This window comes from Rhinolophus hipposideros (genome assembly GCF_964194185.1).
Source record: "Rhinolophus hipposideros genome assembly, chromosome: 3".
In the NCBI taxonomy this organism is placed as follows: domain Eukaryota; kingdom Metazoa; phylum Chordata; class Mammalia; order Chiroptera; family Rhinolophidae; genus Rhinolophus; species Rhinolophus hipposideros.
The window spans coordinates 97,508,385-97,649,846 of record NC_138049.1 but is presented as its reverse complement, the minus strand read 5'-3'; the positions used below and the strand labels follow the sequence as shown (position 1 = coordinate 97,649,846).

Below are 141,462 nucleotides of genomic sequence, written 5' to 3'. Positions count from 1 at the left end.
GTCTGCAATCAGAGGAGACTGGGGCTGGAGGCAGGAAGGGCCTGGTGGGAAGCCTCACGAAGGTGAGCAATCAAGCCACACAGGATGCAGGAGACACTCGCCCGCATGCAAAACCCCTCTTCACATATAAATCCCCTCTTTGGGGCCTGTAGCAGGGCCGGATCAGGAGGGTTCACTGGAGACTCGGTTTTAATTGTCTGAAGAGGCTCGCTGCTGGGGGTGGGGGTTGAGCGAGAAGCTCTCTGAAGACATGCAGAAATATTCCTGCGTAATAAAATATCCCCTTTGCAGTGTCAAAGTTAATGTTCCAGGCCTCAGGTAAAATCGGCTTCTTATCAGCCAGCGCTCTCCCTGGAGAAGGCTGGGTGGCAGGTGGGGAAGGAGAGTGCAGCTTGGGCTCCCCTCACCCTCTGAGTGGGGAGGTGGGGGCTTGGTGGTTAGAAGAGGCTGAGTCCCCATTGTGACCCCCCTACACACACACACAGTCCCCTGGATTAGGAGGTCAGCCCAAGTGCAGAATGCACCTTCCGCCCGCCTGGTATCAGGCTGTCTAGAGCTGTCTATCTCCCTCCCTCTGTCCCCTCAGCAGATGCTCATTCATTCTGCCACCATCCCTGTCCTTTGCTCACTGGCCTCTTTCTCCTCTTTTCTCTCAGACTATTCTTTCCACCTGCCTGCCACATCCCTTCTGCATGTGCCTGCGTCTGTGATAGTGTTTGTGTCTGTCTGTCCTGCTGGGGTTTTGTCCCCTAAGGCCAGGACAAATGGCAGGGAGCCTTACACACTGCCTAGGAGTAACACGCATGTGCCAGACACTCATGCACGCCCCCCATGCAACTCTGCACAAGCAGGTGTGGGTGGGCAGTAGCCTCATCCCATTCGCTGGGCATCTTGCCTATGCCCCAGGCTGCCGCCTGCACCCCTGCCTCGGCACTGGGCCCCAAACCCACTGGCGTGTGCCGGCAACACAGCACAGTGACTCTGACAGGCCGCTGGTTTAAATATAGAGTTGCATACGCAAGACAGGGCTAATTTTAGCAGGAATGTGCTGGAAACTTTCTGAGGGCTCTGTTCTCTAGCTGTCTCCCCTGTGCTCATCGCTCAGGGCTGGAAGCAAAAATGCCAGGGCCCCCGTTCCTCACCTACCCACTTCTCCCTCCCAGTAACACCTCTCCCCAACGCAGGTCCCCCAAAGCTGGCCCTGTTTCTCGTCTCTGAGTGCCCTGTTCCCAGGAGTCCGAGCCCACCTAGCCAGCTGCATTTCTAAATCCCTTGTATACTCTCTCTTGCTTCAGTCTCTTCAGCAATGCCAAGGCTGGCTGGCCCTGGGGAAGACAATCAGTCAATCAAAATGTTCCTTCATCCTGCCCCATACCAGGGAGGCGTCCTGTCAGAGAAATACATCTGATTCACACACTGACGCAATCTGCCATTTGCTGAGCAGTCCTTGTGGGCCAGGCTCCATACTCAGTGCTTTACAAACTGTCTCTCATTTAATCTTCACAACAACCCGAGGTCGGAGTGTGTAATAGTCCCATTTTACAGACAAGGACAGTGAGGCCTGGAAAAGTTCAAGGAATTAACCAAGGTCCTTCAACAGCACACTAGTGGTTACCCAATACATGATCTTTCACAGGGAGTACATTTGCCCTTTAAATGAGAACACTGGGAGCAAGGAGGTCATGTTTAGCACCAAGGAATAACTGGGAGGGTGGGACTTCCAGGACTACAATTCCAAAGGGGCACAGATCCCTGGGTAGGGAAATAGGAAACTCCTCATCTCTCTCTCCTGCTTCCTGTGTCCTACAGCCCCACCCAGGTGCCTAGGGCTACTGGTCATGCTTCTCCCCCACCCAATTCTGCATTTATTTTTGTCCCTCTTTTGCCCTGCTTTCCCTTACTCCTTCAAGTAGCATTATGGAGCACCTACTGTGAGCCTGGCACTGTTGTAGGTCCGTGGCTGCAAAGATAAATGAAGCGAAGGGCAGGGCTGGTTCTGAAGTGCTCGTGGATTAGTTGGTAGCAGGTACAGGCCTGGAGTAAACAATTAGCTGGATTCTTATTGGTCAGGATGATGATAGGAGTTGGGAGGACAGAGGGGAAAACAAGTTGACATCCTGAAGGATGTTGACACCCCGCCCCCTCCCCTCCCCAGCCACTCTTTCTCCCCATGCTGTTCTGACTGTTTTCTCCAGCAGCTCCAGAAAAATGCCCTGTCTCCCCACGGGGCTGTGTAACAGCGCTGCATAGTTGTTGTGTTTCAGTGTGAGGACATTTCCCTGTAATGAGGATTAGAATAGCAATGAGGAGGATGACACGCTGTACTTGGAGAGCAACAGATCTCGGGGGAGCGGCAGCCCACCCTGCCAAGGGACACCAGCTGCTGGGACTGTGACAGAGGCCACACCCCATTAGCCACACCAGGAGCCACCAGGCAAATGTCAGACTCTGGCCAGAGTCCAGGCCCACCCCACGCAGGGGAGAGCTGCGGGACCCAACCCTACAGGGCTCTGGCTCATGGTCTGGCATTGGGGTGAAAGAGGGAACCCCACAAAGGAGCAGAGTACGCGTTTGAGATTGCAGCCTCATGCTCCTATTCCTCCTTCGTTTTCCTCTATGGTACTAAATTCTTTCTAATACATGATAGGATTTCCTTATTCATGTTTCTTACTGTCTCCCTAATTAAAATGTAATCTTCATGCTTTGTCCCCTGCTGTTTCTCCAGTGACAGAACATTGCCTAGAGCATAGTAGGTGTTCAAGAAAGATTTGTGCATGAACTAATACATTTGGGGGTGGACCCTTGGTACCCACGGGATGTATTTCCATGGGGCTGAAATCTTTGTCTGTGACAATCTGTGGGAGGAAGTCTGTGAGGTGTGTGTCTGAGCTGTGTGTGTGTGTGTGAGGTGTGTGTGTGTGTGTGTGTGAGGTGTGTGTCTATGAGGTGTGTGTGTCTGAAGTGTGTGTGTGTCTGTGAGGTGTGTGTGTGAGGTGTGTGTGTGTGAGGTGTGTGTGTGTGAGGTGTGTGTGTGTGTGTGAGGTGTGTGTCTGTGAGGTGTGTGTGTGGTGCGTGTGCATGTGTCTGTGAGGTATGTCTGTGTGTGCACGTTTCACCCTGGTCACCATCTCCCTCACACACTTCAGCAGCTGGATGATGGCACTGACTCAGGTGCTGGCCTGAGTTTTCTCAGGTGAACACACTCGCTGAGCTGGAAGACAGCACAGGTGTACATCTGTCTGATTCGGCAGGGGCCTGTGTCTACCTGGAAGACCCTGCTGACCCCTTTGCCCACACCAGGTCTCTGGGACAGACTCCACCACGGCCATGCCCACGTTGAATCATGCCCCACTTGCTGCCTGGGTCACGGTGCCAACTTTTGGAACAGAGACTGCTCTCTGCAGGCGTGGGCACCACCTCAGTGTGGTCTTCCCAAGTGCGTTTCCATACATTCCTGATGGAAAAGCCAAGGCCCATGAAAAGTAACAAAAACGCCCATGCTTTGAGGAGTGCCTGCTATGTGCTAGGCATTGCGCCAAGAGCTTTATGAGTCTCACAGCTCTGAGGTGGGGATTAGTGGGACAGATGAGGGAACAGAGGCACAAAGGTAAGAAGTAACTTGACCAAAGTCACACAGGTGGGATTTGGGACATGGACACGGGCACCATGTGTGATGCCTCAAGCATCCTCCTCTCCCGTTGCCTGAGGACTTCACCCAGATGAGACAATGGGGCCACTCTCTCACCCAGCTCCATCACCTCATTCTGTTTTAGGAGAAGAAATGGCAAGGGTATGAAGGAGCTGTCTGCTTTCTAAGAGTCTTGTGTGTGGGTTCATTACCCAAGCTTTAGAGATGGCCGTCCCTGCCCTCATGCCGACTTCCAGTGTCGTAGATACTTGTGTTCTCCAACAAGATATGTTCAAGTCCTAACCCCTGGTACCTGTGAAGATGGCTTCCTTGGGAAAGAGGGCCTTTGCACTTGTAGTCAGGTTAAGGGGAGGTCATACTGGGTTAAGGTGGGCCCTATATTCAACCTTGATCTCGGACTTCTAGTCTCTAGAACTATAAGAGAATCAATTCCTGTTGTTCTAAGCCACCAAGTCTGCGGTAATAAGGCAGCCCTGAAAAATGAGTCCATCCTCCCTTCCCAGAGCGTGCACACACGTACACAGTTACCTAGACTCACGCTTTGCCTAGGGCACACGAGCCCAATGAGTGGCTCCTGTGGAGGGCACGCCTGCTCACAGCTACCCCACAGCCAACAGGGTACACACTTCCCTGTGTATGACTTGGTGGCCTTTCCTTCCTCTGAGCCCACTAGGAACTCTCAGCAGAAACCTCCCTGAGGACAGAATCCTCCAAACTCCTTTTGGGGCTTGCTTCCCAGTCTCCCCTTCTGTTCACTTCCTAGTCCCCAGTCTCCTGGTCTGATTTCTTCCCTCTCTCCCTTCTTCCCTCCCTCCCTCCCTCCCTTTCTTCCTCCCTCCCTCCCTACTTTCCTTCCTTCCTTCCTTCCTTCCTTCCTTCCTTCCTTCCTTCCTTCCTTCCTTCTTCCTTCTGCCTCTTTTTCTCCCCCTCTGAGTACACACAACCCTGTTGGAAGGCCCTACATGTTTTCAGGGAGTTGCACATCGCCACCTGTTGCTATGGAGAAGGCTCTTTATCACAAACACTGGGTAAACAGCTGCTGCTGGGAGCCCCTTTCTGCTGGCCAGGGGTTTATTTGGAGAAAGTCAACAAGGAAAAATAAACATTCCCAGCCCTGTGTATATACAGCTTTGGGACTAGTGCTCCACAGTGGCTCAGGCCTGCCAACTTCCCAGAGGGCCCAGCAAGCCAAGCCCCACCCCTGCCTCGGAGTCCAGAATCCTCCATTCAGTGTTGAGGTGAGAGCAAGGTAGCCACCTCCCTCCACACTTAGGTCACTCTGTAGGCTGCACCCTCCCTGTCTTAGGCTGAGCCCGAGCTCTGACCTCTATCTCTCCCTTCTAGGAAAGGGTGTGATGGAACAGACCAGCCACCTGCCTCTTCCAGGCCACTCTGCCCGCTGGCTTCTAGGGCAGTCCACACTGCCTGAGCTCCCACAGGATACTGGAATTCCTGGGAAGAACCATGGTCAATTTGGCTAGCATTCTCTCTTCTTTGGCATCTGTTTCAGTTGAATTCAACATGTTAAGTGTTTAATAATCCCACAGTCCATTCATTCAGCACATATTTATTTAACAGCTATGACTGTCAGGGGGCTGTGCTGGGCTATGCTGTCTCCTGCCCTCATGGTGCCCACGGTCTAGTGGGGAAGATAGAGAATCAGCCGTCAGGATGCAGTTGCCTACATATATACAGTATGTGAATTGCAATGCAGAAGGACAGGGTACGAGGGCAGTGTAGAGACACATTTTACATCTTGCTAGATCCACATACATCAGCTCAATAAATCCTCAAACAATCCTGTGAGGTGGTGATATTTTTATTCCCATTTTATCTGTGGGGAAGTCCACGAACTACTAACTGGGAGACTCAGGATTGAAATCCAAGAGAGCACGAGGTAAAGGTCCCAGGCTCTAAACCACTGTGCAATTCTGTTAGGCTTGCAATGGGAATGCCGCAATCCTCAGGCAGCTCACCAGGGAAGCGCTCATGCAATGTTTACATGACAGGTGGGGACAGGCAATGACAAGAGTGGCACATGAGGCACACCAGTCATTCAGAGAACATCAGTGTGATACACTGGACTCAGAGGCAGAGACAGGGCTTGGGTTGAGCTGGGAAGGATGGGTGGAATTTAGATAGGGCCAGAGGTCAGGAAGGGGACTCCCAGGGATGGATTTAGGGACAGCTTGGCTGGGGTCTGGGAGCAGAAAGACCTGTTTTGGAGAACGGGGAGGAGGCCTGTCACCTTGCTTCTCATCCCAGTCCCCCAACATGTCCCTTAGGAACGCACTTCCATCTATGCCTCTGTGCTTTGAACCAAGACTTCGTCCTCTCTCTCCTGCAGGTCTCTGCAGCCTCCTCCCTGGTCTTCCTGCCTCCAGTCTTGCTCAGCTGTAATCCGCTCCCCACCAGCCTCCAGGATCTTCCAGAAACACAAATCTAATCACGTCACCTCCCTCCTCTGTGCCCTCTCTGTGGAAATGCCATGCCAGCCTTGCTCTCATCTCTTTTCCACGAACATTCTGTGCACTAAGCATGCACAATCACTCGCTTCCCAAATGCATGGGGCCCTCCCGTGCCGCTGTGCATTGCATTTACTCTTCCAACTGCTTGGAAATTTTTCCCGAAGAGTCACATTCATTCACAAACTCTTACGGGGTGCCTACTCAGTACCTAGCACTGTCTGAACCCTGGGAACAAAGCAGGGAACAAAACAAATGACGGTCCTTGTCTTCATGGAGTTTCTGTCCTAGGGAGGGATATATGCACACTGAAACAAAACAAAGAAGTAAAATATATACAACAGTAGGTTCCACTGAGTACTGCAGAGGAAAATATAGCAGGGAGAGGGGATGGGTAGGGCCTGCGGGCTACTGTGATGATTCTGAGTGAGATGGGGAACTCTCTCTTAGTTTTTACAAGGATCCCTCTGACTGTTGTGTTGAGCGTAGAATGATGGGTACATGGTAGGAACAGGGAGACAGACAGGCCACCGGAACTCAGGGTTCTCACTCCCCCCCAGGTTGTAAGGGCCTCTGTCTGTGGTGTCTGCCCCTCTCCAGCCCCAGCCCCCCAAAGGCTACCTGGGGGTAGGCAGGAATGAGAGGGTATCCCCTCCGGGCCTCATCCAGCTCCACTGGTAGCACCAGCATGTTCTAAGGGTACATCCTGCAGGCCTCCTGGCGAGGCATCGCCTCCCACCCTGACTCTCTTCGGGCTGTCTGCCCATGTCCCCTCCCAAGGCTCTGAGGAGGACAGGAACCCCGTAGAGCAGTGATCCACATATCAGGGGCAAGGGAATTAACATTCCCAGGCTGTAATTATACCTTCTACCTGCGACACCTAAGGAAGCATCTTTTTACAAAAGCAGGTGAATTGAAGGCTTATGGGATTGTGGGAAATGAGTGTATTTTTAGCACACTCTCCTAATTGCCAGAACCCTGGTAATTGCTCTGGCATCAGTGGCCTGAACTGAGGCTGGGAGGCTCAGATTGAGGTCGAGGGGTCATTATGAAGGGGATCTGGGAGGCACTGAGGACCTAGTTAAGCCCGGTGGGAATCTAGGAAAGAAGCCTAGAGAAACTCCCTCTGATGGAGGAATTGTAAGGAGTCATTCATGAGCAGGTGGGGAGCACGTTTTAAAAATTATATCAATACCAATATACCAATACTAATAATAGTAACAATAAAAGTAATGATAGCTAACACTTACATAATGCTTCTTAAGGGCCAGATAATGTTCTAAGTGTTTTTTATATATTCGTACAACAATCAATTCGTACAACAATCACATGAAATAGGTACTGCGATTATCCCCATTTTGCAGATGGGAAAACCAAGGCACAGAAAGTTTAAGTGTAATTTTAAGTTAGACATTGGAGATACATATATACATCTTTACACACATGAAAGTTTGTTGGCTTTAATGGGTGAGTGAATGAATTCCCTCACTCTGTATTTCCCAGGTGTTTACAAAGAGGCCTAAAGCTTGGCCAGTCAAAAGATCTGAAGTTAGGAAGTCCCTACATTTTGGGGTGGGGCCCTCTGTAAAAGGCCTGTTCCTCTGTAAAAGGCTGACATGCCCACTTGGTGCGAAGTCAGCCATCTTGGTTGCTGGGCAGCCCCACCATGCTCGTAAGCACAAAACACTGGAGCAAGAAGCTACGATGAGATGTTTGAGGAGCTGAGAGCAGAGTCCCTTGTGCTTGTGGGGTCTTCTGCCCATTTAGGGAACCGGTTGGAATGGTGGATCTGCTAATATTGGAGAAAATGTAGAGAGAGAAGAGAAGGAAGGAATATGGTCTCCCTAGATATTGCCTAGCAGTTGCCACTGGCTGGGGACATCCTTTCTTCAGCAAGGACATCAGCATAGAGAAGGCACAAGAGAGAGAGACAGGGGGAAAATGTGATTTTTAATGCAAGCCTCGATAATCAGCTATTTGTGATGGAATTTTATCTGTCCTGGTCTCTGAGGGATGAGAAGCGGGAGTGAGGGAAGAGGGGTCAGAAATTAGTATGCAGAAATATCTGATCAGCCAAAGTAATTTTCTTTAATAATCGTATTCATACTGCCTGCTCTCTGCTCACTAGAAGAATTAAGTATTTAATAGTAATATATTTCATCTGGCAGTGGTTCTGTTTCGTTAGGAACCGTGATGCTTCGTTGGGGTATGTGGGTGGGTGGAGGTCTGGTGGGGGGACAGGTAGGAGGTGTCAAAGCAAAAAGGAACCAATAAGTGAGCAGGAGGGCAGTGGGCATAGGTGAGCCAAAAAGGAAGCTGTGTGCCAGGGTGAGTCCAACAGTGCTCTGAGATGCCACCCAAGTGCCTTTGCTGCCTGAACTGGGCAGCAAACTGTCCAGCTCTGTCCTCTGGCTGCAGTTGATACACCCCAGAGGCCCCCACTTCTGACCCAATTCTTCAAACTTCATTCTTAACCCCCAAAGATGGGTCCTCCTGTCCAGCCTCTGGCATGCCCCTAACCCCCAGCTCTGACACTGATAGAGTAGCTGGGTGACAAGTCCTGCTGGTGGTAGCATTACACAGTGAGCTCCACACGGTGTCCCAACCCCCACGTCCAGGATTCCAGGACTCTATGGCAGATTCTCCAGGCTGCCTCCATGCGTCCCCCAGGCCAGAGGTGAGCCTGCATTTCCTGACTCGTGCCTGCGCAGGGCTGGTGCAGAGGAGAGAAGCAGCTTGTTCTGGCTGGAGAATCTGACAGCTGCCTCTCTGCCCCGGGGCTTCAAGAGCAGTGTGCTTCAGCTATTACATGATTTTAATAGTTAAAAAGCAGGCCCAGCACGTGCCAGGGACATAATTGATGACACCCTGAACTTGGGAATGTGATCTCCATTGGAGGCATTTGGAGAGGCTCTTCACCTCCTCCGCCAGTCTCCCTGAGCTCAGCTGCCCCAGCGGAAAACATCAGTGGGAAAAGTAGAACTACATTTGTCCGATGAGATTGGAGACAAAGAGAGAGACGGCCGAGCTGTAGATAGCAGAGTTCAGCTTCTCACTGTTCTTTTAAAAGCAAACTCCGCAAACTGATGTGCAGTGATGCTGGCATTTCCAGGCGCCTGGCAGGCTGGAATTAAACACCTGTCCATTAAACTGACAGCCCCTAGAAGGAAAGGGGGCAGGGTGGGGAGAGCGGGAGAGCTGGGAACCCATCTGCAGGCTGGTTCCTTCCCTACAGGAGACAACGTGCCTGCCAGAGAGAGAGGTCAGGGTGGGAGTGAGCAGAGTAGCCTCTCTCGGCCCTGCTCTCTAGCTTCTGAGGCAGACCGAGCACAGGCAGCCACACAGCAAACTAATATTCAGACCTGAGGATGGAGAAGAAGCATGTGACGCCCCCAGGAGGTTGGGCCAAGGAGAAACAGGGAGATTTATCCTCATCTGCTCAAAACTGCAGCTCAAAGGCTTGTGCTGCTCTGGCAGCCTCTCCACATGCATGATCTTTGCTCTGAATCCTTGAGGCACTAAGCAGCCCATCCCACGCTGCCCTGGGACACCTCTTTGGCTGTTGAACATTTAGGTGGGTCTATCCTGGCTTCCGAAATCAAGTGGAATCTGCTAGAGAAAACAAAGCTTGTCTTCTACTTCATAGCTGCTCCCCTACAGTGTTCAGAGCACACTAGTGGATGGGGTTGAGTGGAATGGGTTTATGGATGAATGGGGTTCATGGATGGATGGATGGACGGATGGAGGGATATAATGTTAATAGTTAGGTGGCATGTGCTGGTGGGCCTGTACTGGTTAAAATTTCCATACTGGTTAGTAAATAGTCGTTGCCCCTAATCCAATAAATGCCCCACTCCCCACCATCCTAGCAACTGCCATGGAATTTGCTGGACTTCCCCAAGATTCAGCAACTAAACATTAGCACAGGCCCAGCAGGGGGCCTCAGGACTCTGCTCCATTGCTAGCACCAGCCTCCATTCTGATTGGTCAGTAAATAAGCTTATCATTGTAACCAACACCCTTGGGTGGGTAGATGAACAGCCGCCAAGACTGAATATTGAGCTTAGGCGATTTTAGGGAAGAAAGGGTTGGAAGGAAGTAGGGAGGGACAGAAATGCCAAATAGTTTGCCAGGTAGCCGGGTTAGTTTTTTTTTTCACACTGGCCACCACCTTGGGCTATCCAGTTGAGCTCTGAGCCTCTCTGGCTCACCTCTCAAATGGGGACAATATCCGCCCTGCTAACCTTAGAGGGTGGCTGTGTCCAGTTGGAACCCATCCCTCAATCCTCTGGTCATTATTCTTTGCTGTGTGCATGCCCATTTCTCTAATAGATGATGAGCTCCTTTGAGACAAGGACGCTGTGGAAAACATTCCTATATCCCAGCACGTGCGTGGTAAGTGTTTGTGGAACGGATAGATGCGGGGATGGTGAAGGAGTGACGGAAAGAAGCAGATGCTGAAAAGTATAATGGGAGAAGGGAGAGGGGTGCTGATGGGGGACGTGATTACAAGATGGACAGGGAAGGAGGGGAAGGAGAGCTCAGAATGGCGCTGCCAGGTACCAGAAGGAAGCTTCTCTCAGCCTTGGTCAACACTTCACGTGCCATCCCCCCTCGCCCCGGTGAGGACCAGTTGCACCAGGCCAGTGTATGTTGGCAGAGAGTGGGCCCCAGAGGACACAGAGTAGATCCAAGTGTTAGTAATGCCACTTTGTCCAGCTTCCCGGAGTACAAGACTGCAGTCTCTGGAAGAGGGGTGAAGGGTAAATGTCAGAGGAGTGAGACAGAGAGCCAAAAGTCTAGAGGAGCTCAAGTCCCGCCCTCCGCCCTAATCACGCCACTCAGCCCGTGTCCCTTCTCAGATGCTCAAACCCTGCTGGTCACCCCTTCCCAGGCCTCTCCCTCAGGTCCAGGGCCCATCCGGAAGGCTAGGGCGCTGACTCCAGGTCCAGCCATGGCAAGGCCTACATGGCTTCCTCTCAGCTCAGGATCACACAATTTAGCACTTAATTATTTCCCATTTTGTATGATTCTCCTTTTGCTGGTGTGAGTCTGCACTGTACTTGAGGGTGATCTCACAGGACATCTGTCACCTTCCGACCACCAGGGTTGATATAGCTGATCTGTCTGGCTCGGCCACCTATTCTTTGCTTTGGGGCTTCCAGCAAGAAAGAAGCTGTCACGAGTGGGGAGTGGGGAGCAGCTTGCTGGTCCAGAGTGTGTGCAGCAGCAGCCCCCGATAGAAATCACACATGTGTGAGCATGGTTTTTAGAGCCAGATCGACCTGGGTTCAAATTCCAGCTCTGTCATTTATTACCTGTGTGACTTTGGACAAATTATTTAAGCTCTCTGAATCTTACTCATCAGCCCTGCCCCCCTTTAAAGTGTCGTTTTGAGGATTTCATGAGAACAGGGTTGTGAAAGCTCTTTACACCTAAAGTGATACACAAAGGCACAGGAGCAGTGCGTTATTATTGGTGTCATTATCGTGAGCGTTATTGGTTTAGGTGCAGCTGAGAAAGCAGGATGGGGCAACGGCCGGATCTTATTAAGTTTCCGCCACAGAGCAGAGTGATAATGTGCAGACTTCTTGGGGAGAAAAAGTCTGCCATCTGTTTGTGTTAGAGCAGAGCTTTGCAGCTACTCCAGCCCGCACCGGCCCCTCTGAACCCATCCTGAACCCCTGTAGGACTTGCTCCGTTTCAGGACTTGGCACCGCTCATCCTGACATTCAGCGTCCGCGATCTCCAGCTGCTCTAGGCCTCCTCTGTCTGGTCTCATCGCCTCACCCAGACTGTAAATCTTCCCTGGCCAGAATGGCTTCTCGTGTTTCTAGTGTATCTTTATAGCATTTAACACTGGGGTGGGGTGGGGGGACAAGGTGTGATGAAAAAAAGAAAGGGAAGAGGGGAGGAGGGGGACAGGAGGGGAAGATGGGGTACCAGGGAGGGAGACTAGTGCTGGCTTTGGATCAAATCCTGGATCCACCACTCTCACTAATTTGAGTGGCCTTCACTAAGTTGCTCCACTGCCTAGTGCCTCAGTCTCCCCATTTGCTAATGAACCTCTGGCACCTTCTGCAAAGACTAGAATCAGAGACCCTCAGACCTCATTTCTAGCCAATCGCTTGCTCCACCAGAGCCGTCGATACAGGGAGCCAGCCCCCTACTCTTCCATCTCTGAAACCCTGGGTTCTCCATGACCTTGCCCCCCACGGTGTCCTACCCATCTCCTCACAGGGGCACCCCAGCTCCAGCCTGTTTGTGAGCTCACCAGGAACCGTGGGACACGGGCCTTTCTCTCTGCCGTAATGAAACCCTTTAATCATATTCAAATAGGTTACTGTTCAGGGGGAAAATAGAAATATGGATTTGATAGCAATAAATTTCCCTGGCTGGCTAAGCCCAGTTCTTAATTGTCCTGTCCCAGGGCTCGCACATTTCATTGTTCGTTAGGTGCTTAAGTCCCCACTCTCATTTTGTGGCGGTGACATTACCGTTGATGGCTCTAATACTCTCATAATTTGAAAGGGGATTTGCATGATAGAACGCAGAGTATTAAAAGAAAAAGAAAAAAGGGAGAGAGAAAAATGGGGGGGGCAAGATGGGAGGAGGAGCTCAGAAGGGAAGGGGGACGGCAGAAGGGGGAGGGGTGGATGAGGAACTCAATCCAGCTTTCACTTTAAAAAAGTCACTTTCTTCAAAGTCAAATCATTGTTTTCATTAAAGTGAAAAAAAAAAAAAGGAAGAAAGAAAAAAGCCGAGGCTGCACATTGGGCTGACTGGGCACTGGTATTCTCCTTATTGTTCCTAATGGTTATTAATTATTATTATCCGGCTGTGCAGGGCTCTGTGGACGTGATGTCCCCAATGTCCTTGGGGTAGAGTTAGGGGAGGGGGGACACCAGGCTGAATCTGGATGGGGAGCGTTGATCCTGGGCCACAGGGAGATAGGGGTGCCCTCCTTGTGGCAGATGCCAGTAGGAGCCAGGTTTGAGGAAGTGGAGGCAAGAGAGTACACTTTCCCAGAAGTAAGTCCTCTGCCAGAGGAACCCAAGCCTCCTGGGTCCTGGTCAACCTTTCCTGAGTTCCCTAGAACTTTCTTCTTTCTAAAAGCCAGTGACTTGGGCAGAACCAGCCTTGCTAGACAGACACAAGACAATTCTGGTCCCTGGTGAGGTCTTCAGAGTCCCTTTTGCAAACTGGATTCCCTGTCTCCATGAGGAACTGCAAGGCCTCACACAAGTTTGGATGGGTTCCCATCATTAGGCACTCAGGGTCAGTGAATGCTGTGGCAAGGCTGCCCTTTTCTCCTAGCTGGAGAGTTTTGGGGTTTCGAGAACATCCCCCACCCACCCCCCACTTAGCATCTTTCTACCTAGGGCAGGGGGTGGGGGGAGCTCAAGAAATCACTGCAGCTCTGGGTTTCTGAGCTTTGAGGGTTGGCTAATCCAGCTTTCACTGAGGTGATGGGTCTCTGTTCCAAGCCACCCCAGGGGATCCTTGACTCTCCTCAGACATGGAGAGTGTGTGTGGCTTGGTCTCCTTGGACAGATGATATAAGTATGTCGGGGAGTGCTGCACAGGGCAGGGTACGGCGCGTGTGTTCTGAGCATTGACTACGAGGGCCTGCAGAGTATGGCCTGTCTGGGCTCATGAGTTCAGGTGCTGGGGCTCTCACCCTCCCTGCAAACCCACCCTGGCAATTTTGTCACTTTCTAATCATCACCCTATTTGCCTGGCCCCTTGAACCCTCCCCCAGAGGACAGAGAGCTGTGGCAGGGCCAGCCTGTGAGTTGAGCCTGTGTCTTTGGCATGTCTCTCACCTGCACCCCTCATGTTTCTGCCAGTTCTCAGCACCTCGTGGCCAAGCCTCATCTCCTCCACTTCCTGTGGACTTCACTTCTGGATTAGAATTTTAAATCAAATAAATTCTGGGATTGGCAGGAACGCTGTCTGCCGAGAAACAATTCATACTCTTCCACGCCCCTTTTTGGCCTGCTGCTGGAATTGGGGAAGAGGGGGTAGGAAAGTACACCCTCCCAGCCTCCTCAGCCCGCTCTCCCAGACCTGCCCTCTCCGCCTTCCTGTCGGCCCTTCCCTATCTGCTGTCCACTGCTGCTCCTCCCCACTCACTCCTGTCCCTCTGAGCCCAAAACTACCATCAACCCTGGAGGACACCCAGTTCCTCAGAGATGGGTCTGGAATCCGCTTCCCCAGAGCAAGCAGCCATTGCTCAGCCCTCTGCAGCTGCAGAAATCTAGATTATCCCCATGGAAGGGGCTGAAGTTACAGGGTGAGGGTAGAAGGAGGAAAGGAATGGTGGAAGGTGATGAGGAAGGAATCTAGATCACCGCAGAAAAAAATTGTCTATCCTAGACCACAAAACCCTAGGTGTCGACCCATTCCTTATTTTTTATTATGAGGATCCAAGTGAAGGATAGACAAGTGACAGCCCTGTCCTCATCTGTCCCTCCACACAGGGGTGGCGGGCCCTGCCCCCTCCCAGGAGTGATGGAATGCCACAGATCCAGCCTCTCTGCTCCTCAGCCTGACTCCTGGATTCATAACATTTTAGACATGAACAGCCTTCAGAGGTGCTGCCTGACGTCGCAGGGAAACGAACTTGGTGCCCCCCCACCCCACCCCCACCCCGCTCTTATCCCACCCCCAAGACCCCCGAGGAGAAGCTGTCTCCAGAAAAAGAAAAAAAAAAAAGCCAGAGAGACAAAGTGATTCTTAAATATTTTCCTTCTCTGCAGTCACTCAGGGAGGAGGGGGTGAGGGGCGAGGGAGCCTGGAAGGGGGGACAAAAGGGGTTTAATAGGCTCCGGTGACAGCACAGTGTCCACATTGGGAAAAGATTAATGACGAAAATTAATCGCCTGACCTTTCTTTCCAGGAGCTGGAGGTGAGGCGGGCCATTAAAGCCTCTTATGTTGTAATTAACGTTGGAGGGGAGAAGAGAGCTGCCTTCAGAATGGATGTGATCATTTAATTAGGCTTAGGCGGAGGTGCCACAACAGGTCCGGAGAAGTCATAATTTAACTACAGCTTTAAATTACACAGGCAGAGTGGGGATGGCAGAGTTTGACGGCAGGAGAGCCTGCCGCCGGAGCTCGGGAAAACAATTAAATAAACACCCCGAGTGAGCGAGAGAGATGGGGAGACAGACAGACAGACAAAGAAAGCAGTAGGCGCTGACAGCGAGGGAGGTGGGAAGCGGGGAGGATACCGGGGAAAGAGCTGCGAAGAAAGGTGACATTAGGAGTCACGTGAGGGAGAGAAAAGAGATGGCCAAGAGTTAGCAGTGACCTGGGTGTGTGGGTGTGTGTACACGCGTGGGTTCCGGGCAAGTGCCTCTGAGAACCCTCAGCTCCACCAGAGTTGCAAAGTGCATCCACAAACACACTCCACCTTTGGGAATCTGCAGACCCTGCCTGAGCTCAGAAGGCGGACAGGGCCAAGCTTTTCAGTCTGTCCTACGTCGCCTCTTCACTCGGCCAGTGCCGCGCTCCCCGCCACCTCCCGACCTGAGCGTGGGCGAGAGGAGCCGCCCTCCCTGCCTAACCTGGACCATCCAGGGGTTCCGAGCGCCACGCGGCGTCGGTCTCTTAGGGAACAAGCACGGCCTGGCCCCTCGTCCTGCGGCGGGTGTAGAGGAGCAGGGAGCCCGGAGGCGCCTGCAAAGCCGGCAGGACAGCGTGAGCGTGCGGGTGGGCCCGGGGCCCGGGAAGTTCAAGGCCGGGGCCCTGAGCCACGCGAAGGGGGAATGACTTTTGTCTCTGAGGCGCCAAAGCCACGGCTAGTCGCTGAACCTGTGAGATTAGTCCTTCCGCGGAAGGAGAGGGACCGTCTGAAAAACATGAACCGAGTGCTGCACGGCAGGGGCAGGGAAGGAGAGGAGGGACGGTCCTTTCGGCCCAGGCCAGGAAGAATGGGCGTGTGTGGTGTGTGTATGCGTGGGTGCTGGGCAAGTGCTTCTGATTACCCTCAAATCCAACAGAAATGCAAACTGCATCCACAAACACACCACCCTTTGAGAATCTGCAAAGACCCTGAGCTCAGAAGGCGGACAGGGCCACGCATTTCACTCTGGACCCAAGAGGTGGCATGAAAACCCCTTGGGACTTCTTCAGAGAGCTTTTATAGAGGTGCCAACGCCTCCAGCTTTGTTCAGGACAGTAGAAGTGGTCCCCTGTGGAGTGGGTCAAAGAAAGGCTCAGGGTGGTGCCCTGGGACACTTGGGTCCCTGCTCTGCCTTTAGACAATGGTCATTTTTGAGAATTACTGGGCCCAGAGCTACTGCGATTACCTCACTATCCCCTCCTGCTCTAGTCCTTCAGGGATGGAGTATTGGAGCTGGAGCAGAGTGGGACTTCCCTTACCCTCTGAAGAGCTCCTGGGGTCCTCCAGGCACTGAGCGGAAACTAAGACACCAACACTTAAAGCCTGGTCCGCTGACTGCACTTCTTCCCCCAGACACACCCCATTTGGATTGGAAGAAGAGTTATGGATGAGGGAGAAGACAGAGATGCGTCCCAACTTCCCACTCATTCAGTAGCCACTATCCCAGACAATCAAGCTACAAAACCCTGACTCCTGCTCCTTCCCCACCAAAAACACAAAAGCCACCAAACGGTTGCCTGTAGGACATTTTTACTCCCCCCACCCCCAGATCAAGGCAGAGTTTCCATTTTGATTAAACATCCACAAATTCTCCAAATTAGTGAAACTCTCAGATGGAGCTTTGTCTGCCGCGCTGGTTAATTGGTCGATGGAGTGATTGATTGTCTACTGAGTCTTTGGTCTCTCTTGCAGCTCAGGATTCTCCGTCTTGAAAATGTCCAACCTGCACTGGGGATAAAGGAGGAGCTGTGGGCTGCTGAAGGGACTGGTGAGTGACAATGGTGGGGTGGGGTGAGGTACAGGTGCAGGAGTACCAGATGGGGAGAGCTCCTCTCCTTAAACCAGGGCTCTGCTGGCCCATGAGGCTCTGGGTCAGGTCTTGATTGTGCTTGGGGCTGCATTTGCTGTGAGGCTGACCACAGGGCCCAAAAGCTCAGATCCAGAACTCCTAAGTCAGATGGGGAGGCAGAGACTGCCAGGCACCTGGAAGGCCAGAAGGGGAGTATAGAAAGAAGGTAGGAACTGAAGAGCAGGAAGGGGGAGGGGTGTCAGTAAACAGAGAAGAGAAGCGGGAGGGGGAAAGGGAGAGGCCTGGTCAGGCCTACTGGCTTCCTTTGAAACCCCTGCCCCCCAACCCCTAAGTGGAACTCTGCGTGCCTCACAGAACCCCAGATCATAAGGAGACTTTTCAAGTGTTCCCTTCCTCCCTCTGCAAGATTGTGGACTCCAGGGATCCTCTCTCCTTTCTTTCCCATTTTGTTCGGAATAAAATCTGAATTGTTCGGAGCCTGCAAGGCCCACTGTGCCCTGGGCCCTACCTCTCCATCTTGGTCTCATCTCCCTCTGGCCTCCTCTCTGTTCTAGCCACACCCCCTGGCCTTCTTTCTCTCCCCCAACTAGAATTAAGCTCCCTGAAGTCCAGACCAGGCTGTCTGGGTTCACCTGTTATTCTGCGGTCCGTGGAATAACCTCTGAGTAAGCATTTGTTGACTAAATCAATCTTACAGTTCTGTTTCTGCAAGTCCCCCACCCCCAGCTGGGCCTATCACACCCAGAAGATCCCTCCCCTTATGGACCCCTTATATCCTGCTTTAACTTTTCCTACTCTTTGTAATGTTTCCTTCTCTACAGAGACTGAAATGGAGTGTTTCTGGGAGGGCCTCTTACAGAGGCCACAATTACCCTGCAGCAAGATAAAACAGTCCACTTGGGATCTCTGACCCAAATGGCCAGGATGGAGGGCTCAGCCAGGAAGTGCTGGGACTCACCTGGCTAGCAAGTGCCCCATCCTGTCCTATTTAGGGCCCTGCCAATGCATTTTTGGAAAACAGGAAGAAAAAGCAATTGGGGGAAACAGCTTTCAGAATAGACAGCAGGGTTATCCCTTTTGGATGAGATGACCAGAAGCAGGGGCCCTGTCTGGAGGAATTTGGTTGGGAAGAGTCTGGGGGTGGGGGAAGGGGGAATCTGTTCTCTCCGTGAGAACAGCCCAGGCCACTGGCATGTTTGTTTTTCTGTCTGACTGTTTGTTGGAAGGGGGCGGGAGAGATAAGGACATGGAAACAACCTTAAAATAACCTCCACAATTCCCTAGGCACTTCTGGGACTGGGCAAGTGGGGCTTGCAAGCTTGTATTATGGCTGAGGGGGGTGGGGTCACGGGCCATTCTGGCCTGTGTATGTGTGTCTGTCTGTCTGCACGCATGCGCTGTGCTCTGGCCTGTCCCCAGCCCATTTGCTCCCTTCTGTGCTCCGGGTGAGCTTGAGTTGATTTCAGCCCTCTCAGCTGACACTAGCAGAAATAAATAATTCTATGACTTGAGTTAGGAGTCAGGGCCCCAAGGAGGCCTAGCAACTGTATAAATCCTGAAGATGGGGGCTCAGGTGGGCCCCACAGAGCACCCAATCACTCTGGGAGTTATGACTCCTTCCTTCCACGTTTGCCTGCTCCTCTTTATCTCTGTCCAGTTGCATCCCACCCAGAAAGCTTACTCCTGGCCCCCCCGCCACTGTGCCCTGGGGGACCTGGGCCTTCCCTTAAGAATGGGCTGGACGCACAGTGATATGGATACAGGCCTCATTTCCCCCACACTCCTGTCCAGGACTCATTTTCAGGACTCCTGCTTCCTCATCCCCACCCTACAGGGCATTCACAGCTGTGTACAGCACATAAAATATACATGTTGGATTGAGGTTTGCAAAACAAGTTGTTTACTAGTAGGGACGCGAGCTAGGAATATGGCCGCACATGCGTGAGACTGATAAGAGTGAAGGGAAAAACGTTTTTGTGGGAAACTGAGCATAACAAAATTGAGTGATAAACACCTTCACCAAAACAACTTCTGGTTATCACCTGAGAGGTAAACAACTCCTGGCAAACACCTTCTGGTTATCACCTAAGAAGTAAACAAGTCCAAGGAAAAGAGGATAAAGGCAGAACTCCAGAGCACTGCCATGAGTAGTCTGACCGGGTGCTCCGGCTAAGACCCTCTGTGAGGTGCAAGCTGCGACACTCTGGGACTCTCTGAAGTTCTTCCTTGCAAGACCAGCTCGCCTCAGACCCATCGTGGGCCCCGCTGCCTCCCCAGGACCAGGGACCTTCTCCATCCTGATTGACTCTGGGACTTGGTTCATTATTAGATTCTGTTCTATTCTGTATAACCCTCTGTGCTTATCAGAGCATTGGCCTCTGGAGGGACATTGGCTCCCGAATAAAGGTGTGTTACTCACTCTATCTGAACCTGTGTGCCAGGACTTTGTTCCCCACTCGTGTCACGAGTACCATACAGGGACATCGGGCCCTGCGGAGGCATTCATGCCCCCTTGACTTTCAGGAAGAGACTGAAAACTTGGCGACTGCCCTTTCGGGTGCTCGCGACAACAGCCAAGCCTCGGAGGGAAGCAGATCTCTCCCACCTAGGATTCTACCAGCACTCACTCCTTCCCACCTCCATGAGGAGATTCCAGGCCTAGGGATCTACAGGGAGGCTCAACACAATCCACCCCTCCATTCTGGGCCTCTCTATGACCCAGGGTCTTAGATAAAAGCGCAGAACGAGGAACCTTTGTCTTGAAACCTACCCCCTTCAATTTCCCCTCCCTGGCCTTTCTCTAGACCTGGATTGGAGCTCCCCCTCTGCCACCAGCCCAGTTCTGGGAGCTTGACCTTGAGCAAATGTTCTTCTCTGCCTGTTGCCTGGAATATCACCCAATCGAGTTCTTGAGCTTGTTGGAGTGATGGATCTCCTCAAAGCAGTGTCTGAGCTTTAATGATGGGGAAACTGACCTTAAAATGGTTCCCTGCCACGTAGAACCAACCTAAAATGGTGGCCCAAGTGGAGAGAGAGGTCCTGAGCTTAAGCCCCAGCCCACTTCTCCATAACCCCCTCCAAGCCACACCTTGAGCCAATCACCAGAGGACACCAACCCCTTCTCCGGCTCAAGAAAGTCCCCAACCCATAAAAACCTGTTCAAAACCTTGCTAGGGGCTCAGTCTTTTGGGAAGGATCCCGCTGAGGTGTCCCCCCCACCCCACCCCGCGCATAATAAAACTGACTCTCCTAACTCCCTGAGTGCCGCTTGGGTTCTTTCCGGTCTTGGATTCAGCATCATTAAAAGAGGGGCTTTTTAACCCAATATTTTTGTCATTGTGTGGATGTGTGACTATAGGGGGAATTTCTGAAGAGGGGCTTTCTAACAAATGCCTCCATGCCTTGGAAGGCCCCTTCAGACAGCAGAGATCTGCCAGGTGGCCCCTTAAATTTCCAAAGGGTGATCTCTTTGCCTTTATCACCCCAAACCCAAAATAACTGGTGTTGGAGTTTTTAAAGTTTTCTCAACTCAGGAAGAAGGGGCCCCAAACTGCCAAATATAATAATCATTTCCCAATCAAACTTTAAAAGAGCATGTCATTCATTCCTTCAGATATTAAACAATTATTGAGCAACAAATGCAAAGAGCTGGGTACCCACACTAAGATGAAAGCCGAGATAAGCAAGACGATTTAGATTCTAGCTGTGCGGCTGATGGTTTACAGTCTGGAAAGTCATTACCACTTAGCCATTCAGTGAGATAGACACAGATTGGGAAAGAACTCAGATAAGAACAGAGAAGGGATTAGAGTTAGACTATCACCCTTCTCTTCGCCTTGACCCGGTGAGGCAGATATGTCCTCTCACTGGGTGGCTGGTGCTCATAGCGCTTTTCTTCACACCAATCATTAACTTCTAGATTGGACCTGAAGCTAGACTTGCAAATCACCATTTCAAGGAAGTTGGTTGTTTTAGGGCAAGTTACACGGGGGGCTATTGTTGATTCATCTCTTCATTCATTTCACAGGTATTTCCCAAGCATAATCCCATGCTTACCAGAAAACTCCTAAACCACAGACAGATGAAGGACATCGATATGCATTTGGAAAGATTAAGCCCATGGTGCTGCTGGTCAAAGTGTGCTCAGCCTCTCATAAAGAGCGGCAGGAGCTCAGCAGGAGTTGCAGTGGGGTGGGGTGGGTGGGGATGGGCAGTGAAGAGAAGCTTCCAAAGGGAGGTGGTACTTTTGAAGGACGGGTCTGGCTGGTAGAAGTGAAAGGAGAAAAACTCTGGCATTCAGGAAAGAGGAAGAATAGAGATGGAAAACAACACATTCAGATAGGCAAGTGGGAGTGAGAGGGAATGCTAAGTTTCATGGGATGTTGAACAGACTGGTTTGGCTGGAGCCGAGTTGTTGGAAATGGGGCTGGAGAGGTAGGTGACCTGCTGGGAGATGCCCGTGAGGCAGCGTTAGTCAGCCATTACCACAGCAATGCTCCCCAGCAAATCCTGTGAACGCTCCACAGTTTACAACAACAAGCCTTTGTTTTTCTTACAGACTGTGGGTTGGGCTCAAGGTTACTCCACATTCTCCTTGGACCAGCATGGCAACCACAGCAGCTCAAGAGACCAAGCCAAACAGCACAGACATTTTTAATCCTGTGCTCTGGTCACATTCACCGACAAGTCGCTGGTGGAAGCCAGTCACGTGACCAAGCCCACCATCAATGTGACGGGAAAGTAGAGTCCCGTGACAAAGTGTGTGTGGGTGGAGAATCCTATTACCAGTAGCGAAGAATTGGGACCAGTGATCCAATCTGTCTCAGCTGCTATACAATAGCCATTGAACGTTCCTAAGCAGTTGAGTGGAAAGAGCAACCCCATGGTTGCTGAATTCCTCAGTTGCTGAAGCTCTTCCATAGACGTCCTGCCATTTTCATCTTCCCAGCAATCCTCTGGAGGAGGTGTTGTGATCCCACTTTTTAGATGACAAGGGGAGATCAGAGTAGTGATGTGGCTCAACGAAATGACACAGTTGGAAACAGATGGAGCTGAGATTTAAACAGGGATCCTTGGGCTCCAGGCCTAGAGCTTCTTGCTTTCCTCTACAGCTGATGTGGAAAGCCGGACCTGCTCCTGGGTACAGAACGAGGACAGCCGTGAGGCAGGCTGCAGATGACTGACGGCTGAGAGACCAGTCCGCAGTCCCAGCCCTGTGAGGAGGGCCCAAACTAGGCTGGTGGCGGAGGAGGGGAGACAATGGTCTAAGTTTTTTGCTTGTTGGTTTTTGCATTTTCTTCTTTTATTGGGGTATAATTTTCATTGAGTAAAAAATGCATAGGTCTTCATTGTACAGTTGATGAGTTTTGTCAAATGTGTCTCTGTTATCAAAGTAAAGAACAGTTCCATAATCCCAGAAAGTTCCCTGGGTGCCCCTTTCCAGCCAACCCTCCTTCCTCCAGGCAAACATTTTTTGGGCCCCTTATCACCGCAGATTAGTCTTGCCTGTCTTTGTACATTACATAAATGGAATCACACGGTATGTTCTCTTTTGTGTCTGGTTTATTTCACTCAGCATAATGTCTTGGAGATTCATCCATGTTGCTGCATGTAGCAGTAGTTAGTTTATTTTTATTGTAATGCATATTCCATTGTATGAATTTACCACAGTTTAATCCGTTTTCCTGTTGGTGGACATTTTGGGTTGTTTCCAGTGTTTCAGCTATTACTAACCGCGCTGCTATGAACATTTTTTGTACAAGTCTTTTTGTGGACAGATTCTCATTTCTCTTTGGGTATATCCCTAGGAGTAGAATTGCCTGGGTCATGGAGTAGGTGTAGATCCACCTTTTCTGGTCCTAGCAGTCTATTCCAGGACGGAGTGGAGGCACTGGCGTGGAGAAACCACAAATGCAGGGCAACAGAGAGGCCTCTGGAAAACCCCGGAGTAGTGGCAGTCTGTCCCCGCCATGGCTGTAGTCTCAGGACCGTGCCCACGACCACCACCAGCATTGCTCTATCTGCAAAACCCAGCTGCCCCTCCCACCCTTCAGCCCAGAATATCCACCGTGACCTCCGTCGAGTGAGCCTGAACACTTTTTTCCTCCCAGAGTCATTCTCCTCCAGCTTCTAGAAGCTTCCTTCTACTCCTGTACTTACTGCCATCACAGCTATCCTCACTACTGACATGGTGTGTTTTCCCCTCTAGACAGGGAGCTTCCCGGGAGCAGGTTCTGTGTCTTATTCACCGATGTGCCTTTGGTACCCAGCACACGAAGGAAGTGAACCACAAATATTTCCAGAAGAAAGGGAGGGAGGAATCTTCCCATAACTAGAGTCAAATGATAAGGGATCTGCTAAACTCATTCGCACGAAGACGCTAAGCTACTGAAATTCCAGTGATAGTGAAACAGGGGATAAAAGTACTGATCGCAGATTGATCATGGATGGCTGAGGGAAAATGTGTTTTAGCTGGGACCCCTCCCAGTGATGCCCGGACGTCATCATGTGGGGAATTCTCTCCGCACAAAACCAGTCTACACATCGCCACCGTGTCAGCACCACCCTCGCCAGTGTATATCAGACCGTGTCAGGTGTGCTGTCCTGCGTAATCCCCACAATGACCCTACGAGGTGGCTACTGTCGTCATCCCCATTTTACAGATAAGAAAGCTGAGGCACAAAAAGATTAAGCAACTTGTCCAGAGACACGAAACTGCTATGTGGCAGAGCAGGGATTGGAACTGGGGCTCGCTAACCCCCCAGGCCAGGTGCTAATCACCCAGCTCAGTGTCATTCTATGACTCCATGAGGAGAGGCCTCTGCAGGGTAACTTGGAAGTCAGGGTCCCACCCAGCTTAGAGTCGTAGAGTTTCAGGTGAACTCACTAAGTTAACAGCAAAACATACGCGTATATGAAGTCTGAGGGAAGTGCGAGAGGGCAAGCAGCAGCCCTGTGTGTTTGTTCACGTGCATGAGCTTGTGTGCATATGCGCCTGTGCTTACATTTGTGTGCAGCTGTGTGTGTGTGTACCTGTGCATAAATGTATGCATGGGTTTGTGTGTGGATACATGTGTGTGCCAGGGCCAAGGAGAGGGGTTTGCCAATTAGGAGAAGGCAATCGATGTGAAGATTCCTCACGTGGTCGGCACACAGTAAATATTTGCAGAATTGAATTAAAATGCTAAAGAGAGCGCTCTACAAATGTGATGTGGTATGACTACCATTATCTCCAAATTGCAGGCCTTAGGAAAAGAGAGGCAGGTGGAGAACTGGTGACAGGGTTAGCTAGCCTCCGTTCATCTCCAGACCGCCCTGCACTGACTCCTCTACGAGGAGTCTCTCGGGGTGGTTTTCTTTCTGAGCTGACTGAAGAAGCGATCTTGCAACCTGTGAGGTTACAAGTGACAATGGCAGTAATAACAAACATGCAAGGAGCCCTCTGTATGGGCTGCCCCGGGGCTAAGTGCCTATTGTTTGTTTCTCCTCCCCAAGTAGCCAGTGAGGTGGGAACCATTAGAATCATTAGTGTTCCCAATTCACAGAAGAGAAAAATGAGGCTCAGAGTGGTTGGCCAAGAGAACGTGTGTTAAGAACGAGAGGATTAGGACTGTACTTTCTCCACTGTGTGTACCCTAGTTCTCCTGCACAAGGTGATCAGGGCCACGCCATGCACTGACCAGTGTGGAGCGACAGGCCCACACTGAGCTGAGCACTTCGTCTCCTCGCTTTCCTCACCGGCAAAATGGAAATGTATGCTTGCTATAGGAGAGAGTCGCTGTGATGGAGAACACAGGTAAAATGCCTAGTACCTAAGAAGCGCTCAGATATGTCAGCCATTATTGTAAATGTCCTAAGTTTTCACTTGAATCTAATATTTCTTCCCTCTCCCACAAAGTAATGAAATTAGTCTCAGAGCGTCTCTGCATGGTTAGGAGTTATCTAGTCCAGCCCCCTCAGGTAACAGGTAGGAAACGAGAGGCCCAAAGAAAGAGCACCAAGGTCACGTGGCTCAAAAGTGGCAGGGCTTCGATTCAAACACAGATTTTGTGCTTCCAGGCAGGACCTCTCCACCTGCCTGGGCTGCCTCTGATGGGGATTCTGGGTGTTCTCATGCGTTTGGCCTGAGTGTGCAGAGGGGCCCAGGACATGTGGGGAGGGTGCCAAGACCCAGCCTCCAGTGGAGACGTGACAGCAAAGCCTGAAGGGAGTACATGTGTCACATTGTCCCACGGTAGATGCCAGACAAGGAGGCCAGAGAGTGGGACAACTCTGAGCGACCACACTGGCCCTAGGGATGATAGGCAACAGAATGTCTGTCCTTTATTAAGACCCGGAGCCCCTCACCCCTCCTAGTCCCATAGGGAAAAGCCCCTTTCTCCTCCCTATTCATCCAGCCCCACTAGTCCTACGGTCTTCCACAGTTTGAGGGCCACTGACCATGAAAGAGAGGGATCTTGGGCCCTGTGCTGGCCCCAGGTCCCTCCCCTGCCCTTGACTGCCACTGTCTAAGGTCTTTGCCCTCATGCTCAGCCCCAGTCAGTCTCCTTCCTGACTGCCACATAAACCCAGAGCCCACAAAACTCCCGTCAACGTGCCTCCTCCCCGGAGGTCCAAGGCCTTAAAACTTAATAGTCTCTCAAATGCTGTAACGCTAGAGGGGGCTTTTATGGACTCAACAGGGATAATATTATGAAGGGGTGTTAGCTGCCTAAAGTGGGCCACTCACAGTGGGCCACCCCGGCCCCTAGCCCCTCACATACACGTTGAGGGGCCTCCCAGGTGCCTCCTCCATTGCAATGCTATTGGGGGCCACTAGCTCCCAGGCCAAGTCCCCCAGCCAGTCAGCTCCTCTGCATTCTAACAGGTTATTACAGAACAGTTCACTGCAAACAGGGTCCTAGTGGGAGGTTGGGACCCCTTTGGCCCTGGCTGATTGAAGGTAGACTAGTGGGGGGATTGGTCCAGGGGAAATATCTTGGTGACTAATGAGCGGGCAATTGAAAGCTCCCTCAGTGTCAATGGGGAGCAGATGGGGAAGGAGGAGAATTCCTGAGGCCTGGACTCCAAGGTGTGGGTGGCTAAGAGGGAGGGTGGGATAGGGGAGCTGTGTGGGGTCAGCAGGTGGGGGAGGGGAGGAGGAGGCAGAGGAGAGGGGAAGGAGGCCCCCCCTCACTCCCCCCCCACCCCCCGCTGTCACTAGCACAGAAACACAGCTCCTGGGGCCCAAATCCAAGGGACCAGACAGTGAGCTAGGGGCGAGGCCATGGTGTGTTCTGGGCCAGACCGCTTTTTTTCTTCTCCTCTCTTCCAAGGGCCATATTTTTCCACTGTTCCCTTCTTTTTCTGTTGCTCCCTTTCTTGCCTACTCAGAACATACCTCTGTTTGTCCTTGCCCTGCCCTCTTTCCCCTCTTCCCCCCTGTGCCCCCTTCTCAGTCCCCCTTTCCTCCTATTACTGAGAGACCACAAATAGGGATTCTGCCCAGTCTGCCCCAAATAAATAAAATACTAAATAACAGTAAATAAATACCCTGGCTGACTCGCACGCACGCACACACACACACACACACACACACACTCACGCTTATCCCAGACACACATGTGCACACACACACAGGCACACATACATATTTTCTTCATTACCTCCTCTAATACTGTCTTTCTTCCATCTTGAGTTCAATGTTGTTTTTTGTCTCTTTTTGACCCTCCCCCTCCACTTCCCTTCAATTTATTCCAGCTGTGAAAACCTTTTTCCCATCTCCTCTGTCACCCTGGCAGATAGGTGAGTGGCAGGCAGAGGAGTCCACTCCACAGCCACCGTTGGTAATCGATGCCAGATGTGGAGCTGGCCCCCAGCCCAGCCCCAGTCAGGGCTCCCGCGCCTGGCTCCTGCGTCTGGGTGTGAAAGGAGAACTGCAGCCCAGGCCTGGGTCTTGGTGGGATCAGGAGCCCGGGCCCAGGGGACATGGGTGGGGAGGCCTGGGGAGGGCTGGGTCCAGGAGCTTCAGGAAGGAGGAGGCTGGGGTGCAGAGGATAAAGGTCTGGGAGCCCCTTGGAGGAAGGTGTAGGCCACCAACAGGTTGGCTGGGATGTGAGGCTGGGATGAGAGAAACCAGGACAGCCCAGAGGCAAGGCCCTGAGAACAGGCTTCCCTTGGCCCCTGGTCAGCCATTTTATTTCCCAGTGGAAAAAAGTTTGCTGCTGCTGTTATTTATAAATATATGTATTTGGTAAAATACAAAAAGCCAATTATAACCTTCTAGAATTCTCCACAATTATTCTACTACTAATGGAGATGAAACCCGCTACCATTTTATAGAGTATTTTAGATGCCTTCGGAGTCATTGTACATGAATTCACTCGTCCTCTCATTTAATTTTCACAATAATCCTAAGATAAGGATCATGATTGTTCCCATTTTACAGATGCAACGAAAGACTCCTAGAGCATCTGATTGGCCCATCTAGAAAGTGGTAGTACCAAGACTGGAGCCCAGAGCCCAGACAGTCTAACCATATTAGGCTGTCAGGAAAGACTTTAAAATCTTAAAAGGTCAGAGCTAGAATGAAATTGGTCCACACTGTTTTCTAAAGAGGGAATGGAGGTCCAGAGAGAAGTGACTTATGTAAGGACACACAGAGTTGGGCCCAAGGCAGGACTGAATCCCAGGGCTTTGGGTTCCTGTTCAGAACCCTTCATAGATCACCATAGTTCTGACTCGGGTCCACACACCCTTGGCCATGAGCCAGGCTTCCTGGAGGAGGTGCCTTTTGTAGGGCTTGGAACAAGATCAGGATGAGAGATTGGCAGACAGGCAGGAGGAAGCATTTTCAGTGGAAAGTATTCTGTTCAGTGGTGAGGCTGGCAGACAGCGTTAACTGTGTCTCTACTGCCAGGCACTAGGGTCACAAAGGCATTAGAGACAAATTCTGCCCTCAAAAAAAAGAAAGAAAAGAAGGAAGGAAGGAAGGAAGGAAGGAAGGAAGGAAGGAAGGAAGGAAGGAAGGAAGGAAGGAAGGAAGGAAAGAAAGAAAGAAAGAAAGAAAGAAAGAAAGAAAGAAAGAAAGAAAGAAAGAAAGAAAGAAAGAAAGAAAGAAAGAAACTAAGAAAACAGGGCAAGTGGGCTAGAGAGCAGCATAGAGGGCAGAAATAGGCTGTTTTAGATGTAGTAGCAAGCTGATGTTTGAGCAGACTCCGGAAGAGATGAGGGAAGGAGCCACGTGGACATCTGGGGTAAGAGGGACAGCAAGTGCAAAGGTCCTGAGGCAGGACTGTGCTTAGCTGGCTACTGTGTCCAGAGTACAGGGAGCAAGGGAGAGAATCAGCGAAGGGAAGGGGGCAGATAACATAGGGCCCAGGGTGATTGCAAGGACCTGGTTTTTACTCCCACTGCAGTGGGAGCCACGGGGGGAATCTGAACAGAGGGTGACATGGGACTAGAGGGGCGGCAGTGGAGGTGGTGAGAAGTGGTTGGATTCTGGATGTATTTTGAAATTAGAGCCAACCTGATTTCCTGAGTTGGGTGTGGGGTGTGAGAGAAAGAGAGCAATCAAGTATGACTCCAGTGTTTTTGGCCTGAGTGACTGGATGGATAGAGTTGCCTTTCCTGAAGTGAGAAAACTATAGAAGGAGTAGGTTTAGGGGCAGATCAGGAATTTGCTTTTGAACCCACTAAATTTGAGGTGGCTGCTCTCAGTGTCTCAATGAGTCTTTTTGGAGACGGGGGCAACAAGGGCAACCAATAAGACCGATCCTATTCATATTTAAAATTGTGGTATTTGTTCCTATGGATTTTTTTTTTTGCATGAATTTTGAGTTTTAAAAAATATGACATCAAAGTACTATTTATCTTGATTACTAAGGTTTTGGGTCCACCCATCTGCCTGTTACAGATACCCATGTGGAATGCGTGGGTTGGGCTGACCTCTCTTTTGATTCCCAGACCCTCTCTGTCCACAGTGAGCCTGTGGTCCCCCCAGCGGGATCCATGGCAGGAATGTGACCTAAAGGGTAGCCACATGCAACCAGGAGGTGGTCCTGAACAGGGACCGCGGCCAGGGTGGGCAGGAGAGGAGTCTCTTCAGATGTGTGGCAGGCTGACCTAGAAGCAGCCAGAAGGGTGTGAGTCCATCAGCTCACCGTGCCCCACCCGGCCCCATGATGGATGGCATCTGTCTTCTGCTTTATTAAACTCAACGCCGCTCAGTTCAGCCCTGGATTTGCAAACGGCTTAATAAGCATTTGGAAGGGATCCGGAGGGAGGCCGGGATTTCAGGGGGTTACCAAGACCCAGACAGGAAACGTGGCTTGTGCCCTGAGTGGGCCCCAGGAGGGAGTCAGGTGTCCGGGTGGGCAAATGGGGGTAGTATTTGGTTTCACAGAAGGCACTTGAGGGCCCCAGAGGAGGGGGGCCACAGGCCTTTGGTGCCACCCCTCCCCCAGCACTGTTTTTACCACACACTAGGAGTTCACAGCACCTAGAGGGGTGTTCTGGACATTTGGAAAGACAAGGGGGTGCAGGGACTGACCAAAAATGGGGGGAGGACAAGAGGTGGTCCCTGTCTTCTAGGAGTTCCCAGCTGCAGAGGACAGAGGGATACACAAGGCAGACGCCCCCATAGCCAGCCCTCCCCAACACTCCCTTCCCACTTCTGAACTTCCACAAACTCCATAGCATGTACCCTTGGTTTGGAATCAACTGTACAACCCCTGGCATTGGCACTGAGTGTGGGTCCCTCATTCTTTTCCGAATGAGGCTGGAAGCTCCCAGGGGAAAAGGGTATAGCAAAGCCATCTTCTCTCTGCAGTGGCAACTTGGGCCCCACTTACTCAGGGATGAGGGGGAGCCAGTGCACACGGGCTTGCCAGAGCAGATTGCAGACATCTCTTCCCGATGCCCCTCAGTGAACGTCACCTTATAGCTTAGAGGTTGCAGTGGGTGGGAGCATTTACATCCTGGCAATTGGTGAGCCCTTCCTTCCTCCTGGAGAGCCAGCTGTTGAACACTTACCAGCGTACCTCTGCCTGGTGTGCTCTTCCACCAGCAAGAACCACAGGCCCCTTTCCATATGTAAAACTCAACTTTTCCTCCTGAAAAGGCTCTGGAGCTCCTTCTGGATGGTGGAGACAGGGACTGTGTGTCTCTTATTAATAAAGACGGCACCCAGTGTGAATTAGCCTCAGCTGTCTAGGTTCAATCATCGCTCCACCATTGCATAGTCTGTGATTTACAATGTTCTTCAGTTAGATCTTGGAAGCGTTGTTCTGAGACTTAAATGGGATAATACTTGAAAGACGCTGCAAATAGTACATAAGTAGCCAGTAGATGCTAGTCTTTACTCTGGGTCTCTGTTAGTGCTAAATACCTTTCCCTAATTTGAGCCTTACAACCACTCTTGAGGGAGATACTGTTGTTATTCCCATTCTGCAGATGGGGAAAGTGAGGCAAAGATGTATTCATACTTTACTGAAGGTCACCTAGTGGCAGAGCAGGGATTTGAACCCTGGGCTGTTGTGATATAATAATCCAGCTCCCTCACTACTATGCCGTTGGATTTCTCCAACATGGGAATGAGGCTGGGAATTGTGATAATGACAGAAGTGGCCCTTGGCTTTTCTCCTTTTTCCATCTTGCCACCAGCAGAAGTGATGGATCCTCTATCTAGATGACCCCAAAAAGAAGCTCCTCAGAGTCTTGTCCCCACCACCCATTATCTCCACACCTGCTCATGTCCATCAGACAGTCCCTCCAGAGGCTGGGAGCTACTTTATTAGGGAAATTCACATTTCCCTCTGGCATTTTTGTCCAACCTTTATCTCTGGGCTGGCCCATCAGTCTGTCTCTCTGGTTCATGTCTTCCCCTCCACCCATGCCCCATCTCCATCCCTAGTCCCCTCAAGCTATGAAAACAACTACTCAGGAGCTGCTTGACTCCCAAGGGAACCAAGGCCAGGGTGAGCAGAGCCAGCCCCAAGGAGATCAAGGGCCCCACAGCCTTCCTGCAATTTTCCTTCTAAGTCTCCTTTTATTTTCCTACTTCTTACCAATCTCACCTTCTTCTCTTCCTTTTTCTCCCTGCATTTCCTTTCTTCTCCTCTTCTTCGTTTATCTCTTTGGAGTCTTCATCTTTATGTCTCCTGTCCCTCCATCTGTCTTTTCTGCTTTTGTCTCTTTCTGAGTCAGTCTGTCTGGTGACAAGTGTGTCTATATGTGTTTCTCTGTCTCTTTGTTCTTTGTGGATGTGTCTCTCTCCCTCTCTCTCCTCCCTCTGTATCTCCTCCCTTTCCCCACCATCCTGAAATGTGTGTGTGCATATGTGATGTGTGTGTATGCATGCATGCGTTGCATGCGTGTACATGTGTATGTGTACGTCCATGTGTGTGTGTTTGTGTGTGGCTCCCCATGTCTCTGAGTCTAACTCCACCTCGATGCCTTTTCTGCTCTGTGTCTATGTCTGTGTGTCTATCTGTCTATCTGCCGCTGGCTCCGTGTGTCTGTCTTCAGAGCTGTTTCTGGGGTCTCTCTCCAGCAGCATTTGTTAGGGCTGCACTTTGGAGGCTCCCAGAGGAGACCCCCACTCACCCCTCCCAAAGTTCACTGCCTTGTCAAAGGAAGCTAATCTCTTATGGGAGGAAAAAGACTCATTCAAACTGGGGAGGGGGGAGTAGGGGGAAGGGGAGGTCTCCTTGGCTGCAGCCTGAAAACACCCCTGGCCCATAATACCCCTTTTGTTCTAAGCTGGTGGGAGGGGGTGGGCGGTAGAATGAAAGAGGGGGGATATTAAAGGAGCAGGTGAAAGACGTGTGTCTTCAGCAGCCAGAGATAAGCGCTTACCCCCTTCTAATCTGACGGAGGTCTATTATCTTCCCGCCACAGTCATTACTATTAATATTAAACACCCCCCAATCCAGCTAGAAAACAACCTGAAGGGGCTGACTCCCTGCCCCAGCCAGTTCCACAGGGGAGACCTTGCCCTGACACGGCCTCCTGCTGTACTTGACCACTGCTCAGTCTCCCCAGACCCCAAGTCCCCTTGAACTTCCCCATGACCTCCAGTCCCCAAGACTCCCTCCTCCTTCTCGCCCTCTCCCAGCCCCACCCAGCAGCCTGCCTAATCACCAGCCCTTTCTCTCTCTAGTGGACCCCCCCTCAGCTTCATTTGAGGGGGTTTCTCTGTACCACAGCCCTCTTCTGTGCGCACCTCAGGGTAACCTGAGGCAAGACAGAAGCAGGTGGAGGTTTATTTCCCCGACTTTGACATCTGACAGAATTGGATTTGCATTCCAATGCCACCACTTTCAGGCTGGGTGACCAAGGGCAAGTTCCTTAACCCTGGAGCTTCAGTTTCTCACCTTTAAAATGGATGCAAGTTACAATCTCTGTGACATGGGGTTGTTTTAAGGATTATAAGAAAGAACAAGTGAAAGAGCTCTTGATACATGCCTGATTCATTTTAATGGCTCAATAGACTGCGGTGGTAACTGTTGTTACTTGGACAGAAAGCGACCCAGGGCTTTTACAGGTCTATCTATTTATTCCTTCAGTAAATGACAGAACAATCACTGGGTCCCTACCCCATGCCAGCTTCCGTGTTGAGCACTGGAGATACAGGAATAGAGGAAATAATTCTTGTCTCTAAGAATTAATTCACAAACTGGTGGCAGCAAGAAACATATAAACAAGCAAATGCATCAGTGCAGGGCTCGGTGATATGAACTACAAGAGAAGTTAGTGCAAAGGACTTTGGGAACACGGGACAATGAATTCCCCCTTGGTGGCTGATGTTGTGTCATCACTAGCAAAGAATGAATTGCCTATTCAGTATCTACAAGGTGGCAAAGCCAGTTATCCCCATACTCCTGTCTATGGTTATAGGTCCCAAAAAGGAGAGAGTCATGAGGCTTCTGTCAGGAGGGGCACAGGTTTAGCAAGGAGCCATGTGTGGGACCCTGTTCCGTGCTCCCAGGGTTCTGGATTGCTAGAGCTTGCCTAAGGAGCCTGCAGACATGGAAGGAGGAACGTGAGAGCTGACATTTACAAAGTGTCTTCCTTAGAGATCGCCACTAGTCTGGGTGCTTCAGTATTAGGTCACTTACTCCGTCACCACTCCTCTCCCAGTAGGCATCATTGTACCCATTTCACAGGACAAACTGGCTCAGACAGAGGACATGATTTTCTTAAGAGCCTACTGCTAGAAAATGGTGGAGCAAAATTTTAAGCCACACCTCTCTTGCTCCCAAATCCATGTCATTTCATTCGTAGCACACCTCAAATTTCCAACCCCATCTTCATCCCATCTCCATCCTTGCCATCAGGGAAGCTTGGAAAAATATACAAGAGGTGGGAGGGCATTGAATAAGGGAAACAACTTCCTGTAAGCCCCAACCTTTTTTGATATCTTCTGTTGTATCTTAGAAGTCTATATAAACTTTGAATTTTGTTCCATAATACAGCTATGGGTGTTATAAATAAAAAAATAGTGTTTTTAAATGTCATTAAAACCTTTCCCCAAAAATATCTTGGACTAAATGTGAAGCTCCAAGAAGGTGTGCCATTTATTTTATTGGTTTCTCTGTCCCCTGTGTGGGGAGCATTGGCTGTTTGCCTTGTCTACTTTTGGTGATCCACCCTTTTCCCTCACAGAATGGCTGTTCCCCCAATCCATGAGATTCTTTGGGGCTGCCAATCACAATTCCCTGCCCCTCTGGCCTCAGAGTGGGCACATGAGCCAGGCTTAGCCAATCATTGCACACCATTTTCCTGGCTACTTGATTTGTCTAAGAGGTGGGCACATGACCCAAGCTGGGCCAACAGAAGTCCTCCCCTAGGATTTTATAGACAGAGTGTTGGGAGTGACAGATGATCTCTTTCCTCTAAAACAGGAGCATGAGTTTGTCTGTTGCTATGCTCCTCTACCCACCTCTGTCTGTCCAGCAGTGGAGAAGCTCTGACCTACCTTTCCTTCCCTACCTCTAGTAGGGGTGGCGGTGGATGAGTCTATCACACACCAAAAAACACAGGCAAGATATGAGTGAGATCAAGAAAGAATGCATGAGAGAAATGCTATCTTTTGAAGCATGGAAATCTCTGAACTGTGCCCCCACTCCCACTCCATGTGCACTCCTGTCGTTCTTGGTTATTTAAGTCAATAAATCCCTTCCTTTGGCTTGATGGAGGTGAGTTTCCATCATTTGTTCCCTAAGCGATACCGCCTGAACACTCAGTCCTACTTAATTCCTCCCAGCTCACCCCCACCTATAGGCAAAAGATAAAGCAGAAGCCCACCAGGCTTTGGGATTGTAGAAGCTCAATATATATGTGGCATGGGTGTCACATTTCTTCTACCAGGAGGCTCCTGAGGGCTCTCCCTCACCGAGTTTTTGGGTTGGAAAGGACAACAAGCAGAGGGATGACAAGGAATTTGTCTCAATCAGAGGGCTCTCTGCAGTCTTCCAGGAAGACTGACTCAGCCTTTTGCCTTGGAAACACATCCCAGGAACCCCTTTCTCTGAGACATTCCAAGTCTTTCCAACTGCTGGTCAAGCCTGTTTCACCTTGTCCCGCCCTTGTGGAAGCTAGACAATAATCAATCTTTCCTCTCCTTTTCTCTTCCTTCAGAGGCTCAACGCAATCTTCACAATTCTTCTGCCCTTGTTTGTGTAGGATCACGTATGCAGTATTTACTATGTACTGGCTAAGAGCCCAGGCTCTAAACAGACTGCCCAGGGTCAAATCTGGGCTCCGTTACTTGCTAGCTGTGTGACTTTGTGCAAGTTGCTTACCTTCTCTGGGCTTCAGTTTCCTCATCTTCAAAATGGGAATGATTATATGAACGAATGCATATAAAGTGCTTAAACCATTCCTGGCACATAGCAAACACTCAGTAAATATTAGCTGTTATTATTATATGTTAATGCTGCGTGTGTGTATGTATGTTTCAGCCTCCCCTATCTGACTAGGAGTTCCCTGGGGGCAGGAGACAGACCTTGTTCATCTCTGAAGGCCCAGGGCCTTCGCATAAAGAGGAAGCTCAAAAAAGATTTATTAACTGAATGAACGGTGAATGAATGAAGGTTGGCTGGCCTAATACTCTGAGAATTTGAATCCTGATTTTTGTCCTTAGGTCTCTCAATAGTTACACATGGGTAGTCATCAATTCTCCCTACTCTTGCCCCCAGAAGGGGTGCTGTCAGGCAGAAGAGGTCATGCAGCAGAGTCACAATAGAAGCAAAAGCAGTCAGCTTTGCCCTGTATACAGCCCTTGACAGTGTCCAAGGCTCTGTTCCAACACCACACAACACTGTGATATAGACAGAGCAAGGGTCACACTTAGGCCATTTTACAGATGAGTAAACTGAGGTTTAGAGCAGTTATGTGACTTTCCCAAGGACAGACACAGCTAGCGAGTGGCCCAGTCACCAGAGCTAGTTAGGTCTCTGTCAACCACATGCTCTCTCCTTATTCCCTCCTGCCTGGAGCAAAAACACAAGGCCTGGGTCAGCCAGCTTCCAACACACCATCTTGGTCCATTGTAGTCTAGGCAAGAACAGAGGGGGCCAAAAGCAGATGATTAAATTCATCTTCCATATATCTTGATATTTGTCCAGCCCAGTGGGAGGCTTATGGACAGGAAGGGGGAGCCCAGAGTCCAGGAGTGACAGTGAGTCCAGAGCATACAATGGCCCATTATACACACTCCCAAGCCCCATGGCCCCCTCCTCTTCTATCACACCCAGCACACAGCATCCTGTTTACCTGCCTCCAGGACCTGGCTCCATCTCAGTTGCCACTCCAACTGAGCCCACGCACAGGCATTGCCAAACCCTCTGCCCACGGGCTGAGGCTTGGCAGCAGGGGCCCTCCCTGGGGACTCCCCCCAGCCTTTGTCCTACCCCACTCCCTTCTACCCCAACACAACACCTCCTCTTGGCTCATAGCGCAGTACCTGGCACACAGTAGGTGCTCCAAAAATGGTTCCTGACAATAATAAGTTGTTTCTTGGTGGCAATAATAACCTATAGGCACATTGCCCTCTGTGAAGGAAGGGCTTCTCCCGGGCTCCAAAGTGGGAGATGGCATGGAGAAGGAGGTGAGTTGGGGGCTGAATATCAGCTAGACTTAGAAAAGGCTTCCTTTCCTGCCCCCTTTCCCTGAGCCGGGGCATTGGGGTTGGGGATGGGGGCAGCGTGGGAATACAGAAACTGCCAGTCTCTGGGGACAGAAGACCATATTAGGCATTCTCTTGGTCCAGCTGGGATGCAATTCTCCCACTCTCTCAGAAGTCAGAAGTCAAGGGTCAGGGCGCCACCAAGGCCTTTAGGGACAGAATTCCAGCCAAGAGGACAGATGGAGAGGCTTGGTTCCTCAAGTCCGGGTTCTGTTTTGGGGTCAAGAAGCCAGGTAGAGGTGGGAGGGGGAAGCCTGGGGAAGAAGTCAAGCATGAGTTCACTACTCATTTTACTACGGACTGTGGCAGGGGAAGAAGAGGAGAGGGAAGGAGAAGAAGATAGCCAAGCAGAGCAAAAAGGGGGAAAGGGAGGGTGCCACAGAAAACAGCCAGGAGGCAGATGAGAAATGGGAGAGCAGAAAACCACACTCTCAGATGAGCAGGCTCCAGAAAGGGAGATGAATTTCCCCCAGCTCAAAGGAGAAGCAAAGGCTGCAGCAGAGCTTGGAGAGCATCCAGTCCAACCCACTCATTTTACCTATGAGGAGTCCAAGGCTCAGAGAGGGGACATGTCTTGCCCAAGGACACACAGCAAGTCAGGACTCAACCCAAACCAATCACAGAATAGTGGTTCTAGGCCAGAAGACCTCTCTTGACTTTCTGCTGAGCAGGGAAAGGGGGCTTCAGATGATCCTGCTTTATGTGGCTTCTGGAAACGTGAGAGCAATAAGAACAGCCGTCATGGCTCACCCAGCCAGTGGCTAGGTATCAGAGGGAGGGGACTGCACATCCAGGGTAAGCAGTCCCTTCTCGGGGCACATCCTGAAGCTTTTATGAAAGGGTTCACTGGAACCCTTATTTTCTGCCTTGTCTTAGAATTCACGGTCGGCATTTCTGTCTCTCTGGCAAGTTGAAGGACAGGAATGGTCTTTCACCAGCCCTGAAACCCCAGTGCCTAGCACATGACAGGGGTTCATTGACTGCTTTTTGAAATAGCATAGCTGGGTAATACTCGTCTAACTTCCTGTATGAACAGATAATAAGGCCCAGGAGAGGCGTCAGCCCCCCCGGACAAGGAGTCTTAACGAGCTCCACCTCCTGACTCAAGCACACTGCCTGGCACACAGTAGGTATCCATCAATGCCTATTGGAATGAATACAGCCTACATATGGAGGATGTTCCAGGTAGGAGACGTCTGTGGGCCCTGGGCTGTGGGGTCAGAAGGTTTGAGGCTGCATCTGGATTGAGGATTTCTCCCCAAGAATTTGGAGGCCCAGCCAGGCTGCCACGAGAGCCTGCAGATGACTGGGGTTCAGCGGGCTGGGGTGAGTTGGATCAAGTGAAGAGGAGAGGGCAGGCTGGAGTTGGTGCCTGAGTACAGTACCCTAAGTCTTCAATCGTCACTGCTCCCTTGTACAACTGCCCCCAGCAACAGAGGAGGGCAAAACAAATGGCTGTGTCTTGGGCTCCAAAGTCTAGGACTCTCCATGTTTTAAAGCCATGGAGACTAAGAGATGGACAGAGAGAAGTGAGAAGAGAGAGACCCACGGAGACCTATGGTGAGGGGAAGGAAGGTTACTGAGGAAGGAAGTTTGTACTCCCAGCCAGCCAAGGCTCTGGCAGCAGCCCCACTGGGCTAGGGTCCCAGGGGTTTATTGACTAATCCTCAAATGATACACTGTCCCTGGTTTATTCTCTCTCCAGTTTGTGAGGACGGCTTACGTCCTCACAAGATCCCCTTGTCTCCGGACACTGCTGGCCCAGGGCCTCCACTTTGGGACCTCCTGCCTCCCATCCACTTCCAAGGCAATGGAGGCTGCCGGCTACCAAGCACCACGACTCTCCCTCAGCTTTGCTCTCCAGGCCTGAGAATCAAGCTGCCAGGTCCTGCTCCAGTGCCAGGCACGAGGCTGGCAGTACCCCGTCAATCAGAGGAGACGCTGGTGAGCAGGGTGACCGCTGGGAACTGCTGGCATTTGTGCTGGCTGACGCCCCGTTGCTCTACGAGTTTGAGAGTTTAAGGAGGGAGGCAGCTGGAGGGTGGGGGCGTGTCACCAAGGAAGTGGGTGTCAGGGTGCTGGGCCAGGGCTCAGAGGAAGGTCAGAGTCGAGATTTTCATTGACCCACGTGGGCGGGGGTAAAAGGAATTCATAAAAAGTTTCTTTCTTCTTTAATGGTCGTTTTTCCCGGTCCGAGGGCCCGGGCGCGGGAGTGAGTGAAGACCAGTGGGGGCAGGGAAGGCCCTCCACAAGTGACACTTAATTCCTGGTCTGGACTGGGCCGGCGCTTGAAAGCAGCTAAATTAGCAAAACAGAAGTCAACTGTCGATTGCTTCATTGGAGGATTAAGTGTGATAAATGGGGGGTTTGTTCGCTCCCAGGTCCAGATGTTGTGTCTAAGTGAGGGGTTTTCAATTTTTTTTTTTTTTTTTTACATTCTTGGCCCAGGGCCCATATATATTTTGGATACTGCTGGGAGTATATAATATCATTGGAAAATGATGCGGTCTGCTAACCTTTTAAATAACATTTCCTCCCTCCTCTATTTTCTAATAGTTTGTTTTTCTTTCCATGTTTGCCTTTTATTGGGGGAAATTTTTTTTGGAAATTAATGAGGCCCAAGTTCGGAGACCAAAAAAATTTTATACATATATATATATATGGTGTGAGAAGTGGAGGGGTGTGGAATAAGGTTGGGGTGGAGGGAGGGCTGCTCTTTGTGTCTTAAAACTTTGCTGGTTTGATTTTTTTTTTTTTTTTTCCTCCGTGGAGGCTGCCGGTGGCCCTCCGGCGGGGCTGCGGGGTGGCGCGCGGGCAGGGAGCCCGGGACTCTCCGCCGCGCCCGGCGCCCGTTCGCCCTGCCTGGGCCGCCGGGCTGCGCGCCGCGGGCCTCCGGGAAGAACCTGCCATTCCCCCCGCAGCCGGGCCCGACGTGAGAGGGGGCGGGGTGGGGGCGCCTCCTTCCTGAGTGAAACCTACGGAATCCGGCAGGAATTCGGGCCTCCCAGATTTAAGAAAACAAACAAAGGAAAGATTGTCAGAGAGGGGCCGCCAAGAGCCGCCGGGCCGCCGCACTGCCCTCAGCGCTCACCCGCGGGGCGCCCGGGCCTCCCGGTGGGGGCGGAACCCGAGGCTGGGGGGGTGCTCCCCCGGGTGGTCCCCGGTGGGCTCCCCTGCCCTGGGCCTCGGCATCCCCCTATCTCTGGAACTGAGGAGGCCCCAGGGCGCCAGGGAAAGGAGGGTGCCTCCGGGGTGGCTGCCTGGTGGAGGAGGGCCCCCTCCCCCTCAGGAGTCATTCGGGGCTTCCCCCTGCCTCGAGGCAACCCCCACGCAGAGCCCCATCCCGCACCCACCCGCAGCGTCCAAGTCAGGAAACCAGGTTTGAGAACGACCTCTCGAAGGCTCAGGTTGCTTTGGGGGCGAGGACTCTTCCTCCGGGCAGTCACCCAGGCTCCTCACGGCCAGGAGTAGGTCGCAGGCGGGCCCAGTCCCCAGGTTCGCCGGGGTCTAGGAAGAATTACAAAAAGTGAGAATGTGAGAAGGAGGTTCTGTAAAACAAGAGGGGTGGACACTCGAGCGCAGCAGCGACCCGACGGTAAACTTGTGGGTCTCTGGGTGGGTTCCCCTTCCGCGTGTACTTCTAGTCGGTACCTTTCTGGAGTCTACTCTCGCGCCACTCGGCCCTGCCTCTGTGTTTCTGTCTCTCCACCTCTCAGTGTGTCTCTCTCGCTCTTTTCCATCTGTCTCCTTCTAAGTCAGAATAGAGCTCAGTGTTTCTGGTTCTCCCTTTGTCTCTGGAGCTGTCTCGTTTTGAGAATGTCTCTGTCCCTTTCGGTCTGCCTCTTTAGTGTGTCTGTCTGTCCATGAGTCTCTGTCTTGCTTCCTGCCCCCTCCGCATTCTCCAGTCTCCCCACCCCGACCCCGCCCTGGGTAATTCAAAGGACTGGCTGGGGCCGAGGCCGCCCGGCAGGGCCTAGCCGGCGCTGACAGAGCCTCGCGCCCGCGGCCCAATTAGCGCGCAGCGCGAGGGACGCGGCATCTGGAATTGCGCTGCGCTCACGGCCAAGGCCGATTGTTTAGTCTGCGCGGCGGGGCCGGCGGCCCGCGCGGTGGCCCCACATCTGGAGCCGCGGCCAGACGGCCCTGCTGGCGGCTGGCCGGGGTGCGTGTGCATTTTTAACTCTGGGATTTGCTGACAAGTTAAGAAGTCAGAAAGTCAGTGGCGGCGGGAACTGGCGAGGAGCACAAGTAAGGGAGGGGCAAGCCGAGGCCTTGGCGCACACGCTGCCCAGGAGACACGCTCCCGGGGCGCTCGCAGCCGCTAGGCGCGCTGGCCCAGCGTGGCTTTCCCCAAACCTACCCCCACTCGCAGCTGCTGAGCGCCAAGAAAGTGTTGACTTTTCTTCCAGACTGCTTCCCTCCCCTGGCTTTATCCTCTTCCATTTCTCCTTCCTCTTCATTAAGTGGCTGAATTATCCCGAAATCCCACACTCTCCAGCTGGTCAGAGCACCTTGGAGTCCAGCCTCTAAGGGGGAAGCCCTGGAATCTCCGGTTCTCACGCTTTGGAGGAAGCACACAGAGGCCCAGAGAGGACCATCCAGTTGGCAGGGGCTGCTCAGCAGTGAAGTGGCAGAGCCAGAACCAGAGGTTAATGCTCTTGACCCTCAATAGGGCTCTTGGCACAGCTCCGGGCCCCTCTTGGGGCTGATCCAGACGGATGAGTGTTCTCACATTGTCAGAGTTCCTTCCTATCCTTAAAAAGATGCTTTCCCTCTTCTATTCATTCATTTAACAAATATCTGTTGCACACTGTGTGCCAGTCATGGGGAGTGCAACTGTAAACAAGACAGGCATGTTGTATGAGTGAAGAGGACAGATGTGGGGGAGACAGAGTGTTCATAGTGAACATAAACTATCGGAAGATTCCAACTGTCAAGGAACAGGAATGAAATAGCTAATGTTTAATGAGCACTTACTATGAGCCAGTCACCTTTATAGGTATTTTCGTTTACACTAACTCATCAAGTCCTCATAATCTCCCAAACAGGTAGGTATGTGTCCTCACTTTGCAGATGGACAGTTTGATACCCAGAGAGGTTAAGTGATTTGTCCAAGGTCACACACATCCACAGGTGGCGGAACTAAGGAATAGATTCAGATTTGACTCCAAAACCAAATCTCTTACTCTGACATCAGGCTGCAAGGGCCTGCAGGAAAATTTCACAGTTGCCCAGAATTGGGTAATTGGTATCCAAGTGGTACACAATTTCTTCCCAGCAGCAAAATAAGTATCCACTGGGCCTCTGCTGTAACGATCATTACTAGAATTTGTGTACAGCTTTCCTTTTTATAAGTCATTTCCACCCACTTGGTTGCCTTTTATCTTTACCACACCTTAGAGAGGTAAGCATTATTATCATTTATTTCCACTTCCTCGTCTGGAAACTGAGGCCTGTCAATGCCCCCAAGCTTCTCTGGAATAGGAAGTTTCTTTTCTTTCCAGTTTTGGTCTGGTTTTTTCTTGTTCTTGTTTTCCATGGAAACAGACCTCAGCACCCCCCTCCTCCCCAGGGAATAGTGACTACATCATGCCCTCTCTTGGCCTCAGTACCCTCCTTTTTGAGATGGGAGGTTGGGGGTAGAGCAAATCTACTTTTCTTCCATCACAGACTCCTTTGAGAATTTGCTGGAAGCTCCCGATCACCACCTTACAGCAGTTCACGTGCCCACATATACTCACACATTCAATTTTACATGTATTTTCCAGGGATTTAGGGACTCCTAAAGCTTATCCATGGGCATCCTAGCCAATCTAAGACCTTCTAGTTAAGAATTTCTGTCTTAAATGGTTTCTACACTCACCAGCCCTTGGAAACCCCACTGCTGACCTAGAAATAAGGAACCACAGTGCGTCCCTCTGGATTCCCTCGGATCCCTTTGGGATTCTTTCCACTGAGGAGTCAGCAGTTTGAAGCCCTTTCGCCTTTTCTTTCTTGATCCTTTATGTTTGGAGTTGTCACGGGTCAGGAAGAGGTGGGAAGCATCCCAGTAGGGCTAGAGGCACACACCTTTGTGTTCTGACCACATAATGTATGTGACTAGCATGCCACTGGACACTTCTCGCTTGGATGATGACTGGATAAGGGAACCTCTCCAAACCCCATCATCACACCTTACCTGTTCTGAGCAACCCCCCCCCCCCAAAGGGGTGCTCCAACTTGTCATGACAGGGCTATGGGATAAGCAGAGCAGGTGGCAATGTCCCGATTTTACAGGAGAACATGAGGCCCGGAGTGGCCATGTGTCTTGCTCAGCATCACACAATGAGTTCAAACTGTGGGGAGAGTCCAGGTTTTCCCGCTCTAAGCCCAAACCTCCTTTGGTCTGTCCACAAATGATGGTGTGCCTACTATGTGCAAAACTGTGCTGAGGCTGTAGGGCTGGAAAAGTGAAGAATTTAGCACAGCATGCTATTGATGCCTCACCCCCTATCCCTCGTAGTTCGTCTGCTGCTGTGATGGCAAGGGGACAGTGAGCCTGGAATTGTGCACCCGAGTAGGCTTTCTAGTTCCCACCTGTGCGGTTTCTCTAGTGCTGGGCCCACGAGAGCTTTACTCAGCTTGTGGGTAGCTTGGAAGTGCCAGGGGTTTAGGGCCCCAGGGATAACCTTCACAAATGAGGGACAGGAGTGTGTGCATAAATAACCCGGCTGCCTCCGCACTAAATGGGACAATTCTAGGATGTGTCCTCACAGTTTTCCAGCAAGCCCCCATTGCCGGAACGTGACTCCCTCATTAACCACCCTTCATTGGCTCATCTTCCCTTCCTACCTCACTTCCCCATGCCCTCCCCCCAGCTTCCAGGGACCACCTTCCAAATAAACTACCTGCACTCAAGTTCTTGTCTCAGAATCTGTTTTCAGGGGACCTAAACTAGGACAAACCCTCTTCCAAAGCCCCTACACACACACACACACACACACACACACACACACACACACACCTCTGTGTAAAGACAGGGCATGGAGAAGCGTGCTGCCCAGTCATGACTGGGTGGCACCCATAATAAATGCTGACTGCACGGAGCTCTGAGACTACCCTCCACTCTGCTGAGCACATTTTATACTCATTTCATTAAACCTCATGACGATCCCATAATTATACCTATTTTATAGAGTAAGAAACTGAGGCTGACAGAATAACCTGCCCCAGGTCCCTCGGCTTAGTATTAGGTAAACTGTGCACCCAGACCTGTTCACCTCTGAAGCAGCTGTCTCTTTAGGACCACACTGGGTTCCCAGGGCCAGTGCTGTAGAAATGGAGCCCAGGGAGGTCATATCACCTTGTTGAGCACAGAGGCCAGTGAAATCCTAAGCCTGCGCTACCCATGCTAGGACAGAAGCCAAGAAGCACACACAACTTTGACAGGGGTGGAGAGACTTCCTGAGGGAGGTGGGGCTTACTTGGGCTTGAAGGACAAGGTAGGCTTTAACTGGCCTGATGGGAAAGAGGGAAAGTCCTGCGCAGTAGGTGAAGAACTTGGAAAATAACAGGGAGGAGCTGGGTCTGGCTGCCTAGGGCTACGGGTCTGGAATTGGAGCAGGTTGAGGGTGGGCTGTTGAGTCCAGAATATCAGCCCTGAGGTAGGGGTGGGGGTGAGGGTGGTGGCCTCTTCCCTTCCCCTCCCCCAACCAGCCTTTCTATCAGGGCTCACCTTGAGCTATCCCCTAGACCAGGGTAGGGGGACTGGCCAGAGAGTCCTGCTCAGGTTTGGGGTGCACCGGGTTCCCACCTGACCTGCCCCCTGCTTCCTGGCCAAGCACCCCTGGACTCAATCGTCCCTTTATTTCCAAGTAGTAAATAGATGTGTAAAGCAACCATTTCCATTTAAAGCTGTGCAGACCGACGGGAGGAGGGCCTGCAGGCCATCTGGGCCCTTGTTTGGCAATGTTTGTGCTCACAACAAACCTGATAGACAGAGATTTATCACTGTTTTTCATTAGCTGAGGTTGGTATGGTTTGCTGCTTTTCCACCACAGCCCCCCTACACACACTCACATACACACACACTCCAGAGTTCCAGATTTATGGTGGACAGGGAGGGCCAGGGGTTCAGGGAGAGGGAAGGGAGGAGGCTGAGAGCAAGGTGTGGGCTCGAAGCAGGGGGTGGGAAAGGAAGTCAGGAGCTCCGGAGGGTGGGATGGCAGGAGTACACCAGCAGCAGAGGAGGGTGGAGGGCGGGAAGCGTGTGTGCATACGTGTGTGTGTGTGTGTGTGTGTGTTAGGGAGCTGCCGGAGGACACCTGCAGCAACACGCCCCACAAACGCACGTACACAGCTCGTAACCACCCTGGTTGTTGAGCACCGAGGCCAGTGAAACCCTAAGCCATCACTGCCCTTGCTAGGACAGAAGCCAAAAAGGACACACAACTTTGATAACCACAGACTCCACTCCGGTTTGAATGCATTTAACAAAAGCTCATCCAGCATTCCTCGTGTGCCAGATACTGTTCTGGGACTTTCTATATATTAACTCATTTTACCCTCAAAACAACACTGACATGAACACTATGATAATTACTATTTCCTTGATGCTAGTTCTTTCCCTCCCCCCCCTCACAGCAAGCTTTCCGTAGGAAGGAGCCTGGACTCGTGTTCCCAGCTGTTCCAGAAATAATCTTTATCCCTAGAAGTTCCCATAGTCACCCCTAGGAACCCCTTTCTTAGGTCCTTTCCGCCTTCTGTCCTACCGGGCTCCACCATCCCAATCAGACTGACTCTGTGCTGGCATAGACCTTGCCGTCCGTGGTCACGGCCTCTGCTTTTCTCACATCCTGTCTCCTGCCTGGCACGCCCTCCCCATACCCCTGAGTGTCAAAATTCTTCTAGCCTTCAAGTCCATCTTGACTTCCTCCATGAGGTGGGGCTTTAGGTTTCTCTATGTGGTTCAGGTCTTACAATCAGAGACACTTAGAGCTGCCCTTAAAAATTATCTGAAAAGAAGAGGAAGACAGAGAAATGGGCGCCCCACCTCTCAGAAGCCAAGCCACCCTATTTTTTGTGGCCAAGTTCTGGGTTGGATTTCATGAAAAATACTGATCCCATTGTTAAGAGGAAAAACAAGATTTAACCCAGTAATCAATCCTAACTTTCTCGTTTTATGAATGAGAAACCAGAATCAGAAAGACTAAGCAACTTACTTGCCCGTGGTCACACAGTGATGTTCCCCTAGTGTCTGTGTCCATCTTCCCATGAGGTTGTAAGCTCTAGAAGGCGGGGGGCAGAATCAAATATCTGTGTCTCCACTCAACAAACAAATGATGACTGAGTATCATTTCGTAGGGTTTTGTTGTTCAAGATGGGCAGCTTTCCACGAAGCCCATGTCGTCACAGTAGCGATAGGCTGTGGGGCTGAGACGGGGTTGGAGTGGGGAAGGAGCAGCCGCTTGTCCCCTCCAGTAGAATCCCCTCCAACTGGAACCCACACTGCCAAAAAAAGCTCTGCCTCAGAATTTCCAACACACAACGGACCTCCCTTTCCAGACCCACTCATAGCCCAGGCCCCTTGAAAAGAGAGGGTTGTTTGGTTTGTTTGTTTGTTTTTGCCCAGAAAGTCCTCAGCTATAATCTGAAGGAAACCAAAAGACCTCCTCTCCCCCACAAACCAGAATGTCAACCCACCATCATCCTGCTAAGTGTCTGCAATGCCCCCTTGGAAGTGGCTCCTTTGGGGGAGCGCCTCATCTCTAGCAGGTCTGAACTCCATTAAGCAGGCGTGTCACAGGCTCTAACGAAGGCTAGATTCCTCGTGGGAAAAAGAGCCGTACATTCCTGTGTTCTAGTTCTGGCTCCGTAACTTATCCACTGAGAAATCCTGGACAAGTGACTTAACTGCTCTCTGCTCCAGTGTCTTCATGTGATAATAGCCCCTGGAACAGTGCTCCTGGGATTATTACAAAGACTGAATGAGATCATGTATTGAGAGCCCATCCTCATCCACTGATATCTTCCTTTGGGCAGGAGCCTCAAGAATGTGCAGGTGAGTTGCTTGGCAAGGCTTCCAAGGAATGAGAGGATATAGAAGGTAGCGCTTGAAAAGACAGAGAACACGGGAGTCACCCACAACATCAGAGAGCCCTGGAGGTGGTCTCGGGGGAGGGACAGCCGGATTACGGAGTGGGCCCCCACAGGAAACTCTGAAAGTGGGAAGAGAAAGATCTGGCACCAAAACCAACTGGGACTCCTTCCTTGATTTGTCTGGAGCTGCCCCTTAGCTGGGCTTAAAATTCCCTCAAAGGGCCACTTTATGTGATACTAGTAACAAACGTCTTATAGTACTTTCTATATGCCAGACACTCACTGCATCTTCCCCCAGTAGCCTGTGAGGTAGGGGTAATTCGGGACTATCGTCATTATCTAGTCCCACAAGGAGGAGACTGAAGCACTGAGGGCTAAACAAGCAGCCCCCGTCACTCAATCTTAAACTCAATCCTAAAGAGACTGGGGTCTCTTCTCCTGACTCCCTGGGCCAAGATCTGTTTCGTCCCCAGCCCCTGCCCAGGCCATGCCATCCAAAGTCCTCTGCAGTTGCCTGACCAATCTTTCCCCTGGGGCCACATGAAGTCTACATTTCTCACTATCAGACCGGGATGTGATTTTCTGTCCAGTTTGGTGGAAATTACCAAGGCCCAGGGGCCCAGGGATGGGGCTGGGGGGAGGGAGAGTGAACGAGGCAAATAAGACATCATCCTAGCCCTGGGAAGTTTTCCACTCACCCCTCCTGGACCGGGCAAAAGTACAAATGGAGGCCCACATTCCATATGTCTAAATATTTAAAAGTTATAAATCAAGTTAACAAACTGTTAAATAAAATATGTTCTAGTCTCCAATGCTGACACATATACCTCCTAAAGACCTAGAAGGCCAGGTTCAAATGTAGAGTTCTCAGGCTTCTTGGAGTTCTGCACAGGACAGCACAAGGAGAAAGTGCCTCTCTGCTCCCCTAGCCCCTGCCCCCAGCCCACCTCCCTTCCCTTCGCATCCCACCTTCCCCTTCAACCATGGAAGCTTCAGGAGCACACATGTGGACTCCTCCGTCTGCACGCACAAGCTCTGTGCACATCCCCTGCACTCAGCTCAGGGTGAAGTGACACAGGCACGCAGGGTGGACCTGGGGAGGTGGCCTGCATAGGATATGCACACGAGAATTCCAGGTCCCTGGGTATCTGGAGAATGATCTAGAAGGCAGGTGACTTCTCGTGGGCTCTACACAGCCCTTGCCCTGGGAGGGGGCCCAGAGGAGTGCCCTAAGTGGGGGGCCCCTCATACCCAGTGTAGAGGTACTGGAGATGAACATGGGCCATGCTTCAGTCCTTCTGTTGTCTCCTCCTTTTTATCCAATCAGCCAACGTTTGAATATCCTGGTGACTTTCCTGTCTGAATCCTTCTCTGAGCCCCGTCACAGTTCCTGTGGTCCAGGCCACTCTCGTCTGTCACCGACTCCCTACAACAGCCTCCTAACTGGCCTCTCAGCCCCCAGGCCTGCCCCACCCCCTTCGCCACAGCCAAAATGATCTTTCTCCAGCACAGATTGGGTCAGAGGAAGGCAGGCTTGATACCTTCTGTGGCTCCCCGATGCCCGCTGAAGAAATCCCTTCAACTTGGCTCCTGGCCCTTGGTGTGTGGTTGGGCCTCCAACCTCTCCAAATCCAGCCCAGACCATTCCCTGCCTCTAAATGATGCTCGGGCCTATTTATGCTGATCCCAGCTGCCTGCACCATGTTAAGCATACACCCAGCTCGTGCTGTCCGCTCTGGCCCATCTCCCATTTCCTGTCTGGACCAATTCGTCCTCATTTAAGATTCAGACCCGTGATCAAACCTCCAGCAATCTTTTCTTGTCAACAGCCTAGCCCTGTCTCTAAGCTCCTCAGGACCTTTGCACAGGCTATTTCCTTTCTTCACTCAGGTCTCTGCTACAATAGCCTCACCTCCAAGACCCTACTCTTCCTCCCTGCTTTGTTTCCCTTCACTCACTCATCTCCACCTGGCTGATTATACATCACTTTGCTTAAGCGTCACTGCCTGTTTCTCCTTCAACTATATAAGTTCCATGAGAGTGGGGACTTTATCTGTTTTGTTCACCGCAAAGTCCCTAGGGCCTGAAACAGCATCTGGCACATAGTAGGTGCTCAACAAATATTTGGCAAAGAAATTAATAAATCTGTTTATGTTTCTATGTTCCAACTAGAACGTGTCACTCTGAGAGCCAGACCCATGGTTTATTGTTTGTTCCTCCCAGTGTCCCCTCTGCCTAGCCTGGTACTGGGCACATCACTCGGGGTCTGCATTTGGATGGTGAAGAGTGGAGGGCAAGTGCACAGCACACAAGGCGCAGAGTTGGGCTGGGGCTAAGGTGAGGTGGGGCTCAATTATAGAGGGGCTAGAATGCTTCAGGGAAGTGTTGACTCCACCTGATATGAAACATTGCAAGGTCCTGGGCCAGAGAGAATTTTTTGCAGAAACCGGAATTTAGGAAAAGAGTCATCAGAAAGGCATGGAGAGGTAAAACTGACTTTGAGATTGCAAAAGCCCCTCATGCCCCAATCGCAGAAGATTCCAGAGGGACAGCAGTATCTTTGAGTCAGATACTTCAAGGCTTGCCTTCTGACACGTCTGGACCTGCTTACCTTGGGCTAGTCACTTTCTAACTCTGAAAACTGGTGGTGGATGCACTTGCTCAGACCACCCCTGAGGATGCTGGGATTTGCATGAGGAGGTGTATGAGAGAAGGTTAGATGTAAGGGGTTCCCTAGGGGCAAGGGCAAAGACAGCGAAATGACAGTGGCTTTGACACCTGGGGATAACGGAAGGCCTCTTTTTGGCATCACCTCTGACCCTGGTCTTGGTCACCAAGAAAGGCTTGGGAAATAGGGCAAATGGGCGACAGAGTGTCTCGGGTCTCCCCTCCCCCCTGCCCACCCCACCGGCTTTACTCTGGGTCAGTTGGAGCCTGAAGTGGCTTTTAAGCAATTAGACTGAGCGCTGGGCACTTGCAAATCTAATTGTTTCAAAAGCCCTTGAAGGGTTTGAGTCTGAGCTCTTAAAATGCCAGAGAAGAGGAAAATAGTGATGTGGGAGGTGTGGAGGCTCTGACTTTTCTTCCCCTACCTGCTTTTCTGCTCTCCATCTTCCAGAATTGATGGAGGGGCCAGTTCAGGGCAGCAGGGCCCCTTCCCCAGGCAATGAAGGCTGTGTCCCTTCCCCCTCCTTACTTCAGGTCTCCAAATAACTGCTAATCAAACTCAATGCCCTCCCCAGCTGAGCTGATGAGAATTAGGGCTGTCCAGTCGTCAGAGTCCCTCCCAATGGGCAAAGCATCTCACATACACCCCCAAAAACATGTCAACAGCTTGATTATGCACCTACTCGTGGGCTGGATGCCTGCAGAAAAAAAAGACACCTTTGACCTCAGAGAGCCCAACAGTCCAGGAAGAAGGCAAAAGACCTGCTTTCAGAAGAGCAGAAATGCAAGAATATTTGATCCTAAGAGGTGCAAAAGCAGGGAACTCTAGGGACAACAAAGAGGGTGGAGGTGGGGCCAGAACTGGATGAGAGAATTGGGGAAGCCCTGTGGGAGGAAGTGACATTTGAGCTGACGGTAAAGGGTGGGTAGGATTTTGCAGGTCAAGTCTATCATGACTCCAGAGAATGAACATAAACTAAAAGCAGATAATGAAAGGGCGGAGGGCCCTAAGGACTACCATCCTCTCCTTCGTGTTCTGACTCTGTTTCCTTGTCTGTAAAATGGGCCATTGAAATAGCATTGGAATTCCACAGGAGAGCTTTGGACCACTTCAGGGGGTGAGTGGGGGAGCAGAGTATGCAGGGTCCAGCCCCTTCCCCCTCCCCCGCCCACTTCAACCAGGGCTACAACTCTTAGCTCTTTTTCTATTTTGGGTTTTTTTTTTTTTTTAAAGATTTTTTCTTTTTTTCTTTCTTTTTTTTTTTTTTTTAGATTTTTATTGGGGGAGGGGAACAGGACTTTATTAGGGAAGAGTGCATACTTCTAGGACTTTTTTTCCAAGTCAAGTTGTTGTCCTTTCAGTCTCAGTTGTGGAGGGCGCAGCTCAGCCCCAGGTCCAGTTGCCGTTGCTAGTTCCAGGAGGCACAACCCACCATCCCTTGCGGGACTCGAAGAATTGAACTGGCAACCTTGTGGTTGAGAGCCCACTGGCTCTTGTGGGAATCGAACCAGCAGCCTTCGGAGTTAGGAGCATGGAGCTCTAACCGCCTGAGCCACCGGGCCAGCCCTCTATTTTGGGTTTTGATGTAAATTAAGTTTATTCAAAGGCTGTACTACTTTAAAGCCACTCTACCCTTTGTAAACTACTGACTAGGTGATTCCTTGGGTTCCTTTTAGCTCTGAGCTCAGTCTTCTCCTAATGGCTCACAGTCAGCCCTTCCCTACTGAGAAAGACAGAGAAACGAATCCAAAACCCTGATTGCCAATGGTCACCTTTGGAAGTTCCACCCAAGGCCTGATGTCCTGCCCAGCTGCCCTAGGACCTCAGCCCCATGGCTAAACTAGAATAAACTGATCAGTTGATACCCCCAAATCCACCAATAAGCATCACCCTTTTCATCTAAGGCAAAGTCCCTCAAACTTTTTTCATGAGGATGAATGAACTTTCCTTTCACTGAATTGTGAAAAAGAGAGCTTGGCCTGCTGCCACTGTATGTACATGTTGTATAAGACAACGCAGGTGTCATTACCGGCAACAGCCACCCCTGGACAGCAGCCCACCAAACGGCTTAGTGCGCTGACTGGGGGTGGAGGGCCGCAGGAATTCCAACCCAAATTGCTGAGTGAATCAAAGACTGAATGGACAAACAAACAAAGAGGCCATTGCCAAAATGCACTTCTCTCTTGGAAGGGTCATTTTAAAGCTATCCGTCATGTTTCCCTGGGTGTGAATGAAGTTTGTTGGAGCAGAGTAGCTGGGGGGGGGGGGGAGAGGAAAGGTTTTAGGAACCAGTTATCACTATACTGAAAGGAAGGAAGGAAGGGAGGGAGGGAGGGAGGGAGGGAGGGAGGGAGGGAGGGAGGGAGGGAGAGAGAGAGAGAGAGAGAGAGAGAGAGAGAGAGAGAGAGAGAGAGAGAAAGAAAGAAAGAAAGGTGACGAGTGCAAGACAATCACTCCCATAACTTTGTCCTAGCCTGGACTACCTCCCACTCCCCCACCTCACCTCACCGCACCCCTAGCCTCCTCCTCACACTCTCCCCTTTTCCTCCCTGGAAGCTGAGCCCAGCTCAGGGCCCAGGTGCTGAAAGGTGCTTTCAGGGTGAGGGGAAAGGTATTTGGCCCAGAGCAAGGGGGGGGTGGCGAGGGAGGGGTGACAGTCCGTGCCATCGTGAGGGTTGTGGCCTGCTGAGTGTAAACATGGAGGAGGGGCAGTGGCTTCCGGCCTGAGCTCCGGGCCCTAGGAGTGGAAATTCCTACCTACCTTCCGCTCCCTTCCCCACCTGCCACCACAGCCTCTTCAGTTCACAAACAAAGCACAGACTGCAGTCAGGAAAGTCTCTGCAGTGACAGCTGCTCCTGCCAAGGGCCTCTGCCCTCTGGAGGTCTCCGGGCAGGCAGGCCTGGGCTCCAGCCCACAGACCACAGCACAGCCCACACTGTCAGAGTCTTCTGCCCTGGCCCACTTCCCTGGCCCTAGTCGCCTCTTACAAGCAGACTTTTCTGTCTACAAAAGCCCAGGTAGGTTAAAACAAAAACAGTAAAATCTCCTACGAGTCTTTCACATTCGTAGTTTGAGAAGTCCGGTGTGTAACTTAGAGCAGGTCACTGAAGCTTTCTGTATTTCAGTGTCTTCCTCAGTGGACAAAATAAGAATGAAGACAACTTGGAAAGTATAAAGCACCCTTCAAGGGTCAGGAGGAAGTATTTGGCCATTTCATTGTGGGTTCAAATCCTGCCTCCACCTCCTATGAATTGGGTGGTCTGAGGCAAGTCACTAAATTCTCAGTACCTCAGCGTTCTCAGCACAGGTGCTCCTTCGACCTATCTCAAAGCTTTGGGAGGTGGGTTACATGATATAATGTATGCAAACCACCCAGCCCAGACCCCACAGGTGACAGAAGTTAGTTCTCTGTTACTGTACAGCAGTCCCTTCCTTATCCATGGTTTCGCTTTCCACGGGTTTGGTTACCCGTGATCCACCAAAGTCCAAAAATTAAAATGGAATTTTCCAGAAATAAACAATTCATAAGTTTTAAATTATGTGTCATTCTGAGGAGTGTGATGAAATCTTGAGATGTCCTGCTTTCTCTTGCCCACAACATGAATTATGCCTTTGTCCAGTGTCTCCACGCAATATTCTTTACCAGCCTGTTAGTCACTTAGTAGCTGTCTCAGTTATCAGAGAGAGAGAGAGAGAGAGAGAGAGAGAGAGAGAGAGAAAAGAGAGAAAGAAAAGGAGAGAAGGAAAGAAAGAAAGAAAGAAAGAAAGAAAGAAAGAAAGAAAGAAAGAAAGAAAGAAAGAAAGAAAGAGAAAGAAGAGGAAGGGAGGAAGGAAGGAAGGAAAAGAAAGAAAGAGAGAGAGAGAGAGAGAGCTACATTCACATAACTTTTACTCTACGGTTATAATTGTTCTATTTTATTATTAGTGACTGTTTTTAATCTCTTACGGTGCCTAATTTATAAATTAAACTTTATCATAGGTATGTATGTGTTTGAAAACAACGTAGTATATGTAGGATTCGGTACTATCTATAGTTTCAGGCATCCACTCGGGGTCTGGGAACATAATGCCCTTCGGATAAGGGGGGTACTGTTGTATTTCCTCGAACTTAAGATGATAAGAAGCACCATTATTTTACATCCCATTAAGAATGGATTGAGACACAGCTCAGGTTTCAGAGATGTGTGCACCTTGGTATTGATGACAGAGTATATTACTGGGAGGGTGAGCAGGTGGTAACAGAGTGTCAATCCCTACAGTAGCAGCCCTCCTCTTAGGCTGCCGTTTAGGTCATGCCCAGTCTGCATCCCAATTAAACCAAAACCTCTGGCGTGTGGCCTAGTCATCAACCCATGCCTTGATTTCCCCATCTGCAAAACTGTAATAATTCTAGAATCTACTTCTGGGGCTGTTGTATAAAATGAACGGATTCATGTCCGCGATGAAGAACAGTGCCAGGCCCACAGAAATGCTGAAATAAATGTGAACCATTACTCAACTCTGCACCCCAAGTCCTGGCATACATTACGTACTTCCTAAATGTTGGTCAAAAGCAAGAGTAAATACAGTCACATGACTGCTGCCCTGCCCTCCCCCCACCAGCTGGGAGAGGCCCACTCTGGCCTCTGTCCAGGGTGTGGGGGCCCAAGAAGACGCTCACCTGCCCAAGGGCCTTCGGTCCAAAGTTCAAGGGAGCCACACCCTTCTCCATTTCTGCACCCACCCCCTCGGGCTGCTGTGCAGTGGGAGCTAGCTACCACACGGGCCTGGCCAAGACCTCAAGGAACCAAACTTCTCTCCCAGCCTCCACCCCTCTCCTTTCCTGCTTTTCTTATTTTCTTTTCCATAAAGATCAGTCTGTGTTGCTCCTCTATCAAGGCCTGGAGGATAAACATTTGGTCCCGAGGCAGAGAAACCCCAGGCTTGAAGGCCCCCCACTACCCCGCCCCAACAGCCTAAACCCCAGGCTTTTAAGCAGGGACTGGTTTTCAGTAAATCTTTCCTATCAGCAGAAACCTTTGAAAGAGTTTCTTTAAAGGCCAGGGAGATAAACAGCAGGAGAAGTGTTTGTTTAAGATGTATGTTCTGTGTGGGCACTCTGAGGCCCGGATTCACATCTAAGGGAAAGGAGCCTCTCAGAGCCCAGGGTGCGGGCCTCCCAGGGGCGCCCGGGGCCCTGGGTGTGGACTCTAGCCCAGGCAGGGACCGGGTCCTCAGGGGAGGGAAGCGAACCGGACTGCACCTGCAGGCCCCTCCCTGGCTGGGGCTGGGAAAGGTAGGGGCCTGAAAGTTGCTGCAGGAAGGAGGAGCCTGTAGGGAGGGGATAAGTACTCAGAAGGAAGAGCTGGTTGGTGTGAAGGCAGAAATGCCCCAGGAAGCAGGCTTCCTCAGCCCCCAACTCAACATTCAGAACAAGGGCCTGCCTCAGCCGTGACCCCGTCCCCACCCCCCACATTGGCTCCATATTCAGCAGCCCAAAATGAATGAGGGCTTGCATCTGGATATTGCCAGCTTTGTGACCTTGGACGAGCCACCTAATCCGTGGCTAGAACCCTACGTCCTCTCTGTTGTGAAAATATCTCGCCTGCTTCAAAGGGTTTTAACTGCTTTTTCTTCCATTTGAAAATACGCATTGAGCACCTGCTGTATACCAGACATTGTTCTAAGTGCTTGGGATATCACAGAAAACAAAATAAACAAACTGTGCCCTTTTGGAGCCTAAAGCGGAGGGAACTAGACAATGAGCATGATAATGAGTAAATTATACACTACGTTAGAAGGTGATAGGAGCTATGGAGAGAAATAGAACAGGGTGCAAGGAACCGGGAAACGATGGTGAGGTTTGGCCCCACTGAGAAAGCGGTCTCTGAAGGAGCTACAGATCTTTGAGGGCAGAGGGGTCCAGGCAGAGAGAACTGAATGAAATGCCCTATGTTATGCACATAGTATGAGGCCGGAGCATGGTCCTGTGGTCAGAGGTAATAGCTGATGCTGTCATTACTATTGAAGCAATTACTGAGGGCAGGGGAGCTTTCAGGGAGGAAGCAGGACTTGAGTGGGTTTCCCCCTGGAATTCCTTCCTCCTGCCAAGTAGAGAGGACAGATGGCATCTCTGGAGCAAAGCACTTTGAAGGTGAGGAGACAAGCAGACCAACGATAGAGCTCTCAGTGCCTGAGAGGTCTGGGGGGCAACGCCCTTGGCTGGGATCAAGGGTCTGCCAGGTTATCCAGGCAAGTGATTTGCAGCTTCCTGGCTCTTTCTTTCCTCTATCAGAAAATGAGAATAATATTTCCTCCCCTCACCGGATGGTTGGGAAGATAAAAGTAGTATGGGGGGGTGTTTGTGCCTAGAACATAGTAGGTGCTCAGTAAATGTTGGATTTGTGTTCTGGGCCCTCCCTTGTCCTTTCCATCTCCTTTTCAGCTCTTCCATGGAAGGGTAAGTGGAACAGTGATAGGCCCACCAGGTCCCAGACTGAAGGAGAAGATGTTAAACAGCTGAGCATGGTCTTCACGTAGCTGAAAGGTGAACCCACTAAAAAAATTTTGGTTTGTTCCTAGGATCCAAAGGGAAGCTAGGAATGTCAGGGAAACCGTTTTTTTCACTCCACTCGGGAGGCGTTTTCCAGTAATCAGTGGTGTTTAGCAGCAAAATGGACCTCTTTAGAGCTCCTGAACTCCTGCTGATAGGAGTCAAGTGACCAGAGGCAGCTGGATTTTGGCTAGAGGTTGAACAGAGGGAACCCTTGCTCTGGAAGGAGTTTGACCAATTGTATTGGGGGTCCCTCCCAGCAGTGAGATTTGGGGATCTACTTCCATTCCTTCCCAGGCTCCACAGCCCGTGGAGATCTGTCCACACTCCAGACTTTCTCCATTACCTTGTAAAAACTTGTCTGACGTGAGTCCTTAGGGTTCTGCCACGTGACAGGCCGGTACAACTGATAGATAAATCCATGCTAAATTTGGAAGGGTCACAGATTAGCATGTGAGTCCTGCCAGGTAACCCAGGGACAGTTAAACAAGGTCTAGGGTGTTAACTCAAAGTTATAAGGAATGGTGAAATTCCAGGCACTTGGGGGAGAGACCCAGGGATAGATAGATCTTTTTGGGGAAACGTGCCTGAGTAGTTTATCAAATAGTTCCCCGTGCCTTCCAAACCCTACCTGCAGTAAGATTAACTCTAGCTAAGATCACAGACCACGGCTCAAAGATTTAAAGGGCCCAACTGCACCTCAACCCGTCCTCATGAGCAAGCTGAAATGCCAGGGCATCTCTGGGCGTCTTCTTCCTGCCCCACGGACAGATGCCTTGCCAAGGAGAATCCACTCGCCTGGCAGCTGGAAGCCAGCACTTTTCTTTTTAAAGCCTCTGCATCTCCTTTCCCCCTCCTCCTTCCTTCCCGCCTCCCCCCCCACCCCCCAAAAGGAGGATGCCCCTTCTGTTGAGTACACAGCCTGTAATTTTGCTGTCAGATCTCAGCCAGGAGGTCAGTGTTGTGACTGACTGTGTAAGGATCGCTCCCTTAAGGGTAATTACACTAAATTCCCCTCTGAAGGACAGCTCTGTCTGGATAGAAGGCAAGAAAACCCCGCATCCCCCATTCACGGAAATTCATAATTTCTGTTGTTGTCCCTGGCACCCTGGCAGCGAGACACTTCGAGGAGCTCTAACCATTCTACTCAGAGGTGCGAGGTGTGTCTGCAGGGTGGCAGAACCCAGGCAAGGGGGGAGGTGGTGGTGGTGGTGGTGAATGGGCCAGCAGCAAGGGAGGAGGGGATTCAGGGAGGCCACACTGGGAGCTGGAGGCCGGGCTGACTGAGCAGGAACTGGGCCAGAGCCAGGAGCCTCTCCATTCTGAGCTGGAAAAGCAAGAAGGCCCCCTGCTGAAATCCACCCCATGAGAGGAGAGCCCTGGACCTTCATTCATTCCTTTGTTTAACAGGTTGGCGTTGACCACCCATCACCTGCCCTGTACTGTACTAGGCACTGAAGGGGGACCCTGAGATGGACAGCAGGCCCCTCTGGAAAGAGCTGGAGGGCTCTTGGGGAAAACAAAGCACTCACACAGGAGAGGTGAATTAGTATCAAAGGCCCCTGGCGCCCCCACCATCCCCAGACCCCTTCAGAGGAGCAGTGCCCTGAGCCGTGTCCCCCACCCACCCCAAGGGAAGATGGCAGAAATGGCCAAGACCTTCCAGATGTAGCATCACATCCCAGTAGCCTCTGCACTTGCACTTGTCCCCTGCCCAGGGAGACCCTGGTGAGAGTTGGGGAGTCACTCATCCACGACAAACAGTTAAAAGGAAAAAAGCGGGTCTGGCGATATCAATGCACTTTGATAACAATAAACTCTGCTTTTAATTTATGCTAATGTGTAGGGCTGTGGTGACAGTAAGAACTAAATTACAGAGTGGCTTTCGAGCTGGTAATTATCCCTCCATTTTTCGCTGCTCTGGAAGATGGACACACAATTATGCTCTCTTGCTGTATATTAATACAGATTCTTGACATCTTCAGCAGACCTGGAGCTGTCATCGAGCTTTTTGTCTCCTTTAATTGAAAATTAATGGTTACTGGGTTGCCACGGAAACAGAGGCCACGGACGCCAGTGGCGCTCGCGTCTCACTGAGGGACTGGCGGCTTCAGGAGTCCGGAATGACCTTGAAAGTTAAAAGAAAAAAAAAACTTAAAAAAGAAGGGGAGAGGAGGGAAAATGAGGACAGGAGGGTGGGAGAGTGTGTCAGAGCTGAAAGAGAGAAGAGAGGAGAGAGAGAGAGAGAGGAGGAAAGGAGAGAAAGAAGAGGGGGAAAGACAAAAAGAAAGAAGAAAATTTGCAGGAGGTTAGGAGCATGGATGATTGAGGAGAAAAACTAAATTAGTAAGTTTTACCTCTCGAGTTTTGTCTCTTCTCTCTCTCTCTTTCTCTCTCAGACCCATTGAAAGCCTGGAAACTGGGTCTCAGCTCCAAAATCCAAATTCTACAAATCTCTCTTTAAGAAGAATGACAGCATCTGACTAGAGCCCCCAGGAGAAAGAGACAAAGGCTCCTTGGTGCCATAGGAAGTGGCAAGCAGAGCAGGGGGCAGGCTGAGGTGTACCATGTGGGGACTTCTCAGGTCCAGTGGGCTGTGCTGTCAGAAACAGGGGCCAGAGAGGGGGCTGCCTGTGGGGAGACTGGGGAGCTGCCATACCTCGGCTTTAGCAGTAATGAGCAGCTAACAGGGCTCTGTTAGCTGGGCCTTCAGCTTGAAGACAACAAAAGAACTTAAATGAGTCAGAATAGGGGTCCTGGCAGGGGGCGGCACTGTTTGGTTTGTCCAGGAAGGTAAGAGATAAAGAGAGTCCTTTCCATGTGATTCCAGGATGGCCTGTGGCCCTGGGCTTGGGAATGTTTTGTTCCTAGGAGAAGCTGGCAGGCCCAACAGAGTGACAGTGGGACATAGAACCCTGAGTGTTTTAGCAGGGAAGGTGGGCTCCTTCCTGATGAGCCCACCATTCCATTTCCTCAGCCCAGAGCACAGCCTCTAGAAATACAATGTAATTCAAAAATTACTGCATATCTACAGTGAGCCAGGAGCCAAGTTAGTGAATCAGACAAAGAGCCTGCCTTAGAAAGCCTCAAGCTCTGGGCTGGGAGTAGACAGACATATACACAAACAATTGCAAAGTTAACTGCCCCCTCAAAGATTTCTCTGCAAGGATGTTTGTGAAAGTGTTGTTTATAATAGCAAACATCTAGAAACAATCAGGATGACCAACAATTGAGGACTGATAACATTATATGCCTTGCAACACACCCAAAAGATGGAGCACTCTACAGTCACTTCAAATTATGTCGGGGGAATAACCGGGGAAAAAGGTTCTCAGTATTTTGTTTGATGAAACAAACCGTTTACGAAATAGTAATGTATTTATATTTCCATGATCCTGTTTCTAAGTTTTTTGAACTCTACGTCCATTAAGTTATTATGCTGTAATAAAAGTTACCTATATGTATGTATAAATGCGTAAGTGTGTGAATCAGTGTGGGAGGAATGTGATTTAAAAAAACTAGAAGATACAGTAACATCTTACCATAGCTATCTCTGAGTGGTGGCCTCGTGGCAGAACTTTATCTCCTTTTTTGATGCTTTTCTGTATTTTCTATAATAAATAGACATAATTTTGATTGACAGGGGAAAGAAAAGGTGTTTTTGAAACTAGCTTCTCCAGAAACCAGTCTCCTAGAGGTAAAATCTCCACACACATCTGAGAAGACTAGCTGCCCCCCTCTCCTGGGCCTAGACATCACTCAGGAGACCCTCTCCTCAATAACCAGTACCCCTTCTGAGGCTCTCACTCTCACCCGGACACTCCCCCCACCTCCAGCCTGTGGCCATGGTGTCCAGAAATAGGATGAAGGGCTGGGGATCCCCAGGAGGGGCTGTGGGGTAGGCCAGGATGGCAGGCCCTGCCGCAGGCAGTCCTGGAGACCAGGAACCACTCTCCTGTGTCAATCTTTATCTCCTTTCACAGACCAGGCAACTGAGGCCTAGCGATGCTAATTGATTTGCTCCAAGTCACACAGCTGGTCAGTGGCCGAGCTGGAGCCCAGCCCCAGGAACCATCTGCTGCCAGGTTTGTAGTCTCTGTACCTTTCTCTGCTGCCTAATCCTCACCAGGTCCAGAGGACCCAGGGGGTTCTAGAAGCCGCAATGAATCACTTGGATTTCTGGAATAAGTTCCATTCTGGGTAGGTCACCATGATGAAAAGCATCTTTTCATGGTCTTTGCTCCCTTGGCTTGCCTTTGGCAGGACTGGGAGAGAATAGTCATGTTACCCCTAGTTAGAACAGGAACTTTGGAGAAAGACTAGCTGGGAGTAGGGCTCCCAGGAAAGCATCCTTTCCATCTTGCACCAGATACCTCCTTAAATCCTCTGCCCCTTTCAAGCCCCACACTCACCTGGCACGTGGGAGCTTGCCTCACACATGAAATTCACTCCCACACCTCTGCCAAGCCTCAGCCTCCAAAATCAGATTCCACACTCCCGTCCTCCAGGAAGCTATCAGATGAATAACTTTACGTTGCCACTAGTTGCCACTATTATTCCTTCACTCTGCCCTTGACAATAAATAAAACCACTCTCACGGCACACATCCTCCGTGGCAGGCCCGGCTCCACGTACTTCTTGTGTGTTCGCTCCTTCTGTCTTCTCCACAACCTCGTGATGGGGTGCCACTGTTTTCTCCCACTGAGGCATAACGAGGTTCGCTTACTTGCTCAAGGTCACACAGAAATCAGTGGCAGAGTTAGAATTTGAACCAACCCAGGCGGTCTGAGACAAGAGGTCACGCTCTTAACCGCCACACTGGTGACAAGGGACTAAGGATTCACTAGAATTTTGCTGCGCTAGATGACCTGGAACTCTTTTGCCCATTTGCCTGGGCTCTGGTGACATTTCAATGATGAGGCAGGTCTCGGTGATGGCCTTTCCCCAGAATGGCAGCCTTGCATTTGAAGGCAGGTAGAAATAGGCTTGTCCTCTTTCTGGAAGGTATGTCACATCTGCCACCTTGGCCCAGTCAATTTGTCCTCACTGGTCGTGCCACTGACACTCAGGACAGGCTCTGCGATTCGGGGAGAGGTAATGGGGGAGCCGGCTGGCTGCCCCATGGATGACTGGGGATAGTCACTGGAGAACCGTCCCAGCCGAGGGCCCCAGGCGGCTGCCTGCCCTGAAAGAGCCCTGAGAACCAGAGTCCTGGCACCCTCTCCTCTCCTCCGCCCTCCACCCTGCTGCCTGCCTTTCTCTACCTCTCCCCTGGCCTTCTCCCCACCTCTCTGCCTCATCCCTGCCCACTTCCCTCCCCGTCCACTTTCCCAGAGCGAGAACAAACACAAGACAAACTCAGCAGCAGCAGTGGCAGCGAGGGGAGCAGGGAACTTGCCTTCATTTCCCCAGCTTCCCTGATCCCGACCTTAATCCCCACTCAGCATCCTGTCAGCCGGGTTGTTCTCAAGCTGACATTGCTGCAGGCGCCTTCTCAGCAGCCTTTCCTCAGATCTGCCTTCTCAGGGGACTTCTAAAGAGGAGCCCGAGGTTTCTCTGTTACAGCCGGCTTCACTCACTGCCCTCAAGCAAAGCCTGGGCTCTCAGGGGGCCACAGGGAGAGGGAGCTGCAGGGCGGCAGTGCCAGGCCTGACATTTTGGAGGAAGAGCAGAGGATGGAGGTGGCTGGACCCTAGAGGCTTCCAGAGTGAGGGTCAGACCTGGAGCAGTAGTCCAGCCACTGCTATTGGGCTCCTCAAAGCAGGGGGAGTCTTACTCAGGTGTTTGGGCCTGAGAAACAGACGGAAACTGAGGCTGGAGCCCAGGAAATTCAGGTTGTCACTGGTCCTGACTGTGGAGAATGCAGAAGGGTCTGTGATGTTCTGAGTCTGCCTGGAGATCAAGCTTGGGATGGGTATGGAAAAGGGCAGCTGGGGCCTGCACCGAATGTATATGAAAGAAAACCCATATGTACACATTAACCAGTCGACTTCCTGAACATTTACGGATGCTGGGTGTTGGGAGAGAAACAGGAAAGGCAGCCTGGTGAAAGGGATGAAGTGTGAGCTTGGCGTGAGATGAGTCTAAATCCCAACCCAGCTCTCTGCCATGCAGTAGCTGTGTGGCCTCGGGCCAATCACGCAGCCTTTCCTGAGCCCCATTTTTCTCACTTACAAGGTTGGGGCTGGGTAGGTTTAATAAAAGTTTCCTTGCAGGATCAATATGAAGTTTAGAGAAGAGGTGTGCAGAGCCCCTGGGGTTCAGTATGAATTTTACTATTCACGTCACCATCTACAGGGGACGTTAGAGTCCAGAGCTCTGGGTCCTCCTGAAAGGGGCTGCATGCGGGCAGTCACTTGAAGGCATAGGTGTGTGCAGGCGAGTGTCAGTGGGGAGGGGGTGTTGTCCTGGGCCAGGCCCCTGTGAAACTGCTGTGGGTCTCCATGCTGCAGCCTGAACAAATACCAGGGCAGTGGGCTCTGGCCAGCCCTCCCTTCCCCACACTCCCACCCTGCCAAAGAGCCTGGGATGCAAGAGGCTCTTGGAAACCCACGAAGGGGTGCTCGTGGAGCCCCCTCTCCTGGCCCGTCTCTCCTTGGCCTTCCTCAGAGCCACAAAGGCTCCCAGACTAAATTAAAAGGTATTATAGTATCCCAGACCCCAGGTGCTCAGCTTTAAAGTTCTTGTCTGGGGAATGTGGCTGCTTCTCCCACCACCCAGCAGATCGCTGGGGATCATCCTGGGAGAAGCCCTGAGGCCACCGGATAGGACTGATTCCACGATACCTGTACGCACACCACTCCTCCAGTCTCCAGGAGTTAGGGGGCTTCCTGGTCCACCTTCTACAGTGGACTCTGCATTCCTGGGGGGGTGCCCTGGGTTTCTCCCGTAGGGGGCCTGAGACATCCATGGGGCTCCATGTCAGGCAAGGCATGGTCACCCTGCCCTGGAGTTCAGAGACAGGCTCAGGTAGGGGCAGGTTGCTTTCAAACTTCCCAAGAACCTCCTGGCACTGGGGTTTGGGAAGCAGGCCCGCTTTCTGCTGCTTCTTCCCTCCCTGGAGCATCCCCCCAAAGATGGCTGCCTTCTTATTTGGAGAAAGAGTGGGAGGGGGGCATGTCTCAGATCTCTGACAACGCACATTCCCCCGCATTCCAGCCCCCACACCCTTGTAACTACTCCCACCTGCCTTAGCATAAGTTACGTGGGCCAGAATTCTACCAAGGGAGGTGCCCCTTCAAGACGGGGGCAGTGGGATGTATGAGTTTGAAGTCCTGGCTCTTTACAATCTGTTGAGGAGACCATGGCAAGTCCCCTCCCCATGCCTGCCCCTCAATGACCTCACCTGGGAATCAGCAGTTGAAAATTGTGAGGCTTCAGAGAGACCATGGACATTAAAGTGCTAAGTGGATACAAGGCCTGAATCTTTATATTCATCTTTTATAGAATGAATCCTTTTGGACCCTCTCCGCTAACAGGTGCAGGCTACCTAGGAAGCCTCTTGTCCCACTGCCTCATCTCAGGGAGTCCTACCCTCAAGCTGTTTGGCTCTTAAAACAAGCCCATCTGTTTGGGGGGGTTTCAGAGGCAGCTGGGAGGGAACCCCAACCACTCCAACTCCTTCCAAATTGGTGGAGTCAGAGAACCCCGTTCTAAGGCAGCCTTGGGCCCTGATGTCTGTCTGGGGTGTCGGGGAAGGTGGGGAGGGGAAGGACCAGGAGGAGGTCTCTGGGTGCCGGATCCCGAAACTCCCTTGGGCGTGAGACCAGAAACCCGAACCCCAGGCCCCCCACCCCGCCCCCCAAGCCACCGTCCGGAAAAAATAAACTATTTCCTGCAACCAGCTTCGAAACAAAGTCTGTGAGTGAGCTGTGACACATGTTACATAAATAGAAGCCGCAGAGGGGAAAGCCTGTTTTCTCTTTCATTATTTATCACTCTCTAACCATCTCCAGCTGGGTGAGTAAACAGGCACATTGGCCCATAATGAGGAACAGACTGCTGCCGTGGGGCTGCTGGAGGGGCGGTGTGGGGGTGAGAGTGCGTGTGCATGTGTCTGTCTGTCTGTCTGTCTGCTCCTGAGAGGGAAGAGTGGGAGTCTGAGATGGAGAAGGCTGTGGGAGCACCTGATTCCAGACAGCAAGGGGCTATCCACCGGGTGCCCTGGTGGGGGTGGGGCCCAGTGGCCTGGCGACAACTCCCTGCCTAGCGTGTTGGCTGGTTGGAGTTCGGATGGCTGGAGGGAGAAGGAGTCAGAACGGGAGAGACTGTGTGGGTGGGAGAGGATGTGAAAGCTATGAGCCAAGTGTAAGGCTGAGAATGCGCCAGGTCTCGGAGCATGACCCCCGAGGGGTGGCCTCTGAGTGTGGCCCAGGGGATGTGTGTGGAATGGGACAGGAGCAGGAGGGCACGTGAAGGAGGGTGACTGTGTGGGGGGGTGACTGTCTGTAAGACGGGGAGGCTGAGGGGAAGTGCGTATATGAGATGGGGTGGTGTATGTGAGTGTCTGTCTGTATGTATGGGTGTGTGCGTGCGCATGTGTGTGTGACTGTGGGCGTGTGTGAAGGACATGGGAGGTTGTATGGCCGTAAGGTATGGTGATGGGTTGAATCGTGTCCACTAAAAAAGGTACGCTAAAGTCCTAACCCCAGCACCTCAGGATGTGATCTTATTTGGAAATAAGGTCATAGCAAAGTTAAGTTGAGGTCATACTGAAATAGGGTGCCCTATGCAACATGACGTGTGTCCTAATAAACGATATTCATATGAAGACACAGATCCCTGTGAAGACAGAAGCAGAGATTGGAGTAATGCATCTATAAACCAAGGAACACATGGGGCGATCGGAAACTCACAAGAAGCTAGTAAGAGGTAAAGAAGGACCCTTCCCTACAAGTCTGAGACGGCACCTGGATTTTGGACTTCTCCAAAAGTGTGGGACAATAAAGTGCTGCTGTTTTCAGCCACCTGCTGTGTGGTACTTTGCTGTGGCAGTCCTAGGAAACTAACACTGATGAGTATGACCATGTTGTATGAGCTTGGGATTGTGGGAAACCATGGGGACGTGCATGTGGGTGCGAGAGCCTGGTAGTGAAGATGGGTGAGAGTGTGACTGTCTGACTATGGGAGTGTGTACCTATGTGTGTGAGACCAGAGAAGGTGTGCATGTGTGTGTCTGGCACACTCTCTCTTGGTTTCTAAATATCATCCTGGAAAGGAGCCCGGCAACCATTCTTCTGCCTCTGTACACCCCTGACCCTGCCCTCACCTTGCAGCCCCGCCTGAGGCCGGCAGCCCTGAAGCACGACTGAGAAGGTCCTGTGCAGGGCTGCCTAAGCCTGTCCCCACCCAGGGGTCATCCCAGCATCAAGGTTTAAACCCCACCTGGCCCTGAGAACCCGTACTGCTCATCAGGGAGCCCACCGAGGCTAGGCCGGGAGGCGGGAGGCTGGAGGCAGTAAAGAAAGGGCTCAGACTCCTTGTTTGTGGTCCTGGGCGTACTTTCTTGAAGCCCGATTTTTCTCTTGTTTGCGGCTACTGAGATGGTATTACCTGTCCTGCATAGGGAGATATAAGGGAGACAGACGTAAGCCCAGAGATTCTGGAAACAGAACTGAGCACCTGTGTTGACCAGCTCCATCCCAGTCGGCCATTGGATGTCACAGAGCCAGCTACAGCCTAGGCTCCTGGCCATGTCCAGGCCAGCCTGTCCTCCTGCTGGACCAGCCTTTGCCCCCCAACCAGGGGACACCACAGTTCAATTACTTAACAATGTACAGGTCCCAAGGCTCATGTCTTAGAACCCTCAAAAGTGTCCCAAAGAGGTCTTGCTTGTGAAACCTCAGACAGCCATGTCTCTCTGAGCCTCAGTTTCCCCTCTGTGAAAAGGGTACAATCACTCTTGTCCTGCCTGCTTTATAGGGATGGTGTCAGGATTAGGGGACCTAATGAACACGAACTTGTCTTATATATAAATGCTTTATAAAATGCCTTCCCAGCCCGACTCTGAACGGCACCTCACAAAGGGAGCCCCACATACCAAGACCTGTGGTATCCATAACGTTTCCACCATCAGAGTGTTTTGCTCTCTCCATTCCCAACTTCCCACAGTTTCTTCCTTTAGCTCTGTAATGGTTTGATTTCATTCAGGGGTCTGCAAACGATTGTCCCCCAGGCCCTGTCCTAACAGATTTTGTATGAACTGTGAGCTAAGAATGATTTTTACCGATGAGCATTTGCCACGGACGTGTTGATAAGGGAGCATGAACGCTGAACCCCAGTTAAACAAAATGTATCTTCCCCCCCATCTCGTGCTTCTCAGTAGGTCTGTATTACAAAAAGCTACTCGATTATTATTATAACGGTGATCCCATCCATAAAAATTGGGGGGAAATTTGTTTTCTCCCTTGTTATGTAAGTTCCTGCATAATATCCTCAATGTTGCCTTGGACTGCAAAGCCTAAAATATTTACTGTCTGTCCCGTTACAGAAAAAGTGTGCTGGTGTCTGCCTCTACTACAGGGCTGTCACTACAGCAACGAGTTGGTCATACTTTGCCAACCCCTGAAGTGGAACACTCTCAGCCCTTGGCGATTTGGATTGTTTTGGAGAAGGGCAAGTAAATTTCTCATCAGGTCCCAACAAGCCAGGCTTTGCTTCATCAGTTCCCTGGACTGAACTAGGCAGGATGTGAGTCTGAATCTGACAGGACTCCCTCCAAGGACTTTGAGAATGAAGCCCACCCAGAGAAAGGTGGAGTTAGCAATGGGAGAGAATCCAACGGCATTGTTTTAAGCCCCTGGATCACACATCACCTGCAGTGAGCCCTACCCCTTGATTATTCAGTTACACAAGCCAATCAAATTCCCATTGTTATTTAAGCCATTTGAAGTGAATTTTCTAACACATACACAGATACAAAAGCACAAAAGAAGAGTGTCTAATCCAGCTCAGGGCATTCAAGGAAAACCTCCCAGGGAAAGTGTCATCTAAACTGGGTCTTAGAGTCAGCCGAAAGCGAGTGGAAGGAGAAGTATTCCAAACAGACAGCAGGAGAGGAAAACAACACCGCACCTATCTGTCACAAGTCCCAAGTGGCAGAACTGGGAGAAGCCAGGGATGGTATGGGAGGTTCAAGAAAGAACACCTTATGCCCTGTGCACCAGGCCAAGGTGCTTGAATTTGGCCCTGCGGAAATGGGTTTGGAGCAAGGCATGAGGGGTTCAGGTTGGCACTTTCAACAGAACTTTTTGACCACTGTGGAGGATGGCCTGGAGGGAAGTGTAGGGAGGAGATCAGGTTGGAAGTGGGAAGGGAGCTAGAAGATGATGAGGGTCCAGATGGGAGTAGGGGTGGAAAGGAGGAAATGACCCAGAAATATTTTGGAAGCCACGTCCACGGTACTTGGTGACCATGTAGAGAAGGGATAGGGAGAATCAAGGGGGTGATTCCTAGTTTCTAGAGTGACGGAACCATGAAGCCACCATGGGGAAGTGGTGTAGAGGTAGGACATGTTTTTGGATGCCGGTGATGATTTGGGTCTGGGATATGCTGAGTATGCCATCCCTGGAGGTTCGCACATATGGGGGTGGGAGCAAGTCCAAGTGAGGGACAGTACTTGGAAGCGCCAACTCAGACATGGTGGTTAAAACCATGAGTAGATGGGATTGTCCAAGAGGACATGTAGTTTGTGGGGGCCATGGCTTAAGGCAGAAGCCTTGAGAACACCAAGCATTTAAGAGAGAACAGTAGGAGATGACATGAACCCACAAAGGCACACAGAAAGAAAAAGTCAAGAAGGGGAAGAGAAGTGCAGAGTGTGGCAGGTGCTGGCACCCAGCCCGTGTCTCTCGGCACTTACCTCTAGACGGAGAAGCTTCTTACTGCCAACACCTGCTCTTTGCCTGAGGGTTTTTCCTGGCGGTGGAAACACTCTTGGCGCCAGCTCAGGGCAAGTCGGAAGTACTGGAGAGTTAATGTGCCTGGAAACAGCCCTCAATCAATGACCAAGAGGGAGTTGGATAAATACCCCAGCTTTTTTGTCCCATGGTATGGACGACTGGAGGCATGTCCCATACATCTTCCGGAGTTTCCCAGCAGCTCTGGGCCCCTCTTGCTCACGTGGTAGCATAACTTGCATGATGACACTCCCTGGGTTGGCTTCCTGCCCTTCCTTCTCACTTTCCCACTCCCCTACTGGTATTTCCTGGGACAGCTTCCCAAATAAACGACTTGTGCGCGCTGGAATCCTTTCCTCAGAGTCTGCTTCTGGGAGAACCTATGCTAAGACAAAGGTGTCATGAAAATCAAACAAGTAGAACATTTCAAGATGTCCTCTCTGTAACTTTCGTCTTTGAGGGGATCAGGTCATTCCCTGCCCCACGCAAGGTGCCCACTTCTACTCATAAAAGAGGCAGGCCAATTTCTCCCCTGGCCTTGAGGTTCTTAGCAGGGGACTTCCTATGTTGTCAGGCTGAGCAAACCTCACTATTAAGAAATGCGTTCCTATCTCTCACCTTGGTTCCTCCTGCTTTTATAGGGGCTGTTGTGTCCAGGGAAGTCCTGTCACAGTCCCTTGAATAACACAAAGGCTTAGAACGATTCCTCAGCTCCCAGCCTGCCCTCTCCTTGTACCTCTGGCTTAGTCCTCTCCTTTTCCAGCACTCCAAGTGGCTTTCACTTTTTTCCATTTGTTCTATGTCCAGCCCTGTAAGTGTTCATCACTTCTCTTTCTGCCTGTGACCCAGGGACTGGCTCTGACTGCCCGCCAGTGACTCACAGGGAGGCAGGGAGGGCTGGGAGGCCTGGAAACACTCCCCTCTTCCAGTCACTCGTGCCTGACCCACCCTGCTCCTCACCTCTAACCTCTCAAGGCAAGAGCAAGAGGAATGGACTTGAACCAGACTTCCGGAGGCAGGGGGAAGGGTCCTCCAGAAGCCATATGTTAGAGCCATGTGTAGCTACAGTAGAGTGGAGTGTCAGCTATGAACACTGGCTTTTCGCTTATGTAACTGTGGGATTGTATGTGAGTTTCAGCTTCTGGGAGCTTTGGTCTTGTCATTTGTAAAATGAGGATAATAGCAGTACCCACCTGACTTAGGCTGGATTCCCCCTGAGGCAGCCCTGAGACAACTATTTAGTCCATATGGTTGATTTAAGAAACCCCAGGAGAGAAGTGGGGGAGTAAGATAAGGAAGCGAAGGGAGGCAATAAAGTGTATGATCCAGCCAGCTACTAGGGTGGGCTCAGCCCTGCCGGGGGAACCCTGGGAGTGCACAGAGAACACACACCTCACAGTTACCCACCAGAGGGGTGAAGGAGTGGGGGTATTCATACACCGATTCACATCCATCATGGGTGGCGGGCCTGCCCAAAAGATGTTAATTCCCTGGTACTTCTGGCCTCCCACACACTGGCAAAGTGGGCACTGGAGCCCAGAGGCTGCCCTCAGGGAGGGCCAGGCAGGCGCTGGCGATGAGAAGCCTCAGGGGTATGAGTGGTCAGGGTGAGGGCATACGGACAGGGCACCAAAAGCATCTGGTGTATTATCTCAGAGGGCTGTTGGGAGGTGAAATGAGGTCATGCATGAAGAGTGGTTACCACAGCGCCTGATGGCACGATATTTCTGCTCTAATCAAGACCCAGCCTCAGAGGCCTGGCTCAGGGATTTCCTGCTGCCGAACAAACATGAGGGAGATCTCTGGGACTGGAGCTGTCAGGCACAGAGGCGAGTAGAGGACAGAAGGGAGAAGGGGTGCAGGAGAACCGGGAAGGAGGTGGGCCCTGAAGTCCAGGCCAGGCATGGAATGTGACGTGGACACACGTGTGGAAGCCCCAGGAAAATGTGTGAGGCCCACTCCTGGAGCCAGCCAGACGCGGCACACGATAAGGGACTAACAAAGACTCTCATCTCCCCTTATGTCCACCCTACATCCATTGACTCTGCCATTCAGGCCACTGCCTTCTCTTAAAACAAATAAACAAAATGTTAGTACCCCCATAGGGAGCAGAGATGCATATAAAAATTGTCTGGTATACAGTAGATGCTTAATAAGTAGGTGGTGGCTATTTCCAGTGGGAGGCTACCTTGACTTTGACTTTCCTTTTTCACATTGTACCTCACCCTCTAGTGCCAGTGGCTGAGACCCCAAATCCCAGGCCCTCAAGGTTCCACGGGGAAGGAATATTCTCTTGCTAAGCACAGAGTTCTAAAGGCACCCCCAGGGGACAAGCAGAAAAGCAACAGGGAGGAGTGATGAGAAGAATGGGGAGCACAGACCTCTGAGAGGAGGTGGTATCTTGTTCTGTTTTCTATCCAAGTACTCAGCCTTGCCCTCCAACCACTGAAAGATACAGTTATGGCATTAGTTCTACAACCCCCAACTGATACCTACAGGGCACAAACTTGCCCTGAGGCGTCAGGCTATTTTTTTTTTTTAACTTCACTCCAAATGATCAAATCATAATCAAATCAAATCAACATGCATTTACTGTGCATTTACTGTGCAAAACACATCACTCTGGGTCCCCTAGGAAATCCAAAAATGACTAAAATTGCGGGCCACTGACCATAGTTTATTATCTAGATGGAGAGATGAGGCCTAAATGGTTAAGCAGTTAACAAACAATACAATGTATTTAAAGTTACTAGGTGCTTATTAAATAAAAGCTAGCCAACCACACATTTCAGCCTCAACAGGTGTGCTAAAGATGAAGGGGAAAGAGGGGGAGTGGGCTGGGGTAATCCAGAAATAAAGACGATAGTTTCCGTCTATCCAACACCTATAATGAGAAGAATGCTGCAAGTTATATCTTTCCTCACCACCTCTCTGCCAGACCTACATCTTTCTCCCCATCCTGCAGTTGAAGAAACTGAGATTAAGCCTCTTGATTTAGGATTTCAGGTTTGAGAGTGACAGCTTTGGGATTTAAATCCAAGCATCTTTGCAAGGGAGGAATACAAGGGGGTAGCTCTTGAAGGACAAAGAACTACATGGAGGGAGAAGGGGTTCTTCCCCCCCCACACACACCTCTCCTTGGCCTTTCCTTGTCTTGCCCCTAGGCATACCCCCTCAGGGATTGGCCAGTGCACAGCATGGGAGAGGGGAAGGGTGCTGGGTCTGCTCTCTCATTTATCCCTGTGCGTGTCCTGCTCTCCCCCTAAATGGAAATCCCTCTGTGGAGGGGATCTCATTTGACCCAAAGACACCGTGTTCTAATTGATAGAAAATTGTCCACTGTTTGTCAGGTGTTTGTTCATTACCTGATCCTTAATGACTGATTTCCCAGCAATCATCCTGGAGTCCTGTGCCCACAGCCCTGAGGACAAGGCCTGAGTTTCTGAGTCCCTAAAAGTGACTGCAGGGGGGGCCTGCAAACATCTCTCAGGGCTGGGGGACAGCCAGCTGGCCTGGTACCAAGAAGGGCAATCCAGCCCCTCTTTCAGTCTTGGTGCCCTCCCCTCCACAGCCCCCTGGGACAGTTCTCCACACTGCATGGTCCTCTACTCAGGGCAATATGGTAAGCTGATAAGTCCCCCTCCCCAGGAGTAGGAGCCCCCCTTGAAAAGGGGGAGTCTGAAGAGTGCCTTGAAGGTTCCTGGCACAGTTCATTAAGATATCAACCTTTAATGAAATATTTCTTTGTTTAAATCGTCATTTATCTTGGGGAACAGGGGCATTTGTGGCAAGGGAAAAAGCTGCCCTTTTCTACCCCTCCCCCACCTCCACTAGTACAGACCTGGGTCTTTCTGAGTCAGAAAGATTGGGAAGCAGGGTGGGGAGGAACAGCTGGAAGATATGGGAGGGGAGAAGATTCTAGAGTGGGGGAGCCATAGGGGGGAGGGGGGACAATTCGACTTAGCAGGAGGCACTGGAGGAGAGTGAAACAGAAAGCCCTGGAAGCGCCCCCCCACCTCACCCCACAACCCACTGCAGTGTGACCACAATGGCCAAACATGGAAAACGACCCAACTATCCGTCAAGAGGAGATTGGGTAAAGAAACCTGGACATTGATACAGTGGCAAGCTCAGAAGCCTTTTCAAGTAATGAACTAGAGATACATGTAGCAAACTTGAATTAATCTCAGCAACATGAAGTTGAGTAAAAAAACCACCACCAACACAAAGTAAAAGCAAGGAGCAAAAGGATACGTTTCATTTAAAATTTCAAGATGCCCAAGCAATGCTAAATGATTGAGAATATAAAACTTACGTGGGAAGGCCACCTACCAACTTCAAGAAACTGCCTACCTCTGGAATGGAAAGATGGAGAATGAGAGGGAGGGGTATGGAAGGACCTCCACAAGACCAGCAACCATTTTTAAGCTTTTTCATTTTAAAGCATAAAGAAAGGTGCACAAATCATAAATGCACATACAGCCCAATTAGTTCTCACAAAGTGAAACACCCATGTGACCAAATTCCAAAAACACAAGCATTTCCAGACCCCCAAGAAGGCCCTCATGCCCTTCCCAGTCTCTCCCCCACTTAGAGTAGCCACTGTTCTGAGTTCTAACACCATCAATTAGTTTGACCAATTTTTGAATTTCAGATAAATGGAATCATACTGTGGAATCATACTGTGTGTGTTCTCTGGTGTCTGGCTTTTGTGCTCAACACTCTGGTTGTGAGATTTCTCCATGTTGCTACGTGTGGCAATGGTTTGTTCATTTTCATTGCCAAGTCCTAGCTCATGTATTTGAATACCATGTATTTGAATACATAAGTATTATGTCTTTTGGTGAATACATACGTTTAGGTTTTTTTGTTGGTGTATACTTAGGAGTGGGGCTGCTATATTATGCTGGCAAAGTTTTATTCTTTAATGACTGAAAAAAAGGTTTTGAGGGGAAAAAGTAAGATGCAAGCAATCAGATGAATGGAAACAAAACATTTGGGCATGGATGTGTTGGGACTGTAGGAATACGGAGATTAACGTTTCTGAACATACACAGCCCCAAGTGCGAGGCCTGGCACTCAGAACAAGCTCACCCATTAGCCTGCTTCCTTTCCACAGCAGGGAGGCAGCTAACCTTGGGAAGGAGCATCTGCTTCTGAGCAAGAAGACCTGGGAGCAAGTCCTTGCTGCACCACCTCCTTGCTGTGTGACATGGGGCAAGTTGCTTACCTTCTCTGAGTCTTGAGTTCCCCACCTACAAAATGAGAAAAGCTACCATGCTGAATAGCACATGAATTAAGTGACTGGAACATGGGAGGCATTTAATAAAAGTATTAACTGCAGTTTATGCATGATTCGAAGTTTTGTGAGGTCGATAGTCCTCATTTTTTCAAGTGAGGAAACTGGAGCTCACAAAAGAAAAAATGAACATTTATAGAAAGCACTTGATGACCAGGTCATGGAGCAAGACTTTGCCAATGCTTTTTCATGCTATCCTCCCAACCACCCTAGCATGCATCTTCCCAGTTTTGTGGATGAGGAAACTGAGGCTCAGACATCATGTAACTTGCGACGTTCACACAGCTGGTAAGTGGCAGAGGCTGAAGTTCAACCCTAGGCTGCTTCACTCCAGTCTCTGTGCTCTTAACCATGGCCTTCTAGTAGGGCCAGGCCATGGCTCTGGTTCCTGCCACAGCCAAAGCCCATGACCCTGGACCCTTTGAAGGAACAAGGACAGAAAGCGGACCCTCCTGCTAATTCCCTGTCACTCTGCCTCAGGAGCCAAGGGCTATTCTTTTGAACCTGCTCACAGAGCTCCTGCCTCAGAAGGAAGGCCTTTGGATGAGCTGCTTTGATTTCAGGATGTTTATTCTATAACTTTCTTTGGTGAGGCCTTGTTGTCTTCACCCTTTAGGTGAAGACAAGATAGGGTCTTTTGCCTCCCTTGCGTTCCCCACCCCCAGCCACGGTGACTCACAGGGTGCTGGGAAGTGAGCTAGCCTAGAGATGAGGAGTAATGAGAGAAATGAGAGCCAAAGCGTTTCCCAGGAAATTCTTTTGGGCAAGTAGGCCCACGTGTGAGATTCAGTGGGTTACTTCAGGCAGGCATTAGAAAAGGACTCAGTGGCTATGACAGCCAGCCATAAAAGAGCTGGAGAAGCCCGTTGGAAGTCACCTCATTCCACCACCACAGAATCCCATCATTTTATCAAAAGCACCTAGTTCTCACCCCACCCCAAGCGTCTGCAAGAAGGATAGGAAGGAGAACATGGCCCAGGTGGGCTTACACAAGGACCTGCCAACTCCAGGCCTGGGCGTAGCCTGTCCACACACCCTCACTCCTACCGGAGCTGGCTCCACAGAAAATAAATCAGACCACGAGACCAAGGGCTTCCTTCCCCCCAAACTGTACTCCCTCTTCGGAATCCACAAGCAGGCTAAAGATCTCCACAAGCGCTTCCCCGTCCTCACTGAAGTGTCTCTGGTTGCAATCCTGCTTCATCACTTACCAGCCAGCCGTGTACGTCTAAAAAGGTGTCTTCATCTTTCTGTGCCTCAGTTTCCGCCTCCATAAAATGGAGATAATAGTACTATCTACCTTATAGGGTTACTGTGCAGATGAAATGAATCTTATGCCTGGCATGTGCTATGATGACTCCAACGTTAGCTGCTGTTATTTTATTCTTTATTGCTACTGCTATTGCTACACTGGAAAGGTCACTTTCCAAGAATGGTATCCAGATAAATGGCACTTGAGAGTCCTACCCCCTCCCCCAACAATTTAACACCTAGATACCTGAAAGGCTCCAGCCAGACCCAAGTATGCCTGCAACGCCCACCCAGGAGGGCAAATACATAGGATCTGGATCTGGACAGGTATCACTGACATGACAACTACTTCTGGCTATTTGTACCCACAGAAAAGAAGTGGAGTAAGTGATGGAGAACAACCCAAGAGGGAGCCTCTTCAATCGAGACCCTTTTCTTCCAAGCCCCATTGGAAAGGCCTAGAGTAACAAGAAATCCTCTCTCACCAGGCCGCAGCACTGACACTCCCTGAGCACCAATCCCTGAAGCACTCCCAGCTCACATTCCACTGGAGCAGCAAGTGTCTGCCCCTCTTCACCTGCTTCAGGTGATTTGGGCCCAGAGAGCCTCAAGAGTCATTGTCTTTCTGCCCCCACCCCTACAGTACGGTCCTCCCATGGTCAAGGGCATTCTTTGGTCATCCCGAAGGCATCCCTCACCTCTCCCCACCTCAACACCCAGGGCCAGATGGGAGATGTTTGGGGAGGGGAGATGGAGGGTGAAAGGGAGGACTTACTCAGATTGCCACGGGTCTGTGAGCGGGACATCTGCTACCAGCAGAGCACCCCCACCCCTCCGGGATCTTCCTCATCCGGACTTGCCCCTCCCAACCCAAACACACACCCCTGCCGCCAACACAATCCCTTCAGTTCTCCCAGGCAAAAGACGTTGAGTTTTGTTTACAGTCGAATTTGTCCGGATAATTGCCTCTACTTTGCACTTCGCTAGGCCGCGTGGATCTAGCTTTGGGCCCCTTCTTCACGGGTTCACAGAACACTTTATGGGAAATTCCCCTTCCGGAGAGGGAGGCAGCGCGCTCCGGGGGTGACCGTGCACGCACAAAGCCCAGAAGGAGCCTCCCTACCTCCCCTACCCCAGTTCAAAAACCCACCCCAACCTCCACGCAGTGGGGAGCAGGAGCGATGGAAGGGCCCGGGCCCGACACCAGCCACTCCCCACGCCGAGCGCAGCCCGCCGGGAACCAGTGAACCGTGTGGGAGCAGGGCTTGGCCGTACCTCCAGACTCCAGAGGTCTGGGGTTTGCACAGCGCGCCATAGGATTCGCGAGGCCAAGGTGAATTGCTCGGATCTGATCTCTCCACCTCCCCTCTTTTTCAGGTACTCAGCCCCCACGTCTTTTCCCCGTGTTCCCATTTCTCTTTCCCTCAAGTTTGGTCCACGTGGTCTTTAGCTCCGAGCCGAAAGCCTTGCCTGGTGAAAGTTGCTGCACCTGCTTTAGGCGAATTATGGTAGCGCTAGAAGTTGGTCTCCCCTCCCTCCCTCCACCGCCCGCTCGCTCGCTCCCTCCCTCCGCCCGGGCTCCGCGCGCTCCCTCCTTCCCCTGCACCCGCCTCCCCGCCTCCGCCCGCCCCGCCTGCGCGCCGCCGGCTCGCAGCCACTCGCAGCCCGGGCTCAGTCGCAGCCCCTCGGAGTCCCGAGCCGGCCGCCCCTGCGGACCGGACTGTGCGGCCCGCGTACGGAGCCCCCCAGCCTGCGAGGAGGGCGCGGCGCAGGCGGCGGCGGCGCGGCGGGGAGGAGCCCCGGCCGGAACCAGGGCTGGGCCGGGGGCGGGGACGCCGGGGTCCCGGAGCCCCGGAGCCGGAGCGAGCGAACCAGCGTCGCGGGAGGACCGGGAAGGAGGAGCACAGCCGGAGCTGGCCGAGCTGCCCACAAAGTGCGATGCCCCGGCGGGGCTAGGGCGCGCGGCGGCCGGCGCGGCGCGGAGGGAGGACGCCCCGGAGCTGCGCGGCGCTGGGCGGCGCGGAGGGGCAGCCCCAGCGGGCGGCGGCGGGCCCGGGCTGCGCGACCCGAGCGAGCCCCATGCCCCGAGCGGGCTGACGGGCCGGAGCCCGCACGGAGCGGCCGGGCCGGACAGGTAGGTGGCGGGCCGAGCCCGGGGACGCGGGTGGGGGCTGGGCCGGCGACCAGACCAACTCCCGAGCTCGCGCACTCTCTCGCCCGCTCACTGGCTCACTTTGTGTTTGCAAACTGCCCGCGGGAGCCGCGCCGGGAGGAGCCGGGCCCAGGCCGGCGCACTTTGTTCCAGCTAGGGCCGGCTGCGGCGCCCTGACCCCGCGCAGCCGCGACACCCGGCCCTGGGCCCTCGCAGCCCCGAGTTGCGTTGGGAACAGGTGGGGGCCCCGGCGCGGCGGCGGTGGGGGGGCCGCCGGAGGTTGGCGGGGGGGGGGGAATGGAAAGGCTACCGAGGCCCGCCCTTCCCCAAGAATCCGAGCCCCGCCCCCTCCCGGCCTGACCGCTGGGAATGGGGTGTAAAGGGGCGCGACACCCCCGCCCTCCCCGAATCAGACAAAGACTACTTCCCGGCCCAGACTTTACTGGGCTGGGGAGGGAAGTGAGTTTCCCCAACCCCATTTTGTCCAAGACTCCCCGAGACGCACCGAGGCAGATGGGGGGGCCGCGGTCCCACCAGCCGCGTCTCCTCGAACGAGGAGGGGGACTCGTTTTGCTGGGGTTGCACCTCGGAGGTTCCCGGGCTAGCCCACCCCTTTCCGTCGTCCCCGGTCAACTCGGAGATAGAGCGGAAAACTTCTTGGAGACTTGAGAGCGTCTGGAATGGGCCCCTGTGATTTTGTGCCCAGGTGCTGGAGTGGGGGATTGACCTGGCGGATACCTTTATTCACCCCACTGGGGAAAGCCCCCCCGCCTCAGTGTGTAGAGGGGAAAGGGAGGACAGCAGCAGGGTTTGGAGGCCACCTGGGAAGAGTGTCCTAGAGTGACCAAGCGGGACCTCCCCTCCCAGATGGAGGACTCCCGTGTTTCCTCCGGACAGCCCCTCCACAGACACCTCTCTGACCCGCGGTCACCCCCTCGGCGCTCCAGCCTCGCGCTCCCCATCAAAGCCAAACAAACTAACTTGGGCTGAGCGGGGGGTAGAGAATGTGGTGCTAGAAGGCGGGGAGCCCTCAGCGACCTGGGGTCCCGGCCTCCCCGTCAAAGGGCCGTGTGATTTCGCGCGACGCGGATTCTGAGGCCGAGGCCCTCACGGTTGCGGATTCCTCCTCTCCAGCTGGGGCGACCTCAGGAACACACACCTGCGTCCCACCCGACTCCTCTAGTTTGGGGGAAGAGGATATGGGATCGCGGAGACCCGGAGTCCGTAGAGCACCCGGTTCGTCCCTTTGCAGTAGCCTTCCTCCCGCGTCTTTTGCAACCCCTGCCGGGCCGATTTCCTTCCCTAGCTGGGCGCCTGGGGTTTAAGGAGTATATAGAGATCACCGCGTGTATCGCCCCAGCGCCGGGTCTCCCTGCAGGATGACGGCGGGTCCTGGAGCAGGGGTTGGAGATGGGGGGGCCCCCCCGGGAGGAGCAAACCTGAGTCCGAAGCTGTCCTCCCCACCCCGCGGTTCCTAAGAAAGCCCTGGAACATTTTGGCCAATGCGGGTTTTTACTTGAACTTCAGCGTCTTCATCCCCGGTTTTAAAGGACACGCCTGGATTGTCCTAGAGTGAACTGTGTTGGGTATGGGATTGAGGGCCACAGGAGCATGGCCTGAGGGGCAGCTAGGGTTGGAGCCTGAGGCTGGGCCGGGTGCCCCTCCTCCCACACAGAATGAAGGAGCAAGACAGGGTCGGCTGTACTGCTCGTAGCCAAGGGATAGTCTCACCATTCCCACCGTGGAACACAGTGGGTAACCGAGACCACAACACCGAGAATTTGAACCCAGAAACTCACTTTCCTTGGAGAATGGGGACTGAACCCTAGACATGCTGGACATTTCAAGCCCCTGATGCTCCTGGTGAGCCAGTGGATGGGTACAGGGACCAGAGGGCTGGAGGCAGAAAGGCCAAGCTGGCAGGCCCCAGCTGGGGGAAGGGGAGCCACTTGCCTCAGACAGCCCCTGCCTCAGACCCAGACGACCCCTGCCCGATCTGGAACACTGCGGGGAAGGGGAAGTCTGCAGACCTTTTTTTTTTAACGGGAGAAACTATCTTGCTGGGGTTCTGGAGCTCTCTGTCACCTGGCCAACTGGAGGGAGGTCTGGGGACACCTGGACAGCTTGTTTGTCCAACACGCCCAGATCTGAGCCTCACAAAAGCAGGGCTGTGCCTTGGTGTCCCATCTGGTGTCACTCCCACTCTTGTCAGGGGTGCAAGGTGGCATGGGAAGGAAGTGGCACTGTGGGTGTTCCTTCCCCCCCTTACACCCAAGACCCCACCAAGTTCTGAATCTCTCCTCCTGGACCCTCTGACTTGCCTTGGCACTAAGTTGGGGGAGACCAAAGGAACTTGCTCTCCTGGCACTAAGTGCTGGGCCCCTGGGTGGGGTTTTCTATACTTTTCCCAGTCCTGGGCAGGTTTCCCAGGAGTTATGGAGTTGGGGAACCCCTGAGCCCTGGGGAGAGAAAGGTCTGACAGCAATGCTGGGAAATGCCGGGGGCAGGGCAGTTTGGACCTAACTTGCAAAAGTATCTGCCCCTGTTTTTTTCTGTGTAGGTGCCCTTCTTACACCTAGACACCCCCCCACACCCCCTTTCCTACTCCTTTGGCCAGAAACTTCCTTTCTGGCTGCTGGCAGGTAGGTCCCTTCTTGCCAGGAATGTGCATATCCTGCTGGGCCCCTACTCCAAACACACCTCTTCCTCAGGGGGGAAGAAAGCAGGGGAGCTGGGGGGGGGGCGCTTCCTTTGATCCAGTAATTCCCCAAATGTTTGTTAAGCCCCTACTCTGTCTGGGCAGGTCCCAGGCTGGGCACTGGAGTGCCCAAGCAATGAAGGCTGGAGTCTGCTCTCTGGACCTCACACTGTCAGGGTAAGAGAGGCAGATAATCACACAGGGAAAGGAGGATGGGAGCAGGGTGTCTGTTTTAGAGGAGGGGTGTGAGGTGCAAGGGGAGGGAAAGGTCATCTCCCCAAGAAGCCATACCTAGTGAAGCTGTATGTACCCTCCTTCTCTACATCCTAACCCATTGCTGCCCCACTGCCTTGGTTTTCCTGTCTCCAGCTGACATGCAAGCCCTTCCATGCCCATTCCAAGAAGGCACAATGTCTTTACTTTTCTACTAACCCAAAGTGTGCAAAATAATCATTTCTTCCATCCAGGGAGCTCCGCACAGCTTCCCTTAATGATCTTACAACTCTCCCAGCTTCTTAGACCAAGGCAGGAAAGGTATCATGTGTGACAGGATTCCGAGGCTCCACTGACTGGAATGCCTTCCTCCGACTGGGTTCCAGAGCTCTGGAATCCAGGGGAAGGAACTCGGGCCTCCCCAGGGCAGAATGCGGATCAGAATGGAAAAGGCTTTGGAACTTGCCAGAAGTGATGGGACTCTGGGGAACTTAAGCTCTTGGAACCTCGGTTTACTTATGTGTAAAGTAGGTCAATAATACCCATTTAGAGCCCGACTGGGAGTTGAATAGAAGAGGAGATGTAAAGTACGCAGCACAGCGCCTGGCACATGCTGACCAAGGAGTGGCTTTTACTATTAGAATCCCAGCACTGCCAGGCCACACGTTGGACTGAATACTGGAAATGTTCAAGTATTCACCTCCATTTTATGGGGTGGGAAGATGGAGCACAGAGAGAAGCAACTTGTTTGAGGTTACGCAGCTGGTTAGTGTTAGAGCAGGGACTGAAATGTGGGGCTCCTACCTCCCAGTATAGCCAGTAGGGTGTGAGGCTCTCCTGTGGGGGGGGGGTGTGGAGGAAGAAAGGAAGGGACAGGAGGCCCTACCAACTTCCCCCTCCCTCCTTGACAAGCTCAGGTTTGGGCCATTCTTCTGCCCAGGACCCTGGAATGTCCAGTTGTGCCCTCTCTCCCCAGCTGCCTAAGGTGCTCATGGAGACAAATAAAAAAATGGGAGGAATAGTTCCCCAGAACACCGAGAAGGAAAAATTACTGGCAGCACCACCTCTCCAAAACGGGAGACTTCTATTCTTTGAAACCCTACCTTACACAGCCTCGTGGAAGACAAGTCTTAGATCAATTTGGGTCGTGCGCCTGGATGGATCATCTCTAAGGAGCAAAAAGGGAACTTTCTTGAGCCTGAAGTTGCTGCTCTTAAGGCATTGCCATCCGGGTTCTCCATGGAAATGCACACCTTCTTCCCTCTTGCCAGTGCAACCATGCTGGGAACACGGCAGGAACCTTTTTTCACTCCAAACCTTGTAGCTTGCTTGATGCTATGGTTGTGTCAGATGGCCCTGGGTGGGCCCCGTGGAGCCTGGGCTCAGGGCACACCTGAGCTAGACATCAAGAACTCTCAGCACGAAAGCTGCACGTTTGGACGGGGCACTGGGCCATGGAGATGAAGCTTTCTTCTTGTGCCTCCAGGGACCACCTAGGCCTGGGCCTTTCCTCCCCTGGATCCCTATTCCAGGACCCCCAAGGGGTCTTTCCTTGCTGAGCTGCCCCTCGCTCCACTGCAGTCCTGTACCTTTCTTCTCCCCAGCCCTGGCCATAGCCATGTGACCTGTGCCCCAACTCCTAGGGGCTCTGTCCACCTCCTGCAGCTCCATTTTCTGCCCAGCTGGAGCCCCCGCCCCGCCAAGCTGGGATCTGAGGGTGAGTGGGGCCATTGGTTGTGCGGGCCAGGGGTGAAAGGTATTTTCTCTCCCACTTGGAGTTTCTGATGGCACCTGGGCTCCCATGCAAATGGGGGGCGGAGGAATGAGATTGTGGATTTTCTTCAGACAGTAGCAAAGTGGAGTGTGACCCTCTGGCATTTGTTCAAGGTAGGCAGGGTGAGTGGGCAGAAGTTACCCAGAATTCCCACCGCAGTGAAGGAGGGACAGACAAGTGACGGCGACTTCAGGGCAGGGTGGCTCAGGGAATGGACCTAGACTCCTCCTGCTGTCCATTCCACAAACATTGTGGAGCGTATGGTGTGAAGCAGCTGTATGGTGTGAAGCAGCTGTGAGAGGGCCCAGGTGTAGAGGTTTCCTAAGGGGCGGCTGTCTTGCTACTTGGAAAATCAGAAATGGAGCAAGTGCCCCGGTGCTAATCTTTTGGATTGGTACTGGCTGCTGGAGGGAGGCGCCGGTCCTGACGTTCCCAAGCCAAGGCAGAATACCTGCTCTGACCCCTGGAGAGCCCGCAGGAGGGCCACGCTGTATAAAGGGACATTGGCGGGTGGGGGGCTTCTGTTCTTCTTTCCTCAACCGGGCGGTCTCCCTTGGATTCCATTGCCCAGCCTCAGAGCCCACACTGCCAGGACACCCAGGCCGAAAGAAGTTGGTCCAAAAGAGGGTAGCGGTATACAACCTTTACTTCAGGGGTTCTTTGGACAGATGTGCATTTGCACCCTAAAAAGAAAGGGCTCCGCGGGGCTGCGGAGAATTTTGGGGAGAGACGGGAGGTCGGGATTTGCAGGAGACCGAGGGAGTGGCGGCTGCTGAGAACGCTTGGGGAGCAAAGCACTGAGCGGCGAGACGCTCCCTGGCTTCTCGAGGCCTCCACATCTCTGGATGGGAGTCGGAGGGCTGGCGGAGGTCGTCTGTGTTGAGGGTGGAGAGTCGGTCCACTCCGGGGAATCCCTCCTTTAGTAAGACTCGGGCGTTTCCGGGAGAGTTAGGGCTACCGGTCCTCCCCCAGCTGAGCGCGCCCGCGCTGTGTTGCTAGCCCGGCCGGCGGCTCCCTGTGCCTCGAGAGCGCATCAGTGCGAACGGCAGGACGCTCCAGGGTCTCTGAGACGTGAGCCCCAGGCTGCCGAGCTGGGGGTCTGCGGCCCCCCGCGAGCCCTGACTCCGCTGCCGGGCGCCGGGGGTCCGGGGACCGCTGGAAGAGGGGCGGCAAAGGGGAGGCTCAGACAGCGTGGCCTCCGCCTTTTAGCCACAAGGAGGGTGTCTCACACCGCGTTCTGCCCTCCTCGAGCTTGGGGATGACTTCTGGGTCTGGGTCGCAGACTCACCGGGGAGGGGCACCGGTAAAAGCACTTGATCATGGATGAAGTACCAACTTTATCATTCCCTCTGCGACCTTAGGCATGACAGGCTTCTCTCTGGGCCTCGATTTTCCTAACTGTTCCCTCCCTGGTCTCCTCTTCGCACAGACGAGGGTTGGGCTTCAGTCAAAGAGACCCAAAGGTCTCAGAGCACTACCTTTTTGTTCCACCGCGACCAGAGCCCACTGCCTTCGGGGTCCATCACGAAAGGGGTGCGGGGCAGGGGACCCTGCTTTCCCAGGAAAGTCTCCTCCTTCCCAATTAGGCCCTGGAGCCTGATTAAAGGGGCGCTCCCCCACCCCTCCTGCCTGATCACCATCAATGAGATTTCCCTTCATCAGAATCGCACATCCTCCAGAAATTAATTTGATGCCTCTTGTTATCAATTAATTGAATCTCGTTGGTAGAGAGAGCTCAGCGAGGCAGGCTGCCGCTTGGCCCCTGTGCACCGTCTTTCTGCCGTCCCCCTCATACCAGGACAGCCTGGCCCCCTCTCCATTTCTCTTTTTCTGCTTTGCTTTTAATTTCACTTATTTTCTAATATAAAACCACCGCTCTGGGCCTCTTTGCCAAGTTGGTTTGGATGGAGACCTACGGGCTGGGCACTGCCTGGGATTCACCCTTTCCGAGCTGTGGGGGGCTTCCTTCCTCTCTCTTGGGCCCTGTGTGGTCCCTCCTTAAATCAACAAAACCTCGGCTCTTTGGGAATTTGGCCCTGACCCTGACCCTGCGTGCTGCAGGAGCTGCTGGTGAGAAACTTGGAGAGCAGGACTGGAGGAGGGAGGGCTGGGGACAGACTCCAAAGAGTTTGCCCTACACACACACACACACACACACACACACACACACACACACACACACTAACACACCCTAGCTGGGGAAGTGGGACACTGGAAGACCAGGCTAAGGATTTGTCAGTCCATTAGGATTTTTGTGAAAGTCCTATCTTTTTTAGAAGAAGCATTTAGTAGCTGTTGCCCCTGCCAGGGCTGATCCGGGCAGAGGGCAGAGGAGTCTGGTACCTATCTTCTACGTAGCTGCCCAGCAGCCAGGTCAGGCATCTGTAGAAGCAAGCCCTCTGCATTTTAAAGGACATCTGAAAGGCCAGACTCTGCCTCCTGCATGGAAGATGGAGGAGGAAGGTTCTAGAAGTCATCCCAACTGGAGAGGGGATTGTAGCAGGTGCAGAGTCAAACTAGGTGGTCACCAGACCCTAACTGAGGAACAGTGCTGTGCCGTTTCACATACCTCCTTGTTCTGGTAGTGGTATTATTCTCATTTGTCAAGTGAGGGACCCAAGCCCAGAGAGGTAATGTTACTTGTCCAGGGTCACACAGCTAACTGGAACCTGCCTGTCAGGAATGCTAGCCATAAGGGCTGAGGTCACAAATTGACTACTTATGAGTTTTGTTGACCCACACAAAGTTTATTACAATAGTGAATTTCACATAAATATTCCCACTTGGATTCTTTTGTAAAACCGAAACACTGTCAACATTGAGCCGACATTTCTGTGTGGTAAGGTCAGACTGGGATTGAGTGCCCCCCCCCCCCCACTTCTCGGTTGGCCTCCTAGGTGACTGGCGTAGCTCTGAGATCATTTTGGTTAGCAACTCCATCCTGGAGATTTCACCTGTCCTGTGTGGGGTCTCTACTAGAGCTCAGAGAAGACCTTTAAGGACGCCCTGCCCTAAATCTAATTCCTACACAGCTGCTTAAGAACTGATGGTGGTGGATAATTGTTTTTCCTTCTTTTTACCATGGAGAGAATTATAGGATTTTGTGTCTCAAGGGGACTGTTCCAGGCTGAAACTAGCCCATCCCTACCCAGGTGAGCCCCTCCAGCCTGCCCCCAAACTTTTTGTTGGGAATGGGGGAGACTTCCTTCTAAGACTGGAACCACAGGTTGCGACTAGGGAAGAACTGGGCAGAAGTCACCCGTCTGCTACTCATCTTGAAACAGGGAGAAAAATGTGGAAGGATGCTGAAATGAAGCTTGATACCCAAATGTGGATGTGTTTTGGAGTCCCCTGAGTCGGTTCAGGATCCCTGTGAAAGCCGCACCTAGATATCATCTCAGAGACAAAGGGAGGGACCAGGACCCATCAGGGGGCATGCTGGGCTGAGCAGCCCAGGGCCCCAGGGAGGGCCAGACCATTGGCCCAGGCTGGCTGGAGCCCCTCCTGTGCCCACAAGAGCCCCCTGGTGACAAGGGCACTCACTACCAGAAGCAGGCTCCAGATGGCCACTCAGGCCATGGGTGATTAAACCCCATCCTTTGACCAGCAGGCCCCCCACGAAAGACGTCACTATTTAATTAGCCATCTCTGATTAACCAAACTTGGCATTCGCCTCCTCTTGCCCTCATCTTTCCCAGCTCCGAATCAATGGCTTTGATATGCTAATTAGGGAGTAATTTAATTTCAAAAGGCCGCAATTAACAAGGGTGTTGTGGACATGCTGTAGTTAAGCGGAGTAATCTAATTTGCATTAGTAACAAGCAGGGACTAATTAGAAGCTTAATTAGACACTTAGATGGCTCTTATGTTTACTTTCTTAATGAGATGGAGTGGGATCTTTGGTTCTCTTTTTTTTTTTTTTATAATTTTTCCTTTTGGTCATGGTACTAGGAAGGAGTGTTGAGGGAGGCCACCTTGCTAGGGCCTGGTAAGAGCGTTTTGAGGCTGGAGCCGGTGAAAAGTGAACTGGGTGGTGGTGGTGGTGAGGAAGATTCAGATTTCAGGGAAATTCCAGAGTGACCGCTTCTGGGCTTTACCACCTTTGAGGTGGGTTGGGATGGGGTGGAAGGGGAAAGAGCACTGGTTTGAGAGTCAGAAGAGCCCAGGTTTCAGTTTAGTTCAGCCTCTTAACAGCCAGGTGACCTTGTCAAGTCACTAGGTATCCTCAAAACATGATTCCTTCTTCATTTGTCAAAGTGAGCACCAGGTTGTCTGGAAAAGAGAGGAGGGCACACAGTATGGGCAAGGACTTTCAATGACTGAGTGGAATGGTTAGTATTAAGAATAAAATATATTCACAAATTGTTTGCCTGAGCTTCACTTCTTTATGACTCAGCTCAGAAGGCACCTCCTACAGGAAGCCTTCCCAGAGCACCCCCACCCCCTCTAGGTACCCATAGCCCCCCAGTGTCTATTCAACATAATAACATTTTTGAAGTTTGTGTATGTTATGTAAGACAGAGGTTCTCAACCCTGGCTATACTTGAAGTTTAGAATACTTGGAAAACGTTTTAAAATTATCCATTTCTGGGTCCCACTCCCCAGAGATTCCAATTTAATTGATCCAGGGTGGAGCCTAGGTATGGGTGTTTTTTATTTTTTAATGCTGTGCTTGTGTTTGCTGGTGTGTCTCTTTTCTTCTCCAGCAGATTGTAAACCCCCTAAAAAGCAAGGGCTGTGTTTTATTCACCTCTATATGCCCAGATCCCGGTACTTAGTATGAATTGCAGGCAGAGGCGCACCACCCATGTACCTTTTAAACTCATCCAGGTTTGACAGGGTCTGTAGTATTGAATTGTGAATGCCTGATGCAAGACCTGAGAATCTTCTGAAGAAGGAGATGAGAATGGAGGGAAATCGCTAAAAAGCTGAGGGGTTTGTGAATCTTCTGGGACCCGGGCACATTGCTGAAGGGAGGGAAAAATTGGTACAAATTTTATGACATCAATTAGGGAATAAATGTATCAAGAGCCTTCAAAAGATGCAGTTCTGTCTTCCAAACACATATCCTAAGCAAATAGAAATGTAGCATATTCTGTTTGCATAAGGGTGTTTATTGCAGTGTCATAGTAAAAAAATAGGTAACCGTTTGGATGTCCACCTCTAGGGGATTGGCTAAATAAATTCTGGAACATGCAGCCCATTCGAGCAACTATGTGACCACTAAAAACTGTTGCTTAAAATATTTGATGTCATGTGGAAATGGTTATGATAGTAAGTGATGAGTGGAAAAATAGGAAAATTCAAACCATGTACAGATTATGACCCCAGTTTCACTTTTTAAATGTTCATATGCCAAAAGAGAGTGAAAGTGGACTGACTGGAAGGGGTGGATCCACAAGGCTGGCTGGCTCTCTGGGAGGTAGAATGATGGGCACTAATTTTTTTTTTTCCAAAATTTTCTACCAAGATGTCTTTTACTTTTATAACTAGGAAATAAAGTTATTTGAAATTTGGGCAAGAACCTGGCATCAACAGCACATGCCTTTTAGAGAGGCATGTCCTCACCCTGCCACTTGCACTAAGCTCCGCAGGCCCTGAAGTTTTGTGGCTAAAAAGAGGCCTTAGACGGCCCCTAGAGTTGGAGCAGGTAGCTCCTAGAGTGTCATTTGGGGGAAATGTCAGGCAGCAGTGGGAGAAGGGAGGGAAGCTTAGGGTGCCCGCTGGACCCACAGGAGGGAGAGTCCCAAAGTACAAGGAGGCAGGGGATGCAGAGGGATAAGGCTTTTTCTGGAACTCAGGGAGCCCCATCTGCTTGGGGTGAGATACCACTGGCCTGCTCAGGGAGCCCAGTATTATGTGACTCGTCACCCAACTCTGGTTTGGGGACCCATTCTGGAGCTATTGAGACATTCTAACTCTTGGGTCCTGCTTCATTTTCTTCAAGTGCTGAACCAAGGGCTGGGATCAATTTTTAAACCATAGCCAACTCAAAGTTGGGTTGTAGCAGGAGCTTCTGGGCCCCCACAATTATAGTAACTGCCTCTCTCTGAACGCTTTCATCACACAGTGTGTTTTATTTGATACCACAGCAACCTGAAAAGTTTATTGGTATCAGCCCATATGACAAATAAGGAACCCAAGGTTCAGACTGCTGACTTCAGTGCTCAGTGCTCTTACACAGGTAATAAGAGACGAGAGAAGGGTCAGCAGTAAGGATGGCAAATGAGTGGGTGCTGCCTGAGCCCTCCCTTTACCTGGAAGCCTGAAGCCAGTGGGCCTTTGGAGCCTGAGCTTAATGGACGAGGGGAGAACCCTGGACCTTTGGGTGACAGATTGGGAACCATCCTTCACTTACTTGTAATGCCAATGCTTATTGCTCTGAAAAAGCCCTCTGCTTTATATGCCTTGACACAAGTAAGATCTGATAGCAGGATAGCTATGAAGAAAGGAAAAGAGAAGGAAATACAAGGCGTCTTCATGCTCTGTTCGAAGTGGCACCCATGTGTGTGTCTTTTTCTGTAATCTAGAAGTGTGCCCATTTCAAAGACTTTTAGCTCTGGAAAAGTCTGGAACTGGTGACCTCTTGTAAAATAATGGCCTTTGCATATGCTGTTTCCCCTGCATTCAGTGGACACTTTGGCCAATACCCTACTCACCCTTCATTTCTAAGCACAAATGCCATTTCCTCAAAAAGAAGGCCTGCCCTGCCCCCTTCCCTTAAAATTAGAGCCCCCTGTTTGTTCTCTGTACTCAACATTTGATAGAATTTATTTTATTTCAGTTTATCTGTTTGTTGGTTTCCTTATTTATGATCTGCCTCTCTTCATGGCAACATAAGCTCCAGAAGAGTAAGGCTTGTGTCCTGTTCTGTTCAGGTCTGCATACACAAAGCCTTGGCACACTGTGCTTAAATATTTGTTGAACCAATGAATGGATGAAGGGTCATTGTTGGTGAAATATGCTTCTAGCCAGCCATTGGAGGAGAGAGAAGAATGACTTCCTTCACGGTGCAAACTGCTAGTGGCTAAACTTTCAAAAAGACAAATGCCAGATTTACTCAGAAAAAAAGGGAGGGGGGGAACAGGACCTCCAGTTTTACCAGTTGCCCTCAAAGCATGTAGGACACTACTGCACTGGCTTTTTCGAGTTTTGTAAGTCTGTAGAGGTCAGGGACCACATTTCAGTTTCCTGCAGGTAGATCCTCAGTGCTTGGCTGAATTAGGCATTCAACCCATGTTCAGTGAAAGAGTGGCCTTGGGGATGGAGCATCTCGTTTGGGCCCCCAGGAAGCTCATACCTGAAGTCATCGCTTGTCATTGGAGCTCTGCTGTCCTGGACAAGCAGCATCGGCATCACCTGGGAACAGTTTAGAACTGAATTCTCAGGCCCATTCCATACCGTCTGGATCAGAAACTCCAAACTTGGGGCTCAGCAGTCTGTGTTTTCGCAAGCCCTCCAAGGTGATTCGGAGGCGCTCAAGTCGGAGGCGCTCAAGTCGGAGGTCCTCTGGCTTAGTCAAGTTTTAGTTCATGTATTCTCCCTACTACCCCATGATAGTATATTTTAAGAATCTTTATCTTTTATTGTGGTCTGCTGCCCGATCATTTTTGGAAGTTGATAGTATACATTGTAAATAGTAACATCTAGTCCAGTTTTCCCCATTATTCAGAGGAGAAAAAGGGGGTAATTGACTTGGCCCAAGTCACACAGGAAGTTGGTGATAAAGCTGGGGCTAGATGCCAGGTTTTCCAACTTCTAGTCTCTCTCAGGCTTTCAGCTCCACCACTAGATGATAGGTTTCTGGAAGGCTGGAAACGGTGTCTCTTTATGTCAACGCAAACCACATTGCTCGGCGTACAGGTTGCCTGTGGTCAGGCCCTCTAAGAGCTGAGCGTGCGCCCCCTCCAGCTGCGCGCAGGCTCTTGCGCCCCCGCGGGACACGCGCCCCGAGAGCGGGACACGCGCCCCGAGAGCCGGACACGCGCCCCGAGAGCGCGCTGGGGGCTGCCCCGCCCCTTCCCCCCTCGGTTCCCTCCCTCCCTCGCGGGTAAACTCCGGGCATCCATCAGTCTGTTAATTGCACTAATTAGAGATCGCAGAGGTGTTAATTGGAAAACCCTGGTATTGTGCCTGTTTGGGGAAGAAAACGTCAATAAAAATTAATTGATGAGTTGGCAGGGCGGGCGGCGCGGGTTCGCGGCGAGGCGCAGGGTGTCGTGGCCAATGTTAAGGCTCAGATTAAGCTATTGTTAATTAAAAAGCTATGGTAATTAATACTGCTTACACCATATGGGCCCGCGGAAAAGGCACAAAGATTTCTCCACGTGTAGGGCTCCCCATCTTTTTTTTCTCTCCCGCGAACGCACCCTAGTCCTGGGTTTTCCCTTTGGTCCCGAGGTAGGTAGAACTCGTGACTTCCGGCCGTGGAGGTGACAAGGCGGACCTGGACGAGTTACGATGTGACCCTTGTTGAACGCCCACCAGGGTTCTTAGAAGGGCCAGGAGTCTCTGGGGAAGTGGGAGCCCCCAGCGGCCCGCAGACTCCCCCTGAGCGGAAGACGCGGCTGCGGCTTTGACCCAGCTTCCTTCCTTCCTCCTGACAGCGGCGCCTGCAGGAGCTTGGGGCCTGGCCCAGGCCTCTGAGGGGCCTCGGCTCCCTAAGGCGAACCTGGAGCGGTAGGAGGCTAGGACCTACCTAAGGGCAGGATCAGAGCCCCACACAAATCCTAGATCGCCTAAAATAATTCCAACTCAGTTGCTCTCCACTGCCCCCAAGAGGCGGTAGGAGAGGGGTATAGGAAGGCTAGGGTAGGGGGTGAAGGCCTCAGTTTAGCAAAACCTAGAAAGACCTTCTAATCCCCCGCCCTTACCTGTTGTATAAAGGAAGAAAGAACAATCCCGTAAATTGGACAAGGGACTGTGACTTGCCCAAGGTCCCACAGCTTGCCCTGAAAACAGATGGTCTAATCCCCAGTGTTTCTCACCTGCTCTTCTGCTGGTGTTCAGCTGCTCTTTGCTGAAGAAATGGGTGCTTGGAGGAGGAACCAGGGATAGAGAGGCAGAAAGGTGGGAGTGCAGGGAGGAGGGTGCTCCTCCCCAGTAGCTGAGCAGGAAGTTCAGGTCTACTTGGGATGGAGCCCTTTGGGAAAGGGACCACAGCTGTGACTCAGAGGGACCCTCAGTGGCTTCATGTCCACATGCTGGACCAGGGAATTTTACTCCTGGAGCTTCCAAGTCAGAAGAGACCTTCAGGACCACCTCTCCATGTAGAGGTGAAGTAGCTGGGGCCCAGAGAAGGAGGCAGGCAAAGGGTTCACAACTGGTTGTGGCTGAGCTCAGGTTACCTGACACCCGGCCCCTGCCTTCTCCTTTAGCCAGAGTCCAGGTTCTCCTGGACACTGACTTCCTTGCCTACACCCCACGCCCTTGTAGTGCCAGGGCACTGAATATGAAGGCCTGCCTCCAGCACCCCAGCCCTCACTGGCTGGGCCCCAGGCACCCAGAGCCTGCTTGCCCACAGTGCAGAGAACACCTCATTGCTGTTGCAACACCCTGTTGAGAAGTGGCAGGAGGTGTGAGGCCACTGGTGGGCTCATTCTCAGAGGGCAGGTGTCCCAGGGCAGAGGTAAGGGTGCAGAGATGGCCTGGGAGCACCCGCCATACAGGATTGGGTGGGCCAGCAGGAGCATGGGAGGAGGTGAAGGCCCCTGGAGGGGGCAGAGCGTGTCACATGGGAATTAATGCCATTCTTACACCCTGCGGAAATGACTTTTCAAATGCATATAATCTCAAGCATGCAAATGAGAGGCTTGCTTCACCCTGTTTAATATGAATGATCAGCACTTGAATAGCTGTTATTACACGCCACACTGCAGCAATTATGTTGTTCACTGGGTGTCACTATGTACCCCCCAGTAAAAAAACAGAAAAGAAAGGGACACCTCTGTTTGCATCCTCCCTCCTTTTTCTCCCCTTCTCCAAACTTGCTGTGTGATCTACAACTTTATAGTGTGTGTGAGTGTTGGAAAGGGGGCACTCTTCCTTACTCCAGGAAAGTAACTGCTGGATTCTCTGTCCTTTCTCCTGTGCACACACACCCCTGAGGCTCTGGTCTTTGTCCCCTGGGGCCCAGCAGTTCTCAGATCTCAGAGCAGCTAGACTTGGAATCAGGGCGGGCAGCTGCTCTCCTCTCCACCCTCAGCAGGGCCAGGATTGAGGGAGGGGAGAGCCATGTGGGCCCCTGCCGTCTCCCCACCCCCTCATGTAGCTGGGGCCCAGGCCAGAGTGGGGGAAGGTGCCCTGTAGCCTGCTGGGAGGGATGGGTTGTGTGGTTGCGGAAAGGGGGGCGAGAGCCCTGTGCTCTGGTGGGTGGAGGATGGTGCCCACCCCATCCATCATTTGGCAGCCACTGGCCCTCCGGCTGACATGGCCATTAAGGCCTGAGACCGAGTGCTCAATCTCTTCCGAACCATCGCCCCCAGCCTCACCCTTGCCCCTGGCCCAGCTCCTCTCAGAACCCAGGAGTGGGAGCGGCAGCTGGGCTTGGGGGGAATAAGCCCTTAGGAACACAGAGAAATGCACAACCATGGGGTGCGCTAATAATACAAGGCTGCAAGGAGGCCACACAGATCCACTGGGACAGACACCTGAAGTCACAGATGGAGAGGGGCCACAAAAGCAGTGATATGGCACACATGTGAACTGGTGGCATCCCCATGGATCCTTAGCAACTCTGTCCCCCCACCCCTCTATACCCTCAGTCCAACCTGCTGTGCTTCTAGCAGGGACAAAACAGAGCATGTGGCCCAGTAGAGTGCGGGAAGAGAGTTCTGCTGTGAAAGAGAATTTGGGGTCAGGAGGGAGATGCCCTTGGGAGCTGCCACCTTGGGGAAGGAATCGGAAATAATCCAGTCTCTTCCAGCAGTTTGTCTAATCTGCTACTTGCAAAGCTGTCACCCACCTTTTGAGTCAGGGAGACCACGTGGTTGTGGGGGGCTGCTTAGTCCAAAAGGGATTCAAGGAGGGAGGAAAGCACATTGGTTGGCTTCCACAGGTCCTGCTAGCTGCTCCAGTGACTTCTGCCCCTTAATCTCTGTGTGCCCTGAGCCAAAACTTTGACCTCTCTGAGCCTCAGTCTTCACCTTTACAAATAGGGCAGGCGAAGAAGGGGTTGGTTGAAGCTTACTCTTCCAGGTGGTTTCTTTGTGTTGTTTTATTTACTCGTCATAAGACTTTAAGAGGCTGGGATTAATTACTTCTATAGACAAGGAAACTGAGGTTTAGGGAGGTTAAGACATGTGCTGAAGATCAGTGGTGGATACCAGCTGTGCCCGGTTGCACAGAAATCCATGTTCCTCTCAAGGGGCTTTGAGGATAGTTGGAGACACCCCAGACTTTGAGAACAGCTCTGCATATTCAAGTTCCCCCATCTGCACCACAGCCTATGTGTACAAGCCCCGGAGCTAGTGGAGTCTCCATGAGCTGTAGAAGGAAGCTCAGGCCTTCTCCTCAGTACCCTTGACCGTCCCAAACATACCGTTCCCCTTTTCTTGGGATGTGTCTGCCACTCCTTGAGAGGCATTTGGGGTGGTGGTGGGGGGGAGGGCACAGGAGTAAGGCCTTGACTCTTTGCCTGGGTAAATTCCCTAACTCCTTGGACCCTCAGCTTTCCCATCTGTCAAGTCAGGATGATAATGACTCGCAATTCTAGTGATTAGGAATCATGGTGCCTGGAGAGACAGTAATTATTGAGTGTCTACTTTTGGCCAGACCCTGGCCTGCCAGCTTTAGAATTGAAAGGTCAGAGAAGTGGGACCATGACTGCCTTCACTGCATTGCTCTGCCAAGCTGTGTCTGCCTCCCAGTAGGTTCTGGGCAAATTGCAGCCCTTTTTGCTGTGGAACAAACATTGATTAGAGCCTTTCTGTGCCCTGGGAAAGGAGACTGGAAGGAGGCCCCTGCCCTGGGGGAACTCCCTATCTACTTGGGAACAAACACGAAGGCCAATACAGGTGTTTGTGCCTGTAAAGGGGGGTGTGATACGGTGAGTCCCAGTGAATAACTCATCTGCTTTTGAGTCCTGGCAGGACCCTGCCCCGCCCCCCTCTCTTCCACACCCAGGTCTGGAGGAAGAGGCCAGAAGAAGTTAAGGAAACTGAGGGGGGTGAGGGGCGGGGCAAAGGCATCACCACCATCTCCCCTGCTCAGCTGAGGTCTTTTGGAAGTCAAGTCGAAGAAATGTGGGGGAGGGGGGCCTATGGGGAGGGTGACATTGGCAGAGGCTGCACCCCAAGAGGGGACCCAGGAGCGGCCCCCAGGAAGTTGAGACGCCCCAGGACTGGGGTGGGAAGTGTTAGGTGGTGGTGTTGGGGGGTGGGTTGAAGGGCATCTGTTGCTGCCCCCCCTCACCCCCGTAGAACCCGCCCTGCCCTTCCAGCCTCGAGCCTCAGCCCCTCCCCCGTGTCTCTCCTCCCCCTCCAGGTCCCGCTAGAGCGACATGATGGTGGAATCTGCCTCGGAGACAATCAGGTCAGCTCCGTCTGGTCAGAACGGCGTGGGCAGCCTCTCCGGGCAGGCCGATGGCAGCAGCGGCGGCGGGGCCGGGGCTGCGGGCACTGCCGGAGGCGGCGCGGGCAGGGACACGGCGGCCGGCGCAGACAGTAACGGCGAGATGAGCCCTGCGGAGCTGCTGCACTTCCAGCAGCAACAGGTAGGAGCTGGCGCCCCTCCCCGGCGACCCGGAACCGGGAGAAGGGCACGCCAGGCCTCTTCCCACTCCTTCCTGGCCACCTGGGCGCCACCTCTCCTGGCCAAGCAGCGCCACTTTCACATTCTTGGGAAGGTCCAGTCTCCAGCTATTCCCTCTGCGACCTCCCATTCTAGTGGCCACCTTAACTCGGGGACAGCGGCGCTTTCAAGAGAAAGAAGTGGGACACGGGGTCCTGAGATCATGAAGCTTAGAACAGTAGCAGCAGTGCCCACCAGGACAGACAGACGCCTGGGCAGCAGGTCCGAGGGTGTGTATGTTGGGTGGGCAAGTACCTGGGCTCTCCTGCACAGTGGCTGAGTTAACGGGGTTGGGGGAGAAAGACCCTGCTTTAGAAGTTTGTTCACTGGGGGAGGGGGGGAGCTGTGCATGTGGAGGGCACCTCCACTTTATTTGTATTGTAAGACATTCCCCCTGCCCCTTCATCTCTGCCTGGGTCCCTCACCCAAGCTGTGACAAGATTAAACTTCTAGGCACCAGGGGCCAGAGCAGCTGGGAAAAGGCCAGAGGCAAAAGCATTCCTCCATGTTGGGGGCTCAGACTGGGAACTCTGGGCTGCATCCACCTTCCCTTTCCCCCCTTCATTCCCACCCTGAAATGCAGAGTTCAACACTAGCCTCTGTGAGGATCCAGAGGCCCAAGGGTTGGAAGCCTTGTTGGGTGCTGACAGAGCAGGACCTCTAGGTCCCGGCCCCACCCGGGGTAACAGAGAGAATCATGCTTGACAAGTTCAGGAGAACCGGCCCAACCACCCCTGGCCTTAAGATTCTCCTTCTCTTATTTGATTCTCTGCTCCTCGAATCACTCCTGGTTGCACTGGCCCTTAGGGGCCCTACTGGGAATGAGGAAAAGTCAGGTCCTACCTGCCCCTTCCCGCCAGTGCCCCCACCCGTCTCATGTGTACTGATGTGTGTACCCACATTGCCCTTGTGCTATTCCCCAGGTTCACCCTGGGGCTTCTCCCCCAACTCTAGCCCCCAGGGGCCCATTTCCCACCACACACCGTGGAGCCAGAGGTCAGATGCAGCAGTCAGAAGCCTGGCACTGAGTTGGTCAGCCAGCCCTAATGCAGGAATTAAACAAACCCGGGTTAAGTCCCAGCCTGCCCCTTACCAGTGGCGTGACCTTGGCCAAGCTCTGGGCCTCCCTGGGCCTGCTTGGTGCCTAAAGGACAGGGTTGTTAGGATCAGATGCGGTTTGGGTGTGAAACTCCTGTACACACAGACTGATCGATGCAGGTATGAACAGAACTGAGGACTTTAAAAATTACTTCCTCTTACGAACAGAGGAGATTTGAATGGAAAGGGCCTGTCTCCTTTCCCCAGAGAGAAGGGCCTTAGGAGTTTTCTGGCATCTCCCAAGCCTTCCTAAGCAAGATCTCTGGGAAAGAGACTCACAGCCTCTGTGCCATCTACTGGGGACAGAAGGTCAAAGGGCAAAATCCTGCCCTTTATCAATAACAAAACATACCCCACCAGAAGGCTCCAAGGCCACCCATTCTGTATGGCCAACTTCCCCTCCCACACCTCTATGCAAACAGAGCAATGAAAAATTTTGAATGTGGGGGATGGGGCGGGAGGAATACTGAAACTGGGAAGTGTCTTTTAAACATTATTTAAAGTGAAGAGTAAACAGATATCGGGATAACTGGGGAGGTGTGTGGGGTGGGGAGAGGCAGAACTGTCTGTCCTGATCAGGTTTCTCCATTCTGCATTGCCCACATGCCGTGTCTTACCATCTATATTCCACGTTCCAGTTATTCCTGTTTGTTTTGGGGAATATCCCAAAGTCCTGGAAAATCCTATATCTGTTTCACAAATAAACTGGGGTGGAGATTTTGGAGGCAGGCGGAGGGCTGTTTTATCCATTTGGGCTCACTATGGGCCTAGTGCCCGGGGCCAAGGAAAATACTTGAGACTTAAAAAAGGTTTTGTTGGCTCCAAACTATGAAAAGAACCCTGCAAAATTAAAATTGCAAAATTTTTAATTAAAATGAAACAAGTCTGTAGACCATCTTTCCATCTCCAATATAAATCAGTAGGATTTAGGGCAAACTTCAGGGATAACACTTTCTGGGTCTCCCAACAACAAATGTTCCTGACTATTTGTGGGGTAAAGCGACTATAGGAAAGAGCCTGGCCCAGTGGGCTCCTCCTCCCTCTCAGTCCCAGCCAGGAAGTTCTTCAAGGACAAACAAACAAATACCTTGTGTCCCTTTGGTGCTTTGGGTCTTTCACATATGCTGTGTCATTTAATCGCCTGGGAGGTGGATATTATGATTCCCATTTCACAGATGAGGGAGCAGCCAGAGGTGGCACTGACGTGACCAGGTGACATGGTAAAGGCTACCGCCAGACCTCAGCTCTCCCAGTTCCTAGTTCAGGGCTCAGCGCAGCCTCCCTTTTGCTCCTGCCACACTCACACCAGCCCCTGTGGGAAATGGAGGGAGCAAGGCCTGGAACCTAATAGGTGCTAAATAAACGTCTGTTGGTGAGTGAATGAGCGCACTCCATTCCCAACTGAAAACGGCTCTTAAAACAAACATAAGCGGCACTGCCCACTGGCCCTAAGTAGCCACTCAAGAAGGAGGTTGTGTGTGTGTGTGTGTGGCGGGGGGGAGGGGGAGACGGGGACGCTGCGAGCTGCGCACTGGTCCCATCCCCTTATCCCCTTATGCCTCCTTGGGTCTCCAAGCCCCTCCCCCTCTGTCCATCTGTCTGTTGGTCCCTGTCCCTCTGCTCAGGGTAAATAAGCCCTGGAAATGCAAGCTTGGCCTTTGGGAGTAATGAGTTGACAGAGGAGAGAAAGAGATAAACAGGGCGAGTCAGAAGTCAGACCGGTGACAGGACTTTAGGCTGAAACAAACAGTGCTGAAGAGGGCAGCCACGTCACTTTGGAACAAGAGCAGGCGCCTGTTTCCATGCAACAGCAGGCCAGAGCTTGTTTAAACAGAGGCTGGGGGTGGGGGTGGGGGTGACATAGCGAGGCTGCCAGGCCCTTCTGATAGAGAGAGGGTCTCTGGCTGGCTGCCCCGTTGTAGCAGTCAAGGCCCCAGCTTCCTGCTCCCTCCCCCCAGCCCCCTTACTGGTGAGTGACAGAGCCACACTACCTTCACTGTGTCCCTGGGGCTTTCACTGAGTCTCCAATCTCAGCCCCTCATGGAGAATCTACCCTGAGAAGAAGGTGTGGGGGGTGTGGTAGGCCTTGGCGTATGTATTCATTCAGCAGACACACGTTGAACCTTATTTTGCGCTAGCGACCCTGTTGGCCAGCTGGAGTTGGCGATTCCGCAGCTGCTGTTAAAGAATACCCTGGGCCCAGCAGACATGCCAGCTGCCCATCAATCCCCTTCCTTCACCAAGGCAAAGTCCTTCCTCATTGCCCCTCCTCCCATGTTTCCCCGCTGAAGCCTTTTTTCTTTGAAGGTTGCCCTCACATTTTATCCTAATCTGATTTTACCTGTATGAAAATTTTCCCAGTGTGTGGGTTTCCCCAGGGGCTGCACAAATACCCTCTGGGCCCTCTGTTGGGAGGCAGTGAGGGCTGGGGGAAAGTGTTTGTGAGCTTTTGGGAGATATTGAGCCTGGGGCGGTCTTGGGGGCCAGACTGGGTGCTTTGGCCAAGGAGAACTGGATTTGGGGCCTGGAGGGCTGAGCGGCCCGCTGGGTGGGGGTGGGCAGAGCTCCTGGCGGCTGTGCTGAAAGGCATCCCGGGCCTCTAGAGCTGGGCCTCTAGAGCGCACTCCTATTGTCCTCTGGTTGTGGGGGTGACAGGTCAGCAAGGGTCAGGAGAGGGTTGCCTAGCGTCTGGGAACTCCCACTGCAGTTGCTGTGGTAACCGGGGCCAAATCCCACCCTGTTCACATCCTGTGAGGAGATTCAAAAGGGATGGGGAGGGCTCTGCACTTTAATGGGCTTTTAACTTACCCCCCTCCAAAGAGATTGGGGGGGGGTGTCAGGGAGTTGGGCGAGGGGCAAAAGAAGAATGGAAGAGATTTTTGTTTTCCTCCCCCATCTGGCTCTCCTCTGCCCTAGCTACTTAGCAGGATGGGGTGGGAAGGGGAAGCCTCAAAGGTGAATTAGCTCCTCCCCACCCCCACCTCACACACTCTGTCAACAGTTGTCTTTAGTCTTAGGGTAGTGCCTGGAAATAAGAGGCCGGTGAGTGGTGGGGCTGGGTTGTGAGAGGATGTGTCGGGGAGAGGGCCTTACCCCCCTTTCTTGTACCCCTCCTGGGTTACTCAGGCTACCATTTCCTTTGTCTGCTTCCCAGTCCAACGAAAAGGGAAGTTTCCCTAGGAGGGGACTCCAGGAAGAGGGGAGGGGAAGGTAGAGGAGAGGGCCCAGGGCGAGGGAAGGGGTCCCCAGGCCACTGCTTTCTTGGCACTAGGAAAAGAGCAAGCCCAGTCTAGCACCAGCCTTCCCTTTGGATATGGAATTCTGAGAACCCTGCTTTTTTGGTTTTCCCCTCTTACCCCCTTTTTAGGCCAGAATTCTTACCCTTACTGATTAGGAATTTAGGGACAGGAGAGATCTGGAGGACAGGGGTGTGGGGGTTGAATGAGTTCGTCTTCAGAGGTGAAGCGTTGAAACAGGGAGAGTGGCATCCCAGAGATACCCCTTCGTGGCTAGTGTTTTTTTCTAGGGAAGCACCTTTATTCCGAGAAGCCCCATGGGAGTCCTGAGGAAGGGAATTGCATGCCACAGCCCCCACTCTAAATCCCACATTTAGAGTCCCCTGCAGAAGAGGCTAGTGTGATGGTAGTGGCTCTGAACCCAGACCTTGTTAAGACCGTTTCCCAAGAACTCTGCAGATAGGGTGGCCTGCGTCTGAGAGGTCACAAGGTGGCCTGCGTCTGGGAGGTAAGAGAGCAAGGGAGGTGTACAGCCACCCCCACCCCTCCCACCACACACACACTATTTTAGCTCCTCCCCAGGCTCCCTGCCTTTCCCAGCACACCCGCCAAGCTGGTCTTGGCCCAAGACCCAAAGGGGCTGAATAGGCTGCCCCGGAAGTACTGCCCTGGGTGCGAAGCCTGCTGGGTTTTATTGGGGCCACAGGGTAGGGAGAGACCCAAGGAGTTTCTCCCAGGAGGGCCTTTCACTTTGCAGTACTGTTGGGTTCATTTGTCTGTTCTCATCTCGAGGTGGGCAGAGGCCCTTTCCTTTCAGAGGGGAGTCATTTCCAAGACACTTGGCAGGGAAGGGGTCTTGAAATGGCCCTGAAACCAGGCTGTGCACCCGGGCTGTGCGTCTCCCACCCACGTGGGCCTGTCTGTATTTGTGCGTTGCTGGTTTTCATTTTAATGGTTCTAATTTGAGAATGCGCCAATGTCATTTTTACGAGGTTGGTGTAAAAAAAATTTATAGCCTTTTCCAAAAAGCTTTTTTTTTTTTTTCCAAGGGAGAAAGGTGTAGAATCACTTCGGGGGGTTTTATGGTCTCAACTCCCCCACTCTCTTTGCCCCCCTTCTCTGTGTAATTTCTGTTTTATGTCTCTTTGCTGGAGGACAAAGCCTGGCTGGTGGAGAACTTGGATCTCCCCATGGTCAGTACCTTCAGTGGTTGGGACCACTGACCTCCGATCTTTCTCCCTGCGCCCCTTCTCTCCAATCTGGTCCCCAGCAGAGTTGCATTCAAGGAGTGGATGGAGAGATCTTTAATTCAAGTACTTATTAGGCACCTACTGTTTACTACCTGTGAGTTAGGTATTTACCCTCAGAGATTATATCACTTCCTTAATTCCTTATATTCACTTACTTAAAACCCTCCAGCACGCTTCCCTCAATTGTAAAGTGCAATAGAAAAAACCATTGTCCCTGTGTGATATGGCTCCTGCTCACCTCTGGGACTTCCTCCCAGGCCAGTTGGCAGCACTGGCCGTTCATGGTGCACCTGTAAGTTTATTCCACCTCAGGGCTCTTGCACCAGCCCTTTCCTCCACCGTGGACACTCTCTCCTGGAAGAGTTGCTTCCTCATTCTAAACGTCTCCTCCGAGAGGCCTTCTCTGGCCACACAACCCATGTAGCCAGTCGGCCAGCCACTGCGTACTGCTCGCCACCATCTTGTAGCGTGCTGTCTCTCTGTTTCAGTGTCTGCCTCATCTCATGAGATGGTGAGCCCCGTAAAAGCATGTCACTGTGTCCCCAATGTCTAGGACCGCGCTGATGCCGTGAGGCTTCATAAACACTTGCTGAATTATTGATAAATGAACAGAAAGCCGTACTGTGGCCCTGAGGAACAGGTGATGGGCTTTCCTGGGAGTGCTTTTCAGGCTTGGGATGGGCCAGCACTCCCAAACACCCTCCTAATGCCCCTGCCCCTAAATCTAGCCAGCCCCCAGTTGAAATTATCAAGACAATTTAGATCCCAATGTTGCCACAGTTAGTTAGATGAAGACAAAGAAGTTTGGAGTTTATTTATTTTGGCTGCTCCTCACCAATTAAACCAGAAGTTTTTAGGGGTTCCTCTATCCTGCCTGGCTAGCTCCTGGCTCCTCTTGCCTGTGCAGAGTCCCATGTCAAGCTCCGGGGACTCAGGTTCTGCTTCTGCCACTGCGACTTTGGGCATCCCTGCCCTGGCTCTCCGTTTCCTCATCTATAAAGGGAACCAGATCAGCTCTTTGTAAACCTTTCTGCTTGAGCTTTACGGGAAGAAACGTATTTTACCTGGAGCCCCCAGCACACACAGTTTCATGAAACAATACTTAGGTTTACCTACTAACTCTAAATTTTAAAAATATATACATATGTATATATATTTTTTCTTATTTTTTTTTGACTCAGTTGACAATATGACCCAGCATTAGATCATGACCAGCAGTTTGGAAAACACTAGACTGGATTCCCTGTAACAGTCCTGGCTCACCAGGCCTGTGGTCTGTGTGAGTCTGCTTCTCCATTCTCAGAGCTCAGCCCTTCAAACTTGTCTCCCTGAGCACCACCAACCATGTCCCCCCCTCAGCCCACACACAGTAAGCCTGGGACCCCAGCACGGACCTGGAATCCTCCAGCCTGGGGAAGGGCAGGTCAACAGCCTGGCACCTGGCTTTCATACAGAGGATGCCTGCCTCTCCCTCTGAATTCTCAGAAACAGAAATGAAGGGGTGGTCTCACTGGAGATGACAGGCCTTACCGACCCAAAACTTGTTCTTTTCATAGCAGCTCCCTGTTGCCCTCAAAGCTCCAGCTTTATTGCCCTCCATCCCTATTCCCTTCCATCCTGCAACCACTCTCCCTGGGTGCCATCCGTTATAAGCCATTTGTTCCTAATTGTGGAGATCCTGCTAACGACTTCTGAATGGGTGATGGGGGGAGGAGAGTTCAGCTTCATTAGCAAGACTGAGTTCTTAGGCTTGGGGGGGAATGGGGGTGGGTGTAGGCTGGAAGAGGGTTTGGTTAGCCAGTCCTTCTTGGTGTCATAGGACAGATAACCGGGAGCTACTTGGGAGGGTGAGAGATTACTGAATTAAGTGACAATAGTTAATATCCATCTGGGACCCGCAGGCACTGTGCTAAGTCCTCCATATGCATTGTTCCACATACTCTTCTCAACAACCCTGCGAGTGAAGCACAGGGTTGTTCCTGTTTTGCAGAGGAAGAAACGGGCTCAGAGAGGTGAAGTGACTCACCCAAGGTTTCTCAGTATATGGTGTAGCCAGGATTTGGATCCAGATCTCTTCGACCAGGGTCTGTGCACGGAACAGACCTGTACTGCTTCGCTTAGAGGAAAACTAGACCTTACTCCTCAAACCACAGAGCTGGGCCTTTGGATTTCAGTCCAAGAGGTGGAGGGAGGGAGAAAATGAGGTTTAAGAGGCCAAAGGGCTTTCAGTTTTCTAGTCTGCCCTGAGCTACCTACCTACCCCTCCCTCCCAGGTTTTCCAGGGTGGCCTCCCCCTGTGGGATTCTAAATGCCTTTTCCCACCCAAGGCTGTATGTGGGTATCTGGGCCCCTAGGGAAGGGAAACTGAACCCACCTTCTTCTAGACTCCTTTCTTGGTCTTCTCCCACCTCAATCAGCTTCCCCTTCCTTTCACACCCAGACCGCCGAAGGTACACAAGACTTGGGAGGCAGATGCACAGGCCTTACCAGACTGCATGAGTTCACAGCAGCCCGTCTGGGGAGAAGGGGGCTGAGTCAGTGGTGCCTGGACTCCTAGGCCGTGGGACATTGGGTCTCAGTTTCCTTGTCTGTATAATGGAGACAGTGACACTTCCCCTGCTTAGCTCAGGCTTCAACTAAATGTTTATAGAAGCACTTTGAAAACTGCCAGGCACTATCCAAAGGCTCCCTCCTCAAGTCTGTGCCTGCCTCCTATGTTCAGCCTAGACTAAAGTGACTTTCACGGGCGTGTTTGCTGTGTGGGGTGGCTGGGGTGGGGGCTTACAGATGTGACATCTGTGTTTCAAGGAGGCTATGACCTGGGTGGCTTCATCAGAGAAAATGGGGCTGGATCTGTCAGGGTGCGGGGCCATCATCTCAGAGCTGGGCGGTCCAATGAGACATCAGGCTCCAGTGCCAGCAGCCGGTGTAGACACTGATACCTGGTACTTCAGAGGGTTGCATGTGACTTGAGTGGGGTTTTAGGACGTCTCAGACCTACCTGATTCCTTGGGTGACCACCTAGAAGAAGGCATCCTGGGCCAGCGAGACCCCCGGGTCCCGGAGCGCCGTCCTTGGCTGGAAGTCTGGATGTATAGACAGATGATGGGGATGGGGAATGGATTCTAGAACAGCACTGCAGTGCACTGAGCTTTAGTGACATGTTCAGGCCATCCTGGGAGGGGAGCTTGGACCCCAAGCCTAGGGTCTCCCCATCATCTCCACCCTGGCACACCTACAGGGTGATTTTTAGGTGGTACCCAAATTACCCTAAATGGGTTCAAGGCTGGGCTGTGAGCAGATTACACAAAATGACCTTGTGTTATCTACTGTCACCACCCCATCTCCTCTACGCACAGGGCTTGTGAGTGATGGGTGGCCATGAATGAATGAAGGAAAGAGAATAAATGAAGTGCCTGGAGGAGTTCAGACCCTGAAGACCTGAGAGCCCCTGTGGATTCCTCTAGCCTTTCCTATGACTACCCCCCACACAACTGAATTTTCTGCCCTGGGAATAGTTTCAAGATCCCTGGACTCTCTGGGCTGTTTCACTCCTCTGGGGGTGCTGTGCCTGGAACACCCTTACCCTCCTCATCCGCCTGGTGAACTCGCCCTTCAGGCCCCCAGTCAATAATGCCACCTCCTCTGGGAGGCCTTCCCAGATTTCCACAGGTAGAGAGGCCCTTCTCTAGGCTCTGGTACCTGGTGCCCACCTCCACTTCAGTCTGCAACAGGCAATTGTCATGAAAGCACCCAAGCTGTGAGCCCTAGGCCGGGCCGTGTGCTGTTTCCCTCTCTATCCCTAGGCCGGGCCGTGTGCTGTGTCCCTCTCTGTCCCTAGGCCGGGCCGTGTGCTGTGTCCCTCTCTGTCCCTAGGCCGGGCCGTGTGCTGTGTCCCTCTCTGTCCCTAGGCCGGCCCGTGTGCTGTGTCCCTCTCTGTCCCTAGGCCGGGCCGTGTGCTGTGTCCCTCTCTGTCCCTAGGCCGGGCCGTGTGCTGTGTCCCTCTCTGTCCCTAGGCCGGGCCGTGTGCTGTGTCCCTCTCTGTCCCTAGGCAGGGCCGTGTGCTGTGTCCCTCTCTGTCCCTAGCACCTGGCGTGTATGGCCCCTGGCACACAGCAGGCGCTCAGTAAACATGAAGCAAGAGTGAGTGGGGAAGTGTGGGAAGTCAGAAGAGGGGACTGGCCCGCCCTAGGGTCTTACTTGACTCTCTCATCTGGCCTAAAGGGGAGGGTGGGAGGAGGGGCAGGAGGGGAAGTGAAGGGCTTGTCACAGGGAGGTCTCACAGGAATAAGATTGCAAACCCATGTCATTTTTCCCCTCTAAATCTTGTAATTTCATGCTCCAGGGGACCATAAAGTAAGAGAGTCAGTGGGGAGTAAATCCAACTCCCCAGCCACTACCCCTATCAGGAGACTGCATGGGGCTCCCCCCAATTTCCCCTGGAAACCCCTCCCTTCGGCTCCCCTCTCCTCACCAGGGAGCTAAGTGCTTTACCTCCCCACCCCGACCAGTGTCCCCTCTGGCCTGTGCTGACCATCTCCGCTGAGCCATCCTCTTCCTCACCTTGCCCCCTGACCTCTGACCCCTCTATCCTCCTCCACCTTTGGAGGACAAAGAATAGTTGTCCAACCCATGTCATTAGACCTGAAGGGAGGTCACTAAAAGCAAGCAGACAGACGAAGGTCCTTTCTGATGACCACCTGGCCCACCTCCCTTCTCCCCACCCTGCCACCCCTTTCCACAGGAAAGGTCAGAGTCTACTTTCTGAAGTGAATCTTGAAGAGAAGAAACCCCAGGCCACTGCTCCAGGGTGTAAGGTCCAGGGGAAAAGTGGGGTATAGGGGAAGCCTAGGGTCTAGGGGGCTGGTGAGGAGCATGTTCACCTGAATTTTGGGTTTGCTGGGGGACGTGTCCCCACAGATACACCATGGTGTATGTAGACACCATTCTAAGGTAAACTGGGTTTCCACCTCGGGAGGCTCAGCTGCTCCATGCTGGTGAGGAAAGGGCTGCAAAGTGGGGGGTGTATGTATTCTTGGTACACAGTGGATGCTTCCGAAGTATTTGCTGAGGGGCAGTGGGTCTGTGTGTCTGTGTTCCATCGTACAAGGTGTCGTCTGACGGTGCTTGTGGTGGGGTAGGAGAGTTAGAAGTCCATCTGGGACAAGCAGGTGTGTGTGTGGACAAAGGCAGGTGAGCCACAGGCAAGCACGAGCCATTTAATAGGTGCGCTGAGCAGGAGGCTGTGTTGGGAGAGGCTGAAGGAGGTAAGGGGGAGACTTGCTGAGAGATGTATGAGAAGAGAAGGGACAGCCACTTCACGAACGCCAACTAAGTGCCAGACATTGGTCCTTTCATTCTCCTAGTATTTCAGAAATGGGTAGTGTACCGTTTTTCAGATCAGGAGACTGAAACGCAGAGATGGAACAGCTAGTCCAACGTCACACCGCTTGGTAATCCTACTGGGATTCAAACCCATGTCTGCCTGATGCCAGAGTCCCTTTCAAAGGCCTGGCCACAACTATTCTGGCTCCCAACGAGGTCTGTGAGGATCCTGGAGGCAGACAGGTTTTGTGCTCCTAGAATGTGGATTGGGGACAGGTCCCCACATCCCCTGCCTCTGAGCCCTCCACTGACCCTGGAGTGGGGTGTGTGCACGGCTTAGCCTTAGCCGACCTTATGAAGAATTTCCTTCCTGATCCCTCACTCCTCGCAATCTCTCCCAGCCCGTCGACCACTTCCCAGGCCTCCTGTCTGGCTGGAGCCTGCTCTTACCCTAACCCTAACCCGCTCTTCCTTCAAATGCCATACATGTCTTACTCCTATGACCCCGGCTCAGAGTCGCGTCCAAGCCACCATGACGTCCAAGTCCAGACCACCAGGGTCAGTGTAGCTCAAGTGCTAGTTCACACACCGCCTTCAGGAGGACTTGATGACGTTCCCCCAGTGCTGCCGAGCCCTGCACCTAGACCCCTGGGACTCAGAAAGCCAGCGTCCAGACCCTGAGACTCCGCCCCGCCCCTGCCCCCAGCTGTGTGCTTGGATTCCAAGTGAGTGGTACTCCCTTGGCCCCCAGACCCACCACCTAGTAAGGCACATGGCCTTGGAGCCAAGCTTCCTGGGCTCGAATCCTGCCTCTGAAACCTGGCTGTGTGATCTTGGACATGTTACTTAACCTCCTGGAGACCATTCCCTCAGCTGTGAAATGGGGCTGCTAATCCTACCTCCCAGGAAAGGATGAAATGAGATCTTGCCTGTGAAAGGGAACAGTTTGCCACCCCAAAACATGTTGCTTTGGGGTATTGATTATTGTAAGCTGTTTGATTTTAAGAAAGGGCAAACCAGGGAGAAGCTCTGAAAACCCAGCAGAAGGTACCCTTTGTAAAAGACTGTGTACATTTGTGAGGGAGCTCTCCATCTGTAAGGGTGCTTCCCTCACTGTACCTGGCCTGCCCTTACTATCCTTGGAGAAGGGTTGGGCTTAAATCTGCATAACAACCTTCCCCTTGCTTACTGTGCTTTTCCTAGTCACCTCAGGGAACTTACTCTCCACGCCCCAAATCATCTTTTGTCTTTAGCTGAAGGAAGTATTTAAGTGATGGCTTCCACCATTTTGGCGTGTTACTCTGTTCCTGGGTCTCTCCCATGTATACAGGCAGTATTGGTGTTACTCAGTTTTACATGTTTTTCTCCTGCTCATCAGTCTTGTGTTAATTTGATTATTTGTTCAGCCAGAAGAACTTGAAGGGAAGAGGATAGTTTTTCCTGCCTGACACATAGATGCTTGACAGATAGTACCTATGATTAATGCCCTGAGTTCACCCCCTTGTTTGACCACGGACCCTTCCATTTGCTAACCCCATGGAGCGCAGCAAACCTCACCAGGTCTCGTGAGTCCCTGCAGGCTCTGATTCCCCAAACCCGAACAGCTCCTACTTTTCTCCTTGTCCCCAAGCCCAAGTGGACCCCAGGAGCCTCACCCCCAAGACCTTCTGCCTTACCTTGATCTCTTCCCCTGTACTGCCCCAAACTCCCCGAATCCTGGGTCTGCACTCACTGCTCTGCCTTGCAGCCCCCAGTTGCTGGGACAGGCCCACTGACTCACCCTGTCTTGCAGGCTCTCCAGGTGGCCCGGCAGTTCCTGCTACAGCAGGCCTCTGGCCTGAGCTCCCCAGGGAACAATGACAGCAAGCAGTCAGCCTCTGCAGTGCAGGTGAGGAGGGCACCCGGCAGGCTGGGGGCTGGCTGGGCTGGGGCCTGGTCGCAGGGTGGGCTTGGCAAACCAGGGGAGGGGAAGGGCCAGTGGGAGAATTGCTCTGGCTCGTCCCCAGTACCAGAAAGTGGGCAGCTGTCCAGAGGGAAATGCACTAACTGTAGGGGTGGGGTGAAGAAACTTGTACTTTCTCTCTCATCTCCACCTGATCCCTCAGGCCTTCCTCTGCTTGGCCTCTTTGTCTCTGAGTTTGAGTCTGCACTCGGCCCTCTCTGTCCCTGTCCCTCTGCTGGCTTCCCTTTCCTTGGCCTCAGGGTCACTTCTCAGGTTTCTGTTTCTCCATCCCCGTGTGGTCAGCCCGCCTGTCCCTCTCTCTACTCCCATCCCAGGCTCTCGCAGTTGCTGAGGTCACCATGCTTCCCTCCCTTATCTCTCACCCACTAATTCTCTCTGTCTCCTGGTGTTTCCTGTCTCTTGATGTCTCTCTGTCTCTTTTGTTTTCCTTTGCACAATCTGCCCTTTCCCCATTCCCCCCAGCCTGCCGGCCCATCTGGCTGGCTGGGGGAGGGGAGATCTGTGGGGGGTGGGCGGGAGTAAGCCAGGCCTTCTGTTTACCTTTTGTGTCACAAAGAACTTGGGAGAATCTGGAGTCTGAGTCGGGGTGGGTCACAGCTCAGGCAGCCCCCTGTCCTCCCTGCTCTCCTCCCCCTTGGCCCAGCAGCCAAATTTCCTAGCCCCCCGCCCCCATAGCAGTGGGGAGGCTTGAAATTGGGGAGAGGATTAAGCTGGGCTTTGAAAGGAAGTTTATCTAAGGGAGGAAGGCTGAACGCGATCCTGAACATGAAGCTCTGGAGTCTGGGGGGCTGGGTGCTGAGGGAAGTGAAGAAGAGGGCAGAATGGGGTGCAGCGTGTCAGAGAAGAACCCAGTTTTTATGTAAAACAAGCTTATGGTCAGAAAGCACTTTGAAGAAATTCAAGGTGCCCATCAGTTAGTTGGGCCCTTAGCAGTAGCCCTCTCTTTAGTTTCAAACCTGATGAAACAGCCCTCAAGGGGAAGGAGTTGGGCTGAGAGGGATGGTGGCCTGGGTGGGGGAGGGGAGGACAAAATCTGGGAAGCCAATAATGGGAAGAAGAGAAAGTTCTCACACCCACGTGGTGTCAGGACTGGGTCTCTTTGAATTAGAGGGACCCCCCCACACACACACATACTCCCTGGATCTGAAAAGTGATCCTCAGGCTACTGCTCTTAATCTTCCCCAGCCTAAGAGGTAGGCTGGGGAACAGGAATGTTGCCCCCAACCCAGAAAGAGCCTGCTTGACCCCAAGTGAGAAAGGAGCTTGATGGGAATTGGAGGGACGGAGATCAGGCATCAGGAAGCACTTTGTGGCTGGCTCTGAGGGGTCGGAGATCTGAAATGATGCGCAAGGGAGAGGCTATAGAATCTGCCTTAGGAAACGCCCTCCTCTAAAACAATGAGGTCCCTGGATGGCCTAGAATGAGAGGCAGAGGTGTGGGTCAGAGGAAGGGATAAAATGATTCTTTTCTCAGGCTTTCACTCTTCTTGTCTCCACCTCCCAATAATTCGTTCATTCACTCTTTCAATAAGGACTTGATCAGTACTTCTTAAACTAACAATTGATATTTACAGAGTGCTTATCATGGGGCAGACACTAAGTGCTTTACAAATATCATCTCATTTTATCTTCACAATCCTATAAGGTAGATACTTTTATTAGCCTCATGTTGCAGATGAGGAAACTGAGGCCCAGAGAGGTGAAGTAACTTGTCCAAAGTCACACAGCTAATAAGAGGCAGAGCCAGGATTTGAACCCAAACAACTAGCTCCAGCACTCGCACTGTGACACTGCTGTGTGCCTGGCACAGTAGTGAAGAACACTAGCAGTCCATAGGAACAGAGCCCTGGGCTCAGGGTGGTGGGGGTTTTTGGGGCCACGTCTGAACTTTTCCCCAGGAGCCTGGAGCCCTGACTGTTGACCTTTCTTCTCTTCCAACCCTCGGTACCTTCCTTGCCTTTTATTCCCACCTTCAAGTTCACAATCTCCAAGGAGGTGGGGCTTCTGCCCCCAAAAGGGGTCCAAGGCGAGAGACAGCTTTTTCTGTGAGCTTGAGGCTGGTGGGGAATAGGGGAGAACAAGTAGAAAAGTGCATTTTATTGATTTGGAGCTTAAGTGAAATGGGAAATGAAGGGAGATCGATGGTAGCCCCTTTCCCAGTGGCCCCCACAGGACACTACTCTGCTCCCCAACTCTAGGTAGGATTGCCTGCCCACTCACCTCCCAGCCATGTTCACCACCCCTCCCCTAGAGCTAGCTTCAGAAGAGTCTAGAACCGTATTAGGTCTCCAGCTCCAGCCTAGGGGTTGCCTGGTTTGTGCTCAGGCCTGGACCCCAGGCAGGGAGAGGATAGTTACAGAAGACGGCCCAGGTAGCTGGGGCTTTAGGCAGAGGGCTGGCGAAGGCCAGATTCCTTAGCTCTGCCCAGCCTTTGTCTCATCTCCTTAGCCCCCCTGAGGCTTCCTCTTTTGGCATTTCTAGAAGTTCTTCTTAGTGTCCCTCTACGATCTTTATTGCTGTAGTAGCTCCAGCCCAGAAGCAGTCTAAGGACTCCTGGTCATACGCAGGGAGTTTAACCTAAATTGAGCTCTGGCCTAGTCCAGGGACTCCAGACCCCATACTTCAGAGGTTGAGTTTAGGTTCTTGACTGGCACCAAATTATATCCATCCCAACCCGCAGCCCCCAAACAAGCTCCCTCTGTGTCGGGCACTATCTCTGTTCCCAGTCAGGCCGTGGAGCCCAGCACACTGTATTCATGGTGGGTGGAGGGATCTAGGCCCGAGCAGGGCCCCTGGGGGAGGGCCTGGAGGCAGCTGTCAGCATTTAGCCCAGAGCTCACACTGCCGAGCCTTTAGTGAGCATGTGGCTGCCCTGGCCGCTCTCCAGGTGGTGAGCTGCGGGCTTTGCTGAGCCGAGTAGTCAACAGTGTCCATCCTAACACATCCCGGCCCGGTGAGCGGTCAGTGGGGACACCAGGGGAGCTCCAGCTCAGTGCTCAGAACCCCAAGGGTCTTTGGGGGTAGTAGATGGGTCAGCCAGCCCAGGAGATCAGCATGTGGCAGCCACCTCGCTGACCTTTATTTACCGCACAGGGCCACCTTAAGAGACAAGTACACACAAGGGAATCCACCAGATCCACCTCTGCAGCCGCCTCTCCAGCCAGCTGTTTGGCCACTTGGCTGGAACAGTGGGGCCAGAGCGGTGTTCCAAGGTCATCTCCTCCATTCCCCTGCCTCCAAGTAGGAAAGCCCCAAGGAAGGAAATGCCACATCCTTTCGTGCATGTCTCTCGCAGTGACTCACTCACGGTACCTGGAAAGATCTGGGTGTCTGGTCTCCGTCTTACCTGCTGTGGGCTGAGTGCCTGTCCGGTGTAGCTCTCGCTGTGCTGAGAGTGGGAGACCCACTGCTTTTCTTCTAAGTGACCTTGGCCACCCAGTGCCTTCTGGGGCCCTTGGAGCACCTAACAGTGGAGAAGGGAGAGGGAGAGGAGGAGACTAGAAAAGAGGGGAAAAGGAAAATCCAAAATGTTTTTTAAAGTATGTTGTTACACATTTGCAAAGAATTTAATGGCGTACAAATCACTTTCACTTACCTCTTCTCCCCTTGTCCCTTTGAGGGTAGGGAAGATTGTTTAACTTCTAGGCCTCAGTTTTCTCATCCGTAAAATGGTAACAGTGATGATACCCTCCTCCCAGGGTTGCTGTGAAGATTCAGGGAGATCATACTCATTAAGGGCCAGCCAAGTGCCTGGCACATAATCCACAGCCTTTTGTCCTGTGAGGTGGGGCAGGCAGGTGTGCCAAACCCTGGTGAGCGGATAAAGTGAGGCTTGGTGATTTCAAAGAATGGTCAATGTCGGGGACAAGAACTTAGGTCACCTGAGTCAGAAATCCAGGGCTCTGACCTCCGTACCCCCATACTGGGCATCCTCACGGGAGGAGGAAAGAAAGGACAGTTGAGCAGCCCACCTGCCCGGGTTACCCAACAAAGGACTCGGGCAGCTCTTCCAGGGGAGTGAGTGTGTGCCACTGCCCGCCCCACCCCCGAGGTTCCTCTGAGAGGGACCAGAACACCGCTGCGGCCTGGCTGTCCGGAGTGTCCTCCGACGCAGTGGAAAGAGGGCGGTTGGCCTTTGGGATCTGCAGCCCCATCCACTCTTCAGCTCCCTGGATAGTTCCGTGCCCACATACTATCCATAACCCTTCTCAAGACCTGCTCCAGGGCGGGGCAGACATTGTGAGACCTGGAAACACCAGGAACTGTGGAGGACACAGACCTGGGCCTGAATCCCAACCCTGCCGCTTCCTGCTGCTCTGCAGAGGCCCCTTGGAGCCTTCCTTCCCAGGGATGTCTAAAGAACCAGGGGTTGCCCCTCCCAGGGATATGGGCACAGAGACGCTAGGGGAAGGGGGAAAGCCCAGGGCTGGGCTCAGCCACTCGCTGGGTGAGAAGAGCTGGGGGCAGTGGGACTTCCCGTGTCCCTGGATTCCCTGCTCCTCTGCCTGGGGATTCCCTAATTGGCGGCTTGAGGCTGCGGCCTACCTCTGCCAAGGATCCCAAAAGGAACCAACTCCTTCTCCGCTGCCCCACCCATGGGGTTGGGGGGAGATGACAGGGGCCATGCGTCCCCTGGGGACCTAACCTGTCATATCCTGCACAAGACAAGTCCCTGCAGGACATGGCCCCTTGACTGGGCCGCCCTGCACCCCTCCCTCCATGCCCTGGGGCTGGCAGAGGGGCCTCCGATCCACTGGGAAAGGTATTTCAGCTCAGGGGAGCAAACGTAGTGAGTACCGCTGTGTGCTGGGTACATTTTAGGGCCTGGGAGTGAGAAGAAGAGAGGAGTCTGTGCTCTGGAGTCTGTAGCGGGAATGGCAGGTAGTCCGTCAGGGCACCTGTCCTGCCAGAAGGGGCTAAGACAGTGCTGTACCTTGGGTCTCCCTGGCTATGACTGCACAAGCCTGGGCATTTCGGGGGGGGGGGCTGGGGAAAAAATGATGTTACTGCTTTTCCCTGTACCTTTTGCCTATAGCTAAATTCTCAGAGCCTCCTGTGGAGGCCAAACCCAGGACAGGGGACAGAAAGCGGTTCTACTTTGAGAATCCTGCATGTTCCAGCTGGAAGGAGCCATCTCTTAGAATCCTATCTCTCTTTGATGGTTGAGGAAACTGACACTCCAGAGAGGGCAAGTGACTTGCTGGGGGTCACACAGCGAGTTCAGTGCAGAGCTTGGAAGAGAAGCCTGCCTCCTAACTCCCTGCCAGGGGCTCTCTCCACCCCGCTGGCCACCTAGCTGTACCCACGCACATCCCCACGAAGGATGGCCCCTCAGTGCCCTCTGGGCCTGTGTGTGTGCCACCTGGACAGGTGTGCTGCAGGATGTGATGTGTGTGACGGGCCAAAGCCCGGGGCCTCCTGCCCCGTGGTGCTGAATCCTCCCCCTGGCTGCAGGCTGCCCTCCTGGCCGGGCCCACCTCACAGACGGTCTCAGAAGAGACAGAGCAAGAGTTGGGAATGGCTTAGCTGCTGCCTTCCCATCCCTGGGGGGAGACCCCACCAGAGCAAACACAGTGAGCAAACACAGCTGTGTGCTGGGCGCGCTGCTAGGATCGTACCCACTGGTGCCACTAGAGTCCAATGTTCCTGTGCTTGAGAGAGCACATCCCAAAGGATAGGCAGCCCTCATGAGCACTTGCTGTATGCCGGCCGCTGTTCTAAGGATTAACTCGTTAGTCCCCATGACAACCTTAAGAGGTAGGCACTGTTGCTGCTTTCATGTCAGAAAAAACAGACAACAGGGAGTCAAGTCACTTGTCCAAAGACACCAAGCGAGTAGGTGGCAGAGCCAGAATTTGAACCAGGCAGTCTTCACTCGGGAGCCACGCCGCCATGTTGTAGGTGGGGCCCTGGGTGCATGCCTCTCTGGGGTGGGAGCGAGGCGAGCAGGCTAACGGCCGAATCCCACAGGTGCCCGTGTCAGTGGCCATGATGTCGCCGCAGATGCTTACCCCCCAACAGATGCAGCAGATCCTGTCGCCCCCACAGCTGCAGGCCTTGCTCCAGCAGCAGCAGGCACTCATGCTCCAGCAGGTGAGTCTGGCCCTGGTGCAGCTGGGAAGTGGGGGTGGTGGTGGTGGGTACTGGCCTCCCGCCTCCCCGCCTATGTACTGCCAACATTGCTGAGGGGCAGAGAGACTGCTGGGGCCAGACTGATCTGCGTTCCTCCAGGGCAGCTGGGGAAGGTCAGAGGTCAGGCCTCTCCCACAGCAGCCCCCTCACACTCCCCGGAGGCCCCACCTCTATCTCCAGAACCCCAGGGAAGGGCAAAGTACTGCAACACCTGGCTCCTGACCTAATCAGGGGACCTACCAAGAGGGCTGGGAGGTGTAGAGTGTGACTCCCCTCTCCCTTCTCCACTCCTTCCTGGCGCAGACCCCGTTCAGGGAGCCTCTCAGAGCACACATCTCCCTGGGGGGCCCTCTGTCCCACTGCCCCAGTAAGACTCCCCACTGTTGCCTCCAAGAGGCCAGTCACCACAGGGTTGGGGTTGCTCTGGGGTCAGCAGTCCACTGCCAGAGGTAACCTACTCCCACTCCTATCCCTGCCTCCTGCCACCCACCCCCACCCTCCAGCTGCAGGAATATTACAAGAAGCAGCAAGAGCAGCTCCATTTGCAGCTCCTCACCCAACAGCAGGCTGGGAAGCAGCAACCCAAAGAGGTAAGGGGCTCGTGCAAGGCCCCGTCCCGTCACCTGGCCAGAGCCGGGGAAGTCCCAAGGTGGTCGGAGAGAATGGCCTTGTGGGAGTAGTGGAAAAGTGAAGAAAAGGCTGTGGGAGGGGATCAGGGAGCATGGAGGAGATGGCGGTGGGGGCTCACATTTCTCCATCTCCCCTCATCCCCCTTCAGACCTCCTCTCCTTGCCTTGTGTTGTTGGGTTGATGAGAGCCAGAAGATGGAGCCGTGTGTTGTCTCTGCACATGCCTGTACACATGTATATGAGTGTTGGATGGTCCCCGCTCATAACCAGCTGCCTCGCTCTCGTGCACTCTTCCTACCTGCTTGTCTCTTAGTGACCCAGCTCCTCAGTCCTCCACTCTGGTCCTGAGAACCTTTTAGTTGCTCAGCAAACCACTTGCTCTGCCCCCCCAGCCCTGCCCCAACTTCTGTGCCTGATAATCATCAGCCCTGCCCTCTCCAGAGAACTCTCCAGCCTACACCACCTGCCCCACCTGGGCCACAGTGTCTCCTGAGCTTCCATACCAGGCCCTGCCACCCTGTCCCTCTCGTCCCAGACATGTGCTTCCCTCCTGCTTGCCAAACCACAACCAGGCTCTGAGTTGCCTCTTCCTAGCCATTCCCCAGCTCCGCAGCCTCCCCGCCAAGGGTCTGGTCATTGCTGCATTCTCTGCAGTATCGCTAGGCTGGGTTTATTGACTAGTTAGCCCCTACCCACCCAGCCCCCAGGGCAGGCAGGCAGGCAGAGACATCCCTGACTCCCAAGCACCCAGGACAGGCTTGGATTCTGGGGCTCAGAAGAGACTTGCTGACAGGCTGACTTGTCAGTGCCTGTGTAAAGAACTGACTCCTGGAGTGGGTGGGGGCGGGGGTGGGGGACCTAGAGCTCGTGACTGAACAGTGTGAGTGCCCCCCAGCAGTATGGATGTGACTGTCCCTGAGCCAGGGATGACCCGCTGATGCTGATCTTTTCAAGTCCCGTCAGACTCCTTGACTCTCTGTATCTAAGAAGCAAGAGAGGAGAGGAGCTGGAGGGGAGAAGGCCCCCTCCTCAGAGCAGAAGGGGGGCACCCCGGGCATGTGGGAAGGGTGCCTGCCAGGCGGGAGTGGCCCCCGGAGTCTGACAGGCTCATCGATCATTGTGATGAGAGCTCCCCCCCTCCCCGGCCTGCACAGCTGCGGTGCGGGGAGCTAGAGCAGGCGCTAAGCAGCAGCAGGAGGGAGGCGGGAGCAGGGAGGCGGGAGGCGTCGTGCTGCGTGTCTGGGTCTGGCTGTGTGTTGCGCGCGTGCGTGCGTGCATGCGTGTGTTTACTGCGAGGAGGCATGCAGCCCTATGGAAGCTGGGCCGGGAGCAGAGAAGCTGCAGCTTCGGACACTGCACCGACAGCTCCCGGGGCTGAGAGGCCCTGGGAAGGGGTGGCTGCAGGGTGGGGGCCAGATGGCACACCTGAGGCTGATGGCACATCTCTCTGCCCACCCCCTCGGGGCCCCCACCAGGCACTGGGGAATAAGCAGCTGGCCTTCCAGCAGCAGCTTCTACAAATGCAACAGCTACAGCAGCAACACCTGCTCAACCTGCAGAGACAGGGGCTGGTCAGCCTGCAGCCCAGCCAAGCCTCCGGGCCCCTCCAGACCCTCCCACAAGGTGAGTAGCTACCCCGCCCCCCAGCCCAGCCCCACAGCCCTCACTGTGCCCAAGGGCTGGCACGCCCCTGCCCCAGGGCTGAGTTGGGGAGGCCCCCTACGTTCCTGAGACTCTGCCAGCCTCTCGCCTCTTTCCCCCACAGCAGCCGTGTGTCCCACGGACCTGCCTCAGCTGTGGAAGGGCGAGGGTGCTCCCGGGCAGCCTGCCGAGGACAGCGTCAAGCAGGAGGGGCTGGACCTCACTGGCACGGCCACCACCGCTACCTCGTTCGCCGCCCCCCCCAAAGTCTCACCCCCGCTCTCCCACCACACCTTGCCCAATGGACAGCCCACTGTGCTCACACCTCGGAGAGACAGGTACAGGGCCCAGGCTGGGGTGGGGGTGGGGGCACTGCAGACCTGCCCAAGGGCACACCTGGGCCCCTAGGGAAGACACACATGGTGGGGGCTGGGAGGGTGGGGTGAAGCTTACCTCTCTCCCAGGGCACACCAAATGGGGCTAGGCCTCTGTTCCTCTAACAGAGGAAACCTGTGTTAGGGACAGAAACGGCATCAGCAGGGACCTGGGCTGGGCTGGACCCAGGGCTGCTGGGCTCTTCAGGTTCCCTGACTACCACCGCCCTCTCCTCCTAGCTCCTCCCACGAGGAGACACCCGGCTCCCACCCCCTCTATGGACACGGAGAGTGCAAGTGGCCTGGCTGTGAGACCCTGTGTGAAGACCTGGGCCAGTTTATCAAGTAGGTGTCACCCCCATTGTCCTTTGCCCCCAGCCTTCCCCATCAGCAACAGCCTTTCCACAGGGCCCGTCACCCCCTAGCTTGCCCCTTCTTGGGCCTTCAGCCACCAGCTGTCCTGCCGTCTCCCCCCCCCCCCCCCCCCCCGTACCTGGTTCCTTCTCTGCCCTAATCAACTCCCCAATCACTCCAACCCACCTGCCCAGCGTATATTCCCCAGACCGGAAGCCTCCCCACCCCATTCCCAGAATGCACAGCCCAGCGGGGTAGGGGTGTGAGGGAAGGGAGAGGACTCCCCCCATTCTTCTCCCCCCAGACTTAGCCCCCAAGAGTGATGGACTAGTGACAGGCCTGGCTGGTGGATAGGCAGGGCGGGAGGCAGACAGGCGGCTGGCAGCAGGCGGCCAGCTGCCACCGCCGTGCCAGGCTCTGTCACTGACTGATTAACTCTGCTGTCTCTCAGACCCTTGCAGCATCAGGGTCAAACAAATTGTTTTCACGCTTCGTCAGAGGTTTACTTAATTAGTTCATTTGCAATTAGATCTCTCTGTAGCTGGGATTTTTAGCAAAGACATCAAAGGAGGGTGACGAGAACGCAGCTTCCTACTTGGCCCCGGTTTTTTTTTTTTTTTTTTTACCCACCCCTTTCCCTTCTTTGTATTTCTTGGTCTGTCTGCTTTCAAGGCCTTTGGGTGGGCTTAGAGGATGGGATGGGAGGGTGGTAACAGCAGGAAAGCCGGGCCCAACTTTCTCTTCTCCGCCCCCTCCTCCCCCTAAAGACACCTCAACACAGAGCACGCCCTGGACGACCGGAGCACCGCCCAGTGCCGGGTTCAGATGCAGGTGGTACAGCAGCTGGAGATCCAGGTGTGGCCTGAGGCTGCAGAGGGGGAGGCAGCACAGGGCTGCAGCCCCTGCCCCTGCCGGAGGGGTGTGGGGAGGCTTACGGAAGGGGAGTCCGAGACCAGCTAGGTGGGTGGGGCTCCGGAGGGTCCAAAGTCAGCATCTTGTATTTTCTAGGGCCTAGTTACCATGCTTTTGAGGGGAGGGCAGCTGGACTTTGAAGGGTGTAAACCAGGGTCCGGGTTGTGTCTGCTGAGAGGGCCAGAAAAGAGACTCATGCTAATGCAAACAACAAAAATAATATTCATAGCTAACATCCTGAGCACTTACTTGTGCTATCCTAAATACTTCACCTGTACGTAACTCAAGTAACCCTCTAAACAACCTTGTGTGGTGGGTACTATTATTATCCCCCATCTTACAGAGAACAGGCACAGAGAGGTGAAGTAACTTGGTTCTGGTCACTCAGGTAGCAGGTGACAGAGCTGGACAGACTACCTAGGCAGTCTGGCTCCTGAGCCTAAGCTCTGTAACACAGAGTACTCCGGAGGCTCCTCAGGAGAGGCGGCCAGGCAGCTGATCGATATTTCCCCACTTCCCTCTGGCACCTAGCAGAGCGCCCTGCTTTGAGGCAGTGGTTGTAAAAGATCTCTTGAATTGATGAATGTGGGTGAATGAATCATTCATCCATTCCTGTGTCTCCATTGAGTGCCTGAGGACCCTCTTACACGCAAGTGCCACTGGGCTTGGGTGTTGTTCAGCCACAGCTTCTGCCCTTGATGGGGAGAAAAGGTTGTGCTATTAGAAAGAGGGCCCCTGACCATGACGAAGCTGAGCCTGGGACACAGCCTGAAGGAGAAGTGGGGAGGGTGTCACGGAGCAGGCAGTCCCTGCCCTTGACGTGAGGGGCCAGAGGGCAGGAGACAGAGGGAACTGGGATGCCCAGGCTGGAGGGCAAGTGGTGGTGGGAATAGGGCCTTTCTGGGGTGTCTACTGGGATATGGAAGAGGAAGAAGCCCTGGCTGACTCCAGGCGCAGCCCCTGCTCACTTGCAGTCTCTCCACCCTCTCTGCAGCTCGCCAAGGAGAGCGAGCGGCTGCAGGCCATGATGGCCCATCTGCACATGCGGCCCTCCGAGCCCAAGCCCTTCAGCCAGCCAGTGAGTGCCTCTCCCCTCCTCGCGGGCCTCCCACAACTCCCTGGACCCTCTGGACCCCCACCCACCCAGTTGGTCTCAGTACCCTCCCCATTGCTCACAGCTGAACCCGGTCCCCGGCTCCTCCTCATTCTCCAAGGTGACCATCTCCGCAGCAGACTCATTCCCAGATGGTCTTGTGCACCCGCCCACCTCGGCTGCAGCCCCTGTCACCCCTTTAAGGCCTCCAGGCCTGGGCTCTGCCTCCCTGCACAGCGGGGGCCCCGCCCGCCGGAGGAGCAGTGACAAGTTCTGCTCCCCCATCTCCTCAGGTAAGGGCCGTGGGACGGGCATTATTTTTTCCCAAGCTGGGCCATCCAAATGGCTACCTCATCTGCCTGTCTCCCCCAGAGCTGGCCCAGAATCATGAGTTTTACAAGAATGCGGACGTCAGGCCCCCCTTCACCTACGCCTCCCTCATCCGCCAGGTGAGCATGGAAGGTAGCCAGAGGGGGGTGGGAAATGGCACACAGGCTGCAGCCCTGCCTCGGGGTCCCAGCCTGCAGGAGGATCCTGGAACAGGGAACATAACTTCCCCTCTCACGTTTGTCCCCTCCTGCTCGCCGAAGTGCCCCTGCTCAGCTATAGGTCTCATATAGGCTTCATCTGGTCGCGCAGACATTTCCCTGGGAGCACACACACTTTTTGCTATTCATACCCACTGTGTCGTCATTCTCTCATTTCCATGTGCACACACACCCATGAGACTATTCTCTAATAGACTTATGGTCACTGTTAGTTGGCCTCCTTCTGTCTCACACACACCCAGACACCATCTCGTAAGTGGGGACCAGGACTTTGCCAAAATCCAGATAAATTCCAAACAGCCCCCACCTCCTAGACATAGCTCTCTCCCAAGAATACTGCTCTCGTTCCCACTCTAGAATACGGGTCCTTGGAGCCGTTTCCCCTCTAGAGAAATTCATGTGCTCTTTGCATAAGCACATAGCCCTTGAGGGTTGTGTTCCCTTTGGTCTCTGGGCTGTGACCAGCCTGCCCTTCTTGGGACCAACAGACACCACGGGTCCTTATCCACATGCTGATGCAGGGGGTCTCCTCTGCTCGCGGGGTGAGTTGGGGGCCAGGCAGGAGAGAGAGACCCTGGGGGAGAGAACACAGGCCTGGGACCCTGTGAGGCCCACGCTGAGGGCCCCTTTGCTGCTTCCCTGCCCACAGGCCATTCTGGAAACGCCTGACAGGCAGCTGACCCTGAACGAGATCTACAACTGGTTCACCCGGATGTTCGCCTATTTCCGGAGGAACACCGCCACCTGGAAGGTGAGGCGGTGAGGCGCGCCCCCCAGCAGCCACGGCCCCGTCCTGCTTGGGCAGCACACCCCTCTGGGACCGAGGGTGCCTAACAGCGGTCCCTCCTGCAGACCTGGCCCCACCTGCCCACCGGAGCTCAGGCTGGGCCCTGTGCCCCCCCACCCCCCCTGCAGGGGCCATGGGGTGTTCACTAAGTGCCTCTTAAAGACCCCTGCCTTCTAGCCTCATGCTGCCTTCTTTGCTGGGAAGAAACCCTCTCGAAGGCTTCTTCATGGGCGCCCGAAGACTCCATCCTGGGAAGTAGGGCCCCCAAAAGCTGCAATGCCTGAGCCTGGGAGGGAGGCTTGGGTTACGTTGTTCACCAGAGACCCTAAGGGAGGCCCACGTTGTGAAACCCAGGGTTGGGGTGGGGGGTGCAGGCCCAGACACGCGGATGGACTGAGGCACTGGGGCCCAAACAAGGGAGTCACACACTCTCCCCAACTCTGCCATCGGCGGCAGGAAGATAATTGTCTCCATCCAATTAGTCATTTCAACGCCTTCATCCCATCAGAGTTTTCCTGGGGGACCAGAGGCAGGCAAGGGAGGGACTCTAGAAAAACGGGACACGGAGATGTGGGCTGAGTTGCTAAACCGTTTGTTTCTCTATAGCCAACATGGTCTGTATGTCGCCTGTGTGTATCTGTCTGTCTGATGGGTGAGAATATTAGGGTCTTTGCAGCGGAGTGGGAAAGTGATGATCTAAATTGGGAGGTGGGGAGGAGAAGGGAGTGTTGGGCCCAGTGGGGAACGTTAGACACCTGAGGAGTCCCTATCTCAGAACCTTACTTGGAACCCTGGCTCTTGAGTCCCCCTGCTGGCCAGTGCAGAAACTGCAGTTAAACAGGCTAACTTCCCCCACATCCCACCAGGTTTCAACAAGTGTCACTGAAGCCCCCTCCCCGCAAGTGTCCAGGACCCAGTGAGGTGTGCACGGGGCCCTGCCCTCTCTGCCCTGGGAGTGTGCTCAGTGCAGCAGTAGAGACTGTTCCATGATCTTCTGTATCCCCGTGCCCAGTTCCTAAAGCTTGGGGGAGAGGCTATGAGGCTGGGACAGCTGCTCTGATTGGCTGTGAGTGATGTCATTTCCTGCCAACCACAGTCCTGCCCTCTCTTTGAGCCAGCAGGGCCTTCCTGGGGCCACCTGGTCCCGTCTCCAGCCTCCAGGCCACTTTAGATAGCAGGTTTTGTAAACAATGGAGTCCTATATAGATTATTACGATTGTGATCTCATGTTTACTCTAATATGGCATATTAATCCTCTGCCTTTAGGGGTGACGTTGTAGAGCCTCAGGTCCATAAGACAGTCTCCTGGGGGGCAGAGTGGCATTCACCACCCACCCTCCTTTCCTGTTCTCTCTTAACTATACCACCTCACTGCAATTTTTATTCTTTCTTGAGATCAGGATGAGCTGGTTTAAGTGACTTAACCCCTTAAACTCCTTGATTGTCATGAAGCCACTCCCAGCCCCCAGCCCCACTCCCTTGGTCTTCCATGCCTCCTTCGACTGGTTGCCCAACCTTGGTCGTCTAGGTGGCGTGTCTCTGACTCCGGGGTCTTCACCTTCATCTCCCCTCACCTAGCCTAAGTCCCACTGGGAAGCCGGCTGGATGACTGAGTGGGTGGCCTTTCCCGTTAGCAGTGCTTTGCTGCCGCTTCCGCCACTTGGGTTCACTGCCTGTTCCCTCGCTGTGCCATAGCAGACTGCATCCCAGCTAGAGGTCCCCTTTGACCTTCAGGAGTTTTGCAGCTTCATTCATGTTACTTGGGAAATGCACCTTGTCGACGCCGAACTCTTTCCCTCCGGTCTCCACTTTTCACTCATTTATCTTCCCTTGAAGTCCCTCCTCTGCTCAACTATTTCAGCTTCCGTTCTTCTCTCCTCCTTCACCTCTCCGGCCCCCACCCTGAGATGCTGTCCACTTCAGACGAGGGCAGAAGGGTCCGGAGCCAGTGTGGGCCGGGCCAGCTGCTGTTCATCCAGGACACAGAACCGCCATCTGCCAAGCCGATGGTCCTCACTAGCCCTCCCCCTGTCCATCCCCTTCCAGGGCCTGTGTTGTGGGCCCTTCCTTTTGTTTACGAAGCCCCCGCCAGACCCCTTAAATTGCCGTTAATGTTTCAGCGTAACGAATTAGTCTCTCATCACGAATCAGGCTTCGAAATGAGGGAAAAAAGCCCCGGTGAGGCCATCCTCGGAAATTGGGGTCATTCTCATTTGCAAAGCGGAGGATCGGAGCCCCGTAATGCGGGCAAATTTATTCCGAGGCAGGAGCCCCGGCGTGATTAGGCCCTTTGTAATTATCGCTCCAAGAGATTCCACTCCAGCCGCCCGCCTCCCTCGTGGATTAGCAAGCGAGTCGGAAAAATACACAGGATTTAATTAGAGGCAAATTAAAATTGGTAATGAAATCGGGCCAGTTGCAAGTGGCAAGAGTTGGAAGGGAGAGAGGGAGAGGGGATCTCTAGGGGCACGGGCTGCCCGCCCTGCCTGCTTTCTTCCCCATTTAGAAATGTAAAGAGGAGACAAGATGGGAACAAGAAGGGGGAGGCTGAGGGAGGACAGGTAACAGGGACAGGGACAGCTGGGTGGGTGAAGCTTAGAGAGACGAGTGCAGGGACAGGACTGAGGGACGTGGTGGGGGGAGGGAGTGGATTAGGGCCCTAGCTCAGGCTCCTCGGGGTGTGAATTGGGCCACGCACCCCACCCTCACCCAAGTGTCCTACAAACCAGATGGCCTCAATTCCTGCAGTTATCCTGCCAGGAGGAGGTGGGAGCGACAAGGTGACTTTTCCTCTTTTTTCTCCTCTTCCTGCCTTACCGCTACTAACCCCACGCTCTCCTTTCTCCCACTTTATTTCAACAAGTATGTATTAGGCCTCTACTGTATACCTCATGCTCTCAGCTGCCTGTTCTGAGGCACAGCTCAAAGCCATGGCTTCCACACTCTTAGACGTGGAGGGCGGTTGCAGTGAGTTCCTGCATTATCCCCAAAACTTTTCAAAGCTTGATAGGAATTCTATGGGCACCTAAGATGAAGTGTCCCCGGCTCACTGAAGTCCCAAGGCCTGAGTGTGACTTCATGCCAATCAGAAGCCCTGAATACTAGCTGCACATCTGATTAATGATGATAGAAAAACAAAGTATTACTAACTACAGATCATGTAGTTGGTACACAGAGTTCTCCAGAATGTGGCAGGAAGAAGGGGAAAGGAGGGCAGATGATAAAATGGGCTGTCAGTGATTATGGCACAGTGATGAAGGGCTGGAGAAGGGCCTTCCATTCCCCGTGGCAGGGTCTCCTCAGGGCTGGCCCCTCCTCTGCTGGTCCCTGGGTGGGGGAAAGTGGGACAAGGTGGGACTTCCCTGTGTGTGCTCACCTGAGCAGAAGAGGGGCCGAGCAGGCTGCTTCTGAGCGTTTGCCGCTTGTCACTGCACCTCCAGAATGCCGTGCGGCACAACCTCAGCCTGCACAAGTGCTTCGTGCGTGTGGAGAACGTCAAAGGTGCCGTGTGGACTGTGGACGAGCGGGAGTATCAGAAGCGGAGACCGCCAAAGATGACGGGGTATGTGTGGGGCCAGATCTGGGTGGGGTGCACCCACTGGGATGTGGACCGCGTCACCCCCTTGCCTCTCCAGGGCACTCTTGTGCACCGAATGCTTCCCACTTTGGGGGTGAGGCAGGGAGAAAAGTAGTGGAGGGACACAAGGCATACTGGAACCTGGAAGTGACAGATTAGAAAAAGGATGTTTATGTCTCGTTCTGTCCTTCTGACTGAGGGAAAGAGCTGAAGGGGACCTGGCACTAGAAGGAGACAGAGGCCCAAAGTAGCCATGGCCAGAGCTGGGACATGGGCAAATGCCAGCCATTGTGGTCATTGGTGAAGGAGCTGCCTTCCCTAGAGCCACTCTCCCCCATTTTATCACGGGATGAGCCAATCTCTGAGATCCCTAGGCACCACCTCTTCATTTTACAGGGAGAGGAGGCCCAGAGGGCCAGGGGCTGCAGGGAGGGCAGAGCAGATTTGTGGCAGAGCTGGTTCTCTGACTTGCCAATTTTTGTGTTCTGCTTAACCACGCAGCATTTTCAGGGGAAACTGAGGAACCTGCAGGAGGGTCAAAACCTCTTCTTTGGGCTTCCCTCCCAGTACCAGTGCCCTTCACCCCAAACCCCCCCCCACATAGACCACCCTTTGTCTGTGCCTCTTGGCCCTGAGGCCTCAGGGAAGGGAGCACGGAGTCTGAGGCAAGTTAGATGGATAGCTCTGTGGTTACCTGTTCCCCTCAAAGATTCCTTTTCCCCAGACAAGAGCCTCTCCATCCTCAGGCATTTGTGGGGACTGGGTCAGGGTGTGGACCTGGAAAAGGGACAGAAAGCCATCCCCTTCTAAATGTTCCCATATGCCAGTTACGTTTGGTGTCATGTCTCATTACCAACTTGGAATCAGAAGACCTGGGTTCAAATTCCTCTCACCAGCTCTGTGACCTTGTATCCGTTTCTTAACCTCTCTGAGACGCTCTATAAGCTGGGCGTAATCCCTGTGGAAGAGGAACAGCCTTGAACCATTGCTTTTCCTGACTCGACTCCGGAACACCTTCCTATGCAGAAAAGCCTTGGGTATGAAACGTGGTGACTGACTGAGCACATGGCTTATTAGATGTCCCAAAATTGGGATGGCAAGAAAGTGTGGATTTTGCAAATACGGGACTGTCAAGGCTGTAGCTTGGATCTTGCTGAATGTTGGGAAATCTGGACGAGAGAGAAAGTGCTGGGGCAGCACAATGTGAAGACAGACATTGGGAGGGGCCGCTGTTCCCACTTAACCAGCTCTGAGGTGTTGGACACGAACCAGAGCCCCAGCACCTCACCTGGGAAGGGGGCTGCTGGTCCCTGACGTGCCAGGTCAGCGTGAGGATTGAATAAGATGGGGCACACACAAGGCTCCGCAGATGATGACCAGCCCTGCCCTGGCTCCTCAGGAGAATGTGCCAGGACAACTCTTGGCACAAAGCCGGCCTTTTGTCAGAGTCCAGGCAAGTCAATGAATGAACCGAACACGCTGCCTTCTCTCTCTTCCAGGAGCCCCACCCTTGTGAAGAACATGATCTCCGGCCTCAGCTACGGAGCACTTAACGCCAGCTACCAGGTGACTGGGCCTTGCCCAGAGCCCACCAGCCAGTCCCCTTCCCTTTCGCTGTATTTCCCTTCCACACACAACTGGCCCTTAGAAGAGACCTCCCCCCACCCTCCCTGCAGAGGGCCCATCTTTAGGAGGAGGGGGAGGGGGAAGGACTACTCTGGGCTGCCCAAACGCCAACCCTCAGCCTGACCCCAGCTGGGGAGGGTGACCTGTGCTTTCAGTATTAGGCTTGGGCATGGCAGGGCAGAGAGGAGAGAGGTTGGCATAACAAACGGTCCCTTTCCCTGGCTTGTCAATCTGGGAGTCCTCTGTCCCCTAGGAAGGGGATAAATCAGGGCCCGATTCCCAGGAAAGCTGGCAGGGAGGAGGTCTGGGTCAGAACCCTGGCCTTGGGAGGGGGTGTGGTTTTCCGGAAGGCTGAGTCTGGGCTGGGGGGCGGCTGTAGGGGGGGGTGCCAAGAAGAATGGGCCAGTGGGGCCAGCACCGACACAGGGTTACTGGAGGCTCTGTAGGGGTGGGGAAGGGCCAGCACTTGCCTGGGTGCAGCCCCCTGACAGGACTGGCTCTGTGCCCTCCAGGCCGCCCTGGCCGAGAGCAGCTTCCCCCTCCTCAACAGCCCCGGCATGCTGACCCCTGGCTCTGCAAGCAGCCTCCTGCCCCTCAGCCATGAGGACGTGGGCGCCCCCGGGGAGCCGCTCCCCAGCAATGGCAGTAGCAGCCCACCTCGCCTCTCCCCACCCCAGTACAGGTGAGCAGCACACAGCATGGACCTCCATAGTGCCCATGGACCAGGGAGGGAGATCCCACTGCAGGGGGACCCCATCTGGTCACCCCAACACACCTCTCCTTTCTCATTGGTCCTTCTCCTGCCTTTACCTCCCCGCTTCTCCCTACGTCCTCTCTTCCTGTCTCTCTTCTCCTTTCTCCCTTTTTCTCTTCTCTCCTCCTTTTTGTTTCCCTCCTCCTCTTTTTCCTCCTCCTCCCTCCATTCCCTCTCATCTGCCCTCCTCTCTGTCTTCTCTCTTCCCAACCAAAGAGAGTCTCTGTCCATCCCAACACACCCTTTCCTTTGAAGAGATCCCTGGGGGAGATCAGTCTCCCTAAGACATCAGGCCCCAGTGGCTTCGGGATGATGGGGTCCTGCGGAAGCAAGCAGTGGACACCCCGCTGTGCCCCAGAATTCTGAATGAGTGTTCAAAGGGAACAGGGAAAAGCCGCCAGGGTGCCCATGTGTCCCCTTCTGTCACAGCCACCAGGTGCAGGTGAAAGAGGAGCCAGCCGAGGCAGAGGAAGACAGGCGGCCCGGCCCCGCCCTGGGGCCCCCCAACCCCAGCACCACAGGGCCTGCGGAAGACCGGGACCTGGAGGAGGAGCTGCCAGGAGAGGAACTCTCCTAAGGGCCTCTGGGGGCAGGCAGGGCAGGGGTGAGACCCCTCCTGGAACCCAGGCCCCACACACCCCCCCACTCCACAGCCCCGCCCAAACCTCAAGGCACTTCCAGGACTCAGATGGGGGGGCTGGGCCATCAACTCCCAATGTGACCAGACTGACAGACGCTTGGGGCAGGGATGGTTCCGCCCCCAAGGGGACACAGAACCCCTGGTCTGGGACCAGCAGAGGACACCGAGGGCCCAGGCCCCTCCTCAGACCCTCCCTACATCTGAACCCGGCTCCTCCGAGGCCACCAGCAGCAGCAGGGCCCTCCTCCCCCACCAGCTCTCCCCTACAGGGCCCCTCAGCGCCATGGAGACCCGCAGGCGGGGCTAAGCCACCCCTCTCAAACCCAGGGCCCCTCGCACCTGGCTCTGGCAGTGTTTTTCTGGCCAGAGGCCCCCACTTCCCTAATTTGTGCTCCTTCCACCTTCTTTTCCATACTGTGAAGAAATAATTCTCCACCCTTGACTCCTACCCCTGCCCTGGCCTGGGTGGAGGAACTGAAGTTTCCAACCATCCCCAGAAGAAAGGATCCCCCGCCGCTGTGCCCACCCGAAATCCACAGCTGGGGTGGCACAAGCTGTGTGCCCTGTGGTGTCCATGGGAGCGGGGCCACCCGGCTCCAGCCCTGCTCCCGACCTAAGATGGGACCCAGGCTGAACTGGGCCTCCGCCCCATGCTGGACGCCCCTCCGGCTGCCCTGAACTCCAGGGAGCACAGGAAGAGGCCCAGTGCCCGCCCCCTCCACAGAGGTCTGTGCCAGGAGGACTAATGGAGCTGGAGCCACTAAAGGGAGCCCAGCTACTCTGGAGGCTAGAGTTGGGGCAGAGGTGGTGCCAGGACTGCCCGAAGCAGCCTGCCTCAGTCACAGAAGGACAAAGGCCAGGCTGAAAGCAGGTTTGAGGGGCGGGTGAGGGATTCATTTGGCGGCTGCTGTGACCCAACAGGTTACCCCCGCCCCCAGCCTATAGGTCCCCTATTGCAGTCCTCCCTCACCCTCCTTTCCCTGTCCCTCCAGTTAAACGGATGACCAAAGACCTTTCTTATGCCGGAAGCAAAAACCAAAACTTTTTGTTGGCTTTTTCCTTTATTGCCTCCTACACCCTCTGCTCCTGCTCCCTACCCTCGCCCCAGGCTGGAAGCCCTCCCTCCACTTAAGTTATTGTTTTAAACCAAAGTTTACAGTGTCTGTTGGTGGCCAAGACCCTCTCTCTCCACCCCTTCTCCACCGCACCCTGAGGACCCTGGGACTCAGTAGGGGCTGGGGCCCTGCTCGCCTCCTCTTTGCTCTTGCCCAGCCTGGAAGAAGGAAACAGGGCAGGGAGAGAGTGGGCGTCCTCAGCTCCCACATCCCCGCAGGCAGTGGGCATGTGAGCCCTACTCCCAACCCTGGGCTGCTTCCTGGGGGCTCTCCAAACCCCTCTCTAGGACCAATTCCCCCATCACGCTGGGAGTGTGGATTCCAGCAAAGAAGCTGGAAAAAGTGAGACTCTCCACAGACCCCCTATGGGGGATCCCAACTTGAGGCCAAGGACTGGGTGTGTTGGATGCTCGTGACACACCAGGCCAGGCCCCTTTGCTGAGAAGAATCCTTGGACTATTTCCCAAGAAACCCCCACATAACACCCCTTCACAAGCCACCCCTCCCGAGAGGCAGGGGGCCCTTGCCCCCTCCCCCGTGTACTCCCCACCTGTGTTCCGTTTGACCAGCACAGAAATATTAAACGTCCTCTATACACCGGGCCCTGCGTTTGTCACTAGGTGATGGGGGAGGGGTTAAATGTGGAAAGATTTCTCTGGGGAGCTGGGGGGCAGGAGGCACCAGCCACACAGTGGGGGCCCCTGTACGGGAGCGTTATGCGAGTGTGAGTGGGCTGAGGGTGTGGGCTTGTATGCCTGGCACCCGTCAGCCACCAGGCTTACTGCCAGGGCTTTCCTCTGCTCTCCCTGACGCCCTCTGCCATTCATCACCTGGGCATTCTCTGGTATTTTAAGCCAGGTCTCCATCATTCTGTTTTCTCCCCAAATCACAACTTGCCCGAGTTCCTGCCTGGGTTTGAAATACAAGGTCCTGCCCCGCGTTCTCGGCAGGGAGTAGATTGCCTCCCCCGAGGAGGAGTCCTGCTGCAGGGCACGTTTACCTTGGCCCCTCCCCCTTGGAGATGGTCTCCCAGATGCCCTGGGCCCATCACCTATGTCTCCGTGGGGGCTACCTTCCTACCTTAGGTGTGTGTGTGCGCGCATGTGTGGCATGGCGTGGAGCTGATCAGGTACGACTTGGTGGCTGCATGCGTGCCCATGTGTGTAGTGTCGATACTGGGGCTTAGGGTCAGAAAAGGGGTTATTCTAACCCAGACGTGGGGACCTGGATACTTGAAGAGAAGGAAAGGGGTCTGTTCAAGCTGTTGAAACCAAAGGTGAGTCCTGGTGCCTCTCAGAGGGTAGGGGCCTCCAGGCCTCTATGCTCAGGCAAGGCCCAGGAAAGTGTGTGTACAGTTGACCCTTGAACAATGGGGGGGTTTAGGGGTACTGACCTCAGCGCAATTGAAAATCCACATATAAATTTTGACTTGCCCAAAACCAGTCTTCCTAAGTGTCTACGGGGGATTGGTTTCAGGACCCCCCCCTTTAGTATCCAGCCCCCCCATGGATACTAAAATCTGCGAATGCTCAAGTCCCTTATATAAAATGGTGTAGAACAATGCATATGGGCCAACTGTATATTAAAAACCACCCACATGTAATTGGACCTGTGCAGTTCAAACTCACATTCATGGGTCAGGTGTACTGGGGGGTAAATGGGGAATGAGAGGGAGGGTGCTGAGAAAGCAGCAGAACTGGAATCAGTCACCCTTCCCACAAATCAAACTGCTGGAACTTTGCAAAAGCCAAACTTGGGGAGAAATGGGGTAGGAAAAGGGGGTAGGATCTGGAGCTTGAGTCTTCACTGACTTCTCTGTCTCGGGCGTGTCTAGTCTACTCCTTTCAACCATCTTCTCTTTCCTTCTCATTCTTCCCTCTTTCATACCCCATCCTCTCTGCCCCCCTTTCCTCCCCCATCCTCTGGACACTGGCTAGAGCCTGGGGTGAATTCCTTGTCTCTCCTTAAAAAGGGCATTTCGGAGGGGCCCAACCCAGGCAGGTCAGGCCAAAATCGCTCAGCCTGGGGTCTCAGAATCCCCCACCCCTGCCTGCCAGCCGGCCACCAAACACTACAAAGGAGGACTACTGTGTATTGTACTCTGCCCTCCCTGCCCTCCATGGAGGCCTCCGGGCCCTGTACATAGAACGCTACATGTAATCTGTAGACTACAGCATTCTCTACAATGCAATAAAACAATTACCCACAATTTCACTGGCTGCTTCCCCTATACCTTCCCCTCCTGGGACGCACCAGCCCCTTAGAAAGCCCTAGAGTAGGGGTGTCCAAATTGCGGCCTGCGGGCCAACTGCGGCCCACAGTCCATTTTTAATTGGCCCGTAGCAAATTCCAAAAATATATTTAGTTGACTTAAATAAACCAGGTGAGGCAATATGTACTTCACCTCGAGTGAGTGGCCCGGCTGTTTGTGTATTTTACCGCATATGGCCCTTGGTAAAAAACGTTGAAAAATGTTTAGACACCCCTGCCCTAGAGCACCCAGAGGTGTTGGCTCCCAGGCTCCCAGTTCCCTCACTCCACCCTGGAGTAAGAAAGTCTATTCTACAGGATGGCTCCAGGGGCATCCTTCCTACATGGGATTCTAAAGGGACAAGACTACACTCAGCCTCTCTTGGGACAGTTCTTCACGCAGTTTAATTGCAGTTTCTTCTGCTTCAACCAGAGTTTTTGTTTTGTTTTATTCTCACAGATATGGCGAATGTCTAGTCAGTGTATTTGGACACGGGGTGAAGATCTATCTTGCGCTTTGGCAGAGAAGAGGGTGTTTCAATACAAGAAACAAGCCTGCTGTGGACCACCACCTTCTGGAAGCATTGAGCTTCCAAACTTGATAATTTATTGACAGATTCCAAGAGGGGCACCCCCTGCCATTATTACCTTCTTTTAGATAAGAACTCCCCCACTCCCCCAATCATGCTTTGCTGTCAGGAAATTCTGCATGCTGTCTAGCCTCTCTCCTTCCTACTAGTATCTGGAGGTATTTGAGGCAGATTGTAAGCTGTGGCTGGCAGTTTGTCCTGTTCTTAGCATTTCTGCCCTGATGGACAGAACCTGTTCTCAGGTTGGGGTGGGGGGGAAAGAGGGATACACCAAGCTGGACATTTTGAGTGTGAGAAGGCAGAAGTCTCCCTTCCCCTCACATTCAGAAAATTCCTCCACCTGTTATTAACGAGGTTCCACCTTCGCCCAAGGCCTTTTGTCAATGGCCAGCAGAGGGCACTTTAGACAAAGCGGACCCTCTGCTCCTCTGGGGAATCTGGCCCATCAGGGAGTGTGAGAGGTGGGGGTGTGGGAGGAGGGGCTCAACTTCTGTGAGAACAACAGCCCTGCAGCCTCAGGTCTGGAAGAACTGGCAGAAACGGGTTTTCTCCTGCTGTCGGCCGGCTGCCCCAACCCCCTCCAACCTGTGACTTATGAAACACCTAAACAGAAACAAGAGAAGGGCAGAGAGGAGAGGGATGGGGAGGGAAGATGGCTTTGGAGCCTAGTACACAGGGCACAAGGAAGAGCTCCATAAAGATTTGTAATGGTAATTACATGTAATGAGCTTTTATTATGTGTCAGACACTAGTCTAGAAGCTTTATATTTCATATAATCCTTACAACTCTGATTTAGATACTATCCCCATTTTACAGATAAAGAATCGAAATGAACAGATAAAGCATTAAGAATGAGAAATCATTGGCTTTCAGCAGGGAAAGGGTAGAAGGAGGCCCAGTGGCTTAGCCTCAGCTTTCTAGTGCTACTATTTACTTTGGCTCTTTTTACCATCCTTTTTTGGGAAGACTCTCAATGGGGAAACTGAGGTACAGATGGCTCTTTTTACCATCCTTTTTTGGGAAGACTCTCAATGGGGAAACTGAGGTACAGAGTGCTTCCGAGCCAGGAATTAGGCTCTAGCTTCAAAGTTCCCTAGCTGCCAATCATACCTAGGCAGAATGAGGTCACTTGGGGCTTGGACTAGTCACTGAGGGATGGGGGAACTGGAGAAAAAAGGCTGAAACACCCTATAAAAATAAGCAGGGGCCTTCTAATGAAAAAGGGAGTCAGAGCAGTGAAGACAAAGATGGCCTTGTGTGAAGGGAACTCACAGCGACCACACACCCCATCCACAGGCTCACACAAGCGTACACCTGAGCACAGGCAGACACACTCGGGCTCACGGGCCACAACTCAGATGTGTTTATGCCAAGAGAGCCCTCCCATCTTGAAATCTGCGATAAGCCTGTAGCTACGCAGGGCAGAGACACATGCCACGTGGTAGTCACAATGACATCCCATCACACAGGTCCAGGTCTCCCCCACACCTGCAGTCTGTTTCCACCTCAGGATCAAAAGTGTAGAAAAACAGCCCCTCCCGAGAAGGTGGTCATGGCCGCAGCCAAGTCTGAAAGGCCTTCTGTCCTAGGCAGGGAGGGCCAGGGGCAGGGTGTGTGTGTGTGGGTGTGTGTGTGGGTGGCTGGCTACCTTTGAAAGATGGCCAGATGAATAGGATGGTACAGAGGTGGGCCAGACACACACCGAGCCCTCGGGAGCTCCTGGCCCAGACTAGAAGGCTTCTGCCCTGCTAGGGCTCAGTGCCCACTCCTTTCCCCCCCCCACAGATCTGGAACTCGGACTGTCTACATCAAGCTGCTTTCTGGGCTCAGGCATGGGCCAAGCACAGGTAAGGGCATGGTGGGTGGACAACAGAGAAGCACAGGATGGTTATGTTCTGAGAGCTGGTTCTCTGGCTAGGAACCTGATGGAGAGCCACTGAGTGCCAAGTACTGCAGGGAATCAGCTCAGGCCATGCAGGGCTCAGTCCAATAAGGGTTCAAATCCTGCCTCTGCCATTTGCCAGCTCTGTGGCCTTGGGAAAGCTTCTTGACCTCTCTGGGCTTCAGTTTCCCTGTCTGTAGATGGAGATAGGGTGATCATCACTGGCCTATTGAGAAGACTAATGGTATATAAAAAGATATCTGGAACATTTTAAGCCCTCAGCACATAACAGCTGTTAATAAAACGTAGTCTTGGGTGCCAATTACCATAGGGGTCAGGGGAACTGGAGTGCTTCTGGATGGCTCCCTGGAAGAGGCTGGAGCTCGGAGGCGGGGAAATTTGGGTAGGAAGAGGGGTGAAGAGAAATGTTCTAGGCCTTAGAGGGGCTGAGGTGGAGCTTGGAGAGGGTCAGTGTGGCAGAAAACAAACTGAATGGGGGTGCGAGAGGCAGAGTCCAGGGCAGGAGGCCAATGGCTCCCTGCTGAAGCCTAGCCCACCACTGTCGTGGCCAACCCACCTTTCCGTCCTCTGGCTCTGGGCTAGGCCTTGGGTGAGTGAAGTGTGGTGCCGTTTCCTTATCTACATGTGGTGATAAGGATCCCTGACTACTCAGGATACTAAGGGGAGGATGAAAGGGACTTGTGGCTGTGAAGCATGTACGCCAGGCCCACACCTGGTGATAACCCAGTGAGTGCTGATGTTCCTGCTGCTGATACACATGAAAAGATACATCCTGTGTCCTCAAGGAGTTCACATTTAGCGGGTGACAGTCTCGTGCTTGAATAAGTACAGAGCAGGCTTGGCAGGGGCCAAGTCAGTGGTTTGATACCACATGCTGTGGCCTCCCAAGCAGGTGCCTTGGAGAAGATAAGGCTCATGGGGAACCTTGAGGGGAAGGTAAAATTTAGCAGGAGAGTTTGGCGAGTGGGGCCAACAACTGAGAGAAGGCCGGGGTGGGACTGGTTAGGACATTTGGGGGAGAGCTAGGAAGGCCAGAGGCCGCGGTACTGGGAGATGACACTGGGAGCCAGGATGGGGTGTTTGAAAGCTGAGCTGGGGATTCAGGCTGGGGGTGGGCACAGTGTGCCCACGAGAGGGTTTACAGCAGAGGAGTAACAAACAGACCGACATCGGGTTTGGGGAGAAAGTTGCTATGGGGAGAATAGGCCAGGTGGCACACTGGGCCTGTGGGGCCAGTTAGGTGACTGCTGGGGTCGTCCAGGTAACAGGTGATGAAGTCCTGAATAGGGAGGCTTTGAAAAATGATATCAGGAGGCTTTTTGAATAACAACTGAGTAGAAGATGGGACTAGATAGCTGCCTGAGGGAACAGGGGTCCAGAAAGACAACTGGAGATACCTTAAATATTTATTCACAGGAGAGCACATATTTACCAAAAAACAAAAACAGACAAACAAAAAAAGCCCACACCTTTTTACAATGGACTATTGTACTGCTGAGAACACGAACAAACAGGAGCTACTTGTATCAGCGGGGTAAATTTGAGCAAAACAAAATGTTAAGTGGAAGAAAGGTACATAGAAATGTTGCCATTTACATAATGCTTGAAAACTTGCATAATAATGCCAAATACCAGGCACATATACATGTAGCAAATTTAAAGAATTTATAGGAATGGTCAATAACAAATTCAGGATGGTGGCTGCCTCTCTAGGGGAGGCGGGGGTATAGTGGGGAAAGGTACTCAAGAGGCTTTGAGTATATCAATAATGGTTAATTCTTGAGCAGGGTGGTGGGAACACTTGGGCTGGGTGGTGGGAACACTTGATCACTTGAATGGGGTGGTGGGAACACCTGAGCTGGGTTGAGCAGTGAGAACACTTGAGTTAGGTGGTGGGAACACTGGGTTTCATTACATTATTCCCTGTGCCTTTTTTGTGGCTGGAATGTTTCATTTAAAAACAAAGAATGGGGCTGGCCCGGTGGCTCAGGTGGTTAGAGCTCCGTGCTCCTAACTCCGAAGGCTGCCGGTTCGATTCCCACATGGACCAGTGGGCTCATAACCGCAAGGTTGCCAGTTCGATTCCTCGAGTCCCGAAAGGGATGGTGGGCAGTGGCCCCTGCAACTAAGATTGAACACGGCACCTTGAGCTGAGCTGCAGCTGAGCTCCCGGATGGCTCAGTTGGTTGGTCCTCTCAACCACAAGGTTGCCAATTCAACTCCTGCAAGGGATGGTGGGCTGTGCCCCCTGCAACTAGCAATGACAACTAGACCTGGAGCTGAGCTGCACCCTCCACAACTAAGATTGAAAGGACAACAACGTGACTTGGAAAAAAAAAAGTCTTGGAAGTACATACTGTTCCCCAATAAAGTCCTGTTCCCCTTCCCCAATAAAATCTTTAAAAAAGAAAAAGAACGAAGAATGAGTCCAAGGTTTGGGTCTTAGGCCACAGGAAGAATTCTCACCCTTTTAGCTCTTTTGGGCTCAAGACAGAGCCTAGGAAGAGGTCAGATGTTAGACTGGGCTTACAGCCGGGCAGGACATCAAGCCGCCCCATGCTGAGGGGCTGGAGAGATGGGCTTTGGTGGAGCCCATTGCAGGCCCACATCTGGTCGTGGAGCAAGAGCCGTGATTGGGAAGGAACGCACAGATAGTCAGTGGGCAAGGAGGAAGGAAAACCAGGAGACAGGGAGGTCCTGAGGCAGGGAGTCTGCAGTGACCGGGGCTGCAGTGTTCATAGAATTGAAGGCCTGGGAGACCCCACCGTGGATTTGGCAGCGGGAGGTCTCTGGCACCCTAGGGCAGAATCGTTTCTGAGTGAGAGTGATGAGTTGAGGAGTCAGTATGTGTAGAAATGGAAGCATAAGTGGAATTTCTCCTTCAATGAGTTCAGTAGCAAAGGGAGAGAAAGGACCCCAGAGTGTGTGTGGGGGTGCACATCTATGGAATATCAAGAAAATATTTTATTATTAACTTTCTCAGCTGTGCATTTTGTATATTTTTAATGTATTTTTATGGGGGGTGGGGAGAGGGCAGAAAAGGCTAAGTCCCTTATATAAAATGACATAGTGCATTTAGTCAGTCCTTTGCATCTGTGGTTGGTTGAACCCATGGATGTGAAACCCAAGGATATGGAGGGCTGACTGTATATTTATTGAAAAAAATCCGTGTATAAGTGGACCCACGCAGTTCAAACCCATGTTGTTCAAGAGTCACCTGTAAACTATAACGTCAATCATTCATACATCCAGAATTTGTTGAAACTACTGCATACAAAGCACCAAGCTAAGCCCTGAACATACAAGATGGATAAGACACAGTCCCTCCCCTCAAAGAACTTGAAAGAGAGAGAGAGATGTAAGCCGCAAAGTGATGATACAATATTCAATTTGCAGTTGGGAACCCAGAAGAGGATGTGTGCAACCTTCCCTGGGGTAACCTGGGAAGTTTCTGGTCAGAGGCAGCATTTGAGCCAAGTGCAGAGGCAGAGGGAAGAGTCGGGAAGGAGCCAGTGTGTTCCCAGGACCCAGCTGTAGTGACAGGAGAATGAGACCCGGGGAGGCAGATTGGAGTCAGGCTGTGGAAACCTGCTGCCAACTCAGAATTTTGGACTTTTTGCTCTAGACAAAATATTTTTGAGCGGTGAATGACATGACCATGGCTGGGTTTGTTTGTTTGTTTTTAAAGACATTTTGTAGGCTAGATGTGAAAGGGGAAAACTTGAAGACCATGAACCAGCCATTCATTCAGGCCTGGGTATGAAAAGGGATCTGGGTGGCTGTGAACAGAGAGGAAGGGAAATGGGAGGGGGGGGAGAGAGAGAGAAAGAGAGAGAGAGAGAGAGAGAGAGAGAGAGAGAGAGAGAGAGAGAGAGAATAAAAAGAAGGAAGGAAGGAAGGAAAGAAGTAAGGAAGGGAGGGAAAGGAAAGGAAGGAAGGGAGAGAAAGAAAGAGGGACTGGGTCCACAAATAGGAGGCAAAGGAAACAAAAGCGCAGAGGGGACCCCATGGTTTTAAACTTAGGTGACATGGAAGCTAGCGGCAGAAATCAGGACTTATGGAGAAGGAGCTTATTTTGTGGTAGAAGGTGAGGGTATTGGTCTGGGTCAAGTTGAATCTGAGGTAACAACAGAAAATCCCATTGGAGTGACTCCTAATTAAAGGTGGGGGGTTGAGCTCCTGCATTTCCTGTTGTGCCCTCCCTCCTGAAGCCCTGCCAAGCTACAAGAGAGGGACTTTTTTTTTTTTAAAGTATAGACTGATAGAAACAGATAGAACAAGGCGGAAGACAACAGCAACAAGTTTTGGCAGATGGAGAGAGGACGGACAGAAAAATCAGTCCTGAGCCAGCAATGAGGGGAGCTAAGAGGCAACCCAGCCTACATTACCGAGGTCCCCACCCAGGGCTCAGGGCTGGCTGGCCCAGGTTTCTTCTAGAAGTAGGGTAAGGGTGAATTTTTAAAAGTAAGTCTTTGCCAGGGGTTGTGGGGAAGGAGAGATGCCTAGGCCGAGCACAGGGTTTTTAGGGCAGGGAAACTACTCTGTATGATACAATAATGGTGGCCACGTGGCTTTACACATGTGCCCAAACCCATAGAATGTACAACACCAGGGTGAACCCTAATGGACACGCTGGACTTTGGGTGACAATGACGTGTCCATGTACGTTCATCTGGTGGGGATGTGGATAGTGGGAGAGGATTCATGGGGGAGGCGGGGCCGAGCACACATGAGAATGCTCTGTACTTTCTGTTCAGTTTTGCTGAACCTAAAACTGCTTCAAAAATATTAAAAAAAAAAAAAAAGAAAGAAAGCAAACTGGTTCAAAGCCAGTTTAAGGAGCCCTCTAGATCCCCTCCCCCACCCTGCGCAGGCAGGTCCCTTCTGCTCCCTGTACCACTGCAGATGAGGGGAAATGCACATCCTGGAGTGGGTAAGACAGAGGGTCTATGGGCTGGGGGACCCTGAGGTAGTTGAGGCAGAGGCACTACATGGGGATTACGTGAGACTCTGACATCAGGGTTTCTAAAGGCCAGGGTGCCAAAGGCCCACCCACGGGCACAGAGCTTTTAGAGTCCCTTTCTTCAACAGAAACCCAAGGATCAACAGAGATATGAGGAGAGCATCCAATATGAAAAACAGAAATCACAAGAGACAGACGGAAGCAACTTGGAGGACACTGCGATGCAGACAGAAGAAAACTTTTTAAGAAATCATTTATTCTCAGAGACACGTGATACTGCGTCCGTGAAATAAGAATAAGATGCTATAAACGTGAGCATTCAGAGAACAAAATAAGGTCTTAGAAATGAAAAAATATAACAGAAATGAAAATCAAGCAGGAAGGCTGGAAGTTAAAGATATCCTCCGAAAACAACAGCAGACAAAACAACAACAAAGGAAAACACAGGAGACAGTGCAATCAGAGGACCAGTTCAGAAGGACCAGCATCTGAATAACAGCAGACCTAGAAAGAAAGAAACAGAGAAAATCCCTAGAAAAGTAATTTAGGAGCATTTTCCAGGATTGGTGGACATGAATTTCCAAACTGAATACACCAAATCGTATATAAAAATGTACCCTTCCCAAAGCACACCATCCTGGAGTTTCAGAGCACTGGAGACAAAGAGAAGATTCCTACAAAATTCTAGAGCGAAAAACAAGTGACATGAAAGGACCATGACTTAAAATAGCATTGGTTGCTCAACAACACTGTTGTAGAAGATAATGAAGCTTTGCCTTTGAAGTTCTAAGAGACAATTATTTGCAGCCTAACATTCCATACCCTGACAAACTATTAATTATGTGTAGGATGAAAACATATTGAAACATGAAAATTCTCCAAAGACTGCAAGTGCCATTTACCATTTCTCACAGTGGTGGGGGGGGGGGGACGGTGGAGCATATGTTTCCCCAAAACAAGAAAAAGGAAGCAGAAGATCAACATAAGAGAGAGATTAGGGACCTGCACCAGGAATAAGTAGGGAATAATCAGGTCTGCAGGGAGAAGTCAAGGGCTCTAGATTTCTCCAAGATGAAAAGCACAGAATTTGAACATATTGCAATGAGATCTGGTAAAAGTAAACTGACATCTTAAGATGCTTAACCATGGAGCTGGAAGGACTACGGGTGGAGCTGGGCCCCTTGTTAACTCTCTCGTCCTGACTTCCTGTTGGACTTTGTGGTAACTACCGGGGTAACAAGCCATCTTGGAACCAGGGCTGTTCTTCACGTAGGCAGCCGGTTGGAGCCTTGGGTTGGAGGTGTGCATTCACGCACTGCGGTGGTGGTTTTTGTTTCTTTTTTCTTTTCCCGAATAAACCACTCTTTTGGTGGATTTTTGGAGAATTATTTTTGCCAGTCGACAGATCTATGCTACTGGGGAAGATTTGGGGCTTGACTCACTAATAGGCATGTGGAAAACTAAACAAAAAAGCAAATAAAAATTAACTCCAGAGAGAACAAAATGTTGAAAGAAACGTAATAATAATACACGACGTGATTTAGCTATAAATCATACTTAGTCATAATAATGAAGACATAGAATCCAAGAGGGTAGTGTAACCATATTGGGAGAATGGGCAGATGGGAAGGGGTTGCTGGGTGAAAATTATGATGGGGTGGGCAGATGAAAGAGAATTAATCTACGTCTTATAGAGTGAGAACTTAACTGGTGACAATTCAGATGCTGAAATTCAAAGGAATCATCTAAAATATTGAGAGTGACTGTTCCTGGGAAGCTGGGGCAGGGAGGCAAAGAGACTGCAGCTTTTCTTAACAAGGCTGGTAGAACTTGTCGATTCTTTCATACTTCCGTGTTATACTTCCGTGCTTTTCCGTCTGCCTGTCTTCTAGAAGGTGACTTCTACAAGGGCAGGGACCAGGCCCCATTCATCTTGTTGCCTCAGCACCTAGCCCAGTACCTGCCAGACAGCAGGCCCTCAATTCATGTTTGTGGAATGAATCATTGTAGGTTCAAGCTAGGAGGGAACTTCCATCCTAAACCCATCATTTTCCCGATTAGAAAACTGAGGCAACAAAGAAAAAAAGCCATGTTCCCGGTGTGCAGGTGGCAAGTGGCAGCTCCAGGGCTGTGCTGCCAACCTCTGGATTCTCTGTCCATTGCTCCTGCAACACTAGGGACTGCCTTCTTATCTGTATAGAAGTGACAGTTATGGGAGCTGAGCAACTCTTTGGGGAGAGGGTTTAAAAAGAGAGGAGAGGGAACAAGAAGAGGCAAGATAAGCCATCCAGAAGAAGGAGGTGTTAGGTAGGCGTGGCTCCTACCAGAATTGTGTGACACTATCCAAACAGAGAGAATAGGGTCTCCCAGAAGAGGAGGTGGCCACCCGGGACCCACCTGGGGCTACTCCTTCTGAGGCCCCCCTGGAGGTCAAAGTTCAAGGACACACCCCATGGCTAACATCCAGATATCAAGAAGTGGCTGCTGCCACCACACCAGCTTCTCAACAGCCAGGAACTACAGAATGGCCCCTGGAACACTGCTGCAGAAACCCAGCACATTTCCACCGTCTCCCTGAGAGAAAAGCAGCTACAATGGGCGCTCACTGCTGCCTTCCAAGTACCACCCCGCGTGTCGATATTCAGTGGAAACTAATTTGCACCTGGAACCCTGTGGCCAGCGAGTTAAAAATATGGCTTTCAGCTCTCAGAGGCCTCCAGAGAAGAAGGGGGGACTGGTTGAGCACAACACACCATGGACTCCTCTATTGTTTTCATGTCATTGCTCTCATCTCTCCTTCTGTTCCAGGCAACTGCTTCAGAAATGTCTCTTCTCTTCCCAAGCCCCCAAAGGAATGCCAGCCTGGGAATGAATAAACTCATGCAGGTGGCTGGAGGGGCCCACCCGGGTCTGCACCTCACCAGCCCCTGAATCCTAGTGTGGTCTTAGCAAGGACACCCTGCTTCACATGCCTGAGGAAATAGGAGTGTCATCAATGGGCTCCCTTGTCCTTTCCTTCTCGTCCATCAGAGAAATCATCCAGCATTCAGAGGGCTGGGGGAATTTGGAGTTTAGATTGTGACTTGAGAAGAATGTTTGGCAGGATGCCAGAGCCTGATACGAAGAGGCAGGAGGGAAGCAATGAGTTCAAGAGAAAGAAGGGACCTGATATTCTCCCCAGAGGAAGTCTGATGTGATCCCTGAGCTCATGGGCTCCAGCTCTGTGCCAGGGAAGCGCCCAATGTGGGCAGCCCTCATGGGCACTGAGCAGCAGGAAGCTGGCCACCTGGGTCCCCAGGTTGGTGAGCTGGATGAGCCAGGAGACCTTTTCAGAGATAATACCCCGTTGGGACCATGTGAAGTCTGGGGTCTCTCAGGCAGGGTGGGAGGCTATGGTCTGCCTGGCTTGAAGAGCTCCTGGTCGTGAAGACCTTTGCCCATGGAGTTTCCCCGTGACCCAGAACCTGGTCTCCCTTTCCATCTTGCACTTGCTCTCAGCCTGCCACGCTCTTGCTGTGGCACCAGGACAATCCTCCAGGGACGAGGTGGACAGCCCCCCTTCTCCCTCCCTTCTGTCCGAGGAACACGGGCCTTTCCCTGGTCTCCTAGCCATCCCCTGGCCCTGCCCTTCTTGGAGTCAGACAGACGTAGGTCCGAATCCAGCCTCCACCACGTTGTAGCTGTGAGACGATGGGCAAGGTGCTGTCACCCTTCTGAACCTGGGGTTTCTCATCTGACAAATGGAGCTAAAGGTAACCTTCCCCCAGGGATATTGTGAGGATTAAATAAATAACATGTGTAAGGCTCTTAGTCTTGCTTGGCATACGTCTCAGTTGTCTATTGGTGTGTAAAAACCGTGACTTCAAACAACAGCTACTTATTATGTCTCGTGATTCTCGGGGTTTAGCTGGGTATCCCCTGCTCCTTGAGGTGGCAGCTGGGTCACTCATTTGGCTGCACTCAGCTGGCAGTTCAGCTGGGGTGGCAGGAGCAGGTGTGTACCGGCTGGATGTCTCTCTCCAGCAGGTGGGCTTCTTGCATGGCAGCCCAGGGTTCCGAGGGAGTTCAGGCAGAAGTGGCCAGCTCATGCCTAGCCTGGAACTGGCACAGCGTCACTTCTGGTTCATTCTATTGATCCAAGCAAGTCCCAAGGCCTGCCCGGAATCAAGGGGAGGGAAAACAGTGTGTCCTGGTAGGAGGAGCGCAGCCACAGCCCAGGGATGGGAGAAATTGTTGGGGGCTGTCTCTGGAAACAGTGTACCCAGCACATAACCACATGACGTTAGATCAGTGGTACATGGAAGATAGTGGGAGTTTGGCTGAGCCAATCGGATTAGCACTGTCCTGGAGTCTGGCCCACAGCAGTTTCCCAAACGATGGAGGTTGTATCACTGGTGTCCCAGGAACAATTGGTGGACCTCGGGCGTGGCAAAAAGTAACTTCACCATGTTTTTTTCAATTCTTTTCAATCCTTTGATACCATCAAATAGGAAGCTGTCAGCTTAGTGCTAGCCTGTCTCCAGCACTTGTCTAACACTAGCTATCTCTGGCTTGGCATCTAGCAGTACCTGGCAGGCAACAGTACAGCACGTGCTCAAATGTCATCGTTTTAGCTAAGGTCACTTCTTTATAACGTTGATGAGAAAAAAAAATCAATTCCCGGCAGGGGCCACTGTCTGTGTGGAGTTTGCATGCTCGTCACACATCTGCGTGGGTTTGTTCTGGGGACTCCGATTTCCTCCTACGTCCCAAAGAAGTGCATGTGAGGTGGATTGGCGTGTCCCAATCTGAGTGTGCGTGTGGATGGGTTCCCACCTTGGCCCTGGGCTGCCAGGACAGGCTCTGGCCACCTGTACCCTGAACTATAATAATAAGCAGGTTGGAAAATAATCACCTTACTTGTTTTTATTAATTTTCTTTAAATATGTGTATAGTTCGCATTTGTTTCAATGTTTAATATTAGAAGTGTGGGTCTTTATTTAGAAGCTTGGTGATGTTTTAATGACCAGAAATATGCTGTAGGAACTTTACTCATGTTTATAGCAATTAGCCTATGGTAAAATTGGTTTGCTTATATGTCACTTCACTTAAAGTTGCAGTTTCCAAAAACCTATCGATGGCGTTATGTG

The 141,462-nt window shown here is 52.5% G+C and overlaps 1 protein-coding gene across 9 annotated transcripts; it reads left to right on the top strand.

Moving 5' to 3' along the window:
• The first annotated feature begins 75,626 nt into the window (after window positions 1-75,626).
• FOXP4 (forkhead box P4) lies at window positions 75,627-127,228 on the top strand. 9 transcript variants are annotated; one of them, XM_081045376.1, is made up of 17 exons: window positions 75,627-76,080; window positions 93,267-93,495; window positions 106,274-106,369; window positions 112,415-112,537; window positions 113,080-113,166; window positions 114,681-114,828; window positions 114,974-115,184; window positions 115,461-115,565; window positions 116,342-116,429; window positions 117,481-117,564; window positions 117,701-117,872; window positions 117,952-118,028; window positions 118,777-118,878; window positions 122,355-122,476; window positions 123,991-124,057; window positions 124,630-124,799; window positions 125,301-127,228. In XM_081045376.1, the coding sequence occupies exons 2-17, from the start codon at window positions 93,283-93,285 to the stop codon at window positions 125,446-125,448; spliced, it is 2,013 nt and encodes a 670-aa protein (XP_080901502.1). In that variant the 5' UTR covers window positions 75,627-76,080; window positions 93,267-93,282; the 3' UTR covers window positions 125,449-127,228. The 9 variants fall into 9 exon arrangements, with proteins under 9 accessions (XP_080901502.1, XP_080901500.1, XP_080901498.1 ...); XM_081045374.1 differs by having other exon boundaries at window positions 117,665-117,872; XM_081045372.1 differs by having other exon boundaries at window positions 117,644-117,872.
• The last annotated feature ends 14,234 nt before the right edge of the window (window positions 127,229-141,462 follow it).

Bases quoted from the DNA above. Each gene is read 5' to 3' on its own strand.
- FOXP4 (XM_081045371.1), top strand. From the start codon at position 93,283: ATGATGGTGGAATCTGCCTCGGAGACAATCAGGTCAGCTCCGTCTGGT. The intron at 93,496-106,273 runs GTAGGAGCTGGC...CCTGTCTTGCAG, and splicing joins TGCACTTCCAGCAGCAACAG to GCTCTCCAGGTGGCCCGGCA. The intron at 114,829-114,970 runs GTGAGTAGCTAC...TTTCCCCCACAG, and splicing joins CCTCCAGACCCTCCCACAAG to CAGCCGTGTGTCCCACGGAC.